This window comes from Hakea prostrata, chromosome 3 (genome assembly GCF_041222555.1).
Source record: "Hakea prostrata isolate BN-2017 chromosome 3, UWA_Hpros_2, whole genome shotgun sequence".
In the NCBI taxonomy this organism is placed as follows: domain Eukaryota; kingdom Viridiplantae; phylum Streptophyta; class Magnoliopsida; order Proteales; family Proteaceae; genus Hakea; species Hakea prostrata.
Window position 1 is genome coordinate 10,397,609 of NC_142602.1, and position 144,179 is coordinate 10,541,787.

General features: G+C 39.1%; 1 protein-coding gene across 3 annotated transcripts; it reads left to right on the plus strand.

Moving 5' to 3' along the window:
- Positions 1 to 24,424: 24,424 nt before the first annotated feature.
- LOC149020770 (pre-mRNA-splicing factor ATP-dependent RNA helicase DEAH10-like) lies at positions 24,425 to 81,796 on the plus strand. 3 transcript variants are annotated; one of them, XM_089148978.1, is made up of 14 exons: positions 24,425 to 24,778; positions 30,750 to 30,876; positions 30,957 to 31,003; positions 35,630 to 35,710; positions 43,783 to 43,999; positions 51,195 to 51,609; positions 52,017 to 52,220; positions 54,699 to 54,859; positions 55,463 to 55,648; positions 56,440 to 56,671; positions 57,391 to 57,593; positions 68,565 to 68,699; positions 68,872 to 69,085; positions 80,562 to 81,796. In XM_089148978.1, the coding sequence occupies exons 2-13, from the start codon at positions 30,785 to 30,787 to the stop codon at positions 69,059 to 69,061; spliced, it is 2,163 nt and encodes a 720-aa protein (XP_089005104.1). In that variant the 5' UTR covers positions 24,425 to 24,778; positions 30,750 to 30,784; the 3' UTR covers positions 69,062 to 69,085; positions 80,562 to 81,796. The 3 variants fall into 3 exon arrangements, with proteins under 3 accessions (XP_089005104.1, XP_089005106.1, XP_089005105.1); XM_089148980.1 differs by lacking the exon at positions 80,562 to 81,796 and adding an exon at positions 79,569 to 80,433; XM_089148979.1 differs by lacking the exon at positions 80,562 to 81,796 and adding an exon at positions 73,742 to 73,758.
- Positions 81,797 to 144,179: the final 62,383 nt, after the last annotated feature.

Below are 144,179 nucleotides of genomic sequence, written 5' to 3' on the forward strand. Positions count from 1 at the left end.
CCATGAATCCCCATTGCTACCACGGGTCGTTCGGTCTCAATACCCCTCCGATTAGGGTCTCGACATAACAGGACATCCTAGCCAAACACTACTAGACAATCCTAGATATGTCATCCAACAGTTTAGGAAGGTGTCCAGAGGGCATCTCCGGAAACATCCCATAATATTCCCGTAGTAGTCCAAGGACAGAAGTGTCAAAAGGACACCTCTCCTTTCCAAACCATACTTAAGCATACACATGCATCAATTCATATCATCACATATATGGTAACTTCATATATGGAAAGAAATCAATAATTACAATCACTTGTATAACATTGGTAAGTAAATCATACATGAATCAATTTAATATGAATAAGTAATGCTACTGTAATCAAAGTTATGCAACAGTAGTATATCATTGTAAGAATCTAATCATGATATTCAAATATAGAAACTAGATTCATGCTATCTATGTAATTAAGGAAATAACCATCCTTACCTTTTATAACTCGCAAAGGAATCCTAAGAAATCAAGTAAGATCTTGGCAAACTTGAGAAGAAGGTCCTAAACAAGTATATACAACATATTAGGAAAGATCCCTAACAGAAAAGATACCAAAACATCCAACACAAACCAATTCTGGAGTTGCTGTACTCATTGGTCGAGTGGATTGGTCGACTGGTCCAATCGACCAATCAGTCGACCAATGCTGACAGCAAATCCAAAACAGGGAATTGAAGGCCCAGATCAAATCCAATCCTAAAGGGGTTTTGCACACAAGTCAACTGACTTACCTAATAGGTAGAAATGCCTTCAAACCAAGATAGAGAGCACTCCAAGTCCATCAACTAATCCGATCTTCATCAAGATTCAGTTTCCATAAATAGAACTTCATCATCAACTTTCATGGATTCAAAGCCAGACACCAAGTCCTCCACTGGGATGGCCCAAAGCTGACTTCTTACTTTACTTCGGGTCACTGGACCTACAAATAACAAGGTTTCCGGGTCAAGGTTAGGGTTGGGTTTTACAGTCATAGGACTACTACATGTTTTAGAACAGTAGTATTGTGATTTCATATACTCTTGTTATAATGATTTATTATTCTTGCTACTTGTATATATATGATGGATCTTTTCAATGTTATGATTTAACTTCTATCATGATGATGTATCAAATGTATGCGTTATGATGGACTTGAGTATGTGATTGCTTAGGTATAACTTGGGATTGGGGAGTGTCCTATTGACGCTTTTGTCCTTGGGCATCGGAGGGAATAGTATGGGATGTTCTCTGAAGGTGCCTATCAACACTTTCCCGGGTTATTGGATGACATACATAGGATTGTCTAGTTGTGTGGCTAGGATGTCCTTGTCGTGTCAGACCCGAATCAGAAGGGCATTGAGACCGAACGGCCCGTGGTAGTGTATGGTTTGATGGGTGCTCAAGATCGGTAGCCAACCCGTGAGAGACATAAACCATGCTACGGATACCCAAAAGGGGCCATTTATTGGTAGGGTTGCAAATAGCTAGACTTGGGCTCACAGGCGCTCGAAGATTGGTGAGTCATATCCGTGAGAGGACGTGAGAGCTTCTCGTCTACTATTTGTGGATGACCAATAGGGTTGATGAGTCCGGTGGGTAATATCCGTGACTCTAGTGTGAAGGATACCGGAAAGGATCCCAGGATGGGAGGAATGGAAGTATCCGGATCTGACTTGATACGACTAAGTAGATGACTTGCATTGGGCTAGGCTTTACCTTGACATGCGCCAATACTTAGACCAAATGGTGATGTGAGAGAGCGGTGACCGAAACCCCAACCAAGAATTTGTCCGAGAGGGATGCAGGACCCAATTCCCCCCGGTATTGAGTGACTGAGACTTACCTAAAGAAGTATGGTGCTATGACTTAAAGCATGTCTACCATAGAGACTAGCATTCATAGAGTTAGAATCATACTTGCATCATGTGTTTCATATCATATTGCATCATGTTATGATTTGTACTTATATGGTTATGAATTATGGAATAACTACCTTGTTGAGTTCTTTTAAACTCATTCCTTTTGTGCAAATGTTTGTTAGATTATTCCGCAGGTGTTGAAGACTCCGATGGTGCACCCTACGAGACGGACTATGATTCCACATACTACCCTCCGGGTGGTAGCTACCATGAAGATCAGGGTTATAGTGCCGAGGAGGATTACACTGCGTACCAGGGTTAGCCCCACTGTGGTGAGGGAGCAGCCGTGTTGGGCTTTCTTCGTCCACACTTATGAAGATATAATTATTAAGATAGAAGAAACCCTTGCTTAGTGCCCCATTCCCCTAGATTTTTGTTAAACATTGGGATATGTAATTAACTTTCACTGAGTTACTCTTTAGATGTTAGATTGTAACTTAATTTGATTTTACTACTTTTCAGCTGCCACTAAGAGAGTGACTTCCGCTCATTTTCTCTTTCTTATAATCATACTTATACACTTGGTATCATTTATTTCCGCACTCTGATTATCTGTTCGTATCTTATTCATGATATCTATTATTTATTACTCTTATCTTGATTATCATTGTTCATGATTGTGTTATCGCGTATGTGGGAGGCATGGTCCCTCGATGCTTGATCCTTGGACTGTGGATCACATACCCAGGTATGCTAGATAGGGTACCGGTTGGGTGGATGTGACAATTTCTAATGTGGCTCGGAGTGCTAGGGCCCCCAAGAAGAGTTGTTGTCCTAAAATGAACTCATACTCTTTCAATACTTGCACTACAAAGAGAGCTTCGTGGCCTAGGCCATGAATATGAATCCTTTGCCACCTCAATTACCTCCCGTCTTGACCCTCTTCCCCTTGATGATTTTATAGGCCTTTTACTGAATCATGAAATCTTCAAAGATAAAACAAGACAACAACTTGACTTGCCTTCATCAGAAGTTAATCTATCCACCAAATCAACCCCCCCCCCCACCCACTAACCAAAATCGTGGCCCCTTTCAAAGCTATGGCAGAGGACGAGCTCGAGGTTACTCCAATCGTGGTCGACATGCAAAACATCTTCCACCTCTCCTCCCTACCCCTATGGTTGCTTGTCGAATTTGCAACAAAACTTATCAGACAGCAGTGCAATGTTATTTTATCTATGCACCAGGTGACAATGCCTCCAATCTGAATTCTTCTCCAGAAGCTTTCTTGGCAGCACCCACGGCTTCATGATCCTTCTCGGTACCCTGACTCAGGTGCCACTCATCATGTTACGTCCAATGTAACCCACATGGATACAACAATGCCTTACCATGGTACTGATCAACTTCACATTGGTAATGGCTCAGGTTTGCATATAAAAAATATTGGAAGTGCTTCTCTTTTAACCCCTTAAAAAATTCTTACCTTATCTAAAGTGCTACATGTTCCTTCTATTACTAAAAATTTGCTTTTCGTGAGTAAATTTACACGTGATAATGATGTTTATGTGGAATTTCATCCAAGTTCTTGCTTTGTGAAGGATCTCAAAATGGGGACTATTCTACTTCAAGGATCAATTGAAGTGGGCCTCTATCGCTTCCATCCACCATCCGCATCTCCCTCTGTTCATCTAAGCAAATGTGTGTCTCAAGAAGCGTGGCATGACAGATTAGGGCATCCGTCGAAGAAAACTTTGGACTCTCTCTTTCATAGTTCTGACCTGCACTAACCTTCATCTACTTCGCCAGTTTTGTGTGTCCCATGCCAGATGGGAAAATTGCATATATTTGCCTTCAAGTTGAATAAATCAAGGGATGTATCTCCATTCCAATTATTGCACTCTGATATTTGGGACCCCTCTCCGTCACCATCTACGCAAGGTTATAGTTCTTATATTTCTTTCTTGGATGATTACAGCAGATTTACACGGCTTTTTCCACTTGTACGTCATTCTGATGCAATTTCAGTATTCAAGCAATTCTATTATTATGCAGCCATGCCAATGTCTTCAATTCCAAGAATCAAGTTTTCAATCTGATGGTGCCAAGGAATATGAATATTTTGATCATTTTTTTTAAGAGAATGGTATATCTCATCAGTATTCATGCCCACACACTTCTGAACAGAATAGGAGAGTGGAACGGAAGCATAGACATATAGTAGAAACAGACCTTGATCTTATGGCTTGTGCTTCAGTCCTCCTTATATTTTGGCCAGCTGCCTTTGAAACGGCCATCTTCTTAATTAACAAAAAGCTTACATCGATATTTAGGAATAAATCTCCATTTCAGGTGTTATATCACAAAGATCCAGATCTTTTATTTCTTAGAATCTTCGGATGTGCATGTTTTCCTTGGTAACGGCCTTATAACAAAATTAAGCTGCAATATCGCTCCAGACAATGTATCTTTCTTGGATACAACAACTCACACAAGGGGTATGTATGTTATGATCCAACTCTTGGCCGATTCTACATCTCTAGACATGTAGTTTTTTATGAAACCAAGTTTCCCTTTGCAACTCAATTTCTTAACCACCCTTCTCGCTCTCACTCCACTCCCACCATAGTTATAGCTAATAATCTCTTTTCAAATTCCAATTCAAAATTTGAAATCTCCCATCCCACCCAAAATTCCAATTCAAAATCAAATTTTGAATTTTCCCACCCCACCGGAACTTCAGATTCAAATTCAAATTTTAAGCTCTCCTTTCCTAGTTGAAATTCAAATTCAAATTCAAATTTTGAAATTTTGGAAACTCTATCTTAACCTCTCATTGCACCCGAAACCCTAGCCCATAATCCACCTGAAAACCTAGCCCGAAACCCACCCAAAACCCTCAACTCACCTACACCATCCCAACCAACTCAACCTCAACCTTACCGGCTGCAATGTATTCCGCCTCGGTTGTCGAGAGAGCAACACAGTTTTGTTTCTTGTTGAACCATAACACTAGGCATGGTCCAAGCAAGTGACATGTGCCACTTGTGCTCTTCCGGTCAACATGACAACCAGCAAAGTCGGCATTCAAAAAACTCAATAAGTCGAATTCTTGACCCTTAGGGTGCCATAATCCTAAGTTTGATGTGCCTTTCAAGTATTTGAATATTCTCTTAACGGCACAAACATGAGATTGTTTAGGATTGGCTTGATATCTTGCACAAGCACAAACACTAAACATGATGTCCGATCTACTAGCCGTTAAGTATAGAAGGCTTCCGATCATACCCCTATACTTAGTGGCATCAAAAAGCTTCCCATCCTCATCTTTTGATAATTTCAAAGATGTGCTCATGGGTGTTCCACTAGCCTTTTGAGACGTTACATCAAATTTCTCTACGAGTTCTTTAATATACTTGGTTTGACTAATGAATATACCATTTTCATTTTGTTTAATTTGCAACCCAAGGAAGAAATTTAATTCACCCATCATACTCATTTCTCATACAAGTACTAAACTCATGACATAGGGATTCATTTGTAGCATCAAAGATAATATCATCCACATATATTTGTACAATAATAACATCATTTTTCTTCTACTTTACAAATAGTGTGGTATCTACCTTTCCCATCAAGAATCCCTTTTGGACTAAAAATTTGCTTAATCTTTCATACCAAGCTCTTGGAGCTTGTTTAAGTCCATAAAGAGCCTTCTTAAGTTTGAAAACATGGTTGGGGTAGTCAGGGTCTTCAAAGCCCGGAGGTTGTGCGACATATACTTCCTCCATAATGAATCCATTTAAGAATGTACTTTTTACGTCCATTTGATATAACTTGAAGTTCTTATGGCATGCAAATGCCAATAACATTCTTATGGATTCTAATCGGGCTACGGGTGCATAGGTCTCATCAAAGTCAATTCCCCCTTGTTGATTATACTATTGGGCAACCAACCTTGCCTTGTTTCTAACAACGTGACCATTCTCATCAAGCTTGTTTCTAAATACCCATTTGGTGCCTATGATGGTATGGTCTCGGGGTCTTTGAATGAATTCCCAAACATCATTTCTTTTAAATTGATTTAACTCTTCTTGCATGGTCATGATCCAATAACTATCGGTTAGGGCCTCTTTAGCATTCTTAGGTTCTATAGTTAACAAGAATGCAACATAGTTGCAAAAATTTTGAGTTCTTGATCTAGTTTGGATTCCTTGACCTAAGTCACCTATGACTTGTTTAAGGGGATGGTCTTTCCATGGGACTACCTCCTTAGGTAATTCTTGAGAGGGGGTCTCACCATCTTTGGGATCACTTCTAGGTACTTCTATAGATAAGTTATCCACTTTTTCTCTAATGACTTGTTCAATTCTTCCATCATCATCCTCATCAACTAGAGGTTTATATTTTTCCTTAGGTAGGAATACATCACACGTGACATTCATTGATTCTTCCACAACTAAGGTTCTTTTATTTAACAGTCTATATGCCCTACTATTTTGGGAGTATCCCAAGAAAACTCCCTCATCAACTTTTTCTTCAAATTTTCCTTTAGGGTCTCTAGTGTTCAATATAGTACATTTACATCCAAATATTTGAAAGTGATCAACCCTAGGTACTTTGTTGTGATAGAGTTCATATGGTGTCTTATTTAGGAATTTTCTAATTAAGACATGATTCAAGACATACAAGCAGTGATTGTGGCTTCCGCCCAAAGATACTTTGGTTCTAGCCATTTCTTGGAGTGATCTATTCACTAAGCATGGTTCTAGCCATTTCTTGGAGGGATCTATTCTTTTTTTCTACTACTCCATTTGATTGGGGGGTTCTAGGGGTGGAGAAGTTATGAGTTATGCCTTCTTTATCACAAAACTCTCCAAAGTAGTTGTTGTCAAATTCCCTCCCATGGTCACTTTGAATGGTGGTTATGAGGCATCCTTTATGATTTTGAATTTTCTTAGCAAGAATAATGAATTCCTCAAAAGCATCATCTTTATGTTTTAGAAACAAAGTCCATGTATACCTTGAGTAATCATCAACGATGACAAAGGTATAGTGTTTACCACCAAGGCTAGCTATGGTAATAGGTCCAAATAAATCCATGTGAAGAAGTTCTAGTGGTCTACTAGTGGAGACTATGTTCTTGGACTTATGAGATACTTTAGTTTGTTTTTCCTTTTGGCATGTATCACAAAAATAATTTTTATCAAATTTTATATTTGGAAGATTTCTAACTAGATTCTTTTATGCAATGGTCTCAATTAACTTCATGTTGATGTGACCTAGTTTTCTATGCCAAACTAGAGTTTTTTCATGTGACATGAGACAAGTCATATTAGGAGATGATTCATTAAACACACAAATATAAATGTTATTTCTCCTAATACCTTTAATGATTAGATTTTCATTCACATCTTTCACATAGCAACAAGAAACATCAAATGTAACTTTATAGCCTATGCTACATAATTGACTTACACTAAGTAAATTATATGATAATTTATCAACTAGGTACGCATTATAGATAGAGGTACCTCCAATGTTAACTTGATCAATGCCAACTATCTTTCATTTACTATTGTCTCTATAAGTGACACATCCTCCATCATATGATCTAAGCTTTATGAAGAGTTTTGGATTTGACGTCATATGCTTGGAACAGCCGCTATCAATGTACCATTCGCTTCTTTGGGTGTTCATCAAGCAAACCTACATAAGAAAGAGAAGATATGCATTGGTCCCCATGTCTACATGGGTCCAAATTGGCTAGATCTTATTGGTTCCATGTTGAACCAACTAGGTTGATATCCCTTTAGTCTTTGAAATCTTGGGTAAAAAACGGTTCTTGTACTTGAGGTTTTTGTTTCCTCGGTCCATTGAAGTTTTGATTTCTTTGTCCATTCATTTTGTTCTTGTTTTTGTAGAAGTTTTCGCTTCTTCTAGGTCTTTGATGATTTGGTATATGTGACCTAAATGGAGGTTGAGGAATATTGTCACATCCACCCAGCCGGTAGCCTATCTGGCATACCCGGGATGTGATCCACAGCCCCAAAGATCCAGAGTCCAGAGACCACACCATCCACATCGACGATAACACAATCATGAACAATCAATATTAAACTAAACAATTGATAATAATAGAATTCGGAAATGAGATACCAAAGATAATCAGAGTGTTGAAGTAAATATCTTATCAGATAAAACAAGAAGGCATTGGGCGGAATCCACTCCTTCAATCAAGCGGAAAGTGAGGTCAAAACTAGTTAATTACAAATCTCAAGTTATGAAGATAAATTAAAAGTTATTACAATTCTTCCAAGTTTAACTGACACAAAAGAAAGGGGGTGGGCAGCTACGCATAAGTCTCCTCCACAATAAATAAGTTCTCTTCAATAGTGAAGACCATAGAGATCCAACATGGCTGCTCCCAAACTATCCAAGGGCTAACCCTGATACGCCGAAGGATCTTCTTCGGTACCGTAACCGAAGTCTTCATTGTAGCTAGCCTCCGGATAGTGGTATGGGGTATCCAAGTCCGCCTCGGGGAACATACCATCAGAATAATCACCTATAGAGTAATCTAACAAAACATCGCAATAGAAAAGGAATGAGTTCAAAAGAACTCAGCAAGGTAGTTATTCCACAACACATAAGCCACATGATAACAATAATAAAATAATGCGGATGATATGAGACATATGAATGTAATATGATTCTAACTCTAAGTATGCTGGTCATCTAGGGTAGACATGCTTTAAGTCGTAGCACCATACTTCTTTAGGTAGTCTCAGTCACTCATCACTGGGGGGAATTGGGTCATGCATCCCTCTCGGACAAATCCATGGTTGGGGTTTCGGTCACCACTCTCTCACATCACCATTTGGTTTAAGTATTGGCGCATGTCAAGGTAAAGCCTAGCCCAATGCAAGTCATCTACTTAGTCATATCATGTCAATTCCAGATATATCCATTCCTCCCCTCTCGAGATCCTTTCCGGTATCCTTCACACTAGAGTCACGGATATTACTCACCGGACTCATCAACCCTATTGGTCATCCACAAATAGTAGACGGGAAGCTCTCACGTCCCCTCATGGATCATTTCACCGGTCTTGAGTGCCCGTGAGCCCAAGTCTAGCCATTTGCAACCCTACCAATAAATGGCCCCTTTCGGGTAACCGCAATGCAATTTATGTCCTCTCACGGGGTGGTTACCGGTCTTGAGCGCCCACAAATCCACACTACTACCACGGGTTGTTCGGTCTCAATGCCCTTCCGATTCGGGTCTGATATGATATGGACATCCTAGCCAAACACCACTAGACAATCCTATGTATGTCATCCAATAACCCGGGAAAGTGTCGATGGACATCTTCGGAGAACATCCCATACTATTCCCTCCGATGTCCAAGAACAGAAGTACCAGTAGGGTACTCCTCAATCCCAAGTTATACTTAAGCAATCACATGCCCAAGTTCATCATATCAATTCACAAGATACAACATCATAGTAAACATTCTATTCATGACATTGACATAATTCATCATATATTGAAATTGATAAACATAATAAGACATTGAAATAAAACTAATGTAAACACAAAGCTACTGTTAAATGACATATGTAACAAGTCTAACATGATAAGAATATGAAATAGAGACTATGTTCACTAGGTTAGGAACACCAAGTCAAAATTTCACATCCTATGTAATTATAGCGATAACTATCCTTACCTTGAGTTGGAGAAGAAGATGGTCCAAGATCACAATCAAGTGGCCCAATTAGTCTTAAAACCCTAAACAAGCATATATGAAGGATTAGAAGAAATCAGAACAATCGGAGATCGAACGAATCAAAATTAGGCAAAAGTTGCTGACAGCAACTCTGTTGGTCGATACATTGGGTCGATGGTATCGACCAACAAGTATCGACCCAAAGAGTCTCGGACAGCAAGTTGGATTTTTGGGTTTTGGCTCAAAATTGGTCTTCCGGGTCTCGGATCAATACGAAACTTGGGGAGCAGCTTAAATACAATATAAAGACACTAATTATCAAAGAATTAACCTCATCCAATGGTCAAATTAGAAATCCCCAAATTGGCATATCAAGTTCAAGAGTTGTTAATCATGGCATTGGCTATTTCTTAATGCAAATTGGGGGAAAAACATAGTGGATTAGGTAGGGAATAACTTAGGAGCAATATTGAAATCATATGCAAGGTATAGAATAGGTTAATCATAGGCTTCATCTCAATTTTGGTAAATAAAGCAAGTTGGTGAGTAACAAATCATGGAAATGCATAGCTAATGATCAAGAGGTAAGTGAATCATAGCAAGATTGGGGAAAATATTAATATAATAGGTAAAGAAGACTCATGGCAAGGTGTTTGCAAGGTTGCAGCACCTTGGCCATAGTCCCAACAGTAAAATAAGAGAAAAGATGAGTGAGAAAGTGACTAGGAGAGAGAGTCATACCTTGAGAGTAGAGCAAGAGAGTGGAAGTGAGTAGTTGGCAATGATTAATGGGGAAGATGCTTCACCATTACCAAGGAGGAGTTCTTGAGAGGCTTTTCCACGTTCTCAGGAGTTGCAATCATTGGAATAGGGCTCTAGCCTCGAGGAATGATTAAATATAGTGAAGAATATTCCAGAGAATCTTTAAACCTGGGTTCAGCAACACTGTTGGTCGATACATTGGGTCGATAGTATCGACCAATAGTATCGACCAAAACATGTTTCTGCAGAATTTTTCAGAATAGTTCAGCAACTTTAGGTGTGGACTTGGAGGGCTATACAAGGTCAAATTGCATGGGGTTTTCTCTTATAGTTCACTCAAGAAGTCTCGTTTCGGGGAGAACCTTCGGATTGTGCACAGGAGTCCGTTTGATATCTCAATTGTCTCACTCTTCATCAGTGTGCAGAATCTAACTTAACACTGATAATGTGCTCAAGGAAGGAGCAACATCATCAATGTCTATAGATTGGAGTTCCGACACCACGTCATCAACTAGTAGGGTCCATAAGTCCCTTCTACCACCACTTCGGGTCTTCGGACCTACAAACACAACAATTTCCAGGTCGGGTCAAGGTTAGGTAAAAGCTGGATTTTACAAATATGCTCATAAGGTGCATAGTAGGGATATGGCCAATTATAACCAAACATCATTTGATTTTGGTTTGGCCAAAATTGGTGATGTTGTTGGTGTTGGACATTTTGGTAATTTTGAGGTTTTTGCCACCTATGGTCATAATGGTTTTGGTTTCCCCCATTGCTTCTTGAATAACCTTGATTAGAATGGTTTGGTCATCTTGTTCCTTGGTTATTCTTTGATCCATTCCTTTGATTTCCATTTTGCCCTTTCCTTTGGGAATAGTAATTTCCCTTTGTTTGTTTGAGGTTGAGTCTTGTTCCCACTTTGAATGTTTCCTTGAACATTTGTAGGTTTTGGTGAAGGATTCTTACTAGATATTTCTTTTTCAAATCGAATTTCCTTCCCCTTTCTAGGAGAGGAGGTCTCACCATTGAATCCAAGTCCTTCTTTATCTTGTGGACTCTTTGGGGGGTTCCTAGAAGATTACCTAGGTTCTTTTGCCCATTTGTAAATTTCACAAGGGCGTTATTTCGGTCAATATTTTCGTTTTCTATTTTCTTAATGTATTTCCGTAAGTCATTTACGGTGTCATTAAGAGAGGACACTTTACCTTTCAAGACCTTGTTTTTCTTTTCAAGTTTCTTGCTTAAATTATATAAGGTTTGAAAGCCACTAAGTGTCACATCCACCCAGCCGGTACCCTATCTGGCATACCCGAGTGTGTGATCCACAGTCCACAAGATCCAGTAGTTAGTAAAATCAACCTCCCACGTTCACAACAATATAATCAAGAACAAGACTAAATCAAGGTTATCAATATTATTCAAATGAATCAAAGTAAAGTAACGAGATAATCATCAGAGTGCGGAAATGATACCTGTCACATCCCCCCAGCCGGTACCCTATCTGGATTACCCGGGGAAGTGATCCACAGCCCAAAAGATCAAGTTTAGGAACAATCATATCCATTTAGCACAATAACATAATCAAAAGCAAGAACAAATCATTGTATTATAATAAGTTAATAATAAAATTCAAGAAAAGATCTCAAAAGAATCACTAAGAATATCAGAGTGCGAAAACATGATACCAAATCAAAAGACAACTGTAGAGTATAGCGGAAATATAATCCACAACATATGCGGAAGGTAGATCGAAATCTAAGTAAACCTCTAAGCTAATACATGTAAGGTAAAAGATAAGTCTAAAAGAAACAAGAGAAATCTAATCCACATCTTCAGTTGGCTCTTCTTCATCTTCAGTCTTCGTCTTCTTCACCTTGCCCTTCCTTATATGGACCGTCATCGTATTCCAAACCTGCAGAGAAGTCTAACAACAGATATGGTACAAAAGGAGTGAGTTTCGAAAGAAACCCAGTAAGGCAGTCAATCCATAATAACATAAATGGCAGGATTTCAAAACAAACATAAATGCAGTATGGTATGAGACAAACAATGAATGTATGAATCTAACTCTATGTATGCTGGTCTCTATTGGCAGACATGCTTTAAGTCATAGCACCGTACTTCTTTAGGAAAGTCTCATTCACTCATCATCAGTTGGTAATGGGTCCTTCATCCCTCAGGATATTTCATGGCTGGGGGTATAGGTCACCACTCTCTCACATCACCATTGGTCTAAGTACCGGCGCATGTAAGGGTTAAGCCATGCCAAATGCAACTCTTCTACTTAGTTATATCAAGTCAGATCCAGATACGTCCATTCCTCGCCCCTGGCGATCCTTTCCGGTATCCTTCACACTAGAGTCCTCATAGTCCCTGACGACGGACTCATCAACCCTACTGGTTATCCACATATGGTAAACGGGAAGCTCTCACGTCCCCTCACGGGTTGGTTACCGGTCTTGAGCGACCGTGAGCCCAAGTCTATCCATATGCAACCCTACCAATAAATAGCCCCCACAATGTGATTCCTGTCCTCTCACGGGTTGGTTACCGGTCTTGAGTGCCCATGAATCCCCATTGCTACCACGGGTCGTTCGGTCTCAATACCCCTCCGATTAGGGTCTGACATAACGGGACATCCTAGCCAAACACTACTAGACAATCCTAAATATGTCATCCAACAGTTTAGGAAGGTGTCCAGAGGGCATCTCCGGAAACATCCCATAATATTCCCGTAGTTGTCCAAGGACAGAAGTGTCAAAAGGACACCTCTCCTTCCCGAACCATACTTAATCAATCACATTCACAAATCAATCATATCATACACATTTACAGTATATAGAAAATATACCATAATAAGATTCATCTCATATACAGTTGACAAATAAAGACTTTCATAAACTAAAGAAAGCAAGTAAATAATGCTACTGTAATTGAAGTAAATACAGTAGTAATATATTCATAAAAGAATCTAATTATGGTAACAAATCCAAAAGATTCTAATATAGAAACTAAAATCACATAATCTATGCTATTATAGAAGTAACCATCCTTACCTTATATAACTTGAAGAGAATCTCCAAGGATCAAGGAGAATCTTCCCAAACTTGGCAAGAAGGTCCTAAACAAGTATATATATCATATTAGGAAAGAAACCTAGAAGGAAAGATATCAAAACATCCAAAACAGACCAAACCTGGAGTTGCTGTACTCATTGGTCGATTGGATTGGTCTACTGTCTCAGTCGACCAATGAGTCGACCAATAGAGACCACCTTCAAAATCAGAGTTTTTAGAATATAGAACCAAATTTGGTGGTTCAAAAGGGTACCAAACAAGGGGGAAACTACTATGAAAGTATCCTAGTATATAGAGGACTTCAAAACACTAATCAAATCAAGTCTTCAAGTTACAAATTAGGAAACAAAAGTTACCATAATTAGATCAATCATGGTTCTTGAAGAATTCAAAGTAAAAATCATGGACAAGAATGATAGGATGATGGATCATTGATTGTGATAAAGAAATCATGAAAAGCATGCATAGATCTTCAAGAAAAATAGATCTAAGACTGAAGAACATGAATCTAAATAAGGAAACAAAACTTACCATAAATGTATCGATTATGGTTTTTGAAGAAAGCATGGTATGATCAAGAAGAAAGAACTAAAGATTGACAGGTTACAACTCTTGTAAAGAAAACACAGCGATTTACTACTAATATGATCAATAAAACAGATCTAAGAAGATCAGAATTTGAATCAAAAGATGAACAAAGACAAGATCATGATTTAGATCATGATTCCTTCAAAAGCTTATGGTTAAGATCATTGCATTAGCCATTAATCCTTAGGAAGATCATGAGGGATGAGTAGAGAGATGTTTGCAACAGAGAATGCAGCATCTTCTCTACTATGTCAGCCCAAAAAGGAAAGAAAAATAGACATGGAGAAGAAGAAGAGAGTGTAGACATACCTTTTGATGCAAGAGGAAGAAGATTACTTGAGTTCTTGCGAGGGATCAACCAAGGATGCAAGGAAATTGATTAGAATGGAGTTCTAACTCGTTCTAGAGGCTTAGGAGGCAGAGGAGATGAACTAATCCCGAGATTGGACTTAAATAGAGCAAGAAAGACCTAAATCTGGAAAACAGATCTCATTGGTCGATTGGATTGGTCTCTTGGCCCGTTGACCAATCGGACCAATGGAGACAACAAGGTACAGATTGCACTGTTTTGGTCATAACTTCTTCGTTTGAAGTCCGATTGATCCGAAATTCGAAAGGGAACTTCAAACAAACATAATAAGACTATCTAGCATGAATTGGGATCATCCATGGTCCAAAAATCAGTACTTTATTACTTGGGAACATGAGTTTCTAAATTGGAAACAACATGGTTCTCATAGCAAACTCACCATGGATTCAAGGGAAGAATTAGAGAGAACAAGGCTTCTCTCTAATGGAATATCAAGAACATATCAGAGGCAAGAATAACTAAATAGAAAATCAAAAGAATACTAATCCTAGAATGAGAGGAATCAAAAATAGAAACTTACTAGAATGCTTATATCAATGGTCAACATAGAAGGCTAAAATGGCTAGAAATAAAGGGGAATTGATTCAAGGAGATGAAATACATTGGAACAGTAGTAAGGCTAAGATCAAACATGTTAAACATTAATTAGAAAAGAAGCTACAGTAGAATGATCATGCTGTCCAAAACTCAACCAAAATCAGTGAAGAATTGAGGAGATTCACCATGTGGTTTCAAGGAATGAATAAAGTGATTGGGGGTTCACTCTGAGACATAAAGAGATTAGAGAATAGGTAGCTATAGTAGTGTAACACCTTCTCCATAATCAAAACATCAAGATAGAACATAAGAAGAAGAAAAGAGAGAAGAAGGAGATAGAACATTGAAATCAAGGTCCAACTTCAAGATGTAACATTAAACTAACCTTTCTTCACCCAAAATAGATAGGGTGTCCTGCCTAGGTGTGGGCTGGATTTCACAATACCAATAGATATATAAATCAAAATGTAAAGTGAGGCGGAATCTCACTCCACAAGTACAGCGGAATGTAGTTTGAAAATCAAAGGAGATTACAACTGATTCTAAAGACGAGAAAGAAAGATATAATCTAACTAAGCTAAATCTATTCTATTTTGTAAAGAACGTCTTCATAAACATAGACTTCATCAATAACGCTCAGATGTTCTCACTCCACAGTAGAGCTAATCTTGGTAACCAATGAGACCACTTGAGGAATCATCAAGGTAATCTTCATAGTCGCCAACACCTTGCGTATAGTACGCTTCTTCATTTTGCGCTTCCTCATATTGCGCTTCATAGCCATCAGGGCCCTGAGAATAATCTAACAAAAGATGTTGTACAAAAGGAGTGAGTTTCAAAGAAACTCAGCAAGGCAAGTTATTCCATAATAGCATAAATAACATGATAACATAAGCAAAGCATCATATGATATGATATGATATGAGACAGACAATGCAAGTATGAGTCTAACTCTATGTATGCTGGTCTCTATAGGCAGACATGCTTTAAGTCATAGCACCATACTTCATTGGGTAGGTCTCAATTCACTCATCCTCGGTTGGCAAAGGGTCCTTCGTCCCTCTCGGACAATCCATGGTTGGGGGTTAAGTCACATCTTTCTCACATCACTGTTTGGTCTAAGTATTGGCGCATGTCAGGGTAAAACCTAGCCCAATGCAAGTCATCTAGTTAGTTACATCAACTCAGATCCAGATACGTCCATTCCTCCCCTCTCGGGATCCTTTACGGTATCCTTCACACTAGAGTCAGCGTATCCGACTCTCTCAAATACGGACTCATCAACCCTATAGGTCATCCACATATAGTAAACGGGAAGCTCTCATGTCCTCTCACGGGTTGGTTACCGGTCTTGAACGCCCATGAGCCCAAGTCTATCCATATGCAACTCTACCCATAAATGGCCCCCACAATGTGATTCATGTCCCCTCACGGATATAACTCACCGGTCTTGAGCACCCACGAATCCCCATTGCTACCACGGGTCGTTCGGTCTCAATACCCTTCCGAATTGGGTCTGATATAACAGGGGTATAACCTAACCAAACACTGCTAGACAAGTCCTAGGTATGACAACCAATAATCCGGGAAAGTGTCAAAGGGCAACATTGGAAATATCCCATACTACTCCCAATGAGGTCCAAGGACAGAAATGTCAAAAGGACATTCTCCAATCCCAAATCATACCTAAACAATCACAATCATAATTCAGTCATATCAACCACGACAGATATCTCATCATATGAAAGAGTATAATAAGACAATATAGAAATAATGAACAACATACATGAATAAGTATTCATACATGATTCAAGTACATAAAGTAAATAAGGAAATAAGATCTTAATGTACTTACATCATTCATATCATAATAGAAACTAACATAACAGTAGTAAATATAAGTAGTTCCCAAATTAGAAACTAAATCTATGCAATCTATGTTAATATGGTAACAACTTTCCTTACCTTAAATAGATTCGAAAATATTCCGGATGGACAAGAGGATGAATCCAAAGTTAGCAAATAAACCCTAGAATAACATCACATAATCATTAGGAAGTAGTCCTAAAAGAATAAGCATCAATCGAATCGAATCGGACGAAGAAATCAGATTCTGTTCTTGCGGGTTGATTGGCTGGGTTGATTGAGTCAGTCGACCCAGGCAGTCTGCCCAAGGACAAATCCGAATCCAAGAATAGAATCTTGATCCGAAACCTATGCTACACAATCCGGAATGCGACGAAACTTGGAGAGAATGTCTAACACAGTAGTCTAAGACTAAAAATCATAATTTAGACATCAAACAACCATTAAAACCAATACTTACTAATTTGATATCGTAGTTTCTATTTTGGTAAAAATCATGGTTTTCATTGGAAACATGCTATGAATGAAAGAGATGAACTAGAGATGATAAGATCTCATTCTAGTACAAGAACACAGTAGATCAGAGGTATGAATAATCATGGAGAAGCATCTATAATGCTAGAACAAATCAAAATAAGAATATGATCATGTTTTAAGAAGAAATCATAAGAAATCATATAAGAATGAATGAGATGATCATGGCTTAAGAGAATGAAAAGAGATTGTAAAGATATGACTACAAGGTTGCAGCATCTTCATCCTAATCTCAGTTCAAAGATGAGAGTGATCATAGAAAGAATGAATCAATAATACTATAGATTGAATACTAACCTTTGATTGAAGAACAAGAGAGAGAATTTGCAAGTTTGCAAGATTAGGTCTTCTTCTTCACTCTTGGAGGCTTGGAGATGGTTTCCCTTCGTTCTCTAACTGTTTAGGAGGCTAGGGATACTAAAATCACGAAGTCATGGGGTATATATAGCAAGATACTCAAAACCGAAGATTTTGTTCGAGTTCAGCAACTCTGGGTCGATCCCAGTCGACCCAAGCAGTCGACCAGGGCTGTCAGCAAAACCAAAGACAGGGATTTGAGGGTCTTCCACTACTCGGAATCAAACGAAACTTTAAACACATAATCTATAACATACCTAGCATGGAAAAATTGCTTTAAATCATATCCCACCAAGCTCTAAGGTCATCAACTAATCTTCTCTTCATCAAGGCGTAGTTTCTTTCCTAGATCCAACACTGTCTTCAAGTATGGGGTATCATCTTCAATTTCCACAGGTTCGGATTCGAACACTATATCATCTACTGAGATGGCCCATAGTTGACTTTCACTTCTACTTCGGGTCTTCGGACCTACAGACAAAAGAGTATCCGGGTTAAGGTTTGGGCCAGGTTTCACACTAAGTCTTCCTCATCAATGTCATTTATCTCATTTTCATCATGAATGGAATCAAGACTATCATATATAGAATTTACCTCATGGTCTTGATCTTCATCCGATTTAGCCATTAAGGCTAAATTGATCTTTTCTTCATCGGATTCCTCATTTTCTTCCTCATCGTCGCTTGTAGTGTAGGTCACTTTAGCTTTATAAGCTTTCTTCTTTCCTTTGTTAGGACATTCAGTTTTGAAGTGCCCCGGTTTCCTACACTCAAAGCAAATGACATCTTGAATGTTAGTGGGTGGGGTTCTCCCTTTTGACAAATTTTTACCTTTAGATTCTTTTGACCCTTGTCCTTTAGGTGGAAATCTTCATTTTCTTCCCTTGAGAAACTTCTTAAACTTTCTTGTGATAAGTGCAATATCACTATCGGAGTCGCTTTCATCTTCTTCACTTTCATCATCCTTCTTGATGGAGCTTTTAAGAGCAATTGACTTCTTCTTTTGGCTCTTTTGAATGAATTTCTTCATATCTCTTATCTTCTTCAAGCTCCGCCTCATGTGCAAGAAGGGGTCCCATTAGCTCATCGAGTGTGATATTCTCTAGATTTCTCACTTTTTGTATTGCAGTTTTCTTGGGTCTTCATGAAGGTGGAAGAGCTCGTAGGATTCTTCTTGTCACATCTTCATTTGCAAAATCCTTACCAAGACTATGCAATTTGTTTACAATGTTAGTGAATCTAATAAATAAAGAGGTTATATTCTCATCATCTAACATTTTAAAGTTTTCATATTGAAGCATGTAAACATCAAAATTCATCTTTTTTTATTTGGTTGGTTCCTTCATAGGTAACCACCAATTTGTCATATATTTCTTTGGCATTCTTACAAGTACCACATCTATTATATACTTTTTCACTTAAGGCACATTGTAGAAACATTTTGGCCTTATGGTTTGCTTGGGATTTGACCTTGTCGGTTCCATCCCTTTCGGTCTTTAGTTTGAGGAATTTTATAACCATCTTTGTCGAATTTGGTAATCTCATTGGGCCCACATGTAATTATGTCCCAAACATCAATATCAATGGTACATACAAAGTTTTCAAATCTAGTTTTCCAATAGGCAAACCATTCTCCATCAAAGTATGGAGGCCTAGAGGTATTAAGTCCTTTGGGTCTTGAAGAGAATTGGTTGGATGATGATGTCATGATCTTATACTCTTCTTGAGATTGATTTCAATCTTAATTTGAGCTCCCGCTCTGATACCAATTGTTGGTGCAACCTAGAGGGGGTGATTAGGTTGTACCTAGAGATTATTTCAAAATTCTCGGTTTGATTACAATTTCAAGATAAATTGAAGATCAATTGAAATTCGATAATGACAAGCAATCACAACACAAGAATTTATAGTGGTTCGACTTTACAAATCTACGTCCACTCCTCTCTTAGCCTCAAAAGAGTGTTCCACTAATTAATCTTTTTCAATACGATGGGTAGAGAATCAAACCCTTATAATCTTTGTTCCGGGGCAAAAGTACCATTTACAATCTTTGTTTATCAAATAGGGCAAGAGCACCTTTTGCAATCTTTGTTCACGGGCAAGAGCACCCAATACCAAGTTCTAATCAACCTAGACTAGAATTCAACAGCCAATACAAGTATAAGAAGTGTTGGATATTACCTAACAAGGAGTGTGACACTTTACCCCTTGTGTGAGTGTGATGCAATGAATGAATTCTTCAATAAATGCAATGCATCAACAAGAAGTCCCAATGACCTTCAATAACTCCAAGCTTGACTCCAAGGAGTTTGCTTAATAACTTTTGAATGATCTTCAAAGTTGGGTGGAGTTGGAAGGCTAGTAATCAATGCAAGATCACTCAAGTATTTGTTTTTTGACTTGTGAGGAAGTAATAGCTCAGTTGGCAAGGTAGAACCCCTCAAATGGGGGTGGTTGGGCTTATAAAGAAGTCCTCCAATTGCTTGGCCCAACCTCCCAACGGATATAAAATTTCAGTGAAATTTTACTCCAGACTCAGACGGACAACCGTCTAAAAAACTAGCTGTTATAAACTTGCCATTTAAGTTAAGCTAGGACCAGACGAGCGACCCAGACGGTCGTCTGTCTAGCTTAAGTAGCCCAGACGGAATTCTGTCTAGTGTTCTGTGACTTATAATCATTGTCAGCAAACTAGACAATCGACCATCAGATGATCGACCATCTGGTGCACATTTGCTTAATCATATTGGGGCTTGGACTTGGCTTGGGTTTTTGGACTTTTTTGTCAACCCTAAGCCTCATACACCTTACTAACATGTCCTAGGTCAGTCTAGTGAAATGAATTACATATTATACATGAATTTACATATGCGTGTATGCGAGAGTGTCCTAAGCCCTAATTCAACCTAAGTCTTGATCTTCGACTTGATCTTCGACTTAATCTTGTGCATCAGACTTGATACTCATCTTAACTTTGGTTCTTAGTCCAAGATAGCTTGACTTGACTTGAGCTTTGAGTATCCGGTAAGTTATTGGTCCAGTCACATTGCATTGAGATCCACTTTAGTGATGAGCTAGATAAGACACATCTTAATGAAAACATTGGTAGATTGTGTTTGTCATCATCAAAACTGATGGAGGTTGATGTGGCAAATGCGGACATGACATTTCCCAACAAACACCATGTCTTCCACTGAGATGGCCCATAGTTGACTTCTTCCTTCACTTCGGGTCTTCGGACCTACAAACAACAAGGTTTTCGAGTCACCGTTAAGGCTGGATTTCACACAGTGGGAGACAGAGATGTATTCCACGAAGCCTCTTGTGGATGCTTGGAGTGCTTACAGCACCCATTGAAGGCACAGGGAGGCAAATTGTTAGGCATTTTGAGAAGTCTTTGGAGAAGAACTAGAGAACCCCTTATCTTGCTGTTTTAGAAAAGAAAACTTTGGCTTTAGAGAAAGCTACTGGAAAGAAACTGATTTAGTTTATTTTATTGCTTCCACTGAACTCGATAATTTTCAAAACTTAACTACTTTGATTTGATTATTTTCTTTGATTTATTCTTGGAGTATTTTGGACTCTTGTAATCCTTTTTAATTAATTATTTGAACTTGCTCTTGTTCTTGATTTTTATTTCTTGCATTTATTACTATTGATGGTAAGACCGTGGATCCGTCACGGATCGTACCCACGGATCCTGTCACGGATCGTACCCACGGGTTGTCGGCCGGGACCGATACCGGCGGGTGGGGTGTGACACTAACCTGATTGGCCCTGTCTCTGGCCATGACCCTAATTGGCCCTGATTGATCATATCTTGCCCCTAGCCCTGGCCCTGATTGGCCTTGTCCTTAGTCTTAATTTGTCCTATCCTTGGACCAAAAATATCAAATGTAAATCCATTAAAAAAAAAAAAACATAAAAGTATCACAAGTAAATGAAAAATAAAATTCATATAAATGTAAGATGGTTCAAGCTCCTACAAAATGATAAAATAGTCAATAAGTTGATAGTGTTGCTTTAAACATAAATAAATTCACACTCCATCATTCTATATTGAGCTCTGAAAGTCTCCCATTGCTTTGGTGATGGAAATTGAAAACCTCTTCCATTAGTTTGGTGATGGAAATTGAAAACCTCTCCGATTGATATCCTTATTCAACAAAAAAAAAAAAAATCCATATTTAAAACCTTGTTAACAAGTAAATCAATGATAATTTAGTATTGATATTTTTTGCATAGTTAAAGAAAATGATATTTTAGTTACAAACACAGCTATCTGTCCTTAATAAGTTTTTTTGAAATATCACATTGGAGGCAAAAGAAAAATGTCAATATTCCTAATGAGAAGTTGGAGTGTAAATTTGTTAGATATTAATTCTCTATATACTAGTTTTTATTATTTATAATATATGATCTCGCCTTAGTCCAAAAAAAAAAAGTCAATGTTTTTTGGGAACTTAAAATGACTTAGTTCAAAAAATAAAAATTACCTTAAAAATAATATAAAAAGTGAACTTATAGTCTAATATGATCAAAATGACTGAAGGTCAAAATCGAGACTTATAGCTATATTAATGTTAATAAGAAGATTAAGGTAAAAATCTAGTACATGATCAGGGTCAATTAACATCAAAACTAGAGCCAAAATTAGGATAAGGATCAAGGCCAAAATCAAATGGATGCTTACTACATTGGTAATGAAGGTATAATTTATTTTTACTAATTTTCTACAAAACATGATCATGTTTTTAAAATTTGACACGTGTCAAGTATTCACCCATGTGGATTAGAATTAATTCCTCTCCATATGAGTGGAGGGTCCAAACTCAAATCAAGACCAGGATTAGGGCAAAAATCATGGGCCTAGATCAGGGCTAAAATCATGTCCAAAATTAGGGTCTGAGTCAGGGTATAAAATCAAGGATGGGGTGGGATGGACTGGGCGGGCCAGAGAGTAATCCAAGGTTCGCCTTTGGCCCTAACCTGCCCTTAGGGCCAAAATCTTTAGCTCAATCCTTATTCGGGCTCAGGGCGGGCTTAGGATGGGTTAGGGTCAACAAGGCCAAACTTGCACCCCTAGTTGTAACGAAATACGATGTCCCCAAGAAAGGAGAAAATCTTACTCTCATGCAGGAAAAAAAGATGGGTAATTTTCATCTGGACCCCGTGAGGTTTGGTCTATATCATTTTTAGTCAAAAAGCTGAGACTTTGGATATGCCTCCTTGGACTATAAAAAAAGTCAATTTAAGGACAAATTATCACTTTTATAATGAATTTGCTCTTATTCCTTTTCTTTTTTTAATTTAAATTTTTTTATTTTTACATTTTAAGGGATTAAAGTTTATTAATTTACAAAATTAGATCCTCATTCATTACCCGATTCTCAAATCCCTGGTTCTACCAATTCTAAATCCTTATTTTCCAAATCCTAGTTGAAGATTAGGAAATGAAAATTAATGGGTTTGGACCTTGAACCTGTCAACGCTTGAACACCTGAAAGTAAAAGAACGAAACACAATTTTCTAAGTCATTTACCCATTAACTTTCATTTCCTAATTTTCAACTAGGATTTGGAAAATAAGGATTTAGAATTGGTAGAATCAGGGATTTGGGAATCGGGTAATGAAGAAGTGTCTGATTTTGTAAATTAATAAACTTTAACCCTTTAAAATATAAAAATAAAAAAATTTAAATTTAAAAAAGGAATAAGGGCAAATTTGTTATAAAATGTGATAATTTGTCCTTAAATTGATTTTTTCTATTGTACAGGGGAGGCAGATGCAAAATTTTAGTTTTTTGGACTAAAAATGACATAGACCAAACCTTAGGGGGTCCAGATGAAAATTACCTAAAAAAGATTTACTTTGATTTATATTTTAGAAAAAGTTTTATAGATTTTTGATGTAGAAAAATTACTTTTATTTTTATTCTAATTAAAATTTTTTGTTCACATCCTTAACAATTCTCACCCCATGCAATTCCCTTATTTTCTATCTAAGATTGCAACACATGGAAATTAATTATCCAAGGGTCCGAAGTAGAATACAATTAAGAACTGAATTTAGTAAATTTCTAAAATTGCCAATGGAGGGTTAGTGGAATGGTTGAGAATGCATATCCGCATATGTAATATCTCCATTCCTAATTATCTCTATATCAAAAAAATAAATCCTTTAAATTTTTTCCAACCTTGTATCTTTTTTTTTTAAGACTTAATTTAGGGATTTGCTTAGGTTTATCTATATTAATCCAAAAATTGTACTGTCTAAAAAAATATTTTAATGCAATGTAGGGTACTGAATGTCCAAAAATATACTTTTTATCCACATTTATCTTTACTTTTCCTTCATTGCCTTGTCTCTTCTCTCCATTTCATATCGGTCTCATATTTCCATAATAAAAAAAAAAAAAAAAAAAAAAAAAATCCAACCAAGATCTAGAGTATCAGCGCCAACTGATAAGTACTAGTTTTGTAGGCTTACGATACAAGCAATTTTGCTAACCCAGCCGTCTTGATCGGACGGCTGGATTGATTATACCATTAAAAAATTCAAAAGAAGTGTGTAAACCCTGTTTTTGCTGACGGTTCGGTCCAATCCTTAAGGCGGTTCGAGTTGGGCGGTTCAATTGATAATCCAATTCTTCTTGTATATAGGATTTCAAAAGCAAGAATAAATTTTCAAAATCAATCAAAAGCGGTAAAAGCGGTGAGATATGAAAAGTTCGATTGAAACATTTCAAAATCAAAATCAGCAAAACCTAAAAGCAAACCTAAAAGAAGCCCTAGTTTGAGAGGTTCCAGCGTTCTTGAAGAAGAAGAAGCAAACCTAAAAGCTTCAGTCGCTAATTTTGATTTTTTTCCAGTCGAAGGAGAAGAAGGATCTTGAAGCAGAAGAAAGAAGCCCTAGTTTGAGATAAGGTTCCAGCGCTCTGGTCTTAAGGTTTGAAGAAGAAGAAACCCTCAAAATCCCTCAAATTCTTAAGCTTCTGTGATAAACCCACAACAACACTTCGTTATTCTTCTCTGCCTCTCTTCTTCAGATAATTTGTTCAGTTAAGAGGTAATATTTCGTCTTAGCCTTTTGGATATTTGTTTGTTATTGATCTACATCTGCATCACTTTATGTAAAATTTGTTGTCTCTGTTCCAACCTCTGAAGTTGTACGACTCAAATAGGTTTATGAGACAACATTGGAAGCTGTTAAACTTCTTTCACAAACTAGTTCAAATTGGAATGTTACCATATATTCTTTGGGTGTTGTTGAGTAGATGGAAACCAGTGTCTGCTGTTGTATGCACCCTTTCAAAACTTCAATGTCAAGAGATACTTTGATTTCCTCTACAAGGTTTGTCATCAGTTTGGGGGTGGGGTGGGGGTGGTGTCCGAGATTTAGATCTTAACATTGTGCTGGTAATTTACACCATGGGGTTCAAAACAATAAACAGCTTCAGTTAGGGAGTTGTTCCGCCAGGACCATTATCAGAGTTGAGGGCTATGGTGTTTTTTCATGCAGTCTTTGTCAGGCTAGTGTGTCCTTGTGGTTGCTAGAAATGCTGTAGGTGGGCATATAAAGTTAAGTTATTGATTCCCTTCCCCAACTCAGAAACAAATGAAAGTAAAAGAATTTGATCTTTGTGTCTCTTAGTCTGCAGTCTTTATGATATATTTAGTAGCTGTAATTTGAATATGATTTTCTTCTCCGTTATGCATGTACTTTGACTTTATTGTTGTTGGTCATTTTCTTTGTTAAGTTACTGATCTGCTAAAGAGCTGTACTCGATGCTTCCAAGGTTGGGGTCATTTTGTTTGGACAAGTGAAAGGGTGATAGTACTATTGTAGTACTTATTTGTAGTTACTTATCATGAAAATCCCATTCAATATAATTAATTGTCCAAACTTATGGCATGAACATACATAAGAACATTTTGATTTTTTTTTTTTTGGTTAAAACATAAGAACATTTTGATACTTTTTAAATTTGTTGCATGTTTTTTTGTTGATGGTTCCTAGTTGAACTTGTTGGGGTTTATAAATTTGAAGCATTCTGATTTTAAGAATAGAGGGTTCTTTCCCTCTCTTTGTGATGTCTTGTGGGTGGGTGGATGCTTGGCACATGTTCTTGGTTATTAAGTTAAAATACATACAAGTAGTTAAGTTGTGGCACATGTTCTTGGTTATTTAAGTTGTGTTTAATTAGATCAAGCCTAGTGAATCAACTCAATAAAATTGAAACAAGGCAAAATGGATCAACAAATGAATGACTTGGATGAAGACTCATGAAGAATGTGTAACCCAAGACTAGCATGTGGACTTGAAGCTTGAAGACATTATGTATCGTTGAAAATCAAGAACAAGATTAAACCAAGATCAAGAGGACCAAGTGCACTTGGGACACCATGTACACATGTAAATCCACACACTCATGCATCAAGTCCAATTTACTCTTAGATAGACCTAGGACATGTTAAGTAGGGTTAAATTGGACTTGGGCCTGGTTAGAGGACCCAAAACCACAAAACTATAGAAGTCATTTGCTTTCATATCAAATTATATATAATACATATGGAAATGAATGAGAACATCAATTGTCAAATTATAACTAAAGTAAATAATGTAAGGTGACAAATTTCCATATGAGATGACAACACTTTAACACAGATTTCCCATTGCATCGAACTCATATGTAATCAAATCGATGAGATAACAGGAACCTTGCATCCAATCACACATGGATCTATTGAACTCAATAACCACAAGTTATATCGTTCTTCCTCTCTCCCAGCACCTTCTAAATCGACGAACTACATTGAAGGTCTAATATAGTATTCTCAAGCATCTAAACTTAAAAAAAGACTCCAAAACAATCAAAAGCTAAAATAAACAACTTCAAAAGTTATAATTGCAAAAACGGATTCATGTCCTTGCATACCAAAACCATATTCCACAATTAATCAATACTGGAAATACCCAAATACATAAAAGATAAGAATGTTTTGTTTCTCTCTTCTCATCCACCCTTTCTTTTTCTTTGGTTAAAGGATAATATACCTGAAGTGCGAACCAAGGAAGCAAGATGAAGAACACGACAACAAAGGGTAAGTAGCAGTAGAGAAACCACAAGAACGACAACAAACGGTAGCTCTGCTTGTGCCTTGAAGGAGTGATTCTCTTCTGGTGGTGGTTGTTAAATTTCTGGCAGGTTTTGACGACCACATACAACCTAAAGGCTATACGAATCGAATCCGAACAGGAACTGCCCTTGAGCTTTAGACCTAGACACTACAAATACCAATAACGAACTGCCGCTTTAACACTCGTTTACGAAATTGAAAAGAGAGAGAGAATGAAGAAGCCTTCAGAAGCCCTCTTTGTGGAAGAGTTGCAAAGGGAACCGCTACTTTAACAGTTGCTTACGACACTGAAGAGATAGAGAGAGAACGAAGAAGCCTTCAGAAGCCCTCTTTGTGGAAGAGTTGTAGACTTTTGCCTTGGTTCGCGCCTTCGTTTCCTTTTCAAAAATTCAATATATGTAAACCGTTGTTGTTGGGCTTTAAATTGTATGGAATTTTTGGCACTCATGCATAATGAGATGCTAATTTTTGGTACAATCATGTTCATTATGAGATGGTAAATGAACCAAAAGATTGCTGTAAGTTTGAGCGATCTCTAATGCCTGAACAATATAGTTTCCTTTTAGAAGTCATGTAACTAAATGAATGAATGCAAGACTATAAGGGTCATGAAAGTAACAGCTTCACTAAGTACAATTAATTTTGAATATTGGGAAGATTTGGGTGTTTTCCATTGGCTGCACAGGTGACAGAGGAAACTTTTGAGAAAGTCCTCAAAACTCGGCACAGGTTGGTACTCATGAAACAAATCAAATAGTAAGCTCAGAAGACCACGTGTTAATGATGTAACTCGCCATTCTTCTAACACTAAAAGAAGACTAGCAAAGAGGGGGAGTCTTATTAGATTATCAGATTATGATAGGACTCTCCTATAGCCGATGCAAGTGTAACCTCATATAAAACTCTCTTGAGATTAGACTTCATTCCTTACACTTATGAAAGATCTTATTCTAAACAACCACATCCAAACAAGTTTAGAGACAAATAAAAGCAATCAACATTGTAAGAATGAACACTTCAGCTGTGTTTTTTTTTATTCATTACGGTAATGGAGTTTTGGAATTAATTAGCCATCTTTCTGGTCCCCCCTCCCCCTTTGTAACATGTAGTGACTAAATGATAATCTTTTAGTGGATAGATGACGCGAACCTGTTTTAAACAATCAACCTGAAGTTTTGCCTACTCTTTGAAAGCCTAAATTCGAAATTCATGGAAACACTTCCCAGGTAATCAACAACAGTAACCAATGCCCTGCAACTATACTCCTTTGTGTTCTCTGCCACCGTATACAAGGATAAACCAATCAACTACTGGTCCGACTGGTTTTAGCCTATAGTTGGTTTCTTTACTGGTCTATTACAATCAAATATCCCTTTGCTATTGGTTTTCAAAACCAGCAAATTGACTATACCAATTGATAGACTGGAATAGGGAGAAAGAATAAGAATACAATTCAAAAATAGATATATGACTACAACATCCTAATAACTAATCAATTTGAGACCGCAAACCAACAAAACGGAGAACAAAAAATCACAACCAAAGTGACAAATTACTCAGATTATTATTTTGAATAATGGATAGATATATGACTGCGATTTCAAGTTTCACCTGAAGATCTCCGGTAGGAAACCCTGAAGTGGCCTTCTTTCCTTGAACGCTGGATAGCCGGGCAGCCTAGTAGGGGGAGTAGGCGCCAGGATTGCAGGAGGAGGAAGAAAGAGCAGAAGCGAGCGGGGGCAAAGAAGAAGAACAACTAAAGAGAAGAGGAGAAGATTACTACCTACTACTGTAGGAGAAGTCACCGGAGCATTAGCTAAAGAGGAAGAGGAGGCTACGATTCTGCAAGTCGTAGCGAGAGAGACTTGAGTTCCGCCTCTGCAATTTGTATTTCCTTTTTGAAGCTGGGTTTGTTAAGTATCGACATGTACCGCTTGATATGCATCGATACTATTGTCGATACACATCTATAAATACTTTAATAAATATATTTTGTTAAAAAAGAACAAGAGAATATCATCCGATACGTATCGTTTTGTATCTTTTATCGGAAGTTGGAGTAACCTAATTTTCTGAAGCACAAAATCCACTTTTTATGCTTTTGTGCCGAATTGGGCAAATTTGGCATAGAATTTGTATTGAAATCTTGTATGGTTGGACACAGATGAGCACTTTTTTTGGTCCATTTTGGCACAAAATCTTGTATGGTATGTACAATTTGGCACATAAAATGGGCATTTTTTTTAATAAAATAATTAAAAAACTACAATACACATCAGTTGATACACAATTGGTCACATAAAAAAAATTCAAGTGGCATTATATAATGTTTCAAGGGATTGGAAGGTTACACGAGCTCAATAGTTGGGCTGGCACAGCAAAGTCATACACACCTCTGAGCGAGATAGAGAGACGAGGTGGGAGACCTTGAGAGAAGAATCCACAACGGGTAAGCCCTAATTTCACTCCAATCCGAATATAAATTATTGGGGGAAAAAGAAGTAGACAAAAACATACCACCTTTGGCAGAGTGTTGAGAGAGTTGAAAGATACAAGAGAGATGAGGAGCTTTCAGGGTTATCGTGAAAATTACATCGATAACCCTGATCAGCGTCACGAGCGTCACTTGTGCCCCGCAAAATCGTAGAGAATTGTTTATGTGTTAGAGATTTTCTAACACACGATCAAGATCGGACGGCTGGATTGATTATACCATTAAAAAACTCAAAACCCATGTTAATGCCCTGTTTTTGCTGACGGTTCGGTCCAAATCCTTAAGGCGGTCCGAGTTGGGCGGTTCGAGTGATATTGAGTTGCTTTAAACCGGTAATAAAAAGAGTATATGTATTCGTAATGGAATACCATTGTATGGAATACACCATTGAAATCTTCCCAATATTCAAAATTAATTGTACTTAGTGAAGCTGTTACTTTCATGACCCTTATAGTCTTGCATTCATTCATTTAGGGGTTTTTGAAAATGACTTCTAACAACGCGGAAACAAAGTACTGTTCGAATGGAATCCATTTATGGGATACCATCGCATACAATACTTTTATACCAGTAAAGCAATCTTTTGGTTCATTTGGACCGAACCGTCATATATCTCATAATGAACATGATTGTACCAAAAATTAGCATCTCATTATGCATGAGTGCCAAAAATCTCTCATATTAGGATGTGAATGTTTCTGATACAGTCTGCTTTACTGCTTATGGAGCAGCCTTGTTCAACCCAATCATATTTTATTGTGTTGGCTTTTAGGAAAGTATTATTACCATCTAGTTGTTTTATTACCATGTGCATTCGTATCCATACTTGTATGATTGTTGTTCCTGAGCTTACTAGGATTGAGGTACTTAGGTAATTGTTGAACAATTTATGCCTGTATGTTGCCTTCTTTTGGTGCCATATTGTTCAAATTTAATGTCTAAAATACATATTGTTTGTTTTTGTTCTTTTGCTGTTCTTGACGTATTTGACTGTATTTTTTTTATTGTACTGTTTTAATTTTTTATATGTTTAAAACATGACCGTCCTGAATGCCACCCTTCACCCCTTCTCTTTTCCGTTTTCATTATAATTAACTAGGAGTGCAACTATTCTACCACAGGATAGGAGGGTGGCTCACATATTGGCCAATCAAACCAGAAAAGGGTAATTTAGGAAGCAATTATCAACAAACCTCAACTTTGTATTATTTAGTTCTTAATGCATGACTTGAGTCCTATCACTTCTTGACAGTATGGTGGTTCATCTCTGATTTTAGTTCAGAAAAGAAGAATGTGTGGGGGCAGGGGGAGTGTTATTGTAATTCTATCTACACCCAAGTGTATTTAAGGATACCAGTGGAGGAAATTTGATTCCGCCCCGATTTTCTTCTTTTATTTTCTGCAGCAGCAAACCATAGCAAAGCTACATATTGGTTGAAGATGCCTTCCTTGGCAGACCGAGGAAACAAGAATCTCTCGAAGAACCAACAATTCAATGGGAGGATTGCTAAAAATGACAACAAGGCTACAAGGTGGGTTTCTTTTTCTCCTCTGCCCTCCTTCTTATTATAATTTTTAGTGGAGAATGTGAAGATTGTTTTTGGTTATTCAGGAAGCAAAAACTCTTGCGACAGAGGAAATCTCTACCCATTGCAGAAGGTATTTATTATAATTTTGTTTAAAAGTTTCACTATAAGTGGCTTTGAGTTTCCAGGTGTAGGGCTCCTTACTTAGTTGCTTTGATTCCGATAGTGGTTTTCAACTTCTTTGATGGAAACAAATTCCCAACCCAACAATGTGGGGATGTTTTCCCACACCCTCCCATGTGCTGACTATGTGGTTCCTTATTGACATACTGTATCCTCCCTGACCATGTGGATTCCCAGATGAAACTGCATCCGACACTTTGATTCATGCGGCTTGGGAGATTCTCCCCACATTATCGGTGTAGGGAACCATCTTATCTTTTAAATGTAGTTTATGATTAATGGTTAAAAAAATACTAAACTGTAATTCAAAGAGGCTTCTAAATTATGTTTGTTTATTTATTTGGTAAAGATTATGTTTATTCAATTAATTAGCGGGAATGTGCTCAAACACTTAAACAAGTGGATTTACACATGCTTTTGATCATCAAAGACTTATATGGTATGGTGATATCAGTGTAAGTGAAGACTAGGGTCTTTATGAGTGGCAACTTCTTTGAAAGAAAATTGCCTTGTACCTTCATATGTCAATATTGTGATGTCCCAAGTACAACTACGATCCCAAGTTATTCCAATGAAAATAATGAGTAAATGTAAAATAAGAAGCTAAGAATTACAAGTACACCCCCACCTTTTTAATGTACCTGTCAGATCCAATTGGACTTACGTGGCACAATCCTGGCGGCTGCACAAATACAGGTGTCTTGTGCGGTTTTACTGTGTAAGTCATTGAGTTGGTGCATCAGTGAGTCAACTTTTTCCTGCTGTCATTTGTACTTCTTAAAGCTCCTATTTGCATTAATAGGAGGGCTGGGGTTCCCCAGGGGCGATGGGTGAGAGCACTCATTGGGGGTCAACTTTATTTCATCTGGAGAAAGAATATGACTTTATCAGTGCTTTGTCAACCTTTTCCTCAGTCCATCATTAATCTAAACAGGCCTTCCAATTTGTTGGCCAGCAATTTATCAATTTCTCAGGAAGGCACTGCAGAAGTGTATAATGCATATCTAAATAAAGCAAAGAAAAGTATAATAATTCAACCCCCCCAACCCAAAAAAAAGGGAAAAAAAAAAAAAGAAGTAAAATTATAGCCAAAGCTGTCCAGTACCTAGTAGTCCAGTATACTCTAAAGGAGGCAGGTTTGCATATCACAAGCAAGTTACTCTCCTTAACCTCAAATATTCTTTGAGTTTTCCTTTCACTGCCAGCAGCATTTAGAGAAAAGGAATCACTTGCATAAGGATTTTGCATTTATCTCAATATTTCGTCTTGATCTAATTACTCCCCAACACCCATCCACAGACCAACCACCCAAAAAAGGGCCTACCTATACTTGTTTTACACTTGATCCCCTTTCCTTTTACACCCGTCTCACCAAAAGAAAAAGTTTTAGGTGTTCATTTACATTACACAATGGCCAAAATGTCCATACTCTGGGTGTGTTTTCAATGGCATCGCTAAATGAACACAATTTAGGTTCCATGACCTACATCAAGTGGAAAATGGCACATTGGTGTCCAGCAGCAAACTCTCTGTCTATACTTAAACTGTTTTTTTTCCCCCTAAAAAGAATTCTTACAGTCCAATAACTTTTGGGTGAGGGTCAGCCAAGTAGGATAGTTTAGTCCATCTATTTATCATCTATTTATTTAAGTTATGTAAGTATTTTAATGCAAATTAGATTATAATAAGGTATCTCATGAGGGGGCGTTCATGTAAGGGTCAATGATGTTAGTCAAAAGGACCCAAGCTAGTCTTGGGTTTGTGATAATAGAGAAGGGACTGAATGGGGGGTCTCGAATAGAAAATAAAGGGGAAGAGAAGAAGGGGATGGGTATAGCTGGCTGCTGCTTGGATGCCAGACCCTTGATTTATGCTGTGGAGCTGGAATGGCTTGCATGCAGGCTGAAATTCACAGCCAATAAAGGATCGTTGCTTGTCTCCACAAGAAACCCAAACGCATGCATTTTGGAGGTTCCTTACCAAAGCTAAATCACTATTCTTGAGGACACAGGAAAGCAAACACATAAACGGAGCTGAATAGCTTGAATCTTACTAGCATTGAACTGGTATCTACTCCAATTGACCAGGGGCGCCACTTTTTTTTTTTTTTTTTTTTTGGGGGGGGGGTGCTTTACATAAGCTTAGTCTTAGAAAATAAATCCTATAGAAGTTATGACTTGGTATCAGACTTGTACTAGTAAATAAAATAGCTACTAACTAGGTCTTTATAATTAGACTTCTACAAGAACTACAGGCCCCAAGTCGTGGGTTTTATTTGAAATTAAAGACTGATGACCTAAGTGACCTTGCTAACCCTGATTCAAATTTTGGTAGAATTACTTAACTGCCCACTGAAGTTACTAACACTAAATAAAAAACACTAAGTATGGGCATGCCTACGCGCTTAATGCCTTCACCTGATTTGCTAAGTGATACAATCTTGCATTGACATTATCCAAGCTTGGAAAGTGCGTTGACATCATCCAAGCTTGGACAAAATATTTTGGTTCCCATCTATGTAAATTATTAGTATATTTACTATTCATCCATATAAGTAACTAATATAATATATTTACTACCCATCAATTCAAATAACTAGCATATTTCTGGCCACCTATTTAAGTATCTTGCATATTTGCTACCCATTTAATTAAGTCATTAGTGTTTTTTATTTTTTATTTTTAACCTTAAACAAAAAGGTTGTGTTATTAACTTACCTAATATGTATTTTCTTAATTTTCTTTATATTTAAGACATTGTGGCTGCTTATGAATGTAGCTAATGGAAGAATCAATTTTTGCTCATGTCTGAGTTGATGTGGGACCTTGAAGATTCCTTGTTTGTAGCCTTAGAGAGCTATTCATCATCTTGAAGAATGACACCACTTTCTTTATCCTTTATTTTCTGCTTTGTTTATCCTCCACACTGATCTTGGCGATCCTAGGATTGCATCACTAAGGCAGCAAGTCTGAGGGCCATAGTTTGGGGCTGGATCTGCTTCAAAATGTTGTGAGTGTCTCTTGGGAATCAAACCCTAGATTTGATTCAAGTTTCAGACCAAACAGTGAACTCTAAGTTCCCCAAAATCCATCTCGGCCAGTTCTCTCTGAATCCTTCTATTCGAGAATTTTTACCTTTTTACTAAAACTCAACCAAACCATCACCTGTTCCTTCCTAGCCTATTTCAAAGCCTATTCAGCCATAAAGCCCCACCCAAACCCCTCTCTGTGCCCTAACCAAACCCTAAGAGAAGCTCCACATTAGCCTAAAGCTGGTTCTGTCTATCAATCTTGGTTGCTTGCCCATACAGTTGTAAGGTAAGGCTATATCAGAACACTCTGCATAGTCTATGTACAAGCCAAAATGAAATGATGTTGGAGAAATCATGTGAACGTGTCACAGCCCCTTACATTGTGTTGGTGAGAGTAGAAGACCCTTGGTTGGACGACGTGAGTATCCAAGCTTTGACAAGAAGAGGATCAGCTGCTACAAGATATGAAGATCTCATTTTATTTTTTTGCCATTTCCTTAGTAGTGCTTAGTTGTCAAATGCATTGATTTCTTTTTTAGCTGCTTTTGCATACTGCTGGTATAATGCCTACTGTTAGTCTCTATTTTCCATTAGTTTCTTTTGGCATTAGTTGCTATGTTTAATAGTTACTGTTTTCTTATTTCTAGTTTTTAATCTAGTCTACTTAAGTGGGCAGCCTTCTAGTAAGAGTTAGACAGTGAATTAATTGATGGAGCTTTGAAGCATGCGTGCAGTCAGTTGTTGGAGATCCTCCTTGTTTCAACAACTGGAAAAGCCTTGTGTGAACAACTCCAATAGCCCTCTGGAGGCTTGAGTCAATCAACCATTATCACTTGAAAAAGCATGACCGATATGACAAGTCATACAGAATGACCGATATGCTTTGCATCAAAATTCTGATGGAGGTCAACAAGTGGGATCCTGTCAATGCTAAATAGCTTTATATTCACAATTTGGATCATCCAATTGAGATTAGATCATACGCTATTTTATTATAATATGCTTTATGCATATTAATAGAGTTCAAATTCCAAATAATCATAACCTCTTCAGTACCAAACAATGAATTAGGGAATTTGTGGTTAAATCCCTCTGATAATGATGCTTAAATACAAAGATTCAAGTGGTTTATAGATCTCAATTTTTTGAATTTAGAATCGAAAATTATAATCCAAGTTTCTATACACTGCCTTAAGGATGTTTCTGTAGTCTGGAATGCATGTGTCACAGTATGAAAAAAAAATGGTGGATAAATTGGTCAGTATCAGAAAGTCAAGTGTGTGTGCTTGTAATGTTTTCCTCTTTAGTGTCATTAATTTTTTCTCCTTATGATTAAAACTCTATATGATTCTTGAGCTTGTTCCTTAATTATGGCTGTCGTTCAAAAATAAAGAAAATGAAACAGAGCGTATGAGAAGATTCATTTATGCTGTCAAGTTCATTTGTAGTCAGTATTCTGTTTTATTAGTTAGAAATTAAAATTATTTTTTGGAGCTTGTTCCTTAACTGTGTTTTTATTTACTCTGGTCAACTATTCTTTTTAAGTTGAGAGACAGCTTGTTGAAGAAGTGAGGAAGAATGACACATTGATCATAGTTGGTGAAACTGGTAGCGGAAAAACTACACGTAAGTACTCCTGTCCTATGTATACATTAATTGAAAGTTCTCTTCATGGTGGGTGAAAGGAATGCACCGCTGAGATCTCATAATTATTAATTACTCCTGTGTTGCCACAATGCCCTTGGCAATGCCCCGAGAGTCCTATCTGACCACTTCTAGTGGTGGATATAGAGATTGATGAGGAAAGTTAAATGTATTATGCCTCTTTTGTATTCATATCTGAATCTGTTGAGTGTTATGAATGTAGGTGTGCGATGCTATATTTGCATGAGTACATTTTTTTAGTGGATGATTTCATACAATAATTACGTTGGAAGAAGGCAGCTAGTAAAGGTAGTATAGTCATACTTCTAGTACTCCATTTTAAAGAGTTCAGAGATGATGTCTTCCTTGTATATAAGTTCACAGTCTACGAGGGGCAATCTGGGGGAAATAAATATATTTCATAGGTTTGGACTTTTCCTATTAAAAAATAGTAGTTCTCACTAACAGGAAAATACAGGTCTGGCATACTAAGTTTGTTTTCAGGAACATGATCTTTCAACCACATGCAAAACCAACATTTGTTCTAGTTATTGTTTTAAATCCTGAACACAAGTTATATATTCAAACCTTTCCCCTGTTATACTTCCAACAACCCAAGGAATAACAGGAGATTACGGCAGGTATGGTGCTCACCTCCATGAGGTTTCAAACAACATAAACACAGAAAGCTACTGGGCTTGAGAAATGATGTTTGCACGTTGAGCAGTGTAAAGGGCTTGGGTCTGGGACATGGAGATATGAAGAGAAAGATGATGACGGTTGGGTTAGCCCATTTCACCTTCTTGGTGCTACGATTAGGATGATCGGTTTTTTCCAAGTCCCTCTTTATTCTCTACAGGGGTTTCCCTAAGTCAGAGTGAATCAATAATCTAGAGCTCTTACTCACTCCAGTTTTGGGTCATGGTTCTTTTAGTCATGTGATTGAATTTTTAACCCAAGACCTATGGATCTGTCATGATCTTTCACCACCTTAACATTTTGAGATATTAATTCTAAATCTTCCCATTAGGCTATACGTTCCTCCAAATTTTAGCCTTTATTTCATAAGCTAGGCCATGACTCTTTTCAATGTCATACAACTATACCTTGCCTAAGTCTTAGAACTCTGTCTGTTTGTTTTTGTTGTAATGTGAGCTTTAGAGCTCTTTGGTTATATATTTATAGTTCTGTATAGTTGTAGGTATATACTTGCAATTCCTCTTATTTCTCGTATTATAAGTAGAACATGTCTGCTTTCTAGAGTAACAAGTGAAAAGTCATCTTTTCCCCAAGGCTCTCTTCATGTTTTTAAGTGGGAACAAAGGTTTGAAATCTCGGCTTTGAGGCTGGTTGATGGTACCAATGTCACATCCCCCCAGCTGGTACCCTACCTAAATACTTGGAGGTGTGATCCACAACCCCGAAGATCAAGTCTTAGACAATCATCCAACCATTCCGCACAATAGTACAATCATGAGCGAGGATCAATCAATGGATTAATGTAATTAAAGAGTTAAATCAAAAGTAAGGATCTTAAAACAAATATCACAGTGCGGAAGTGGTGTCAAATAATCAGAGTAATTTAGAGTGGAGAAGTAAACCTAAAGTATACAACTAAGAAGAATAAGGAAAGATCAAATCTAATTTTTGTCTTATAGAGGTCCGCTTTCTTCCAATTTTGCCTTCTTCTCCGATGGCTTGTACTCTTGTAACTTGGGATTGATTTCCAACTTATAATCCCACCGGCGTGCAAGGCGTCTTCTATCATTGTTGATCGGAGTCGTAATAGTGCTCCATATTGGAATATGGACTGTACCACGAGCTACCGTCAACTCCCATTGCTTCCTCATCTGTCCATTCTTTTTCTTCTTCTCTACCCCACCCACACCTGACGATATGAATAGCGAAGCAAAACCCACACCCGTACGAGTGAAACAGCAGATCGAGATGAGACAAAGGAAGGGTCTAAAAGAGCTATGGTTAGTTCCATAAATGTTGATCAAAAGCTCTATTTTTCTACCGAGATTGAAAACAAATATTATTAGAGCGATTTCCCTGCCCAGACATTGATTGAGGAACCGTACTCTACCCATATTGATTCCTATGGAAGTTGCAAGCTGAGATTGAATGATGAAATAAGGATCTTTCAAACTATTGATGTACCGACCCAGGGAATTCCCGGAGGGGATTCTCTCGCTGAGAGGGAGGAAGGCATTCGAGCTTGAGTCAATTTCGAATTGGATGAGTCTAAATGACGCGACGAAGCATTCCTTTGGACCATCTTCCTTCTCGACTGTGAGCGATCACGAAAAAATTGTTAATTACGATGAATCTTCTTTCATAGCTAGCGGAATCAGGGGAAGAATTGGCTTTTTTTTATGATTAATTGGGGATCCTCTTCAACTCAACGCTTCTCAGGAGCTGTATAAACACGATCGAGAGGCCGTATGAACAAAAAGGACATTCCACGACCGGAGCTTAAAGAAGTCGTTTTTGCTTTGTCTCTGGGGCATGCCCTAAGGTATCTATCTAGTGCTCACCTAAACCAATCAACGTATGTAGCGCCGGGGGAATCCCAATACCAAACCCTTGGCACATCTGAGTTTCAAAAGCGAATCATTAACCAATAGGAATGGAACAAAGATGGCAATGGTGGGACACTGGAAGTCTCTCTTGTACTTGTGCGCGAACATCCCCCAATGGTAGTAGGAAGGATTCTATCTTGTATGTAGATGTACGGATGAGCAAAACAAAATATAAGGGTAGAATGTCTGAACAGGAGCTTAAGATCTCTTCATCACTTGCAAAATCATCTAAAACAAACATTGTCCCCGAAGGGTGAGCTGAAAAGAACTCAGCGAGTAGTTCACATACAAATAACAATTACAATCCAATTCAAGAACTATGATATGAGAGAAGTATGCAAGAATGCAACTATACTCTAACAGATGCTAGTCTCAATGGCGGACGCGTATTAAGATGGAACACCAGCCTCCTCTAGGAAGTTATCGTCACTCTGATCTCTCACGTGTTGGTTACCGGTCTTGAGATCCCGGGGAAGGGGCATAGTTGTCAAAGCGGCAAGGTGACCAAAGCGGCAATAAGGCGACCAAAGCGGCTGGGTCAAAATGTTTCAATATAACTACTTTTCAATACAACTACTTTTTATAATAAGCTAAACAAATATTCAATAGTCACATTCATCCCAAACAAAAACATTTCAAGAATCATAATTATGTAAAATAATTCAAAAAAAGAATACAAACATACAAGTTCATCTCATTAAACCATGGTTGTCAAAATGTTTGCCTTGGCATTTACTGATTCATTGATTCTTGATGTTGAGTATGGCTTATGCTTCATATTTTGTTGCCGGGGGGGGTGTGGGGGCAGCGTCCTCGGAGCAAAAAATATGTTCTGTCACTTTGGGCCTTGGAGTTCATTTGCAGATTGGTCGTCAATTAAGAGTTAAAAAAAAAGCGGTTAAAAAACCGCTTTGCTGCCTAGGTGGCTGCTTAGGCGCGCCTAGGCGGACGCTTTGACAACTATGGTAAGGGGTCAAGGCATCCCTCTCGGACTATCACCATGGCTGGGGTTTAGGTCACCTCTCTCTCACCACACCATATGACTACTGGCGCGTGTTAGGGTTATACCTAGCCCAGTGCAAGTCATCTATTGAGTCACATCAGCCTAGGGTCAAATACTTCCCCTAGAGTTATCGTATCCTATGGCACCAACCAGCTCGGACTTTGGACTCTTAACCCTATTGGTCATCCACATATAATAGACGGAAAGCTCTCATGTCCTCTAATGGGTTGTCTACCGGTTTTGAGCGCCCATGAACGCAAGTCTATTATGATGCGATCCTGCTAATTAATGGCCCCCACAATGTGATTGTGTTCTCTAACGGGTTGGCTACCGGTCTTGAGCGCCCAAATTCCACATTGGTGCCACGGGTCACTCGGTATCAATACACAAATATGCCGGGGTTTCTAACCAAACACATCTAAACTTCCTAGTCATGACATCCAGTGATCATGAAAAGAGCCAATGGGCATTATAGGATTGTGTCCCATACCACCTCCACTGATGTCTCAAGACAGAAACACCCAAATGGCATTCCCCAATTCACAACCACAACCTAACATTCGCATTACCAATATGATTCCAATCACATTATCATATCACAAGTCACATATGGATCATATATGAATAACATTCATACTAAACTATATTCTGAAATTATAGAGTCATAGTAATCATTTTTAAATCCTAAAACGACAATATAGCATATCATTCAAGTCCTATTATAAACAGGGTTATGTGTAAGTGAACGTCCTCACGTTGTTATCGATTTGCAACATTTGTAGAAAAGGTCAAAGAATGAGTTCAAACACTTGTCAAAGAGTCCTAACAACATGATTATTCAAAGTTAGAAACAACCTTAGAGGTTTAGAGTTGAAAAGAGAACAAAATCCAGCCACCAATTTGCCAACACCAAGCTTGGTCGCCCGGGGTTGCCAAGGCAGGCGACCAAGGCTTCTGTGTATAGACAGAAAGTGCCTAAATTGGTAGAAAACTTCTCGTTTGGGTTCCAAACAACTCCAAAATTAACTAGAAAATTCTGAAATCATGGTAGGATATTATCTAGCATGGTTTAAGAATCAATCATAGCAAAAGGAATGAAAACCTAACGAATCCTATATTAGGTTTTAACCGAAATTAGGGTGTCAATTTATAGCCCGAACCGTTAAAACCGAACCACACTGGCCTATTATAGCCCGAACCGAATCTTAATGGGCCGTAATTGGGCTGAGGGAGTGGAGCCCGCACTAACCCGAAACCGAACCGCAACCCATTATAACCTGTTTTGTAATTTTACATTAAATAATATTTGAATTGTTATATTACCATTAGATAATTGGCATAGACAATTAAAAAAATTAAGCATGAATTCAAAGATCAAATAGTTATTTTACTACTTAATATCTAGGTTCTTGATTTCTATAGAATGGGTGGTTTTTTTTTTAATGGAAATTGACCAATAGCAACTTTGCTTTTTGTATAATTTTCGCTTTTGCTGTAGGATGCGCAATTGTTTCTTCTTGTTCTTTTTCTTACACACCATAAACCGTTAGTCAACCCGAGTCTAAACCGTTAACCCAAACCGTTAGTTAACCCGAACCCAAACCGCACCAAACTGAAACCGGCCCGAAACCGTTATTTTGCTAATGGGCCATGTTTGGACTGGGTGTTTTTCAGCCCTAAACCGTTAAAAACCGCCCCAAACCGCACCGTTGACACCCCTAACCGAAATCATACCACAAGATTCACGGAAGAGCTAGAGTGAATGGGGATTCACTCTAAAGTAAAGAGGATCGAAGATAAAGGTCTGAAATCATAATAGATCATGGTCTCATGTGGTTTAGAGATCAAACCAAACAAAAGTATGCAAACCTAATAGATTCTATACTAGGTTTTCTCCGAAATCTTACTGTGAAATTCACGGATGAGTTAGAGTGAATGAGGACTCACTCTAGAACAAAAGGGATAGTAGAGATAGGTCATCACATCAAGTATAGACTTTCTTCTAGGTCTATACAGTAGGTAAAAACAAGCAAAAGAGAAGAACTAGAATGAAGAGAATAAATGCTAACCTTTTGGAAAGCAAAACGATGGACGAAAACCTTGACGTATACTTCCACACCTTCCTTCACCTTGGAGAGGGTTCTTTAGAGAGTCTTTGAAGTTCTCTGACGGCTTTAGAACATAATGACACGTTTTAGAATGAAAAATAATTACATAGGGCTTCAAAAACCTAATTTTCCCAAAATGCCCTTTTTGCCCAGAAATAGGATGGTTGCTTGAGTTGGTTGCGTGGGGCAACCAAAGTAGACTGCCAATGCAGGGTACTTTTGGTCAAAGAGGGGTTTTGATGCTCCAAAAGCCCTAGGTTCTTCTTGAGTCCTTTTCTAAGTTATAGAAATGTCTTACTTGGTTTTCTAGGACATTCTACTTGTGTCATTATTGTACTCTTGGTCCATCTATCAAGTCTTTCAACGTTCGAGTTAGTTCTTCTTCCATAATCTGACAGAAATCCCAACTTAGCATCATCTCTACTTCCATTGGTTTAAAGTCAAATCCAATGGTTTCAATTCGGATGGCCCATAGTCGCCTTCTTGTTGCACTCCGGGTTTTTGGACCTACAATATGGATTTTTGGGTTAGGGTTTTGAGGGATTTCACAACCAAAATTTTGGAAATCTCGGTCAGATTTTCCTAGGTTACGACCATGGTTGTTAAGGCAACAAGGGAAGGCTAGGTGATAGAGGGCAACAAAAACTAAGGCGATAAGGCGTCGCCTAGGCGACAAGGTGACACTAGGTTGCCTTGGCCCAAAAAGGCGGATGCTTTGATGACATGGTTATGACACCATGTTTCGGGGGGGTTTACAAGGTTTTTTTTGTCTGGTTTCTTGCATAGCCTTGAAACCAAGATGTAGTTTTGAGTCTTTTGACACCAAGTTTCAGGGGTTTTACTAAGGTTTTTTGGTTTGATTTCTTGCGTACTACTTTTAAAGCATAAAGAACAAAATGACGCATGCATTTTGCTAAAAAACTAGTGAAGACTTATCATTCAAGTGTTAGTATACATGAGAGGTTCCACGAAATACAACATTGTAAAATTGAACAAAATGTATTGTATACATAAAAAATTTGATATAAATTTACAAACACGATAACCAAAAAGAAACTCCTAGGCTTCAGTTCTAAGTTGACTGCTTGGTTGGATCCATCCCTCAAAGATGTGTTCTCTAAATAAAGTTTTAGAGTACTTCAAATCTTGCAACTCCACCATATACTCCATAAGGACTATAACCATGGAGCAAGAAGCAAACAAGGTGAAGGAAGAGAAAAGAGATGATTTTTTAGTGAAAAAGCGGTTGAAAACGGCAAAAATGGAAAAAAATAGGGAAAATCCTTGAATGACTGGCGGCACCTGCAAGTTCTATGAAATTTTGCAGATTTTGGCCTGCGATTTGGGACTTCTGAATAGGGTTTCACAGATTTTGGTTGAAACCTTTGACCAAGATGGGTTGAAACCTTGGAAAAAAGCTTCACCCATAGGATTTCGTCTCAGTTTTGGAAACAACTGAGATTTCAGCTGAAATTTCAGTCATTTCAGTCAGAATTTGGACTATGGTAGGAACCACTTGGGATCCTTGCCCTAACCCTAGATATTTGCTGCCCACTGCATTTCTTCTATCTGCTTTGCCCCTTTGGGGCTTTCACTTTCTTATCTTCTTCAGCATCAACCTTGTTTCTTTTGTTACTTCTGTAAAAGCCTCCCTTGACCACAACTGGTCTTTCCTCTCTTAGCTTATTGGGCATTCATATCTACTTTAAGTAATGATTTTTTTTTGGTGTGAAATAAATTATCATTATAAAACCCAAAATGGGTAAGAAGGAAAGAAGTGCAGGAGTGGGATATACAAGAGAACCCATTGGGAAGGAGGTTGGAGGGGACCAGAAATTGAACTAGGAGAGCTTCAAAATAGAGGGACTAAGACCCCAGTTAACAACATTAAGCCTGCTCCTTGGTGTCATCATTGTTCGAGAACTTGACCTCAGTGGTCATTTCGGTGGGCTAAAAAATTGAGATCTCGTGAAATTTCAGTGAGTTGGAGGAAAAAAATTCCACCTATTCTTGTCCCAACTCGGTGGCCCATCTTGGAGACTTTAAGGTCTTTTGGGCTGCAAATTTCTAGTTTAGCTTATCTTAGGCCTTCTAAATACAATGGTGGCCTCAGATTGATAGAAAAAGCAATTGTAAATGTAAGTTCCATTGTGAGCCTAAGTTTGAAACTGCTGCGATGAAGAAGTGAAGATGCAGACTTATAAAACTTATTGTACACATGATTTACTTAGCATATATATGAATACTTTCTATGAGCTCACTGTCTAGTTCTTTATTTCCCCCCTTTTTTCCTGTTTTCTTTTGTGGGATTGAGCATCACTTTTTTAGCAGTATCATTTATTACCTTCTGTTTTACAGAAATACCGCAGTTTTTATTTAATGGGGGATACTGTCGTGATGGAAAAATTATTGGGATCACTCAACCACGTCGTGTTGCTGCTGTTACTGTTGCAAAACGTGTAGCAGAGGAATGTGGCGTTGAATTGGGTCAGAAGGTCGGGTATTCAATAAGGTTTGAGGATGTGACTTCCAGCTCAACGAGGATCAAATACATGACAGATGGCTTGCTATTGAGGTACTATTTGAACTACTATTTTTCCCCCCTCTCCTTGATAGAACTTTTGTTGGACCCCAAGATGCAGTTGCATTAGACATTAATCCCAATGGAGGTCTATGCACAAGCTTACAGGTGTATAAGGTGCTGGAGGCAGTTCAGTGGAGTGAAATTGACGTTTTGGTAGTATCTACTATTTATCTTATAGGTTGGGCCTTTATCTTTACAAGTTTCATTGCAATGGGCCTAATGTCTAGGCCTAATAAAGTGGGGGTGAAGTTTATTTATTTATTATTTTTTTGGGTTGGGATGAAACCAAGGTAAAAATTTCGATCGAAATGAACATTTCGACCTTGGAAAAGGTCGAAATTTCGAGGTTTCGATCGAAATTTCGACCGAAACTGGATATTTTTTCTTGATTCTTGAAAACTCAATTTCGAGCCTCAAATGCACTCAAATTGATTTGGATTTTTGTATACTAGCTATTTCAAGCATAATAAACACTATAATAACTACTAGTTTACTAAAAAACTACTAAAAATGTAACATCCAACATTCCAAGTATATAGTACATGAATCAGAGAAGAAGCTGGAATGTTATTACTTACAAGTTACAAGTTACAACTTACAAGTCTATTCTATTCAAGCCTCAAGGTCTCCCTCTTCCGTCTGCACCCCATACAAATGACAATATAACTCCCATGATGTTTGCCCCCGCCCCATATAGTTTTGGACATAGTCAAGAACTGCACCTCTATATGTGGCCTCATCCATATGCATAAGATTCCCTAATGGTGGGAAGTTGTGAATCTCCAAAGGAACTGTTGGTGGTGGGCCTTGTGGCTGTGGAATAGTGTGGAAGATCTGCTCAACAAATGAAAGAGCACCTTGCCCCTAGCTCTCAGGACTAGGAGAAGGATAAGGATACTGATAAGGTCGCAGTGGCTGACTCCGATAATCGACAGTGGGAGGGACATCCTAAGCTCCATAGGCCACTCCATAACCATAAGGCTCCAGTCGTGGCTGACTGGCCTGACCCTGAATCTGATAGCCGGAGGGGACACCATATGGTCCATAACCATAAGGACCATAACCATAAGTCGACTCGGTAGAACCAATACTCTCCACAGCAGTATCATATGAGGACTCTGCAGGCCTATGCCATCCGGATCCTCTGGAGGTGGAGGAGTCTCTAGCATCATCAATGCTCATCGATCTCATAGATCCCACCAAGCTCTCGGCATCGGATGGATGGTAGGACCCATATGATGGCGTGTCCTCTGTGCTCCAGCCATGCTGTCTCCCCTTCCCCTTCCTCGAATATGTAGAGGAAACATTTTTGCCTCGAGATGCAGCTCCAGTATGGTCTGAATCCTGTGTCGCGTGGGTGAACTGACTCTCTCCTGTGAATCTCGGTGGTCGTCCCTCCCCCCTTTGACTCTCACGTCCTGTTGGTGGTGGTGGTCTTTCCCTAGGATCGGCTGAATCCTAATCACGAGGTCCCACACCCTCCTCATCCCCTCCATCATCATCATCACCGTCATCATCACCACCATCGTCGTCATCGCCGGAGGCCTGAGTCACCTCATCCTCAGTGTCGGACCAGAAAATCAAATCCTCACTCTGGGTGGATGCACTAGGGTGTGTCACGAAGGGACGGGTGGGCTCTACATGTGGCCTCCCCTCCTGGGCCATGAAGTCCCCCACATCAGCCCCCATCTCCTCAGCAATCTGACTATTGGAAAGACCTCCATCCTCATCTAGCAATCAGTCTCCACTACCCCTGATCCAGTCAACTACTGGGTTATCATCATCATCCATCTCAAATATGTCGGCCAACTCGATATTAATGCTCTCTTTATCCATCCCCTGTCTAATATGATCCTCTCTCAGTCTCATATTATAGTGTAGGTAGACAAGGTCCTCTAGACGCTTCACACCCAATCGGTTGCGCCTCTTCAAGTGAATGAGGCTGAAGGTGCTCCAATTTCGCTCACAACCAGTGGCAGAACATGTTTGGGAGAGCACTTTGCTTGCAATCCTACTCAAGTTGTGTGAATCACGTCCAAATTGCAACCACCACTCAGCTGCAACAAACATAGACTCCAAGTCATTTTAATACTTAAATAACTAAATTAAAGATAGAATATAATAATTAAATGTAGTCATGAAATAAATGAATGAACTTACCCGCAGGGGTAGTTTCCCGTCCCCGATAAGGCCACAGCACGATCGAAGCTCCCAGTGGCATCCCTAAAAGCCTTTATCTAATATATAAAGAGAAAAAACAATAACTAGTTACTAGGTTAATGACTTAGTATAAAACTACGAATTGTGAATATCAAATGATTCTAATCACTATCTCACCTCCATAAGGATGACTGCTTGTTTAGCTGTATCCGGTTCGAACTTCTCCACTACAGTTTGGATAGCATCCATCAAATCTTGCCTCATCCCAAGATTGTCCTTGTAATGGTACTTGGGATTTAAATAGTATGTTGTGTAAGAAAAAGTATGTCATAAAAGGGAATAGTTAATGCTTAATAGTGTGATAACATAATGAAAATTAAATTAAATACTAGACTTAACAACTCACCAGCCTTATGCAGTGGATGCTGCAACATAGACTCCCATCTACTGTTGATGATTTGAATGACTTTCTTGTTGCCGCGTGGGTGGACCTGAGCAACTTGCTGCTTCATCCTATCTACTGCAGCAAATATGTGTGCTAGAGTAGGTTTTCTTTGCTGATCTACCATCCTCAACACATTCACCACAGGCTCAAGCATCTTCACCACTATCCTCACATTGTGCTAGAAACTCTCATCAAGGATAGTCAACTGAGCTCTCCTTCCTCCCATTGATGAAGAACCCTCCCAATTAAACCACTCCTCTAATGCAAACATACTCCTAAGGCCAGTCTTCCTACTCTCAAAGCTCTGCAGTGCTATCCAATTAGTAGCAAATCTGGTTATGCCTGGCCTCACTAACTCACCCTGACACTTGTCCCTCATCATCCTTAATGCATAGGTGTGGTTATATATGAAGGTGCTAACTTGTCGAGCTTGGTCCACCGTATTCTTCACAAGCTTGACCTTTCCAATCTCCTTCAACATTAAGTCAATGCAATGAGCAGCACAAGGAGTCCAAAAGAGCATATATCTGTTCATCCATCAAGGCATCAAGCCATCAATACAAAGTTATAAAGTGTACATGTATATGTGTAATGTAAATATATGCATTTACAAATGAAAATTAATACTATATGTTTAGACTTTAGATACCTGGAGTTCTCCTGCATCTTCAACCCAGCTTTCTTGTAGTTGGAGCCATTATTAGTCACAATTTGAACTACATTTTCCACTCCAACCTCCTTCACCACTTGCTTCAGTAATTTGTAAATGTATTTTGCATCCTTCTTCTCACCGGATGCATCTACTGACTTGAGGAACACTGTCCTCCCATCACAATTCAACATGAAATTGATGATGAACTGTCTAGTGGGACCAGTCCAACCATTAGCCATCAGAGTCACTTCATAAATGATTCCACATGGGCTTTAATCCCTTAATGTACTCATTTATGTCTTCTTTATGCTTAGGCAAATACACATTATATATCTCATATGGAGTGGGGCCCTGTACACCACTCCCAGCCCTGCCTATTTGCTCAATCATATCTTTGTAGTAGGGCCCCTGGGTTGTATGTGCTGGAACACTATGGTAATGCGCCCATTTGGAGAAAGCCATCCCCACTTTCTCCTTCACACTCCTCCATAAGTGCTTCAATTTTCTTTGTTTATGCTTAGGCCTCGCAAATAGGGCCGGATCATTGCGAAGAATCTCAAGATCCGGATCTGTAGGATGTGCTAAGGAAGCTCGACCCCTTGTAGGGGCCCGTGGGATAGGAGCCTCCTGCCTCACACTCTGAGACCTCCTCATAGGGACTTGGGAGCCACCTGTGCCTCCCATACCTACTGGCTCTCTAGAGGACCCACAACCCAGACCCCTCTGTTGCCTCCTGATGTCATCAATCCTCTGTTGCTCCCTACTCATCATCATCGCCCTCCTCAGCTGATCGGCCTCTGGATCAGGGTCACTGTCTCCTGGCTCATCCCTACCATAACCCTCAGGATTTGGAAGGTCATCTAAGCAGGCATCCTCAAATTCATCCCTCTGTGTTCTCTTCTCTTTCCTCTTTTGCTTTGTACCACTAATATATGAGGCCATTGCCTTCTTGACCTCTACAGGCACCTTTGGGCACCCTGTTACATTCCTGTTGCCACCAGCTAGATGCACCTTCAATCTAGTGGCCCCACCTCCTCTTATTTGTTTCTTACAGTAATTACACTCGCTCTTCCTCTTATCAGCTGTCAGTGGCCTCCCATGATCCCAAGCTATGTCTGACATCTTTAAAATAGAGTGCCTGATACAAGAAACACACACTAAGTATCTTGAAAAGCTCCACAATATACTCCAAAAATGACATACATGCTTCTAATAATAACCTCCTATTTTTAACTATATAAATAATTTTAAAATATATAAAATACACACTAACAATCTTAAAAATATCCACAACATGCTCAAAAAATTGCATACATGCTTCCACTAATACTCTCCTATTTTTAAATTTAAAACAGAAATTAATTATTTTTTTTAATATTTAAATATATATTTTTAATTATTTAAATATATATTAAATACAGTAAAATTACATAATTAACAGAAAAAAAATTAATTCAACACCATCACAGCAATATGGTGTCTCAACTCTCACATACATTCATTTGAAGCTTATACATGTACTATACATAAACATTTTTAACAATATACATAATTTAGTAAATAATTTTTAATAACAGAAAAATAAAAAAATAGTAGGAAGAATAAAAAAATAATTTTGACACTACAAATTCATAGATCATCACTCTAAAGTAAACATATATAAATTTGGAAGCAATCTAACATGATTTAAGGCACAAATGAAACAAAAATAAAAAAAATGAGGAAGTTGGTTACTCACCTTGCAAGATTTGAGAAAATGCACAAATGGAGGAGCAAATCAAGTGTTTGAAGGAAATGGAATACTAGAATTAGGTGTAGAATGGAATGAAAGCAAGAGAAATCAACAAAAATTGCAAAATGAGGTCAAAATTGCTCTGGCGATATGGCTCGAAATCTCGAAACAGCGTTGAAATGGCGAAACAGGGTTGATTTTGGGTATTTTATAAGCTGTGCAAGTGTCGTTTCGGCCCGATATGGTATCGGGTCGAAATATCGATTCGTATCGACCGGAAATTTCGGTCGATACGAAACGAAATGGATACTTTTCGTGCCTACTACTATATTTCGTTTCGAGTTGGATTTTTGCAGGCATTTCGATCGAAATTTCGACCATTTCGATCGAATTTTCTTCCATGGATGAAACAAAGTGGGGGTGAAGTTAGTATACACGGTTCATACTTAGTAAGTGTACTGTTAGATCTGAATATTGAATAAGTTTTTAAGACTAATATTTGGTTTTTATTTATTTAATTTTTAATGTTTGAGAGTGATTAGGAGTCCTTTTCTTAGTGAATGTATGAATTCCAGAAGGTTTTGTATATAATACACCTCTGTCTAACTGAGGATGTTTTAAGAAAGTATAATTAAGACTTCTAAGAGTTCTGGTGGTGGTGAGCTGCAATGGGATTAAAGTTTAGGTATGATCATGTTCCTGTTAGTGACCATCTATGAGATCGGGTGTGATTATTCCTTACTCTTCTGTGTTTCTAATTATCTTCTCTCTTCTCTCTTCATATCAATTTACAGTTCTGATTTTGTTCTAAGCATAAAAATTCCACATCCCCCACCCCCTGCGCACATGCCATGTGTTAAATTCCTACTCCAACTAGGAGATTTGTGAAACTTAAAATCTAACCAATTGCACGAGGCTCCCGCCACTGTGGGGTCGGGGGGGGGGGAGGATCCTAATGTGTGCATTTCAACCCCCTGCTTCGTGGAGGCTGTTTCCCAACTCAAACCCTCTAAGTTGATGCTGCTGCTTGGTATGTGGCAATGAAATCAATTTCTAATCTGGTTTATCTGACTCCTTCATTGGTTTTCAGATTTAAGAATTCCTTATGTAGGAAGCTTTTGATCCTGGCCGCTGGAATCAAATTTGATTTCTAACTTCTACTATTATATTCTCCCATCAAATTAGAGTCTATAATTTTAGCTGATCTGATCCCTCAATTTTCTGTTATTTCAATTATTTGGAGATTTGGAGATTCTGGTTTATGTGGGACTTGGAATTTGTTTGGTGTCATTCAACTACTTTATCAGTCAGGCTTTAATTCTGCTGGTGGATTCCAGCAAGGCTAGATGAGTAGCATAGTCATGTCCTATTGTATTCTTCTGTAGTCTTTCCATTGACTCCAAGTTATAACATGACTTCTCTTTCATCTGTTTGTTCTAGTTGCTGAATCTGTTACTAGTTAGTGGCCTGAAAATGTTATTGTCTTGTTTAAACTTGCACTGACGTTCTGGTTCTGATCGTTGCATAAAACCGGCTTTTCCTTAAGAGAGAGTGTGTGTTGTGTTTTCTTGTTTGAATTCCCATTCCAACAAAGAATTAATTGAACTACAGATTTTAACCACTGGAATTAAAATTTGATTTCACTTTAACCTTTTGGTTTCAAGTTCTGCTATTGTTTTGGAATTAAAAATTCAATTTTTACAGTGGTTTCCGGGAATCCTTCTCTCACTAGCATTTTTAAATTCTTCAGTCTCATGGCTGATCTTTCAGATCTGATATTTGTTTCTGTTCATAGTTTCAAAGCCACTGTCTATCCATTAAATCAGTTCATACAGTTGTCTGAAGTTCCTGAGTCAGTGGTTTGGAGTTCTGGTTTTAGGTCTGTTTCTAAAATCCTACCTGCATTAGGACTATCCCAGAACCCTAGTTATCCAGAATTTGGAGCAATTCTTCTTCACTATTCTGCCCTTCGACGTATGGTTACATTTTCTTCTGAAATCTGATTTTTTGACCTTTTCACAGGATTCTGCTTTAATCTTAATTTCTAAAGCCTAGTTGATTGGGCTTCTAGTTCTGAAAAATCATCAGAGACCTGTATTGTATTGGGTGGTCCAATGCCTTGAAGAGTTATAGGAGCCATTTTGTTTACTTGAAGTTTGTGTGGTTTGAGGACTAATCTAATGTTTGATCCATGCAGGGAAGCACTATTGGATCCATTACTTTCTAAGTATTCAGTTATCATCGTTGATGAGGCTCATGAGAGAACTGTCCATTCTGATGTGTTACTAGGCATATTGAAAAATGTACAAAAAGTAAGGTCACATACCACAAGACAACGAGCCAACCTTGAAAAGGTGAAAGACAACAATGGAAGTCTAAGAAAAGAAAATGATGGTCAGGACCTTAGTTTTCTGAAGCCATGTAATGGTACAAAACTGTCTCCACTGAAGTTGATCATAATGTCTGCAAGTTTGGATGCAAAATGTTTCTCTGAATACTTTGGCAATGCAAGAGCTGTTCACGTTCAAGGGCGACCATACCCTATAGATATACTTTATACCCATTATGCTGAGCCAGATTACCTTGATGCAACCTTGATTACTATTTTTCAGGTAATTTACATTACAACATTATGTCATCCATCTTTCTTAGTCTAACATCTATATTTGGGCTTTATGAGCTTGAAAACTGTCTCAGTTTTGTAATTTTTAGTCAGGTTTCCTCTAGTCTTTAATAGATTGCCAAGACAAATTTTCTTTTAAGAAAAAAAAATGTTGGTCTGGTGCTGATTTGGGTTTGGGGTGAGATATCTCTTCTTGAGCGAGATAAGCTAGCACTGCCCTTGTTCTTGAGTTCATAGCTGAGTGTCCTTATTGGGTTTTACATCTTGAGGCTAGTTTGACATTTTTTTTCAATGTAAAATGAGTATTTTCAAGTTTCTAAGCCTTATGGTGCAAAATTTAATTGTACTAATCTTTTTATTTCAAATATGGATTAACATGTCTCTGTTATTTTTTAGATACATTTGGAGGAGGGCCCTGGTGATATACTTGTATTCTTAACTGGACAAGATGAGATTGAATCAGTAGAGAGACTTATCCGAGAGAGAGTTCAACAATTACCTGAAGACACTCAAAAGCTTTCGATTTGTCCTATATTTTCATCTCTTCCGTCAGAGCAGCAAATGCAAGTGTTCAGGCCAGCCCCCTCTGGGTTTCGTAAGGTAGCTGAATGATAAATGTCAATTTTCCTTTATGTTCTGAATATGCACCCAGGGCAGAGATATATTTATTATTTCCTTAGCTATGGTTTGGATTTTGACACCTTTTCTGGTTTATGGTAGAGGAAGAAAAAATGTTATTTTTTTTTGGGGGGGGGGGGGGGTTGGAAGGTGATGAAGGATGTAACTTGCAACTGTGAATTAAATGACCTAGTTGTCTTACTGGTGCACCTTGAGCATGGTGCATTTTTCTATTAGTGGTGATACATATATGTGCAACCAAGGAGATCCTCCAAGCCAAAAAATGGCTTTTGATGAAAACATGGATTGTCCTTCCAAAGATGCTATCTGGAAATACTGCTGTCCTTATTATTGATAGGGTAAATTTCTTTAGATAGCCTAATATAATGTACACCCCTTGTTATGAGAAAATATCCTGTACTACCTCCACTTTTATTCTCTAGTATCAGATTAGTCCACTTGGCTGGTTGATTACTGTTAAGTGAAGACATTATCAGGTTATATTGCGGTTAATCCCTACACTACTCTTAACAAATGCCAAAGAAGAGTCGCTTTCTTCCTTTAGACTCTCTCTTCAATGAAGGACTAGCATGGATCTTGGGTGATCAAACTCACCTAATGAACTGTTAGATGACCCCTCTGTAGGAGCAGCCACATTATCCCCCAAGCGTGCAGAGTCCCACCCATTATATGGGAAAGAGACTACAAACCATAAAGAAGAATTTGAATATGGTCCTAGGAAGAGGAAGGTGCTATAGTGCTATGTTTTAACAGAGAAGATAAGGGACACTTACTAGAACATGGACTCATTGTCAACTATAATTGGATCTATCATATTGTGAATTATGATACTCAGAGATTTTGAAGCATGGGAGATCCAATCTAACAATAGTTGAATGAGCTCATATAACCAGTCCGAATTAGGTTTGAACAATGGATTTAGAAACGGAAATGTGGAATAAGGAGATTGAACCACCAAAGAAAGAGAAAAGAATGGGAAAATAATTATTCATGTAATTTTGACCTGGACCAATAAAGCTTTCTAGTTCTGCTATTTTATCCTTCTGTTGAATCCAATGCTCGCTTCAGGATCGTTGATCAGGGAGGGCAATGTTTTTGTAGGAAGCAGGAGAAAGTAGGAGAAGAAGGGGAATGTAAGGGTTGAATCATGCATTGCATGAAATATTATAATAAGGTGAAATAATTTTTTTGAGGTTTTAACAGCATCGGTTTTAGAGTTACAGTTGATTTTTCTTCAGATTTAATGGGAGAAATAGATATCTATAAGGCGTGGTACATGAAATTTACCCCAGTGATTAGACATTTAGCCATGTCGTTTCAAATATTTTTCCAGCTTCAGCCATCTAATGATCCTTATACTTGGCCGTTTTGTTCATCTGAGCAAAGTTTTCCTTAGAGCCATGTAATGTTAGTCCTCATAGATAATTACTTTCACCTTTGAGAGGGGGATTATAATTCATATGTCTGGTACATCCATTCATATGCTGAAATATCATGTTCCAGAAAATATCAAACTCAGGTGGATATTTTATTTTTGGTTGACATGTGGATATTGTTGTGGGATCATGTAAAGAGGATGTGATTATTCTATATGTATCAGTTAATAAATTAGGACAAGGCTGAATTGCTGTAGGTATAATAAGTCAAAAATTCAATGAATTACTTGTAATTGTAATGGTTTGGACTCAGTCTTGTAACCAACAATCATTCAACCATCTGGTTCTTTAAAGAACCTGCTGCTTAAGCAAGTGATATGGGACTGCGGTATAGGCAATAATAATGATTTATGTAAAAGAAAAACAATGACTGCGCACCTGTCACCATGCCTCTTGATTTTGTACTGTTGAAAGTTGTGCAGAGACTTCAAGGCTGCTACCTTGGTGTGCAAGCCTTGGCAGCAGTTTCCTTTTTACTTTACCTTCTATTTTGGTGCTGCCTTTCTATCTTTTGGTGAAGGAATCTTGGTACACAAGGCTTAGGAGAGTTAGAGTGGATACTTTCTATATATTTTCTGAACACTCTATTTTGGACAGATTTTAGGAGTTGGAAAATTAGTAAGTTCTGTCCTTAAGTTGTATTTTTTATTTCCTTTTTCTAGAGGACATTTTTCTTGTCTCTCAAGTTGTATTTGCACTCTTTAAAGCTATAAATAGAGACACCCTGCGATTCTAGGTTCTTTAGCTAGAATCCCAGGAAATTGCTGCTAGTTCTTCACTTCTCTTCTCTTTCTTCTTCTTCTGTGTTTTCTTTCAAGTTCAGCTACTGTTTTGATTGTTTAAAGCTTGTTTTCTAACATGTACTGTTAAGCTAAATTGTGGCAATGTTTCTGATTGATGAACATTTTTGTTGTACAGTGGCTAGTCTTTTCACCTTTACAATAAATTTTCAACCCATGGAATCAATATTTATTACTAGTTAATGTTCATTGTTGATATGTAGGTCATATTGGCGACAAATATAGCTGAAACATCTGTTACTATTCCTAGAATCAAATATGTTATCGACCCAGGATTTGTGAAAGCACGCAGTTACAACCCTCTCACAGGAATCGAGTCATTGGTTGTAATTCCAACTTCAAAAGCTCAGGCTCTTCAGAGGAGGTACACCTACTAGATCATGCTTATTTTTTGTGCTCCTGAAGACAATCTAAATGGATTGCCAAGTTGGAATTGTTACTCCCTCAGCAATATATTTAATACTGTAGGAGAAATTTGAATGATTATCTAGAGATTGGTATTGCAGCGTGGATCTCTATTGGGAAATACCAATGCACAGATTGGATGGTCTAGTGCACAAAATCCTGATCTACTACTGGCTAGGTTCATCAGTCCTACATGATAGATCAAGTTTGGTCCCACCAGATAAAAATTACCACTATAGATTGTACAATTTTTCGAATCTCTAAAACCAACTAAACACAGTGGCTGTCTATTATGAGTGGTAATCTACAGTTGGCTGCAGACTGTAGCTGGGGGGAGAGAGAAGCAAGGTCATCATTTTTTGGTCCTGTAATATTTTCTAAAGACCTTTTTTTTTTCTAGTTAAAAGATATTGAGGATTATCCTTTTATATTTTCATTCAATAAAAGTGCTCAGTATTTTTCACAGCTGTTTTGATAAACACATTTACATACAAATACACACTGCAATTGCATACATCTGCATTTGTCGAGAAGAATTATCCTTTTTGTCTGTATAATGCAGTGGCCGTGCAGGGCGTGAGGGGCCCGGGAAGTGCTTCCGGCTTTACCCAGAGAGTGAATTTAGTAAGCTTAGGGATTCAACTGTGCCGGAGATCAAGCGATGCAACCTTTCAAATGTCATATTGCAGCTAAAAGCTTTGGGTGTTGATGATATTATAGGGTTTGATTTTTTGGAAAAACCATCAAGGTGAGTATAGGAACTTTAATGTTGTCTCCAGTGCAAATGATCTTGTAGACCTATTGAATCATTAATTTTTTAGCATACCAATGCTATTTTGGATTTGTGAGAGAGGAAGATTTCCAACCAAACTAGGAAGCAGAAAATAGAAAGAAAGACAAAGTCTAACATTAGGTGCCAAGCACTAATCTTGAGATTGAATTCTTCCTCCTTTATTTACCCTTTGCCTTATATTCTAACAGAATAAAAACTTTCCCTCATGGAGCTCCATCTGTATATGGAAGGGATGGTCCCATTTAAATGAATGAGATCATGCCTAACAGCAAGGTTATCAAGGCGTTGCCTAGGCATCCTGACCCTTTTCTAGGTCAAGGAGACCCTAGTGTCGCCTTGCTGTCTACGTGCTGCCTTGTTGCCTTTCTTGGTGTTGCCTTGGTTTTCGTTGCCCTCTATCACCTCGCCTCACCTTGTCACTCTGACAACCTTGCTTAACAGAATGAGTACCACTCATCCCTAAATGGGATGCCTAAAAACTCTAAAAAATCTTCCTCTGGGAAACCTCTTAAATGGTGCCATACAAAAGAGAAACCAATGGTTTATTTATTTAAATCATGTAGATAATCTGCTACTTTACTAATTTCTTCTATCTTGTACTTCACTAAGTCATCTCCCTACTGTTTGGTATCTTATTGTCCACTTCAACTGAAAGTTCTAGTGCTGTTTCCCTCAAGGACTTTTTGCTGTTTGGAAGTTGAATTATTTCTGTTGGCTTTATTTGAGTCTTGGACAATACTGAACAGGACGGCTATTGTCAAGTCTCTGGAGCAGTTACTGTTGCTTGGTGCGCTTACTGATGATTATAAATTGTCAAAACCGATTGGCCATCAAATGTCACGGTTGCCTCTGGACCCTATTTATTCCAGAGCTCTGATCTTAGCAAGCGACTTCAATTGTTTGGAAGAGATGCTGATAACAGTTGCTATGCTTTCAGTGGAATCTATTTTTTATGCCCCTCGTGATAAGATGCAAGAGGTATGTGCCATTCACTTAATTTACCATTTAATGTATGCTTTTCTTATTTATATACTAGAAGTATGTTCTAAGTAGGTTCTCTGGTGCGGTTTCTTGTGAGTGATAATTTTCCACGTATGTTTCCCTCACCATTAGGTTCTTTAAGGATATATTCTCTGCCTCCACCTTTATAGCCCCAGTGGATCCAAAACTTTGAGAGTTCCTAGAGCCAATTAATCATTTATCCATCGTTACAATGTGAGTGATAGTTTCTGTAGAGAGCTCATACTGTCTACGATGCACGTGTAATGATTCCAATTTCTGGAGAAAGAATCAAGTAAGCAGCCAACCACTGAGGTTCATATGGCCCTGTCTTCTTAAAGCTACCTTGGTATATTGTTTCTTAAAATTGTTAGTTTTGACACTTCTGTCATGTACATTTTTTAAACATGTCTCTCCCTAAACCTTCTTTGGTGAGAAATGGAAGCGTAATTCCCCTATAATGAGGAAGAAATATAACTTCTTTGATTGATAAAGGGTCTGAATGCCTGTAGCTGAAGAGGTCAGGAATGCTCTCTGGTTGGGCATTTGGATAGGTAGCAACTCCTGAGGCTCTTTAGCCTTTGTGGTAGAGTCCAATTATCCTGTGGAAATAGCTCTATTCCAGCTTCTAGGTCAATCTCAGTTCTAAAGTTTTTTAGTAGAATCTCAATCTGGTAATATTTACTTGCTATTGGCAGGCACGAGTTGCACGGAAAAGGTTTTCAAGCTCTGAGGGGGACCATCTCACCTTGGTGAATGTCTATCGTGCTTCTACTGAGATTTTGGAAAAGACCATAGTCGCAAATAAAGCAGAAAAAGCAAACGAGAAGCGATTGAGAAAATGGTGCCAGGAAAATTTCATTAATTACCAATCCTTGCGTCATGCTGTGGACGTTCACAGGTTGCCATTATGTCCTTGTGTGCTAAAGAATTTGAATAATCTGTTTCTCTGCTGTTGTTGTTGCTGCCTATTTTATTCCTGTTTTCTAAAGTGCCTAGTATGTGAAGAAGGGTGGTTTAAATGTGAACACCATTAAAAGTGGAAGGACTTAAGGTTGGCACTTGCAAATGAACCTTGAAAAGTGGTTCTACAGGTTTAGACACTGGGCAACATACCCTGGAGGTTGCTTCATATAGATATTTTGAAGGTCACTATATAGGAAAGTGTTGTTAATGCTTAATGCTTAACTGATGTAAAAGCCCATCAAAGTTAACTGCAAGGGAAATAGTTAAATGGATAGAATCCAACAGTAGAACTGGCGAGGAGGTCTCAACGTAACCAATTCCATAGTTTGGGAATAATCTTTGGCAACTAGACAAGCTTTGAGCCACTCAACCGAGACATCACAGTGATTCTAGTACAAACTCAAGGACACTTAACCAGGTCCTTACCAGGGGTTAAATCTACTGCGTTCCATGTCTGACGTGTAATTAAGTGTTCATTTCTGCATCCATGGCAGCCTTCAGGCAAGGGTTTGGAGGACCATAGAGTGATGAGGAGAAATAGTATAGGTAGAAAATGAAATCAAAGTTATGAACATAAGCAGTCGAGATAAAGACATAAAATGGACAGTAGGATACACAACATTGGAATGAATGAGACAACTACATTTACTGTTATGGGAAGCCATACATAAGTCATAGACAGCAAAGAGCTCAGGAACTCCACTGAAGGAACATGTTGAAGTCGAAGGTGTTGGTGCCTTGGAGGTTGTGAAGAGTGTATATATTGGTGCTAGCTGTTAGGCTTTGTATTTATATACCTGGAGTGCAGGAGAACTAGCAAGATGCAATATTTTGGGAATGGAGGGTAAAGAAGCTTGAATGGGGTCATCTCAATTAGCACCTAGGAGAAAAAAGGGGGAAAGAGGTAGATAGTATATAGGATGCCCCCCCCCCCCCCCCCCAACAAAAAAAAAAAGGAGAAAGAAACATTGACATTGGCAAACTGTGGGTTGGGACTTGGGAACAGTGCAGAACGTTGATTACTCTTTTGGGTGTGAGAATACCCTAAGAAAAGGCACCAAGTAGAATGAGGGGGACACTTATTATAAACAGTTGCCAATTTTTTGACAAAGTAGACAACCAAACAATTGTTATGAAAAGAAAAACGCGACAAAGCCGAAAAAGCTATGGAAGAAAGGAAACTTATTAGAAAGGATTGTAGAATGCATCCCATTGATAAGACATCAGGTAGTTAAAATTCCGTCACACAAATTCTTTAAGAACATGCATAAGGTTTCTGCATTTGGTAACTCTGTTCTATTGATGAGTATATGCACACGTTGTTTGATGAATTATGCCATGAGTACTACAAAAATTAAAAATATGGCATTGAACATATTCCAAGGCATTATAAAATGAAATTTTTTGACAGGAAGTTAAAAAACAAATTTTTGACAGGAAGTTAAACAACTAATGGAATCTTCTTGAAAGTAGATTCCCTAAGACACTACGATTCAACTATTAACTCAAGTAAGAATTCAAACTAGACTTGGACTCTGGAAATTAAATTTCAGTAGCGAATTAGTGCTTAATATTGACCAATATGCCCCTTCTTGGGGTTCTGCCAGCCCTAGGTGGGCTACCTGGCTGGGGCCTTGGGGCCCACACCAGGGTTTCAGACAGGGGTGGGCCCTTGTTGACATCAGATATGTTATCATTCTCCTGAATTAGTCATGGATCGCTCCAATAGCCAAGAGTAGGATCAATAATTCCACCCCCTAGTATCCGGTATGATGACGATTTGTTGATTATAAACTATCAAATCTATTACATGCTCATTAGAAGGAATCAGTCTGCTTTACATAGTAGTATGGCCCAAATTGCTTTGCCCGTGTTGTATCTACATGTATAAGAGACCAGAATCCCATGGGAAAAGGTTGGGTTTCACTCCCTTCCTAATATCCATTTGTTTGGGAATCAATGTCTTGTAGTTTATAAATGTAGGCATATTGTTAAAGATATATATGCAAATTTGGTGACTAGCATTAGATCGGTGTGGGGGAAGGGGATCCTAGTTGTGAATTCCTAATCTTGGTTGGGCTACTCCAAGGGTTAACTTTAAGCCCTTGCTGATTTATGTTTGTTATGGACCACTTAACTAAAGGCATATGGGTCAAGAACTTGTAAGATGTTAGCAAGATCTCATACTAAGGCACATAGATCGAGAACTGCCGAGATCTTGGTATATCTTGCTATCTTACACTAGAAAGATGTAATTAGTGGCGAAATAAAAAGCTACACAACTAATGAGATATCTCGATCAACTCAAGATCTTGGTTCAACCAGATTTCGAACTGACCCAACATTTAAAAGGGGATCCAAAACTCAACTAAGTGGAGATATCTCATCCAAACTTTATTAAGTTCGTATATTTTTCTGTTGGAAGCTAGTTCTTCAAGTTTTTTGTGCATACAGAATATTTCTAGTTTCAAAATAAAGTGATGTACTTAATACTCATAGGTATACAAATTTATTCTAATTTGAATGTTCCTATTGCCTACGACGTTGTTTTACTTGAATGTTTGATTTGGTTACTTTTTATGACGATATTATGTTTAGAATAGGTCATTTTATAGTCCTAGTTCATCATTGTGGCTGTTACTTGTGGTATTATATCAAACTCTAATATAGAAATATTTCTCATAAAACTGATAGGGCCTTTGTGTTCAGAAGGCCTAAAGATAGGTTATATACTATGTTATATACCAAGATTCAGCCCTATCTTCTTATGTAGCCTCTATCGAATGAGGACCAAGCTGCCAATATGTAGGTCAAGAGGAACTTTAAGCTCCAAAAACAAGGCATAGGGTGGGTTTGGCTGATATCTCTGGGATGGTTTGTTATGGGAGGAATTAAATCTCTTGGGCTGCGTTTGTTTGCTGGAATAAAGGTGGGGTGGAAAAAAAGGGGTGGGAAAATTCTTGAAAAAAGCAACATTTTTCTACTTTTTCCTAAAAGTATATATTGTTTGGTTGCTTGGGGTGGGAAAGTGAGAGACAAGCTTCCTTGATTCAAGGAAGCTTGTTTGGTGAGGTGGCAGCCCAACTTTCCCACCCCAAGGCATTTTAAAACCCCACAAATTTGGTGGGATTTTGTGGGAAAGTTTGGAAAAGTAAAAAGTGGGACCCACCACTATCACTTTTCCACAAAACCCTTTCCTTTCCTTTCCTTCTCCCTCACCCACTACACATGGGACCCATGTTTTTTTTCCCACCCCACCTTTGCAAACAAATGCAGCCTTGGTGTTAGAGATGGTAATGATTGATGTGGAAAGGTATGGTAAGTCCAAAGAACTGGTTTAGGTTAGGGCATAGTTTAGAGTATCCCACTATACAATACAATACTAGCTGATATGCATCCACGTTGGATACAGCCGATATGGTACATAGTGATACGTCTCTCTTTTTTGTTAAAGGGTATGTATTGGATTAAAAACCAAAATCTATTGACCAAAATAATGCAATACTTGATACGAGAGAATGTCTCTTAAAATCAGCTGACCGACACGATACTTAATATCGATACTTTAAACCTTGGGTTTGGGTTTAATAACATGGTAAATTCCTAAAGTATATGAGGTTTCAATTATTTTAGGAAGAAAAAAAGGAGATAATTGAGAACTAATTGGAGGTCAAAGATGTTGGGACCTAGATGATACTAAGGTGGCCCAAGGTCTGCCCTTGGATCCTGGCTTGAACTGTGATGCGCGCTGGCTATACTATAAAGAATTAAAGTTCACCTTCTCCACAAGTCTTAGCTTTTGGATGACTGGCAGTCACTTGATCCTAAGAAGTGGTACCAAAGCGTCATGGGTTCAAGTCTCCCTAGTGGCCTGACTTCGGGGGATTTTGGGGACCTTGATGGTATTAAGGTGGCACAAGGTCTAGCCTAGAATCCTAAGAAGTGGTACCAAAGCGTCATGGGTTCAAGTCTCCCTAGTGGCCTGACTTCAAGGGATTTTGGGGACCTTGATGGTATTAAGGTGGCACAAGGTCTAGCCTAGAATCCAGCTTAAACCATGATGCACATTGGCTAGACTATAAGGAAATAAAGTTGCACCTTCTAAACCAATCCAAGCTTTTTGATGACTAGCAGGCATTGATCCTAAGATAGAAAATTCAAAATCCAATGGAACATTGATCAAATGTAGGGGTTACTAGAATGATCACACTCCTTAAAGTTTAGAGTGATTGAGTTGGTTAAATTGGGAGTTATAGGTTTCTTGATTTTAAAGGGTCAAAATAGGGTTCAAATCAAGATTTGTAGGATCTGAGGATTGGCTGGTAGCATAGTTGTCAAGGCGTCGCCTTATTTTTAGGCAATAAGGTGTCCGCTTTTTTTTTTTTTTTTTAAATCACGAGAAAGATGCCTAATCGAAGGCATATATTGAAATACTTATTAGATTCTGATTGTAAAGTATCTATTGTTTGAACCTATATGCATATGTATAATGGCACTTCATGTGATCAAATGTTAAAATAAAAATAAAAACAAACAAAATCAAAAGAGAATAAGTTCTTGACTTAAGTCTCACACTCTCACTCTCACTCTAGTCCCTAATCTCTCTCTCTTCCTCTCTTCTTCTCTTCCATTCCCGCGACGACACTCCGGCAAGTAGTGGCCAGCGACAAACAACTTCTTCTCTTCCTTTCTTCTCGCGACTTTTTATTTAGGACCTTTATGTGTGATTTGTAGTATGTTGGATGACTTGAGGTAGTCTGATATTAGTTTTTTTATTATATAAGATATGATAGATTTAGAGTGAATGAGATGTACACTAAAAATTTCACTTAAAACGCCTCAACCGCCTCAAAAGCGCCTTGGAGGGCACCTCGTCGACTCATCGCCTCAATTAGCTGAAACCGCCTTGCATCGCCTCGTCACCGTGACAACTATGGCTGGTAGGAAATGCTGAAACTTGGAGGGAATGTAGTTAATAGTATAGGGATATGATCCTCCAAGTTTGGTTGGGTTTGGATGGCAAAGTTGGAAGATAAAAGATTCTTTTTCCTCTTTATCTCTTTTTTTTTTTTTTTTTTTTGGGGGGGGGGGGGGGGGTGTGGGGAGGGGGGCACAGAGGGAGGGGTTTGTTTAGGAAGATTGAAAATCCAAGAAAAATAGGGGGAAAAATGTGATAGAAGAAGGGGGATGAAGTGTAGGCTTCCAGATACCTGGATGGGGGAGCCTTGTAGATGCTCGGATAGAGTCGTGATGGAGTCTTGAAAGCTGTTGCAAGGATCTAGAGTTGATCTTACCTTTAGAACTTTCGGGTTTCTTCAATTTGGACCTTCTCAGACCAAATTGAATAAAACCAGAAGCTGCAGCAACAGACACTCACAAAAAGTTCTCAAAACTTCCGAGGAAATAAAAAAAAAAAAAAAATCTACAAACTCCCCCCCCCCCCTCCCTCTTTTTTATTATTTTATATTATTTTTTTTTCTTTTCCCCCCCACAACCAAACCCCCCCTTTTTTTTTTTTTTTTTAAATCCTCTTCTTTTTCCTTTCTTCTTTTTATTCCCCCCCCTACCCCCCACGGCCTATAACAACAACAACAACAACAACAATAAGCCTTTCCCAACTAAATGGGGTCGGCCATGGATTCTTGCCCTCCAATCGGTCGTTCAAGGCCATGCTGATCAGGCCTAAGCTATACATATCCTTTCTCACCACTTCTCCTAAGGTTATCTTGGTCTACCCCTAGCTCTTCTAGTTCCTTCATATGGATTATATCACTTCTCCGAGCAGGAGCATTTATAGGTCTCCGTTGAACGTGGTCGTGCCACCTCAAACGACTTTCTCAGCTTATCACTTATGGGAGCAACTCCCGGACCAACTCTAATATGATCGTTTCTTATCTTATCCATCCTAGTTTTGCCACTCATCCATCTTAGCATTCTCATTTCGCTCGCGGTTTATCTATATGATTCTTTTAACGCCCAACACTCGCACCGTACATCTGCTGGTCGGACACGGTCCTATAATTTTCCTTTGCTTTAATGGAATACGCCGATCCATAAGACCCCGGATGCACCTCTCCACTTCATCCACCCTATTTTAATTCTTTGGGAACCTCATCTTCTAATCACCTCTTTTACTTATGATTGAACCTAGGTACCTAAAACAATCACTCGAGGAATCTCTTTATCGTCAAGTATCACCACTTCATCATCTGCCCGATCATGCTAAGTTACAAACTAGATATTCTGTCTTCGATCTACTAAGTTTAAAGCCTTTTGATTCCAAAGCTACTCTCCATGATTCTAATTTGGTATTAATCCCCACTTGGGTCTCATCAATCAACACAATATCATCCGCGCATACACCGGGGACCTCATCTTGAATGTCTTTGGTTAATTCATCCATTATCGGTGCAAATAGATATGGGCTTAGTTGACCCTTGTGTAGCCCACTGTTATCGGGAATTCCTTACTTTGTCCCCCCCGTTCTAACACTGTCACCGAACCATCATACATATCCTTAACTATATCTACATATTTACTTGCACACTTCTTTTCTCTAGTACTTGCCAAATTAACGCTCTAGGGACTCTATCATGGGCTTTTTCTAGGTCAATAAATACCATATGAAGGTCTTTCCTACATTTTCTATACCTTTCCATAAGTCTCCTAATTAAGTAAATAGCCTCCGTTGTAGATCTTCCCGCATAACCCAAATTGGTTCTCCGTTCGTGTTAGTGTCTCGACCGGGTTTCATTATTCTCTCCCATATTTCATCGTTGGCTCATCAATTTATGCCTCTATGTTATTACAACTTTGAATATCTCCTTTATTTTTGTAAATTGGAACCACAACACTTCTCCTCCAATCATCCGGCATTTTCCCCGTGCTCATAATCTTATTAACAACTTAGTCAACCAAACTAGTCCATGGGTTCCTAAGCTCTTCCATACTTCATTGGGATTTCATCGGGACCTTGTGTCTTGCCGGTTTCATCCTCCTTAAAGCTTCTTTTACCTCGGACATCGAATTCTACGTATATGTTCGGACACCGTGCCTTGGTGAAGTGTAATCGTCCGAAACATAAGTGCTTGAAGAATGCTCATTTAGTAAACTAGAGAAATAGGTTTCCCATCTTTTCTTAATATCCTCCTCACAAACTAATACTTTACCATCTCCATTTTTAATACATCTACATGGTCAAGATCTCTACTCTTCCTTCCCTCATCTTGCTATCTTATTAGTTTTTCCCCTTCCTTTGTGCCCACTTTTGTATAACTCTTCATACTTTCTTTCCCTTGCTTTTCCCGCAATTTTCTTAGCTTCATTTCTATCTAACCTATACCTTTGAAGATCCTCAACATCCTTAGTTCTTTGCCATGTCTTAAAACTAGCCTTTTTATTCCTAATGGCAGCTTGAACCTCACTATCCCACCACCACGTCTCTCTATAGATGGATCTTTCCTTTTGATTCACCTAGAACATCCTTAGCCACCTTCTTAATACACATAGCCATCTCATTCCACATTGCATTGGTTCCCCTTTAAATCCCATTTTCCTTGTTTGACTACTTCATTAACGAAGGATTTAGAGTACTCTCCTTTCAAATTCCACCATCTTATTCTGGGATAGTTTACCTTAGACCTTTTATGTGTTCTTGGGACTAAGCACATATCCAAGACCACAAGTCTATGTTGTGCGTTAAGCTTTCCCCGGTATCACCTTGCAATCCTTGCACAACAATCTATCAGTCCTTCTAGTTAGGAAGAAATCTATTTGGCTTCTATGCTGTCCACTTTTGAAAGTAATTAAATGCTCATCTCTCTTTTTGAAGTAAGTATTTATAATGGATAGATCAAAAGCAGTAGCAAAATCCAAAATTGAAATCCCCTCGTCATTCCTTTCTCCAAACCATAACCTCATGAACACTCTCATATCCTCTTTGATCTTTTCCAATATGTCCATTTAAATCACCTCCTATGATAATCTTTTCTCCTTGCGAATTTCTTGCGGTAATCCACCCATATTTTCCCAAAATTCTAGCTTTAGACTTTCATCTAGTCCTACTTGAGGTGCATATGCACAAATTATATTTCGAACTCTTTCTCCATTACAAGCTTGATAGCAATAATCCTATCACCCACTCTTTTAACATCCACCACATCATTTTTTAAATCTTTATCCACTATTATACCCACTCCATTTTTATTTGTTTTATCCCCGATCCAAGTTTAAGTCATCCAACTCTTTGGCTTTTTACCCCTCCATCTAGTCTCTTGATGCAGCTACATTAATCCTTCTTCTCCTCATAACATCTATCAATTCTAGCTCTTACCAGTTAGAGATCCTATGTTCCAAGATGCCAATCTAATCCTATGCTTATGGACTAGCTTCTTTACCCGCACTCGTCCACGGCGCGGGACCCTTGCCTACTTATCACCGCATCCGGGCGCCGTGCGCGCGTCGCTCGGGGCGCCCTGCTACCCTTGCCCACTTATCACTCACCCGGGCCTGTGTGCGCGTCGCTTCTTTTGTCGGGCGCCCTAGCATGCTTTTATCATATAGGTCGATCCATGAAAAAGGTTTGGCTGATTTTTCCGGTGCCGGCTGCCGCCGCGCACCAACCCTCCTCCTTTCCCGGGTTGGGGGGGGGGGGGGGGGGGGGGGGGGGGGGGGGGGGGGGGGGGGGGGTGTTTTTTTTTTTTTTTTTTTATTGTTTTTTTTCTTTCTTTTTTTGGGGGGGGGGGGTTGTTTTTTTTTTTTTGTCTTTTCTTTTTCTCCCGGAATTTCATGGGTTTGAAAAAAAAGGAACTAGGTAAGGAAGATTTTCATTTATCTGTGTGCTGCTGGGGAACAACCCGAGAAGCTTCTCTTGGCCGGCCCTTAACTTGGTGTTGGCTTCTGCATCATCTCCATCACCAGGGGCAGAACCATACGGCCAATTGAGTTGACCCAGGAAGAAAAAAGAAAAGAAAAACATGCACCAACTCTCTGAGATCTTGCCCCAAATTGGTTTTCTGGGTGGCAAGTTGGACCTTGAGATCAAGTTCTTGAACTGTGCAGCTGAATACAAAAGGTAATATTATGTTGTATGATCTTTGTAGATAATATCTTTTTATTTGAGGAGATCAGGAGACTAAAGCTGGGATTAACTCCAAATTCAAACTTTGGAGAACAAGAATCCAAAGGTTTGAAGACAAGTAGAACAAAGATTGAATATATGTTGTATTACTTTAGCACTTCCAGCATGGATCATGAGGTGGCCAATATTGAAGGGGGAGATCCCACAAGGTATCACCTTAGATATTTTTAGGATCGATCATAAACAAGGAAAGAGAAAGAGATGATGATGTTGCCCAAAGGATTAAAGTAGGTTGGATGAATTCGACAGGTGCGACAGTGCGCTGTATGCCTTTGGAACATATGTGAGATTTATACTGACATTAGACCAACAATGATGTACCGGGCCAGAGGCTGGGCTGCGAAGAAGTGTCATATAACTGGTGTCAAAGAGATGGATGTGCAAGAAGCTAGAAAAAGATATAGTAAAGAATAATCTCAGTATCAGCTCTAGTACATGATAAACCTTGAAGCGAGTTGTTTGAGATGGTATGCTCATGTTTAATGGAGAGTGCCTGAAGCCCTAGTTCGGAGGAGTGATGGGATCCTAATTGAGAGAACTAAAAGAACCCGGGCAGGCAAAAGATAGCCATTGAAGAAGTGGTGAAAGAAGGATATGCTTATCTTAGACTTTGTTCCTGGTATTACCTGAAAATAGAGCTCAGTGGAGATCAAAGATCCATACAGTCGATCCCTTTAATTGGGCACTGATGATGTTTTACTGTTTTCTGTTTTTTACACACATTTTTAAGGCCTAGTGCGGATTATTGGGTTTTAGGAGGTAGTTCATTGCTATGGTTAGCGCCTTTGAGTGTGTGGTGCTATGTTGTATGCTTTATTCCCTTTAATTAGTTTCTTATGAAAATCAAAATAGCAACTTCCATCAAGTTGGGTTGAGGCTATGGAATTATTGGTTCATGGCATATCGTATCTGCCAATACATCTAAGTACTGGTATCAGTTACTACTGATGTCATGCAATACTAATCAATACATCTCTCTCTCTTTTTCATCTGTTTTTAATTTTATTTTTATTTTTTATTTTTTATTTTTAGTGGGTTGTATTGGATAATACTGAAATGCATCAGCCTACATGCTACAATATGACTGATGCGTATCGATACCATTGATAGATTCAGAAAGGCTTAGGTGGAGATATTAATATGTATCAGTTGATCTGGACCAATGCGATATGATGTGGCTGATACATTCAATAAAGAGCTCTGTGAATCCATTTTTTTCGTTATTGAATCTGAAATGGCTTGATAGGTACCAATAATATTGATGCATTCAATAAAAGAACCATTTTCACTCATGGACTTTATATTGTGCTGCTATTCTAACAAAAAATGAAGGAGAACTTACATCAAGAGTTTAAAATCTTGCATTTGATCTTTGTTTTCACACTTGTAGACATGAAGAACAAACCAATGACTGAAAGAACACTATCATTTGCATTGCTCAGCCTATATCTATCACAACACGTTGGAAGCCTCATTTTTTATTACAAACATAATGAATTTGTTCAGTTGTAAATTATTCTTCATATGTTTCTGTATTGTTTGATATGCATCTCCAATAAATATACAACTCATCTCTTAAAATCAATGGACAAACACTTTAAACCTTTTGTAATGATATTGATGTTGTGGTTGTTGAACGAGTAAAAGCATAGTAGTTGATGGATCTCACTAATTAATCTTCCAACTTCATAACTGTTTAAATGTTCCTTGATGGATATGTTTTCTTTTTGACATGAACTTTTTGTTCATCTATATGCTCTTTTGCAGCCAGATACGAGGTCTTGTTGAACAAATGAGTCTTCACATTGCTTCTTGTGGAGATGACATGCTTCAGTTCCGTAGATGCCTGGCTGCTTCATTCTTCCTCAATGCAGCATTAAAGCAACCTGATGGTTCATACAGGTATATAACTACGATGGTATGGTGTGGGACCTATCTGTTATTTTTGGGGCTAACAATTCATCATTTCATGCAAAATTAGTTACCAGTGAAAATTTATTAGTTTCTGAAAAGGTAGTAATTGTGTCTACTCTGATAACTCAATGTTTTTGTGCATTTCTCTGTATATGCCCAGGGCTTTGGCAAGTAGTCAGCTGGTAAGAATATGTCCTACTTCTTCGATGTTACTATTTGGACAGAAGCCCGAGTGCATAATCTTCAATGAACTGGTTCAAACGAATCATAACTACGTACGCAACATAACAAGAATTGATCCATTATGGTTACCCGAACTGGCTCCTCAATACTATGCTACGCAGAACTAGAACTCATGTTTCAAATTCTGAAAGGTATGTATCATTCCATGACAGATATATGCATGTGCCAGTGCTTTGGAAGTTTCTTTCTGTCATATGGATATTAAACAATCACATCACAAGACTTTGTCAATTATATCTGAAAGTTAAATGCTACAATGTCTTGTTTCAAGCTGTTAGCTAACTTAAAATGAATGTGAGAAAAGCCAAGTTCTTTGAAAAAGATAAAGAAAAAAATACTGATGTTTCAGGGGTTTTGTTGGTAAATTTACATTTTTTCAAGGATCTAATTGTAAGTTTGCATATTTACAGGGATTTATTTGTAAATTTGCATAGTTTTAGGGCTTGTAAATTTGCATAGTTCCATGGACCTATTTGCAAATTCAGATTTTCCAAGGGCTTATTTGTATTTCTTATAAGCACCTTTTGAGTGGTTTGGCTATTGCTTTCTACAACGTTTCAGTTGTTTTGAAAGGGTGAAGACTGAAGAATTGCAAACAATTTTTTCAACATGACAACTACTGATGGTACTACTGGTCCCACTGGTCTCCGAACATTACCCCACTCTTCATCCTCTTTCCGTAAGATTTGATGGAACAAATTATTTGATCTTGTCTCGATCTGCTTACCTGACTATTGTCGGAAGAGGACTTGTTGGACACATTACGGACACCACTATCAAACTTACTACTATTGGTGTTTCAACACAACTGGCCTCGTGTATTATGTTAGATTCAAAGAGATAGTTATGAAATTCACCATCAATATACTTTGTGTCATTGTCACTGCGAAGGATCTTCACAGTGGCATTGAACTGAGTCTTAATCATATTATGAAAATCACGAAAACTTTAAAAAAACCCCATTTTTTTGTTTTAAAAGATAAATTCATGTAGAACGAGAGTGACAATTAATAAAAGTAACAAAGTACCTATAACTAGTAATAGACACACATCGGCAAGGGCCCCACACATCAGTATGAATTAGTCAAAAATGAATAGATTTTCTATTATGAAGAGAAGGTAAATAAGTAGAACGAGTCTGCTTCGTAAAAATACAGGCTTCACAAAAAAATTCATCCTTTTTACAAGAAGAAACTAAATCGAGAAATACTTTCTTAAGAGTTCCTAGAGGGGGGTGACCTAGCTTACGGTACCACTGCTGAAGGTCTGATATTACCGAATGGACCTGATTAGGAGATGCAGTCAGAGGAGAAGTAGTAGCTCCTCTAATTGGCTTCAACAAATAAAGTCCATTGTCTAGTTTACCACGTCCAATCTCCTTCCTCATTACCAGGTCCTGGAAGACACAGTAAGATGGGGAAAATCACTTTACAATTCAAGTCATGTGTAACTACTAATAGAGAGCAAGTTAGTAGAGAAAGAGGGAACATGTAAAACTTTAGACAAAGAAAGTGATGGAGAATGCTGAATGGTCCCTTTTCCAGCAATGGAAGAATAGGAGCCATTAGCAAGTCGAACTTTATCTTTTCCGGAAGTTGGAGCATAATGTAAAAAAGAGAGGATGAACCTGTCATATGATCTATGGCTCCTGTATCAATGATCCAAGGGAGCAGAAACTGAAGAAACATGGTAGCCTGTAAAAATTTTACCTGAAGTAGTAAGGTAGGAGTTGGTATGGGTAGTAGGGGAAGCAGTGGTAGAGGTTGTACCGGCAATAGAATATTGCAGATTACGTCGTAGAGTAGCTAACTCCTCCTGTGAAAAACCAATGTTTGCATAGTGTGTTGTGGAAACTGTCTTAGAAAGATTAGCTTTCAGTTTCACCACCTTTGTGCCTTTTTTGCTCAAAATCAGCAGGCTTCCCATGAAGCTTCCAACAATTTGCCTTGGTATGATATGGTTTGTGACAGTGCTCACACTTGACAATCTCCTTAGTCAAATCAGATTTAGTGCGAATAGACTATAAGGTTGGTTTCTCCATAATAGGAGCATGAAGTATGCCTAATCGACAACTTTCTTCACACTGAACTAGGGCTAAAGACTGTTTTAATGTAGGAAAGGGAGAACGACTTAATACTTGCACTCTGATTTGATCATACTTAATATTCAAACCTGCCAAGAAGTCGTATACTTGAATCTTATCAACGTGCTTCTTATAAGTAGTCACATCATCTGGATTAGTGGGGTGATAATCCCCATAATGATCAAACTCTTGCCAAAGAGATCGCAACTCAACATAATATTGGGCCACAGTTAGTTCCTTTTGGGTAGTCTCATGAAGCTTCTTTCGTAGCTCATAAACTTGTGCATCCTTCCCCAACTGTCCATATGTTTCAGTAGTAGCCTTCCAGATTTGGGCTACAATATTAAGTAATAGGTATCCACGAGCAATATTTAGATTCATGGAATTCAAAAGGAATGACATAATAAGAGAGTCAGTCGAGATTCCATTTATCTTGTGAAACACCTGTGATTGTAGGTTTGATAGTGGTGTCCGTAATGTGTCCAACAAATCCTCTTCCGGCAATAGTCAAGTAAGCAGATCGAGACCAGATCAAATAATTTGTTCCATCAAATCTTATCGAAAGAGGATGAAGAGTGGGGTAATGTTCGGAGCCAGTGGGGAGCAATAGTACCATCGGTAGTCATCATGTTGAAAAAAATTGTCTGTAGTTCTTCAGTCTTCACCCTTTTAAAAATAACTGAAATGTTGCTGAATGCAATAGCCAAACCGTGATTCAAAAAGTGTGCACATAAGGAACACCATGTTTCTCTCTTCTTCTTTTATTTTCTCTTTTTTTTTTTCTTTTGAAAAATTACAAATAAGTCCCTAGAAAAGCTAAAATTACAAATAGATTCTTGAAACTGTGCAAATTTACACATAGGTCCCTGAAACTATTTGGATTACAAATAAGTCCTTGTGACTATGCAAATTTACTAATAAGTCCCTAAGATAAAGCAAATTTACCAAAGAAACCCCTGAAACATGGTATTTTGTTTCTTTCTGTTGGCTAATAGAAACGTAGTAAGGAAGGAAAAAAAAACCTAAGTATGGTTTGAATAAAGTTAGGAAGAGTTTCAGACGAAAAAATTAGAGGAAACTCACTATTTGAGAAGAGGATCGATCAATGGCGGTATTCTGAGATTCAAAATGAACCATGTGATACCATGCGATTTTGTTTGTCTTCTCTTCTAATCACAAGAAGCAACAGGAATGGATGCGATTTTGTTCGTCTACTCTTCTAATCAAAAGAAGCAGCAGGAAGCACTTTTCTAATTACAAGAACAGGAAGCAGCGGTAAGTTTTGCAATTGTGATTCTGTTCGTCTTCTCTTCTAATCACAAGAAGCAGCAAGAAGCACTCTTCTAATTACAAGAACAGGAAGCAACGGTAAGTTTTGCGATTGCGATTCTGTTCGTCTCTTAAAGCAGCAGCAAGTGGTTCTCTTCCTCTCTCTCTTCTCTTCTTCTTTCCGTCTGTTTTTGTGCTTCCCTAATCGTCTCGAGGCTCTGATGATCAATGTGATCTCAAAGCTCTCTATTTATAATCAAGTGAAATACCCTTACTTAGGTAACAAGAAATAGAAATTTACATGAATAAAAACTTGAACTCCTAGTAGAACTCAACCAACATTATGTCATTTCTTTTGAATTCCATGAATCCAAATATTGTCCATGGATACCTATGACTTGATACTGCAGCCCAAATCTGGAAGGCTACCACTGAAATGTATGGGCAATTGGGGAATGATGCATAGGTTTATGAGCTACAAAAAAAGCTTCATGAGACTACCCAAAGGAACTTACTGTGGCCCAATATTATGCTGAGTTGCGATCTCTTTGGCAGGAGTTGGATCATTATGGTGATTATCACCCCACTAATCCAGATGATGTAACTACTTATAGGAAGCACATTGATAAGATTCAGGTATATGACTTCTTGGCAGGTTTGAATGTGGAGTATAATTAGATCAGAGTACAAGTATTAAGTCGTTCTCCCTTTCTTACATTAGAATAGTCTTATAGGTTTGTTCAATGTGAGGAAAGCCGTTGATTAGTCAAGCTTCATGCTCCTATTGTGGAGAAATCAGCCTTACAGTCTGTTCACACTAAATCTGATTCGGCTAAGGAGATTGTCAAGTGTGAGCACTGTGACAAACAATATCATACCGAGGCCAATTGTTGGAAGCTCCATGGGAAGCCTGCTGATTTTGAACAAAAAAAGAGCACAAAGAAGGGGAAAACCGATAGCTAATATTTCTGAGACAATTTCCACTACTCTTTGCAAACATTGATTTTTCACAGGAGGAGTTAGCTACTTTGCGATGTATTATGTAGTCTTCTACTACTGGTACAACCTATACTACTGCTTCCTCCACTATCCATACCAACTCATACCTTGCTACTTCAAATAAAACTTTTATAGGCTATCATGTTTCTTCAGTTTCTGCTCCTTGGATCATTGATACAGGAGCCATAGATCATATGACAGGTTTATTCCTCTTTTTTTTACATTATGCTCCAACTTCCGGAAAAGATAAAGTTCGACTTGCTAATGGCTCCTATTCTTCTTTTGCTGGAAAAAGGACCATTCAACATTCTCCATCCCTTTTTTTGTCTAAAGTTTTATACGTTCTCTCTTTCTCTACTAACTTGCTCTCTATCAATTGTCTTACACATGACTTGAATTGTAAAGTGATTTTTTCCCATCTTACTGTGTCTTCCAGGACCTGGTAACGGGGAAGGAGATTGGACATGGTAAACTAGATAATGGACTTTATTTGTTGAAGCCAATTAGAGGAGCTACTTCTGCTCTGATTGCATCTCCTAATCAAGTCCATTCGGTAATATCAGACCTTCAGCAGTGGCACCGTAAGCTAGGTCACCCCCCTTTAGGAACTCTTAAGAAAGTATTTCTCGATTTAGTTTCTTCTTGTAAAAAGGATGAATTTTTTTGTGAAGCCTGCATTTTTGCGAAGTAGACTCGTTCTACTTATTTACCTTCTCTTCATAATAGAAAATCTATTCCTTTTTTACTAATTCATACTGATGTGTGGGACCTTGCCGATGTGTGTCTATTACTAGCTATAGGTACTTTGTTACTTTTATTGATTGTCACTCTTGTTCTACATGAATTTATCTTTTAAAACAAAAAAAATACGGTTTTTATTTTTTTATTTTTTATGTTTTCGTGATTTTCATAATATGATTAAGACTCAGTTCAATGCCACTATGAATTTCATAACTATCTCTTTGAATCTGACATAATACATCAGGCCAATTGTGTTGATATAACTGCCCAAACTGGGGTTGCCGAAAGGAAGAATCGGCATCTTTTAAATAGAGCCCCGCTCATTTATGATTGCTATGAATGTTCTTGACCAATATTGGAGTGATGCTATACTCACTGCCTCTTACCTTATAAATAGGATGCCCAATAGGATACTTGGTTTTAAATGTCTTAATGAGCTTCTCCAGGGGACCTCTTCTTTTATTATTCCCCAAAGGTTTTTGGATGTGTATGTTATGCCAGAATCACAGCCCATCAAAGTAAGTTGGCTCCCCGTGGCCAACGTTGCATTTTCTGTATTCTCCTTAGGGTACAATGTTATCATCTTCCTTCCACGAACCGTTGTCTTCTGGATGTATTTTATCGGTCTTGCCTTACTATACACCTCTCCGGGGGGGTCTTCGGGGTGCTCTTTCCAACTCTGCCTTTCTATCCCCCCCTCTAACTTGGGTTCGGTCTTTCCGCCGGGGAGTTTTGCCGTCGGATTCTATTCTCCCCTCCGTTTTCTTACCATGTGGAGCTTGGTTGGGGAGCCACTCTGTGGGCTCCTATGGGTCTTTCCAGATTGACCATTGGAGGTTGCGACTTATCGAGGAGTTACCCGGCTGTGGTGGGGGTGACGTTCCCTTCGTCTCCTGCTCCTCTTCTACTATTCCCCTGAGGTTCTTCTTCGATCTTTCTATTGCTATTGGGAGTAGATCTTGTCTCGATCCTATGCTTTTTTCTTATGACTCGTTGTCCGACTCATACCGTACTTTTATATCCTCTCCATCATCTATATTTGTTCCTAAAAGTTGGCAGGAAGGCCATTCTAATAAGAGATGGAAGGCAGCTATGATAGAGGAATTGCAGGCAATGAAGAAAAATGATGCTTAGGAGCTGATTAGACTTCCTCTGGAAAAAAACCAGTGGGCTGCAAATGGGTGTTTGTGGTTAAACAAAATATGGATGGATCATTCAACAAGTTGAAGGCTAGACTAGTTGCAAAGGGGTTTACCTAGACCTATAGGAATGATTATCAAAAGGCTTTTGCCCTTATTGCAAAATTGAACACTATTAGAGTTCTGATGTCCATAGCTGTGAACAAAGAGTGGAATTTGCACCAACTAGACGTAAAGAATGCCTTAACTTGGAGGTTGCTTCATATAAACCTCTTCATTGTGGTCACCATACGAGAAGGCATTCTCTATGTGTAGTTGACTTAGAGTCCAATCATAATTAACTGATAAAAAAATCAATACCCAAATAGAATTAAGTCTAGCCACAGGAGAGAAAGTCTCAAAATAGTCCACACTGTATGTTTGTGTGTAGCCCTTAGCTACCAAGCAAGCCTTGAACCGATCAAGCTCACCATCGAATGATATTTAACAGCAGACACCCACTGACAATGGACCACATCTTTTCTAGGATGCAAGTCTTCCAGAGACAATGGATGACGAGATTGTAAAGCCTCCATTTTCACATCCATGGTGACTTTCCAGCTAGGGTTTTTAAAGGTCTCATTTTGATGGTTTGGAATACGAATAGCAGATAGAGAAAGGGCAAGACAATGAAATTTGGGAGGTAAATGTGAAACAGACACAATGATAAACAAGATAAACCATGTTAGAACATAAAGTGCAATTACAGGTACCTTTTCTCAAAAGCAATTGGTAAGTCATCCGAAGCGGAAGTTGGATCTCCACTAGAAGAATTTGCCAGTGAAGAGGGAACTTCCGTAGGACCAGCATCAACCTCCACTAGGGAGAGCTGCCGGCATCAACGGGAGGATTGTACTATCCACAATATGCTTCGCCAACTTCGTCGCCACCGATAAACCCGTGAGGGATCCCACGCTGCCGGTTGAAGGAACTGAGAAGGAATAGGAGGATCATTCAAAACATGGGATTCATTAAATAGAGATGAACTAGTGTAATACGGGGTGTACTCGAAAAAGGTCACATCAACACTTACAAAGTGTTTCCGATGAATAGGGTCATAACACCAAAAACATTTTTAAGTATGAGAGTACCCAAGGAAAATACATTTAATAGATCGAAGGGAAAATTTATCCACAATATGTGCTATGTGAACAAAACAAACACAACAAAAAATTTTGGGTGGAACTAAAAAAAGTTCTTTATTTGAAAAAAAATAGAAAACAAAGATTTATCAGAAGGTAAAGTCATAGGTATTCTATTAATTAAATGACCAACAATTAAATCAGCATACACAAGTAACTCTTAGGAACATTCATCCGAATTAATAGAACACGTTCAACCGCCAAACATCTCATTTTGTACATATTCTAAGGCATTATCGGATTTAAAAACTTTACCAGGAAGGGAAAATTGAGTCTTTATTTCATGAATAAAATTTTAAATATAGGCAAGAACTCAGTTCGATTCTTTAAAAGATATAACCATATAAGTTATGAAAAATCTTCCACAGAAGTAACAAAATACCGAAACCTATGCCTATTACTAACTCTACAAGGACCCCAAATTTCTAAATGAACTAAAGAAAACAAAGATTCACTATGAGGGATAGAACGTGGAGGATAGGTGGCACCGTGATGCTTCCTCAATTCACATGCTTCACAATTTAACCTTGGCATAGATTGCAAAGAAGGAAACAAATTTTTTAATCTAGCTAAGGAAAGATATCCTAAACAACAGTGCCACTAGAGGGTATTTACACCATTATCAAAAAGAGCCATAGTAGGGGCAATATAGTCTAGATAGTAGAGACTGTTCCTTTCACACCCTCCACCAATTGTCTTTCTCATGTGAATGTTCTAGAAAACACTGAATTAGGAGTAAAAGTTATGGAGCAATTCAAAGCTTTAGTTAACTGGCTAACAGATAACAAATTAAAAGGAAAATTAGCAACATAAAATAGTAGTGGATGTGGAAGCGGCTGCCTCAATGTTTTGTAGCCGGCGAAGGATTTGGCTTACATTATCTCAAAGAGTCCTAGACGAGTCACAAAAGAAGATCCAAAACTGCTATCATTGTTTGCTATTGTATCAGTACCACCATCAAATACAACGAGATTGGTAAGTTGTTTGGCCCATTTTGGTTTTTTATGTTTGGCCCAACAAGCTTCCACCATATACCAAATTTTACCACAGTGAGTACAAAGCCTAGATGCTTTATTAGAATGCTGAACACCACGGTTTCCAGAGTTCGTTCCTCCCCCCGAACCACGACCACGTCCTCTTCTATGAGTGTAGTAAGGCGTGTCTCTCCTTTAGAGCTACTTCCGAGAACCACCTTTAAGCAAGACAATTTGTCGGAGTCTAGTATATGCTTCACTAAGGTTGGGAACATGTTCTTCGCAAGAAGATGTCCTTTCCGATTTCAATTTGGGGTTTAGTCCTGCAAGAAACTTAGATATAAAAAATTCATTCCATTGTGCCTTAAGTTTTTCTATGTCTATAGAGAGGTTGAAAAACATTCAATTCCTCTATCATCCTTTAAAAGAGTTATAATGATCCCGCAGAGACTTGTCTGCTTGTTGAAATTGAAATAAATTTTCACAAATACTATAAATCCGAGTCATATTTTTAGCTTGGGAATAGGTTTTTCACAAATCATCCCATATTCTCTTGGTAGTCTTGTGAAACATAACATTGAGTGCAATATCAAGTTCCATGGACCATGCTATTCTACATCCAAATTTTGATAATTGCATCATCTTGAGTCCAACTAGGATTGGATTTGTCAGTCTCGTTGGAGGTTCGACTCAATGAATTTAAGTTTACCTTTTGCATGTATGTAAACATGAATGACTTGTGACCAAAGCAAATAATTAGAACCATCTTTGGTTTGATGGGGTTATCTGGACATTCATTGGATCAGCTTGTGATCCTTTGGGTTTAGCAGTACTTGTAGTCGAATCACCAGTAATTAAAGACATTATAACTTGTAGTAGATCTCACAATCAGTAGAGTAGAAGTTTTCAAACCAATATCCAGAACTAGAAGTAGGGGGAAGAAAGCAAAAATCTGCAAAGAACAGCTGATGGAGAGGAAATTTTCTGCAAACTGCAGATTAGAAACTGACTAAGAGAGGTAGAAAACGTTATGATCTATGTTTTGAGACCTTTAAAAGTAGGGTTGGGTAGATAGATCGTTCATATAATTGTCTGATCTAACCATACGTTAGGTACAACATTAGGTGGCTGCGCACTAAGGAAAACTGAATACAGATGTGAACTTCAGAAGAATAATGATACTGCACTGTTTTGAGTCAATAAAGCTCTGATACCATGTTAGAAAATAAACCTTAATGAGCCAAAACAGTGCGGCAACAAAAAGAAACAATAAGAAGAAAAGAGAGAAGTTTGGGCGCTGTCGGGGAGCCTTTATTTATAGCTTTAACTTTACAACTTGAGAGACAAATCACTTGAGGAAATAAGAAATTACAATCTATGGACAGAAAATACTACAGAAAATAGGAACTACAGAAAATGAAAGTTCTAGAATTAGTAACTAATAGAAAATAGAAACTAAAACTTTCAAAAATCCCAAACCTTGTTCACCAAGACTCCTACACCAAAATTAGAAAGCAATACCCATATCTAAAAGAGGTAAGATCCTCTTTAAGAAACTTGCACACCAAGGCATAGTGCCTTTCTGTTCATTCTTCAACATTGATCAAATGGAAGCACTTGCCACACTGAAAACACTAGGTAGGAATACTTTGAAATGAACCAGCAGTTTCTTGACTTTCCCCTTGAGGACAAGGTGAGACTCAAGGGGGGAGGTGTTGATGGGCCAATGGTTACACGAGTCTATGCTTATGGAAGGTTTGCTGGGTAGTTAAGGCAGCTAATAAGAAAAAAGGAATATAGGGAATAAAGAGAATAAAAAAGGGATAGGTAGAGAGCAAAGGAAGGGAGGAGGCAATCTGGTAATTGGAATTTGGGAGGCTGATTTGGGGCTGAGAAGGGATGGTGTGCACATCAAGGATGGAGAGAGATTGTGGAGGTAGCAGGGTTGCTTAGGGGAGTGCTGGATTTTAGGTAATCCTGAGTTTTTGCTATTTTTGTCATTCCATTTTTCTGCTATTGTGAGCTCTACTGTGTTCTATGTGAGATCTTATCACATAGAGAAGGTAAGAAGAGTTTCTTATGGTCTTTATTCACCTAGAAAAACAGCCTACGTTAGAGTCCTCCTCTAGAGAAAGCCAATTCAGCACATTGCAAAGATGTAATTACAACTCTTAAAAACCTTGCTCCAACTAAACCTCACCTGACAAACCCCCTCTGAATTTTGGCAGACGAAACGTGGTGGGGATAAGCAGCAGCAGCAACAGAAAGATTGTACATGTACATGAAACCAGTGCCAAGAACCGCAAAGCCAAGCACCACAAGGATCAACTTTAAGACCTTGTCTATTTGTGCTTATGGATGATTTAACCCATAGGCAAGAGATTCCTAGATGTATGCTTTTCATGATACTATTTCGTTGAATGCGACAAAAGCAGAAGTTAATGCCTAGTTGGAATTATGGAGATCACTTGGAACCAAAAGGTCTTGATGTAAGTGGAACAAAGATGGAGTAGGTTATGCGCAACTTAGCTACATTATGATTGATAAAGAATTGTTCTAGAGGGTGATGTTTGTAGCTTACATTAGAGCCCAGATATCTATTATTTGTTCTTTTTGCGCATGGTTTAGATATCTACCAACACATTTTGCAAATGTTGGTTCTTTTTGTATATGGTTTCGTAATTGTGTTGTAGGATCTTTGTAGGGGTAGTACTGCTCCTTTTAGTGTGTGTTCTACTTTAAGTATTGAATAGGGTTCTTGAATCTATGGCATGGCTTTTTTATAGCTCCTGAGTTCACAAGCTGCTTGTTTTTTTTTATGAATCCAGATTATTAACTCGAGAATATCTGGGAAATATCAAGTCTCCCCTGAAACCTTAGGAAATTGAATTGAAATTTTCACGCACCTGGTCTTAAAATTGCTGTATTTTTCTGTTTATGAAAGTTATGACATAGCTACATGCCAATGGATTGTTATTCTGGGCCCTTTCTTAAGGTGAACTGTGTCTTACCTCCTTGTTGCAATGACATCTTACCTTCGTTGCTGTATGGACATCTTAGTCTTCTCGGTTATAGCTGCTCTTAATCATGTTTCAAGTAGGCCGGGGGGGGCCTTTTTTGGGGGGGGCCCCCCGGCCCCCCCCCCCCCCGGGGGCCCCCCCCCCCCCCCCCCCCCTTCTTCTGTTCGTCTTTTTGTTAATTGAAAGGTATATTATTTGCAGGCAGAGGATGCAGATAAGGAATTAAAGATTTGATCCAGAAAATGTTGGCTCATGCACAAGTCTTTTGTAAAAGACAAATTTCGTTGAGCACGAAAATGAAAAACCAAACAGTGCAGATGGGAAAACACGGTTATGAATGTAGTCGAAGACAACCGATAACCAGACATGCTGCACATGCGGTAGAGGAGAATCTGCATTACAAAGGGAAGCACTCCCTGGAAAGTGTTAATATTAAAAATTTAATTTATACTGTATTATGTAAACTCACGGTTAGAAATCCTCTTTGATGGAAATTATCTGTAGAGTCATATCAGGTGTTCTCTATGTACTTTTTCTCCATAAGTTATCTGTGCAATTAAATTGAATGCAAGTTCAGTGTGAAAAGATCATGAAACCAACTAAGCCATTCTTGATGCCACATCGCAGTAACTGCTGTTTCAACTAGAGGAAACGATTCAATCTTGAAAAATTGAACTCAACAAGTGACGAAGGATAGATGGGGTTGTGGGGATTGTTGGCTTCACAGCTGAATCATCCAATTCAGAATTGTGTTGAATGGTCAATTCCATATTTGTGAGTCTTGTTGTCACTGGTAATTCATAGTGTCTAATTTGGACGGGCTTTGACAATTCTGAGTCTGATAATTAAGTTTCGATCTTTTTTTACTGGTTTCAATGAATCAACGCAATCTTAGTATTTTTGACAGGTTTTGATCAGTCTTATCACACGTCGAGTTTTACGTTGAGAAACTCCAGTTCCAACTAAAGATTCGTGGCTTTGTTGAAGCCAATCTTGAAAATAAGATCTTGATCTTTGGTCGAGACATATTGCATCTGTGATCAACACGCTCTTCCTTTAATATATCATTTCTTAGGTTCAAAACAAAAAATAAAAAAATAAATTCAGCACACCCTTCGTTGTAAGCTCTTTAATCTATAACTGGAGAAAACTTTTGAGGCGCATAGAGAGTTTGAAGCCCTGGTCAGGTTCCTTGACTTGCAACCATCGTACAACATTTTGTGAGATATGATGAAATTACGTAATGCTTTGCTTGTCTCGTTCTTGGCAAGATGAAATAAGGGTCAAAACAATATTTAGTCATTTTACTGAATTTTTTTCAAAATTTTATCGAAATTTCAGTGTTTCAGAAATTTCATATTACCCGCAAATGTGGCAATGTTTGAACTTTCTTATTTTCAAAGCCATAGCACCTCACTCCTCACAGTTACTCACGATGCCTCGTAATCTATCATCACCATTGCCAATCAATGCCTACGATTTCCACCGGATGGACATTTGAGGAGAAGTAGTGCGTACCTCACTTGCATTTTTTTTCTTCTTCTCCTGCAATGTTTTTTCTCCTCAAGATGAGGTATGCACTTCTTCTCCTCAAATGCTGCTCTGGTGATAATCGTGGGCGTTGATTGGTAGTGGTGATGACAAATTACGAGGCATTGTGAGTAATTGTGAGGAGTGAGGTGGTATGGCCTTGAAAATAAGAAGTTCAAACGTTACCATATTTGAGGGTAATATGGTCATATTAAAATTATTTAACAGTCCTAAGTAACGGGGTTAATGGTGGATGGGGTATTTGCAAGGTTTTTTATTTTAGAAGGGGTGCACCTTGTTTCTCTTGAAAATAAAGTTCAAATGTTACCATATTTGAGGGTAATATGGTCATATTAAAATTATTTATAAGTCCTAAGTAATGGGGTTAACGATGAAGGGGATATTTGCAAGGTTTTGATTTTACAGGGGGTGCGGTTTGTTTTCCATGAAAATTGAGGGGGCTCATTAAAAAACTCTATTTGGAATAAATGTGTCTAATTAATTTTTTAATTGACCATTATGGACATCATTTATTAGTTATACAAATATAGAGGGGGTATTGGAGGAAAACGAAATGTATCCATCCATGTCCCTTTGAGTTCATATTTTTATAATAGGAGTGATGCGTCCAGAATATGCTCAGCTCTTAGATCATTGATGGATGACCTGCAAAACAACGTCAGACGTGGCCCCACCGTTGGGGTCGGGAGGTCACCTCCAAAGGCTAAGTCAGTTAAGGAACTAATCACAAAGCTCTGACAAGTTGCAGAGCATAAATTTGAATACGAGTATGAGGGAAATGAATCAGATACCCCAGTCTTGCGTAGGCTACCTGGTTTTGTAGTGCATTGATGCTTGGATTCCCGATCATTGGATTCGTTCGCGCCTTCTCTTGGTGACCGTCCGATCGTAGGATTCTTCCCTATATAATCGGGGTCGTGATTAATTTCCAACCTCGTCACGATTCCCTCTCAGCCTCGAGGGTAGTTACTTCCTATAACCCAGCTCCGTATCCCGCAAAATTCAGGATATCATTCGTGGCTTATAACCGTAATGCGGCACCCTCTTGTACGAATGTGGGTATTAGGTTAAGATGGGTCCCGATCATGGTCCAACCAGGACATAAAGCATGAACCCGGTTTGATGGGTTCGGTGTAATTTTCTTTGTATCAAGAAGTATGATATGATATAATATGCATGATTAGAAATAGTTTTTATTTCATAAAAGAGATACATAGATGAACCACAGAGGTAAGAAACCCCACAGGAAAAGTGAGAGATATATACAAAGAACCGATCATGAACCACAGAGCTAAGAACCCCGCAGGAAAAGTGGAATTAGTGACTGCTGCTTGCTTCAACACCTTGGCTCTTCAAGCTCTTTGCTTTTCCAGGACTGCAAAGAAATTTTCAAAATAACAACTGAAGCTAAAATACAGGAAGAATCTTACAAATTTAGAGAGATTTTGATGAATATCTATATTATTACAACATGGAAAAAATATGAAGTTTGGCCCTCGAGTCAAATAAGAAGAATCTACCATAATTCATAAACAAAGAGAAGCTATACCACTAAACCCTCGAAAAAATATGAAGTTTGGCCCCTCTAGTCAAATAGCTTGCAAATATATTGTCTGATCTAGGTACATGGTGAAAATAAAAAAGAAGCACCGAATTCGTAATCTCATCGCAAAGGCTGCAACTTGGTCATTCAAGCGAATGAGGCTGCTCATTTAGGGCCATGATACTAAGAGCTTATCTATATGAAATTAGAGAGCTAAGATGATGCCATCTCGTATGCCCTCAAGTTCTAAAGCATAGTGACCTAGGTTTGGACATGCTCTTGTTGCCAGGAATCTACCATTTGGTTCCCATTGATAATAGATTAACCTTTTCAATGAGACTTTCGATTGATTGGTGTCTGTCCAACCCCTGGCTTTTCCATGTCTATATATATAAGTCCTAAATAAAAATAATGTTGCTATTGTATTTATTGGCTTCAAACTAGACTGTATACAGAAAAGTTGGACTAAAATCCACTGGAACACTCAACCCTAAAATCACTAGAACACTCAACCGAACACATGATATATCATTATACCATGATTCACCGAGATTTCAGCCAAATCTTGGTACCTCAGTTGTATCTATCTTGTCGAGCCACCAAGACAAAATGAAATTTTTAACATCGATTACAACAATCCCTCGCCACTGTAAATGTAAATGCTGATTTACAAAATCCTTAAGTGTCAAACTCTATCCGTTGGACATTACCCATAAATGCAAATATGTTCGAGGACCCTATTTCCCTTGCCTTCAGCTACAGTGATTAAGAATTTCTTCACCAACATAGGCTCCAACATGTTCATTGGTATTGAAGGATGTTTGGAAGGGAATGCTAAATTTTCAGGGAGGTTTTACAGAATCTATTCATCAGATCCTTACTTCCAATTTGTACAACAGTGATGTTAATCGTACTCTTTTCAGCTTTGATGCTAAAAATCATAAAGTTAAGCTTGTATCCCACTGTGAGGCTATGATTGAGAACTTTCAAATGGACTTAACATTTCAAATCATAAAGTTAACCTTGTATCCATAAGTGAAGTTTGTGTATGATTTGTTATGTGATGGAAAAAGATTGTCTATGGCGTTCTCTCAATGACACCTTGGTGGTAGTATCTATGAGTGCTTCTAACAAGAAACAAGATGTTGGAATTTATTAATATAATTAATAAATTAAATGCCCAAGGGCAAATTTGGAAACTCACTATTAGGGCGGTTACAAAATAAGGTTATATATTTTGGTAACCACCGCATAAGTGAGAGTGTTTTACATTACGTAAGTTTTCAAAAGAAAAGTAAGTGGCTCCCATCTCTCTCTCCCTCTCTTCAAGAAACGCAGGAAGGAGAAACCTAGTGGAGGTTTCCTTCATTTGCCTTAGATCTTTCTTCCATCTTTTTTTTCTACACGGCATTTGGGTTGTGGAAATACTTCTATTTCCTTGTGATTGTGGAATCTCCCCGGTAGATCTTTGGTGGTGGAACGAGAACGTGGATCCAGATTTACTTCCGTTGCGTATACTTCATTATTTAGGAAAGCGAATCCAGGTAAGGATCTTTTCCCTATCAATTAAATTGAATTGATATATATGGAGTATTATCAACATTGGTATCGAGCCAGGGTTCCCACGGTTCTTTGTTCCTCCCCATTGTTTAATTTCATTGTATAGATCCAATGGGAGGATCAAGGGTTTATAGAAACCCACGGAGAATCCAGGGTTTAATACGAAACCCATGGGAGAATTGATAGGATTTTTGGAAACCCTTATGTTTTGGGTTCGAAACCGAATGAGAGGATCCTTGAGAATTTCCCTTGTAAATTTTTGCATGAATTGATTATCCATGATAATTAATTTTGTTTAAAATTTATTGTTGGATTTTTTTTTTGGGTGAAAAAACGTGTTTTTACCGTTTTTTGAAAAAAAAAAATCAGAAAAACGTTGTTTTTTTTGTCACTATGGACCAAACGGACAGTACACAGTGGCCCAGACGAAAAATCCGTCTGGGAGACGGTCACCCGTCTGGTTGCAGAAATCCAGACGGAGAGCCGTCTCAAAATCCGTCTGATTTTTTGTCCAGTTTTGAATGTGTTTCTATTTACTAGACATCAATGGCTCACAATCTATGTGATGTTTGAGCATTGAGGGCCTAAGGGGGCCTAGTGGGAGCTAATGAGGTAGAAGTGTTCTGTGTGAACCACCTCATAGCATTAACATGATTGCATGTTTTATTTAATAAAACTGTTTTTTAATTATGGGTCTATCAATCATGTTTCTTGCACAAAAATGAAACTAGTATCTAAGTCTATGTGGGTTTGCATGAGAATTTGATTGAATGTTTGTTAGCATCTCTTTTAGTTTAAATGCTTATCCCGTAGGTTGACTATGCTAGTATGATTTGTTGTGGCATGAGTTGTGTTTTATGCTAGAATAGTTGAACTCATCCTAGTATATAATGTCTCTAGAATAAATGGCTGCTACCAAGAGCATTGTTGCTAACTTCGCGAAAGGAGATAAACTGAATGACAGGTATTATGACCTCTGGCACCGAAAGATGCAGTATCTCCTAGAAGAACAGAACATGTTGGAAACCGTAAACTAGACCATGTCCCCATTTGAGGAAGGTACCACTGCACAGTATCGTAGGAACCTTGAGCTTTACAATGCCTGGAAGAGGAAAGACCGGGTAGCTAGGATTAGTATCCTAAGCTCCATGAGGGATGACCTGATGCTTCGGTTTGAGAAGCATAGGACTGCAAAGTCTTTGTGGGAGGCTGTGAAGTTCCAGTACGGAGGGACTTCCACCACAAGAGAGCCAGCTTGGACTCACCTTTGACGATTATAAGATGCGCCAGGGTCACACCATGAGGCAGCATATAACCATCATATCTAACATGATTAGTGAGTTGAGCACATGTGGGTGCCAAAAGACTGATGAGAAGCAAGTCTCTGCAGTCATCAGGTCATTGCCTAAGTCTTGGGAGCATATGAAGATCTTCTGGACTCATCTTGATGAGGTTAAGACATTTGATCAAGCTGCCAAGCACCTTGAGCTAAAGGAGGATCGGATGTTGGCCGATGTCCCTCACACTGAAGTACTTGCTGCTGAAGCAAGCACTAGTAAGGGTGCAGGCTTCAAGTGCAAGAAGGAGAGAGCTCAACCTCAGTGGTCTAGGCAAAGTAACATAGGTGGGAACAGAAACAAGAGTGGTTTATGAGACATGGTTTTCAGAGTTGTATTAGAAAACAATTCTTTGGTTTTGTATCTAGGTGATACAGTTATGGTTATGGTTTTCTTCATAATCGTTTCATTGTATTGGATACAATTGATTATTCATTTAATTATAGTAGTGCTTTTGTTTGCCAAAATACTGTGTGTATTGATTCTAATTTGTGGCATGCTAGACTAGGACATATTGGCTTAGATAGGATGAACAGGTTGGCAAGAGAAGGTCTCCTAGGCCAAGGTTCACTATCTGATTTGCCAACTTGTGAGTCATGTCTAGCAGGAAAAGCAACTAGAAAATCATTTAAAAAGGCTTTGAGAGCCTTTCTTTCTTTAGAACTTATCCATTCAGATGTGTGTGGATCCATGATTGTGCATACTAGAAAAGGATAGGATTATTTCATCACATTCATAGATGACTATACACGGTATGGTCACATTTATCTAATTTCTCGTAAGTCAGAAGCTCTAGAATGCTTTAAGAAATTCATGAGCTTAGTTGAGAATCAGTTAGATAAAAGGATTAAAACTCTTAGAACGGATAGTGGTAGAGAGTATCTCTCCAATATGTTCAAAGGGTTGTGTGATGAAAATGGGATATCTAGATAACTTACTATTCCAGGGACTCCACAGCAAAATGGGGTTGCTGAGAAGAGGAATAGAACCTTGCTAGACATGGTGAGATCCATGATGGCGCAGGCAAATCTACCTTATTGGGGAGATGCTTTGCTGACTGTTGCCTATATCCTCAACAGAGTTCCAACCAAATTGGTTCCTTCTACACCATATGAGTTGTGGATTGGAAGGAAACCAGATTTGAGTTACTTGCGCGCATGGGGATGTGCAGCATATGTTCACTCTACTTCTCACCAATATGGAAAGCTTGGACCTAGAGGAAGAAAGTTTATCTTTGTGAGATATTCTGAACCCTCAAAGGGCCATGTCTTCATTGGACAAGATGAGAGTGAGAGGAGAACGGAACTTGAGTCTAGGGATGCAACATTCTTGGAGAATGATTTCCATGTCTTTCAGAAGTTAACAAAAAATCATTGAAATTCTTTGAAATACAAGATAGTGGTCTTGTCACTCCAGGGATTCAGATTTTGGATAATGAACCTGGGGTTCATCCAGAAGATCCTAGTGGGAGTGTAGATGTGATAGTTACCTCAAGGGGTGAGCAATCTGACATGCACTTGCGCCGTAGTGGGCATGGGCTAGTTCCTCATCGACGTTTCGACATAGAGGATGAAGCCTACATGGTAACTCCTGAAGAGATCGATTGTGAGATGACTTCAGTCGATGAGCATGAACTGAAGAGCGTGCAGGAATCTCTTGCGGGGTCAAGCTCAAAGGAATGGTTGAAAGCAATAGAGGAAGAGTTGGAGTCGATGAAAGTTAATCATGTCTGGGACTTGGTTGACTTGCCGCCGGGCCGAAAGGCAATTGGGAACAAGTGGGTTCTCAAGATCAAGAGAAAGGTGGATGGATCCATTGAGAGATTCAAGGCTCGTTTAGTGGCTAAGGGCTACACCCAATGAGAGGGCGTTGATTATGAGGAAACTTTTTCCCCTATGGTTAGGTTTGCCTCAATTCGCCTCATTCTAACTATTGTTGCTCAGTTGGACTTGAAGCTTTATCAGATGGATGTAAAAACTGCTTTTCTCAATGGAGAACTTGAGGAAGAGATCTATATGGATCAACCTCAAGGCTTTGAAGCTAATGGACTTGAGCGCAAAGTGTGCAAGCTAAAGAAGTCCATATATGGCTTAAAGCAAGCATCTAGACAGTAGAATGTGCGCTTCCACCAAGCTATGATGGAAAATGGTTTTTCCATGCTTGAGGAAGACCATTGTGTTTACACCAAGAGATCTAATGGTAATTATGTCATTCTGACACTGTACATAGATGACATACTTATGGCTAGCAATAGCAAGGAGCTATTAGAAACCATTAAGAAATGGTTGTCCTCCGTATTTGATATGAAGGACAAGGGTGAAGCAAGCTATGTGCTTGGTGTCAAGATTGTTAGAAATAGGCAAAAGAGATTACTGGGTTTATCTCAGGAGACCTATATTGACAACGTCTTGACGAGATACCAAATGCACAACTGCAAACCAATTGATACTCCAGTGGAGAAGGGTTTGCATTTGAGCCTTGATATGGGTCCTAAGACTCCAGAGGAAAAAACCAAGATGGAAAGAGTTCCATATTCCAATACAGTGGGTAGCCTTATGTACGCTATGATGTGTACTAGGTCGGATATTTGTTATGCAGTGGGTTTGGTTAGTCGGTACCAATCAAACCCAGGCATAGAGCACTGGAAAGCAGTCAAGAGGATATTGAGATATCTTAGAGGAATGAGTAACTACATGTTGTGTTACCAAGGATTGGATTTGCGCTTAGTTGGCTATAGTGATGCCGACTGGGCTGGAGACATTGATGAACGCAAAATCAACCTCTGGATATGCTTTCTTGTTGAATGGCGGGGCCATTTCGTGGTGTAGCAAGAAGCAGACTTGATATCCCTCTCGACCATGGAAGCAGAGTATGTGGCATGCTCAGCTGCGGTTCAAGAGGCTGTTTGGTTAAGGAGATTCCTTCGACATACTGGGATTGTGATGACATCCAAAGAGGCTGACCTTGTCTCTTGTGATAGTAAGACAGCTCTTAGCTATGTCAAGGACCCCAAGTATCATGGGAAGATCAAACATATACAGTTGAGATACCACTTTGTTAGAGACATTACATCAAGGAAGAAAGTTGTACTTAAGCACATATCTATTAGTCAGATGGTATAAAAGTGCACTACTGTGCTCAGCAGGGAACTATGCACAACAGAGGATTTTTTTCCCCCTTATTTTCTCCCTCCAATCTGCTAGCTAATTGATTGATTCTACACCTTCCTAATTGATTGTAAATACCTTCTTTGTATATTTCATTTAGGTAGACATTTTTTGTATGTTTTGTATATATACCTCTTAAGATATTGCAATAAAGTGTGCCAATTTACAACCCAATATGCAAGTTTAACACCTTTAAAGGTTGGCTCCTCTTTGGCATAAGTAAATGGCTGCCACCAGGAGGCTAAGCTTTAGATTATTGGAGAATTTATCCATGGTAATGAAGTGGATGTGGGGTTGCTCCACTTCGATCACTAGACACCTCTACCTACATGGCATGAATGTATATGACTTGGTATTTTCCAAGGTGGATGAGGGCTTCAATAAGTCAGTATTCCAACCAAAAAAAATTGGCAAGAAAAATCTAACCCAAAAGGTTCATTGGCATGCTTCTTTTCTCTTTTCTCTTTGGTTTCCCTAAATTCACATAAGAAGTTCAAACTTTTGTTGTGGATTGAGGGATCTGTTTCCTGTCCATAGAGCTAGAACTTTTCTCTCCAGTTTTTTCCTTTCATAAATATAGCAACTCTATTGAAGAGAAAAGTTTAAACTTTCATAAAGGATTTTCACAACAGAAGTTCAAACTTTTGAAAAGAGTTTAAAATAGGTTAAGATACACTGAAGAAAGTCCTATCTAAGACTAGTAACCACACAAGAAATAGCCCCTGTTGAATGGAGCTGAAACATGTAGTCCTTTTCATGTCAGTTGTGCATCATAATGTATTAGAGAGCAAAAATGGATTGAAAACCCTAAAATCTTCAATAGAGAAGTTAGAAATTGGTGCAAAGATAAAATAAACATCAATATTAAAATTTGATAAATTTGGAAAATCAAAGAGATCATAACTTTATTGAAGTAGGGGAAGAAAGAGGATTAAAGTGAAAGTGATGGATAAAAGGGGCAAGGGTGGATCATAGTCATTTAGATGATATTTGATCAGAATCATTTCTTAGTTGTTCCTGAAAAACCAGAATCTTCCTCTGGTTGAATGAAAAGAAAGCGCTAAAGTGAAAAAGTAGAATGACTATAATTGATAACAAACACAACATTATTACGAGGAAAAAGAGAGTAAGAAAAGAATATGGTACCAGTAACATCTGGTAAATCGTTGATCCGATTAAAAGCACTTCTTCATTGTGCTTTCTTCTTCTGGGATTTTGCTTATAGTCTGGCCTTCTCTTCCATCTTCTACTTTGATAGAAACAATGGATTTTCCACTCTTGTACCTTTCGAAGTTAATAGGTTAGTTTCATAAATGATAATCATATATTAATAGCAAGAGGGAAAACTTAGTAATTCCTAATCCATTACAAATTTTGTTGGCTTCATGCATCAACAATAGGAGAAGTTTTGTTGCCTAGAAAACACACAGATCTTCAATCTTCACGTCCAGTTATGCCAAACGTAAGGATGATCTTGAAAATTCTTACAGTTTGATATTGGGGAAAATGGTATTTATCAACCAAGCATCAGATTTCAAGTCAAATTCAATCATTTACCCTCTCAGGCATCCTTCTAGTAACCCTAAAGCCCTTTATACAGTTTGAAACCCTTGATAGTGTATTACAGCCTCGTTTGATTTTTTGAATGGAAAAAGTAAAAACAGTGCATGCAGTCTAGGATGAGTCACATAATCTACATGAACCACTAGACCCTCATTGTGATGAAAAACTTTACATTAGAGTGCAGAGCTTTACATTGGAGTGCAGAGTCTAGTTTGAACAAAAGTATAGAAGCCATTAACCTAAACAAATGTTGAACGGAAATATGATTCAAAAAAATACATTAAGGAAAAAAAAAGAAAAAAAGAAGAAGAGAGAGAAAAGCCATAGATTTTGACAAAAAAGGGCACTAGAAACATTTGTATAGAACCTAATACAAAGAAAGAACATGAACGATAAAATAAGACTGCAGAGGAGATCTTACTTGAACGAGTTCTCCATTAGAACCTCAAGGATACTCTGACTGTGAAATGAGAAGGGGGCATTAAATAGAGAAAGTGTCAATATTTTCGATGAAACGGCTATAACATAAAATGATGTATGTGTTTGTGCATTAATTGTCTTAATATGATGAGCCTGTTTCTGACTGGAAAAAGGAAAATTTATTTATGAGATACAGACCGGAAATTCATGGAAATATGTTGTATACATTTCTTACCTTAAAAGGAAAATGCATGTTAGCATTTCTATTAAGTGGTGCAAGTTAGCTAAATTCGTAAAGGTTTGATATCCTATGCTTTTCATTTTTTACCCTTTTCTTCAAAATTTATTTTGTTAAATACGAATTGGCATGAGGAGAACTATGAGTGAGGAGAGAGAAGCTTTGGAGATTTCGGCCCCTAGGAAGTTACCATTCTTGCGATTGAACTAACACAAGGTAGGTGAAGGGACAACTGTTGAAGGGGGTAAGATTTCCTATTCTGCTCCTGGTGGGAATTCGAAGATGTCACATCCACCCAGCCGGTACCTTATCTGGCATACCCGAGTGTGTGATCCACAGCCCTAAAGATCAAGATCGAGGAAACCAACCTCTCACATTTACAATAATATAACCACGAACAAGACATAATCAATGTTATATTACATTAACAGAGAGATCAAGATGAGATTCAGAGAATAACAACATAATCAGAATGCGGAAAGAACGATACCAATATAATAATCAATGTAGAGTATAGCGGAAAATCACTCCACATAAAACAACGGAATAGTAGATTGAAAGTCAAATGAAAGATTACAATCAATTTAAAAAATGAAAGGAAAAGAAAAGAAGTAATCAAAACTAAACTAAATGCTCTTCTAACTTATAAATACAACTTCTAAAAGTAAAAATCTCAAAATCTAGATAGCGCATAACAAGCATGTGAGTACGACTAATCTTGACGCGATACGTCGTCACCCATGAATTCCTCACTTTCGTAGTCACCGTAGCCACCAGCTTGGGAGTAGTATGCATCATCTGTTTGTGCTTCATAGTACTAGCCTTCATAGTTGTCAGTACTTGCAGGATATTCTAACAAAGATGTTTGCAAAAAGGAGTGAGTTCAAAAGAACTCAGCAAGGCAAGTTATATCCACAATAACATAGTAAACATGATAGCAAAACATAATTGATACAATATGATATGAGACAGACAATGCATGTATGAATCTAACTCTATGTATGCTGGTCTCCAACAGTACACATGCTTTAAGTCATAGCACCATACTCCTCCGGGTAGGTCTCAAATCACTCTCCCTCAACCATCTCGGTATCTTGGGTTCTTCGGTGGTATTTGGGTCATGTATCCCTCTCGGACATTCCTTGGCTGGGGTTTAAGTCACCGCTCTCTCACATCACCATTGGTCTGAGTACTGACGCATGTCAAGGTTAAACCTAGCCCAATGCAAGTCTTCTACTTAGTTATATATAGTTAGAGTCGAATACTTCCATTCCTCGCCTCTCGTGATCCTTTTCGGTATCCTTATCACTAGAGTCAGCGTATCTTATGGCTACAACAAACTTGGACTACGGACTCGTCAACCCTATTGGTCATCCACAAATAATAAGTGGGAAGCTCTCATGTCCTCTCACGGGTTGGTTACCGATCTTGAGCACCCATGAGCCCAAGTCTACTACTTGTGACCTTACCAATGAATGGCCCCTCACAATGTGATTCATGTCCTCTCATAGGTTGGTTATCGGTCTTGAGCGCCCACAAACCCACACTGCTGCCATAGGTTACTCGGTTTCAATACCCTTCTGAATCATGTCTGATATAACAGGGACATCCTAGCCCAACACAGCTAGACAAGCCCAAGGTATGACAACCAATAATATGGGAAATAGTCAAAGGGCACCATAGGAAATGTCCCATACCACTTCCACTGATATCCAAGGACATAAATGTCAAAAGGGCATTCCCCAATCCCAAATCATACCTAAGCCAATCACATTCCTAATTCGGTCACAACATGCATAACTGATATTCCAATCCCAAATCATACGGCAGTAGTTGGTGCTCAAATCAACATCGAATCTTTCTCTTCATATGAGGAATGAAAGCCCTCTGGTATCGCCTCAAAGAACCAAACACAGAGTGAGATCAGAACATCAAGAACGACTCCAAGCCATCACCGAATCACTCAAGAACACCACCGAGTGATTCCCTTCCTTTTCCAAGCACTTTGCCTCAAAGTACCACAAGAATCAACCATCAAACGAAGGTAGAAGATGAAGAGCAGGAAGAAGAATCACCATCTCCAAAATCCAGAATCACCAGAGCTCAAACACGACTCAGAAAACCACAATTCCAGAACCCTTGTTTTGCATACCCGAATTACTCAAACCAAGCCAAAAGCCCACATATACATAACCCCGAACCAACTTGAACCAAACGGTTCAATTACAACATCACTTAAAATATGAATGGTCCAAATTACCCCTAACATTATAAATCAAAGAAAGAGGAAAAATATATTAATGATTAAGCATCATACATAGATCATCAGTTTGTTTGAAGCTAAAACTACCTCTTCTGTTGGTAGAGGTGTTAGTACTAATAGCTTTACCTGCCAAGTTGGTGAGAGAATCAAGGAGTGTTGGGGACTTATAATTACATAATGAGGCATTAAACAGTATACACTTAATGTCTACCAAAACCGGGATTAAGTGAATAGGTTAGTGCTTCTTGGGTGGGGCATGGAAGATAAGAGCTGCCTCCACATCATTTACCCAAACTTCTTGAATTTGGTATGTATTTGTGTTGGTGTACTCTATGCCATCCTTCATTTCCCTCATCAAAATATCCAATGTATTACTTCTTTTCCAAACATCCTACGTTAGCATAGATAAGGTGGCCATGCTCTACAAGTCCCACACTCCATCCTGCTATATTTGGAGATTCGTTATATACCCCTACACATAGTAATATAAGAGAGTGAGTGCATGATGTTGACGGTGTATAGTCAACTAAATTCAGCAATTAAAGAAATGAAAAACTTCAGGAATAAAAAAGTGACAAAAAAGTCTTTGTAAGAGAAATTTTAAAATATCAAAAAATTTTAAAAAACAAGAAGATCTTTTTTAATTTTTTTCTATAAAAGGGTCATTAATTTTAAAAGCGAAAAACTACAATATTATCACAATAAGGAACCAACACTCATTCCCATAACATCAGTTGCCCCCAATACACCCAACTTCACATGTTCCTACTCACACATAAGCAAGTGATAGAAATTAGAATTTGAACCTAGAACGTCCATATGCCTCTAGATCCTGAATGAGCACTCTTTTATAATTGCCGTCCACGGTGTATTAATCTTTGAATTTCCCAGTCTGGCAGCTCTACTTGACAAGAAATCAGCAGCCTTGTTATTTTCCCTATAGCAATGGGAAATCTTTCAAATATTGCAGGCTAAGAACGACTCCAGGCCTCTCCACTGTTGTACAATGATCCAAGGGATTTTTCTTTGTTGTATCAATACCACCACAGCCACCCAATCACACTCAATTCGCAGCCACTGTATTCCAACCTTTACGCCCATTTCAAACCCTGCTTGAGGGACTCCGTTTCAGCTTCAAAGTTGGTTTTGACCCCCAAGAAAGTCCTGAAATTAAAGACAACAATCACTGCCTCATTTCTAAACACCCCTCTGGCTCCAGCATTGCCAAGATTACCCGAGGAGCAGCCATCATTATTCAGCTTTATCCACCCGACATGTGGCGGCAACCAAAAAATTTCTTGAGGACGACTAGAGTTCTTATATTGAGCTTCAATCCCATTGCTCTTGATTGGGCAAAAACCTCTTGCGTGACCTTCCTTCCTTCAACCACATAATCACAATGAGGAAGATCAAAGGGAATCTAACACTTCACCCAATCTTTAGAGAACATCACTTCCTCAAACCTACATTTATTTCGAACAGTCCACAAGTAGTACAGAAGGAGAAGACACCCATTCAGCCAAGCAGCCTCTAAAGGCAATGTTCTTACTTGCTCTCTCCACCATTTATAGTTATTTTGAAGAGTAGAGTGCACCACCCAAACCTTGCCAACCTCACTGCCAAGCTCTCCCCATAATGGCATGCAAAAGGGCAAAGGAGAAGTACATGAGTTAAGTCCCCTGAAGCCCCAGGCACAAACTACAGCAGGGAAACAAGGGAATCCCTTTGCCCATGACCACATCATCCACAGGGATTTTCCCCTGAAAAATGCTCCAACATAACACTAACAACACCTAAAGAAGACCTTTTTTAAGAACTCTCTATTCCAGACAAAAGAGACATAAAGCCAAACAAGCAGATGAGACCAATCAAGAATATAGAAAAATGACTTTGGATCTTCTATTCATTCATGTCAAGCATAGGAATGGTCGTGACAATCTTTCCCAAATTGAGCTTGTAAAAGTTGGAGGTCTTACCAAAACTGGTAAGCAGCGAGGAGGCAGTATCCGGCAACAGTTTTGGACATGAACAGAATCAGGTACCTGGCAAAGAGGGGTAGGTTGAGGCAAGTGGGTTTGGCTATCAGTGACATTTTGGTTGAGCTGATCTGATTCCTGTCTAAAATTAAGCAGTGAAGGGGTAGTATCAGGCAACCAGTTTGGGATATCAGTGGAATTTGGATTGAACTGGTTAGGATCAGGAAACTGGGTCTGGGTATAAAGACCCTCCATAGGAATACGCAGTTCTCTCTTGGCAAGCAGTTGACTGAATAGCTTGGTGAAAGACAGCTCCAACTTCATATCTGGGAGCAGAAAGAATCTCAAGTAAGATCCATGCCATGGGCTACAAAGTACTGTATTATAAGACAAAAGCAAATAACAGAAAAATATCTACTATATAGTAGTACTACAAAATTGAATAGAAACATAATCTCAAAGCAGATATCAAAAAGAGACCTTAAAACAAATGGCAATAACTAAAAAGGAGAAAATAAATGAATGGAGAACGTTCTATCAGACATCCGTCAGAATAGACCACATTATTTCAAGGTATCTACATAAAAAACAGGGTCCACATCTGATGCTGTTTTGCAGGAAAATTAAGCTTTGATTACCATGGCAGATAAGCATAGAATGGGATACAATAATGTGCTTATAATGATTTAACTAATAAGAAATCACAGCCTTATGGATGATGTTTCAGCAATACCCATGTGAATTTCCAACTACCTCCAAAGGAACTGAGAAGTAAAAAGCCTTGCATTGCTCTCTGATGATTAAACAGGGAATAATTAATTTCTCAGTTAGCACATGATATGCTAGAATGCTCTACTGAAATTCCAAATTGAAAAATAGAAATTGTACTATGACCAGGATCATCTCACGAGGATTACAGCTGCTTCATGCAAATCATTTGACAACTAATAAGAATGTCTGCAAAAACTGTAGGCTTCCTTATTATTCTCTTCCATATTTGGCTTATATGTTTGTAGGGATTAAATCCTACATAGCAGTCATAGTATCACAGCCTTTAGTGAAGAAACTCCTTTTTCCTCGTCCCTACCCTGAGATCTGATTCCTCTGATAATTCATACCAGAGAGCATGATCTTAAATGATAAAGCAAACAAGTTTCATCCTACTGAAAATTTTCAGTAGAAATAGATGGTGAGTTACAATAAATTCTCTCGCCAAGTAAGTGCTTATTGACAAGATTGTATCGCCCCTGAAATAGCACAGATTTACAGCTAGTAGTAAGAAGTATACTTCCCCCATCAAATTTTACTAGGGATCCCAAACATATTAACTACAGTATTCAAACTACCAACCTTAATTACCAATGAAAAGAAATGTCTGTGCAAAGAATTCATCAGATGGCACTTCCAATGCTAGTAGCAGCTGAAGCATTTCTCAATATTATGATACAAAACAGAAAACACATGTATATAGATAATTTACAAGGGAAAATCATCTCTTCAAGTTAAAATCTCCAGGAACCCTCTACATGAAATCATAGACTACATTTCCAACAATAATCCAAATGAAACAGAATTTCAACGATGGGAATCAAGGTCCACAAAGAGAGTGAAAATATAACAAATTATTAGATGCGAAAGATTGGTAAAACTAATTCAGAAATTAAAATTTGAAGTGGTTGATCAGGGAACTGGGAAGGAACCTTGAGATACTTGAGTTTGACAGTACCTTAGGCAAGATTAAAAGTAAAGGCCAATGCACGAGCCACCAGCAACAAAGTCAATCAGGTGGAAGAAAGACAATTAATGAAGCAAATGAAACCAAAGCAAAACAAACTTCCAAGAGAAAAAGTGAGGGGACACCAGAGAGAGAGAGTGCTGGTGCCAGAATAAGGCACTGGGGGTGGCATCCCATTGTGCAAAAACCCTACTTATCACATCAAATTCGTTGCTTGACTTAGTTCCTGGTGAATTCACCTACGATCATGGAAGCTGAAGAATAGTTTGGGAAGTTATATTCGATGGACATATTTTCCTTTTAGAAAATCAGAATACCTCCTTTCTTATACTAGTATCATAAATCCTTGTAAGTGGGAAATAGAACAATATGGACTAATGAAAAATTTACGAAGAAAAGGAATGGACAATTTTGCCCTAAAGAAACAATTAGGATGGAGCCTCCCCTCTCCCTCATTCCCCCTACACACCCCCCCCCCCCCCCCCAGCATTCTTTCTCCTAGTATCCAAGACCTGATCTGGCCTCTTCTCTCCCACCTCGCCTTTCAAATCCTTTTCTAACCTTTCTCACCACTATTGTCAACCCCACCTCGCCTTTCAAATCCTTTTCTAACCTTTCTCACCACTATTGTCAACCCCCGTATGGTGGCTTCTCCCCATATTCCATCTGCTTTATGGACCCCATATGCCCTCCTCTCTCTCTCTCTCTCTCTTTAAAAATTTTTAAATGCTCATTGGAGCTACTGCATTTTCAGGCATTTTCTTGGAGTGAGGCCTCCCTTCTACATTATCCAAGACTCTCTTCTTAAGCAAGGAAGGCCCAAGGTTCAATGAATACCTTCCTCCTCAACTATGGTGTCTCCATTTTTCAAAATTTTTAGTGAACACATCAAGTTGCAAGTTCTGGAAGGTGTTCCATGGTCAGTTGGCTCTAGATCTCTCTTCCTTGGACAATGATCTCCTCAGCTACAACACAGGGAAATTGACCATAAATCTATCCCACTTTGGATAGCATTGGATCGGACAACCCCCAGTATATGGATGTATTTAGCATGGAGAGGATATCTGATGCTTGATATCTATCGATGTCGCCGCTAATAAACCAATGCCGAACTCCATCCCTATCTTGGATAAGCTTGGCGCAGCCCCTAAATTTTGAGAATCTCTGCCCAATCTGCAATTTCTATAAAGTCTTGACCCCCGTTTCATTAGAATGCCCCTCGCAAGCCCCTCCGCTGGACTCCTCTCTCCACAACTCCCCCTCCCCCACACACCTTCTACCTTCGGGCACTAGCCACCTCCCCACAGCCAACTGAGGCATGGCCCCTACTCAAAACAAACCAAAGGCCTTTCACCTTCTTGTGATCTGATTCTGCCTCTGACGAATCCTGTTGAAGCCACCCCTAAAGCTTCCTCTCGAGCTGCTAGTCAATCACCCTTAGGCCCTAACCGATTGGCCATTCTATCGGTCAATGGTGACCTCTCATCCCTTCTAAAACCCTCTGTTGCTCCATCCTTTGTCATCATCTTTGCCCCTTTGATTTATGCCCCTTCTATTTCTCTTTCCCTTGCTAATCTGCCTTCTCCCTTTCAAGCATCTTCACTCCTTCCTATGATTTCCCTTTCTATCTTCCTATTTCCGCCTTCCTCTTTGGGAATCTCGGTTTCTTCTTCTCCTTCCCCTTCTCCCTGCCTATCCCCTTCTCCACACGTGTCCCATATGTGTGCCTCATCTCTCTTAAATCCCTTTGATGGGCTTGGCTCATCTTGCCCTCTCCCATCTCCTCCTTCCTCTCTATGCCTCCCTCCCCTCAGGCCCACCTCTTCTCCCTCCCTTAATTACCCTATCCCTACTTGGTCCACTTCCCTCTCAATCCTCCGTCTCCCTCTTTTTCTGCTACCTCTTATCCCCTAGCTCAACCCACCTCCTAGCCTCTTTCCCTAGCTCTCCCTTCCTCCCTCAGTGCAGCTAACACTCTCCCAACCCGTATGACGCCCCACATCTTTCTATATTATTATTTTAATACTATGTTGGAATGTTTCTCTAGGATCATGGTGGTTAGACCATGTGTCAGGATGGTTTCTTTGATGGTTTAACCAAATGGCTCAAGTGTAATTAAATGATAGTTTAAATTGAATCGGAGCCCAATCCGTATTCTAGTCGAGACCCGATATTGTTTGTAGGACCTACATAGATGGAATTAGACTAAATTGAAAGTGGGGAAATGATCAGTAAAATTTTTTGAACCTGGAGGTACCAATAACAAGAGTGAATTGCAATTAAATGCTAAGCTTGAGGTGGTGGAAGGTGAGAATGCTAAGCTTGAGGTGGCAAGAGGTGAGACACCTCACCTCCCACCACCTCCCATCTCATCTCCATGCTCCACATAGAGGGCAAGGTGTGAGATGAAGTGTTTGGGTGGTGATTTATGATAAGGTCACAATATGGTATAACATATATTAATGTTGAAAATCTAAAATTGTAATCGTTGCATACGATATTATATTCATGAGAATTTGTTAAGCCAAGGCTTGAACTGCAACTATAAATAGAAGTAAGGGTAGGAGAGATTTTTCAAGAAATTTCACTCGTGGAGAAGAAAGAGAAAGAAGAGAAAGGAAGAGGAAAGTGTTGCGTGTGATCAGGCTAAATGTGATCTCCAAATTCAGGTATGGCCTTAAGCACCTCTTCTCCCTACCTAATTTAACTCTTAATCCGTAGGATTGCAGGAATACATTGGAAAATTAATTGTGCCTATGTAGAATTATGTATATTAAAATAGAAAAGGGAAAAGAGTATGTTTCTTTATAAGATTCATCATGAAAAGAGCATTGAATTACAATTAAAGGAAACCTGAGCGAGTTAAGAATCATGGTAGTAATCTGTAGAAAAGATCCCAATCAGATTTAAAAATCCTAAATAGGGGGGAATATAGGTTGTGAGTGTACGACTCGGCTGAGTTGATCCCACACTCATGGGGCCCTTGACTAGATATCCACCCTGATGTCAATCCAAGGTAGTCCATGATATAAAACTTGACTAGAAGGGCTTAATAGCCGAATTAGACCTTGGCCAAACCCAAATATCAGGTGGAATCCCGATGAGTGAAGGATGAGCTTGAGTATAGGATTTTATCTGAATATACAACCTACACTTACATTGTTACACTCAATAATACCAACATTTTTCTAACTTGATTAACCTGCTGGATATTAATTGAATGGAACCTTAGTCTTAGTGAGGGCGCCGTAGAACCAGAAGCCCCATGTTTGGATTGAAAATGGGGTGAAATACAACTCTAGTTAACGAGTGTAGGACACAAGTGTAGTGTTCGAACCAGGTATACTGACACTACACTCTTGTCAAATGAAGCACTAAGACTCTCTTAGACTATGAAAATTCATATGGAGCCTAGCAAAAGAAGGAATTAAAATAGATTGATGAGGTTTTGGAGCCATGCTTTAAGATTCGTAAGGTAGGAGTGTATGACTAAAGAGTGGAGGAATGACCTTGAGTGTAGGATCATCATAAATATAAGACTACACTGGTATCATTCACTTATCTGTTTAGGTGTCGATCAGATCGTAAACAATTCCAAGGAAAAAAGCATTCACTCTAAAATAGCATAAAATCATATTGATTTTGAAGATAGGATATTTGGACTGAAAAGACAGGTGAGTATTATAATCCACTTGTGCATATATATGATTCTAGTGTATGCTGTGAGTATTATAACTCAACTCATGGATATATATGACTGTAGTAGATGATGTGAATATTGTAACCAATTTATGTTGCATGAATGTAGTGTACGTATGATATGAGGATTGTAACTCCACTCATATATATATATACACACACATACATATGACTTTAGTGTAAAATCTGTGGAGTGTGACTTGTATGCATGACTGTAAGGTATTAAGATACTATACCTAATATATGAATGATTCTTCAATTATAAAATGACTGAGATGAGGATATGAGTGACTCTATGATTTAATTAAATGACTATAAGAACATTGTACTTAAGCTTATGATTGTATGATGAGTAATATACTACAATACTTTGCTAGTATGTGATTGCATTTTGGTTTGAAATATACACTCATTTAAAAAATAATGATAAATGATTGTTTATGTGAAAAACTTTATAAATGTAAGACTGCAAAAGACTTCATGCTGACAAGCATAGCCCTTGTGGCCAGACTATAACTGGAAAAACTGAGTCTATGTCAATGGTAGCAGTCTATGAGGTGTACATGGCCTTGTGCCTTGAGACTGAAGCCACTTTGATGGTAGACTGAAGCCACTTCGAAGGTAGACTAAAGCCACTTTGGTAGTAAGACTGAAGCCACTTTGGCAGTAGACTGAAGCCACTTCGATAGTATAGACTGATGTACATCATCTATGATTTGCAATCTATTTTAATGAAGATGTGCATGTTGTGTATGACTGTAGCATGGTTGTATTATAATATTTGCTGGGCTAGTGTAGCTCATTCTCCCTTACCATGTACAGATAAATAGACATAGGACAAGGTTAAGGACATAGCCACCCAAGAACATGATTGAAAGCTCAAATTCCTTTTTGGTTTCAATAGTTTAGCTTTTCTTAGTTCAATGGTTATGTATGTATCCTTGAGGTATATATAAGATGGTAAAGATGTTCAGTTTAGGTGATACTGTATTTTGGAAATTATAAATTTTGTGTAATAATATTTATAGATAATGTTAGTTGCTATTAGATAATCAAAGTTTGTATTTGCCCTCTCTTTTTTATATAGACGATTCTGCTATTACATTGAAAATTGATCTCTATTGTTCTTTAGGAAAGGATAAAGGAATTAACTGCCATGTCTCCTAGTAGGGTTAGGTGTTGTAAAGGAGAAGTCTCTGAATTCAAATTCAAATTCAAATCCATCGTAACTAACTCTATCCTCGATTGATTTTATCTCCAACCGATCAAGAAGAGTTTGAGTTATAGTTAAAGTATCAACAAGTTGTAGAGTTTGATTGTAAACAAGTTATAATTCAAATTCAAATAATATTAATATACATCTCCCACTCACTAATCAGAGTGTGGAAGAATTCTCTCTCAAACGAAATTCTAACTAGTGTCATGGGCCCCACCTAAGTATAGCAAACGTGGCATGACAACCCGTCCTCTCCATCTCTGCCCCCTTCTTTGGTCCCCTCTTCTCTCCCCCTCCCTTCTTTGTGGCCCTAGCCCCTCCTTCCTTGGCCCAAACCCGCCATCCGCTTGTCTGAATCTTCCCCTTCTCCCACCCCATTGCTTGTTGTTCAGGTTTCTGGTGATGGTGGTGTCTCCTCTCCACTGTAGGAGGAGCTCCCGTTCCACTCAAGGGTGCCACTTCCTCAAAGAAGATTATATCATGGAGCTCAAGTATACTAAGAAGAAGGGCAAAAAGAATAGAAAAATTAGTTTTCTCCACCAAAATTAGTTTTCTCCCAGATCCTCTTGTATTGGTTACTATTGGCTTTTGTCTTCTCTTTCTCTTCTTCTTCTTGTTCTTAGAGCCTAATTGGTTTTGTTTTGGCCCTTTTCCTTTTGCTCATGTGTAAACCCCACCCCACCCCCACCCCCACCCCCTCCCCCTCCTGGCAATTTTTTTATCCCACCGAAAAAGAGAAAAAAGGATTTGTCATTAAAGAACAAAGAACAACTAACTTAAAAAATTGTGAATCTAAGTAATTTACCATTTCTAGTTTTTCTATCACTAAGCTCACAAGCCATCTTCCACAATAAAGAAGCACCAAACAAGAAATGGCTCTTGTTGAATGGAGTTGAAACATGTAGTCCTATTCATGTTAGTTGTGCATCATAATGTATTAGGTAGCAAAAATGGATAAACTATAAAATTTTCAATAGAGAGGTTAAAAATCAGTGCAGATAAAATAGAACATCAATATCAAAATTGACAAATTTAGAACATCAAAGAGTTCATAATTTTCTTGAAGTAGAGGAAGAAAGAGGATTAAAGTGGAAGTGATGGATAGAAGGGGCGGGGGTTGATCATAGTGATTTAGATGATATATGATCGGAATCATTTCTTAATTGTTCTTGAAAAACTAGAATCTTCCTTTGGTTGGACGAAAGAAAGTGCTAAACTGAAAAATCACAATGACTAAATGGTAACAAACACAACACCATTATGGGGGAAAAAAGAGTAAGAAAAGAACATGGTACCAGTAACATCTGGTAAATCATTGACCCGATAAAAGCACTCCTTCATTGTGTCTTCTTCTTCTGGAGTGTTGCTTACAGTCTGGCCATCTCTTCCATCTTCTACTTTGATAGAAACAATGGATTTTCCACTCCTATCCCTTCTTGGAGTAAATACGTTAGTTTCATATTACCAAAAAAAATGTTAGTTTCATAAATGATAATCATATATTAATAGCAAGAGTGAAAACTTAGTAGTTCCTAAGCCATTACAAATTTTGTTGGCTTCATGCATTAACAATAGGAGAAGTTTCCTTGCCTATCAAAAACATAAACCTTCAATCTTCACGTCCAGTTATGCCAAACGTAAGGATGATCTTGAAATTCTTACAGTTTGATATTGGGGAAAAGGTATTTACCCTCCCAGGCGTCCTTCTAGTAACCCAAAAGCCCTTTTTACAGTTTGGAACTCATGTATTATAGCCCCATCTGATTTGTTGAATGGAAAAACAGTGAACGCAGTCTAAGATGGGTTACATAATCTACATGAACCAATAGAACCTCATAGTGATGAAAAACTTTACATTAGAGTGCAGAATGCAGTTTGACCAAAGTGTGGATGCCAATAACCTAATCAAATGTTGAATGAAAATATGATTAAAAAAATATATTAAGAAATAAATTGAAAAACCATAGATTCTGACAAAAAAACAGCATTGGGAAATGTATATATAGAACCTATTACAAAGAAAGAACAAGAACAATAAAATAAGACCGCAGAAGAGATCTTACCGGAACGAGTTCTCCATTAGAACCTCAAGGATGCTCTGACTGTGAAATGAGAAGGGGACATTAAATAGAGAAACATGCCGATATTTAGGATGAAACGGCTATCACACAAAGTGACGTATGTGTTTGTGCATTAATTGTCTTAATATGATGAGCTGTTTCCTGACTGATAAAAGGAAAATTTATTTATGAGATACAGGCCAGAAATTCATGGAAATACGTCATATACATTTCTTAGCTTAAAAGAAAATGTATGTTAGCATTTTTCTATTAAGGGGTGTAAGTTAGCCAAATTCGTAAAGCCTTCATATTCTAAGCTTGTCATCTTTTCTTTTCTTTTTTTCCTTAAATTTTCTTTTGTTAAATGCATGTTGCCATACTTAGTAGGTGTTGTTAATAAAAGAGGGAAATGAGATCAAGACTTACTTGTAGAAATGTGACAAGATGATAGGCTAAGGTGTGCCAATGGAAACTTCCTTAAGCCCATAAAACCCACCTGGTAGGGCTTCCGAGTTAAATACGAATTGGCCTCCAAGATACACCAGCATTTATAGCCTCCTAAAGAAAATGAGCACTTCGTCTACTATTAGCTACTTAGAGTTCTTCAAGGTAGTGATCAAACCATAACAAAGACAGCTTAACGGTAGTAGCTTGTGTTGGTAATACATCAAAAGTAATTCAATTCAATTAATTGATGGGGAAAAAATTCCTTACCTGAATTCGCTTTCCCTTACTTGAAGTATTCACAGCGGAAGTCTAGATCCACGTTCTCGCTCCACCACCAAAGGTTTCGGGATTCCACAATCCGGGGGTAATATCCACACCCAATGCGTGGTTTTTGATTCAATTACAAAAAAAAAAAAAAATCTAAACCCCCAATTCAAAAAAAGAGGAGAAATTATCTTCCTTCCCTTCCATTCCCTTTCCCTTCCTTGAAGTATTCCTCTAGATCACGTTCTCGCTCCACCACCAAAGGTTTCCGGTTCCCAATCACGGGGGGGATAATATCCACACCCAAATGCCGTGGATTATGGATGTCAATACCGGCAAAGAGAAATCTAGCTGCGAATCTAAGAGAGAGGGAGAAAGTGGAGCCTTTCTCGTTCGCTCTGCGTGATCCTCCTTCTTCTCCTAATGCGGTGGTTACCAATATATCCTATTTTGTACCGCCCTATAGTGAGTTTCCAATATTGCCCTTGGGCATTTAATTTATTAATCAAATTAATAAATTCCACGCTCCCACTTGCCAGGGCAGTGTTATCTTTCAATGTGTCCCGACACACTTGTATATCCCGTATACACATTCATCTCTCTGCTATGTATCCCGGATCATGACCTCTTGTGTCCCGGCACACACTGCATATCCCGATATACATATATTTGATCTCTTCACTATGTATCCCGGTACATGACCACTGTGTCCCGCACTAATATCCACAATCATCTGGCATGGGTTGTGCGACCGGTGATATACCGCCGCTGGCCCCAAACTAGAACCTTCCCGGGCGGTGGCACATCACTCATAGAACAAATCAAATAGCATTAGTATAACACGGTTCCGTTTATTCAAACTCACCAAACTAAAGGTATCTCATCCCTCCGAGATCACCTTCTTGTCCTTAATGTTCCTCTTGTCACTCGGTTGGCGCCGGCCCTTTTAGGGTGCGGTTAGGCCCTTTCCTTTCCCGGACCATCACTACACTTAGGTTGACTCCTTTCCCGGTAGTGCCCCTTTGGTCGATCTATCATGACCATAGGTAACACCCCAAAGTAGCCACATCAACCCTTCGTTTCATGATGTCGTGAGTCACTAGACACTATGGACCATGGTCCGACTCACACATGGGGGCGGGTCCATCCTCTCTTTCCTGTCGCTGCACACTAGTATGATATTGTGCTATGGTGGGCATTCTATTCTGAACTTGTCCATCTCACACCATCGGTCTTAGTCCGTCGCCCCCTTGCGCCTCCCGTTCTTTATTGTGCCACCCTGCGCCACATGTACTCTTTGCTCCTATGGCACATGTAGTGGGACATTCTGTCGTTCTCTTCACAATAGAACTCATCTTGATTCCAAATCAAGGCGACATCATGATTATTTGACCTACACAAAGTCATTCACAATCCGTCTCATCTCTGCTCGCCTCGGCCGGGCATGCTCGTGTGGTGAGCCATTCTCTTGCCTATTGACATATGTTGTTTTATGCTAGAAGAACACAATCACACGGTGAATAAGAATAATCTGGAATAACTCATTTACTCATTAATAGAAGTCTCGGTACAAAAATAAGTCACAATCTACGCAAGCCCAAGGATTTTACATGAGAAATAAAAACATCCTTGGCTATAGGTTTGGTAAGAGGGTCGCTACCATCAAACTAGTAGATATGTGCTTAAGTACAACTTTCTTTCTTGATGTAATGTCTCTAACAAAGTGATATCTCAATTGTATATGTTTGGTCTTCCCATGATACTTGGGGTCCTTGACATGCTAGGCTGCCGTACTATCACAGTGGACAAGGGCAGCCTCTTTGGATGTCATCACAATCCCAGTTGTCGAAGGAATCTCCTCAACCAAACGCCTCTTGACCGCGCGGAGCATGCCCATCTCTGCTTCCATGGTGAGGGATATCGCTTCTTCTTGCTACACCATGATGGCCCGCCATTCGGGGCATATCCGGAGGTTGATTTGCGCTCATCGATGTCTCCGCCCGTCGGCATCACTATAGCCACTACCGCAAATCCGATCCTTGGTCACAACATGTAGTTACTCGTTCCTCGAGATATCTCAATATCCTCTTGGTCGCTTTCCGTGCTCTTGCCGGTTTGATTGGTATCGACTAACCCCCCGCATAACAAATTCCGGCCTAGTACACATCATAGCGTACATAAGGCTACCCCTGCACTTGGAATATGGAACTCTTTCCATCTTGGTTTTCTCCTCTGGAGTCTTAGGACCCATATCAAGGCTCAAATGCAAACCCTTCTCCACTTGGTTCAATTGGTTTGCGTTGTGCATTTGGTTCTCGTCGACATTGTCAATATAGGTCTCTTGGTAACCCGGTTCTCTTTTGCCTTTTCGACAATCTTGACACCAAGCACATAGCTTGCTTCACCCATGTCCTTCATATCAAATACGGAGGACAACCATTTCTGAATGGTTTCAATAGCTCCTTGCTTTGCTAGCCATAAGTATGTCATCTCGTCGGTTGTCGAATGACATAATTTTATCGGATCTCTTGGTGTAAACACGGTGGTCTTCCTCAAGCATGGAAACCATTTTCCATCATAGCTTGGTGAGCGCACATTCCACTGTCTAGTGCTTGCTTTAAGCCATATTGGACTTCTTAGCTTGCACACTTTGCGCTCAAGTCCATGTGCTTCGCCTTGAGGTTGATCCTATAGATCTCTTCCTCAGTTCTCCATTGAGGCGGTTTTACATCCATCCGATAAGCTCCAAGTCCAGCTGAGCAACATGGCTAGTATGGGCGTTGGGCACCTACCACGGGGGGGTTTCCTCATAATCACGCCCTCTCGTTGGGTGTAGCCCTTAGCCACTAACGGCCTTGAATCTCTCAATAGATCCATCCGCCTTTCTTTTGTCTTGAGACCCACTTGTTCTCATCGCCTTTCGGCCGCGGCGGAAGTCAACCAAGTCCCGGACATGATTAACTTTCATCGACTCCAACTCTTCCTTTATTGCTTTTAACCATTCCTTTGAGCATGACCCCGCGAGCTTCCTGCCGCTCTTTGGTTCATGCTCATCGACTGAATCATCTCCGGTCGATCTCTTCGGGAGTTACCATGTAGGCTTCATCCTCTATGTCGCGTCGCGAGGAACTAGCCCGCGCCTACTCGGGGTGCATGTCGGTTGCTCCCGTCTAGGTGGCTATCCTCTGCCTCCCACTCCCACTAGGATCTTCGATGAACCCCGGGTTCATTATCCGTCGTTCCTGGGTGACAGCCACTATCTTGTATCTCGTTCCGATGATTCTTTGTTAACTCCTGAAGAGATGGAAAATCATTCTCCAAGATGTTGCATCCCTAGACTCAAGTTCCGTTCTCCTCTCACTCTCATCTAGTCCAATGAAGACATGGCCCTTTGAGGGTTCGGAATATCTCACAAAGATACACTTTCTTCCTCTGGGTCCAAGCTTTCCATATTGGTGAGAGTGAGTGAACATATCTGCACATCCCCATGCGGCAAGTACTCAATCTGGCTTCCTTCCGGTCCACAACTCATTGGTGTGGAAGGCCGATTTGGTTGGACTCGTTGAGGATATGGCCGCATCGGCAGCATCTCCCCATAGAGATGGGTGTTTGCCTCGCCATCATGGATCTCACCATGTCTAGCAGGTTCTATTCCTCCTCTCGGCCCCATTTTGTGTGGAGTCCCTGGAATAGTAAGTTGTCTAGATATCCCCTTTTCATCACATAACCCTTTGCATATCGGAGAGATACTCTCTACCTCTATCCGTTCTGGTTTTAATCCTTTTATCTATCGATTCTCAACCAGCTCATGAATTTCTTAAAACATTCCGGGCTTCGACTTATGGAATTAGATAAATGTGACCATACCTTGTATAGTCATCTATGATGTGATGAATATGCTGTCCTTTTCTAGTATGCACATTCATGGGTCCACACACATCCGAATGGATAAGTTCTAAAGGAAGAGAGGTTCTCAAAGCCTTTTTAAATGGTTTTCTAGTTGCTTTTCCGCTAGACATGACTCACAGGTTGGCAAATCGGATAGTGAACCTTGGCCTAAGAGACCTTCTCTTGCCAACCTGTTCATCCTATCTAAGCCAATATGTCCTAGTCTAGCATGCCACAAATAAGAATCAATACACACAATATTTTGGCAAACAAAAGCATTACTAGAATTAAATGAATAATCAATTGTATCCAATACAATGAAACCATTATCAAGAAAACCATAACCATAAACTGTATCACCCAGATACAAAACCAAAGAATTGTTTTAAAATACAATTCTAAAACCATGTCTTAAAAGATAAATAACGAAACAAGATTTCGCCGAATGTCCTGAGCATACGACACATCATGGAGTAACAGCGTCGGCCACCTCGCAAAACTAATTTGCATGTGCCTATGCCATGAACCTCCACGCTTGAGCTGTTCCCCATCGTTATCCTTTTGCTTCCTCTTGGAATACGACCGTATTCCACGAAGCTCGAGCGTTCCCTTGTTATGTGTTGCGTCGCACTGAATCAACAATCCACAAAGGATTTAGTTCAGCAAGCATAGTAGAACTTGTTACATAACAAGATGAGGTATAACACACAAGACATACCTCTTGCTCGGTGCAATCACGAGCAAAATGACCAGGCTTTCGGCACTTGAAGCAAATCAAGCTGATTTCTTCTTGCCAGCACTAGTCCCCCTTGAACGCTTGGGCCCACTCTTGTTTTTGTTCCCACCCCGGTTACTTTGCTTGGACCGCTGAGGTTGAGCTTTCTCTCTCTTGCGCTTGAAGCTTGCACCCTTACTAGTGCTAGCTTCAGCAGAAATACATCGGTTTGAGGGGTATCGGCCAACATCCGATCCTCATCAAGCTCAAGGTGCTTGGCAGCTTGATCGAAAGTCTTGACCTCATCGGCATGAGTCAAGAAGATCTTCATATGCTCCCAAGTCTTTGGCAATGACCCGATGACTGCGGAGACTTGCTTCTCATCGGTCTTCGGCGCCCACATGCGCTCAACTCACTAATCATGTTAGACATGATGGTTATATGCTGCCTCATGGTGTGACCCCGGCGCATCTTATAACCGTCAAAAGTGAGTCCGAGCTGGCGGCCTCTTGTGGTGGAAGTCCCTCCATACTGGAACTTCACCCTCCCACAAAGACTTTGCAGTCCTATGCTTCTCATACGAGCATCGGTCATCCCTCATGGAGCTCGGGATTGTAATCCCGGCTACCCGGTCTTTCCTCTTCCAAGCATTGTATATATCAAGGTCCCCTGCGATCTGTGCGGTGGTACCTTCCTTAGGTGGGTTCATGGTCGGTTTATGGTTTCCGCATATCTTGCTCTTCCGGGAGATATTGCACCTTTCGGTGCCGAGGTCATAATTCCTCTCATTCAGCTTATCTCCTTTAGTGAGGTCAACAACAATGCTCTTGGTAGCAGCCATTTTTCTAGAGATATTACATACAAGAATGAGTTCAATAAATCTAGCATAAAACACAACTCATGCAACAACAAATCACACTAGCATAGTCAACCTATGGGATAAGCACTTAAACCAAAAGAGATGCTAAAAAAACATTCAATCAAATTCTCATGCAAACCCACATGACTTATACACTAACTTCATTCCTGCAAGAAACATGATTGATAGACCCATAAATAAAAAAAGTTTTATTAAAATAAAACATGCAATCATGTTAAAGCTATGAGGTGGTTCACACGTAACACTTCTACCTCATTAGCTCCCACTAGGCCCCAATAGGCCTTCAATGCCCAAACATCACACGTTGTCGGGCCATTGGTGTCCATAGTTAGAAACACATTCTGACGGCAGACCAATATCCAAAAAAATCCATCTCCCGGCGGCGCCGTCCCCGCCGATTCCGTCGCCTTTTTATGCCCGGCGGTCCGTCCTCTGTCCGATGACCGTCCCCCGGATTCCGTCGGCTTCCGTGCCGGCGGTGCCCGTTCCCCCCCCGCGTGCCGTCTCCTCTCCCCATTCCTCGGGTCCCGGCCCTCGATATGCGCGCCGTCTGGTCGCCGTCCCCCGTCCCGCGTCCAAACGCGTTTTTCAATTTTTCTTGACGGGGTAAACCCGTTTTTCACTCAAAATCATCCAAAAACACATGAAAAAATCCAACAATAAATTTTAAACAAAATTTTCATCTGATTATCAATTCTGCAAATCTCCTTAGGGAAATCCACAAGGATCTCCCACTCGATCCGAATCAAATTAAGGTTTCCAAAACCCTATCAATTCTCCCATGGGTTTCGATTAAACCCTTGATCCTCCCATTGGATCCATACAATAAAATTACAATGGGGAGGAACAATACGTGGGAACCAATGGCTCATGCCAATGTTGGTAATACATCAAAAGTAATTCAATTCAATTAATTGGTGGGGAAAAATTCCTTACCCGATCGCTTCCCTTACTTGGTATCCCGTCTAGATCCCGCCGCCCCCCCAAGGTTTCCCGCCACATCCGGGTAATATCCCACCCAAATGCCGTGGATTAATGGATGAGATCATCCCAGAAATCTAAGCCCTCTGGGGGGGGGTGGGCCCCGTTCCGTCGCTCGAATGATCACCCTACTCCCCTGGTTCCAAATATATAACCTATTTGTAACCCCTAATGCCCCCTAATATTAATCAAATTAATAAATTCCGGGGGGGGGGGGGGGGGGGGGGGGGAGGGGGGGGGGGGGGGGGGGGGGGGGGGGGGGGGGGGCGGGGGGGGGGGCTTTGGGGGGGGGGGGGGGGGGGGGGCCCCCCCCCCCGGGCCCTGTTCCCCCCCCTTTTATGGTTGCTATCATAAGGCCCAACCAAGCCATAAAACATCATAATCAACCAACCAATGATGTTTCTTGAAACTTTATTTGGATATGCTTATCATAAGGCCCAATCGAGCCATGCACATCATCGTCAACCAAAAAATGATGTTTTTTGAAACTTTATTTTTCCTTCCAAAACTGACAATTCCTCTCCCCCCATGTTTCAAAAAACAAAATGATAGACTAATAACTTTATAACTTTATATTAATAGAATACATCGTCGTAGGTGTTTTCTGGACTTGAACCTACATGGGTTTAGTAAGTCATGCCATAGAGTACGGGTGAAGACTTCTTGTCCTCACTAGTGTAGCCAATTGCCCTACCAACCATTTTCTACTACTTGAACTTTCAGATTAAACCCTTTAATTTTAACTACAAGATGTTTTTAGAAACTTTATTTGGATATGCTTATCATAAGGCCCAATCAAGCCATGCACATCATCGTCAACCAACAAATGATGTTTTCTGAAACTTTATTTTTCCTTCCAAAAGCAACAATCCTCCCCCCCCCCCCAAGTTTCAAAAAACAAAATGATAGACTAATAACTTTAGACTAATAGAATACATCATCATAGGTATCTTCCTGACTTGAACCTATGCTAAGTTTAGTAAGTCATGCCATGGAGTACGGGTGAAGAATTCTTGTCCTCACTGGTGTAGTCAATTGCCTACTAACCTTATTGGTTTAGGCCCTGTCTCCATCTTGGTTTTGTGAATGTTTCAAAAAATTTGCCCTTTAATTTTCTTTATAGGCAGCCTCACCTATTTAGATTCACTTAAGTTAACCATCTTGCATGTACCACAGATTAGCATATCTGCATATTAAATGAGCTTTTTGGCTAATTAAGAGTTTTATAACTCACCCTCCGTTCATTGCGATAAGTACTATTGTCTTTTTTTTGGTAAGTCGGTAAGTACTATTCTCATATCTAACTAGAATTGGCTAGTTTAATAGTGTTGACAAGTCAACTAGTGACTTCGTTGTTACCCATTGAACCTAATTCTAGGGACTTCCTATTACATAAGTTGGGTGCCCATCACCTAAACTCATGAATCATGGGACTCAAGCCTATTCCCATAGATGTAGTTTGAATAACCTTAGAACTTGGTGGCTCTGTAAGCATGTCAGCCACATTCTCCTTTGACTTGACATAGTCAAGAGCAATGGTACCATCATTTATATATTTTCATACTAGGTTATGCCTAAGACGTATATGTCTTTGTTTACCATTATATATTGTTGGAACATCATATGGCTGGAACGGTGACTAAATGAAAAATAGAAGAAGAAGATTGCAAGAGACCACATACACACGAGATACTGATGGCGGAGTTTGGTTATATGACCTACATCTATGGGGATCAAGAAAGAATCCCAATCCACTATGGAAGAAGGTAGAGAAACCGTAAATATTGTGTTCAATATGTACTATCAAAAAACGCCCAAGCCTCGGTGATCACTAGCATAAACCAAGCTCGAATCTGCCGATTGTACACTAAAAGACATTGCAAAGAAGATGCAGCAACAATAATGATTCTTGGAGAACTAGAACCCTAAGCTCGCGAGGAAGAAGACGAAACAGAGCATGAATGACCCAAAACAACATTAACCCCAAAAATGACCCGAACCAAGAAATATAAAGCTAAGCCTAAGCCAGAATGTCACATCCCCCCAGCCGATACCCTAGCTGAAATACTTGGAGGTGTGATCTACAACCACGAAGATCAAGTCTTAGACAAGTCATCCTCCCACACCACACATAGTACAATCATGAGCAAGAATAAATCAATGTATTAATGTAATTAAAGAATAAAATCAAAAGTACGAATCTTAGAATGATCTCAAAACAATATCAGAGTGCGGAAGTGATGTCAAAATAATCAGAGTAGTAAAGTGTGGAAGAATAATCAAATCTAATGTAAACAACTGAGAAGAATAAAGAAGGATCAAATCTAATCCATGTCTTCTAGTGGTTCTTCTTCTTCTATTTTCACCTTCTTCTCTGAGGGCTTGTACTCTTGTTACTTAGGGTTCCTGTCTAGCTCGTAGTCCCATCGGCAACCAAGGCGTCTTCTATTATTATTGATCAGTGACGTAAGAGTACTCCATACCGGTACCTGGATCATACCACTTGCTATATCATCAACTCCCACTGGTTCCTCAGTTTTACTATACAAGGAAGGGATCTCCAAACAGGAGCTCGAGATCTCTTCTTCACCTGCAAAATCATCTAAAGCAAACATTGTCCACAAATGATGAGCTCAAAAGAACTCAGCGAGTAGTTCCCAAATAACTAACAATTACAGTCCAATTCAAGAATATAGCATGATGAAATATGATATGAGACAATACGCAAGGATGCAATTAACTCTAATGGATGCTAGTCTCTAATTGAGGACACACATTAAGATGGAACACCAGCCTTGTCACACCCCGCCCGTCGGTCTCGGTTACCCGCCCGACAACCCATGGGTGCGATCCGTCACAAGATCCAAGGTTTTAGTCTATCAACAATATTTAAGACAAATAAAGATAATCAAGAGCAAAGACTATTCAATAACTGAATTAAATGAATTACAAGAGTCCAAAATACTCCAATGTCAATAAATAAAGGAAAGAAATAATGAATAAAATGAATAAAGGTTTCAGCGGAAGTAAACAAAAAAGTTATATCAATTTCTTCCCAGTTTCCTTTTCTAAATCTAAAAAGTGTTTTTCATGGATCTCAAGGTAAGGTGTTCTCCAATTCAACTCTATTCGCTGAGCAAACTTTCTGACCACCCTCCGCCTTTGATCATCAATAGGTACGATAAGCGCACTTCATGCAGCTACAGGAGCTCCCGCACATGCTATTTCCATCTCCCACTGCCAGTGCCACATCTTCTTCATACGGGATGGTTTCTTCATAGGAAACTAGTGCATCTTCCTGTAAATTTCCTTCTTCTGTGCAGGCTAATAAACAATACAAAATAAAGACGTGAGTTCTAAAGAACTCAGTAAGAAACAATCAACATCCCATCAATATATCCAACAATGCCAAGATACATGAATAATATAAATGAATGAAAAATATGAATGATACTATGATTTCTAACTATGCAGGTCTCTAATAGTTGACATGCTTTAAGTTATACACCAGCCCTCCTCTGGGTAAGTCTCATCACTCTGATCCGGCAAGGACTGGCTACCTCTGTAGGGATCTTGGAAAAAAAGGGGAAAGTCCACACCTGGCTCTCAATTCCATGGTTGGGGGTTAAGTCAACACTCTCTTACCACGACCATTGGTAATGAGTACTGGCGCATGTCGGGGTTTCTAATCCAATGCAAGGTCATATTGGTTACATGTCTACATGAAGTCCAGATACATCCCCTATGGCACCAACCAACTCGGTTCAGTATCCTTCGCAACCTAGGAGAGAGAATCCTCACGGACTGGATACCTTTGTTGGACTCCACTCCTTAACCCTATGGTCATCCACATATTATTGGGGAGGATGCTCTCATGATTCCTCACAACACCTGGTCCAATCCTTGGACATCCATGAGCCCAACCCTAACATATGCAACCCTACCATTTATATGACTAACAGTGGACCACCAAGTCACATCACTGTCATCACGGGTCACTCGGTTTCAATCCCCCTACCGAAAGTGTAGTAGCATGTGGGGTACCTAACCATGCAATCTAGACTCTACCTAAATAATGCCATCAAATAGTAAAGATAGTGCTGGAGACATCAGTAAGCATGTGTCCCATTCCACAGCCTTCTGATATCCCTAGCTAAGATATCCCGAAATAGATACCTCATCCATCAGAACCATATACCAACTACCATCAATACATAACATCCATCATCAACACAATATGTATATAATTAAGACAAACAGCAGTAAAGTAATATGATTTCTATATAAAACATATAAACAACAACATATATAAAGAAATATGATTTCAAATATACATTAGGTTAACATATTATCAGTCTATTTAAGAGATAGGATGAATTGTCCTTACCTGCATATAATAAGATTGTCCGTAAAATGAAATCCGATAACAGTTATATGACTTTTCTTTCAAACAGTAGTTACCTATATACAGGGTTACAGTAACATATAAGTTAAATGAATCAATTTGAATCAGAACAAAAAACCATTTGGTCTCTGTTTACCAGCCGGTCGCTTAGGTTTAGCGACAACCACTAGTGACCGCCCCAAAAACAGTGAGTTTCAATCCGAAACTCAGGCCTTTGATTACTCATTTTCAATCCGGATTTCGAGTAATCTTGACCTAAGTCTCGAATCAAACACTCCCTAAGCCAAAAGGGTGAGGGAAAACTAACCATTACCATCAATAGATTACCCATAACCCTCCGCTTGATTGGATTAACCTTCTCACGGAAACAGGGTTTCGTTTACGGTTAATCCATCTCAAGTAGATTAAAAAGAGAGTTAAAATATCCAAGGGGGTAATCACAAAGACGAGGGGAAAAGGGTTAATATTAACGAACATGAAGAAAAGTTTTCTAGGCTTCCCAAAAGGTTCTAGGGTTTCCTAGGTCTTCCACAACACACAACACACAAGCAGAGATTATACGAGAATAAGAAAGCAATAGTCAAAACTTCCGATTAGATTTAGGCTCAGGATGAAAGATGATGATTGATGAGGGTAATGATGAGGACGAGGATACTGAGGAAGAAGATGAGCACTAGGATGAGGTTCAAGCTCAGGATGAGACTTAGGATTAGGAGGTTCAAGAAGATGAGGAGGAAACTATTCCAGCTCGACAGTTTGAGGTGAGAGGTCCATCAAATTCAACTTTCGAGGCATCGGGTGTGGTTTCTTAGTTGTCGGCGATAACTTCCACACAAGAAAGGATAGAGACTCAACAAGAGAGGATGGAGACACACATATACATTATAGAAGATTGACTGACACAACTAGAGGAGGAGTCTCAAACTATGAAAGATCAGCTTGATTCTCAGAAACGATTACCAAGACAGACAGTTCTAGGAATTCCTTTTATGTCATCACAGATGTATTCACTTTCAGACTTGTAAACCTAAGTGATTAGTGAAATTAAATTTGTATCACTTGAGTTATTGTATATTATGCTTTTCTTTTGTTGCATTAACAATTGTTCAACGTTTAGTTATGACTCATAACTCATAACGACCACTCACAACCATTACTCCCAACAACAACTTAAAACAACAACTCCCGACTCAGACTCGTACGACAACTCATGATAACAACACGACTCAGACTCATACGACAACACATGACAACAACACGACTCAAACTCATATGACGACTTACTCCCAACAACATCTCACAACAAAACTTACTCACAAAGACAACTCATGACTCGACACACATACTCAATAACTGACAACTCAACTTTAACCCATGACTACCACCCAAGTACAAGTCATAAATTTTAATTATTGTGCATTATTCAAACTTGGTGTATTATGCTTTATTTATTCAAGTTTCTAATCCAAGGTTCTCTATTATTCACCTATAAGACAGCTTGAGTCACTTCTGGATCTATCACTCAGATTGCTCATCTAATACTTGTATTAACTATTATTGACTTCGTAAAACCAGGGCTCTGATACCACTCTGTCACACCCTACCCGCCGGGCCCGGTTAACCGCCTGACAACCCGTGGGTGCGAACCGTCACAGGATCCATGGTTTTAGTCTATCAACAATAATAAATACAAATACAGATAACCAAGAGCAAGAATAGTGCAATAATTAATAAAAAGGGTACAGGAGTCCAAATACTCCAATAAATATCCAAGAACAAACGAAAGAGGGAAAATCAAGAATCAAAAGTAATATCGAGTTCAGCGGAAGCAAAATAAATAACTAAATAATCTTCTCTCTGGTTTTCTTTTCTAAATCTAAAAACGGGTTTTCTAAATTAACAAGTAAAGATGTCCTCCAATCTTTCTCCCTACGATCATAACAATCCTGGCAATCTGCCTCTGTCGGCCATCAATGGGTGCTAAAAGTGCACACAAGCATCATCAGGAGGCTTCATGCTCTGCAAGTTCATGTATCACTGTTTGTGCCACATCAGCTTCATACGAGGAGGCTTTTTCATATGAATCATCTCCAACTTCTGACATTGTGCAACCATCTATACAGTTCATATAATATATACAATGAAAGGAATGAGTTCCAACGAACTCAGTAAGGAACAAACAATTCTCATATATATGTCAATACAATCCACGAATGCACAGATGAGATGGTATGGATGGTATGCAGAAATATGAATGCTACTAAGATCTAACTATGCAAGTCTCTAACAGCTGACATGCTTTAAGATATACACCAGCCCTCCTCTGGGTAAGTCTCATCACTCTGATCCGGCAAGGACAGGTTACCTCTGTAGGGATCCTGGGCAAAGGGGTAAGTCCACACCTGGCTCTCAAACCATGGCTGGGGGTTAAGTCAACACTCTCTCACCACGACCATCGGCAATGAGTACTGGCGCATGTCGGGGTTTCTAATCCAATGCAAGGTCATAATGGTAACATACTATATGGAGTCCAGATACATCCCCTATGGCACCAACCAACTCGGTTCAGTATCCTTCGCAACCTAGGAGCAAGAATCTTCACGGACTGGCTACCTCTGTTGGACTCCACTCCTTAACCCTATGGTCATCCACATATTGTTGGGGCGGATGCTCTCATGACTCCTCACGACACCCGGTCCGTTCCTTGGACGTCCATGAACCCAACCCTAACATATGCAACCCTACCATTACATGACCAATAGTGGACCACTGAGTCTCCGCACGGACTGGTTACCGCTGTTGGATGAAACATAGTAACGTCACCATTGTCACGGGTCACCCGGCTTCAATTCCCCTGCCAAAAGGGTAATAGCATGTGGGGTACCTAGCCATGCAATTCTAGACTCTCCTAAATATGTCATCCAGTAATCATGATAGTGCTGGAAACATCAGCATGCATGTGTCCCATTCCACAGCTTTCTGATATCCCAAGCTAAGATATCCCAAAGGAATACCCCTTCCATCACAACTACACTACATCACTATTTATCATATCATGAACAATTGTGCAATATCATAAAAGATGAAGTACATCAAGGAACACCACAAACAACAAGTATACAATAAGATTCACATGCTTTATACAATTACAGCAAGATACATGATCAAAGAGTAGTAAATAGAACAGCTGAATCATCATGTATATGTAATTGCATATAAATAAGAATGCATGTCCTTACCTGTAATTATGTAAAATTCCTCTAACTTGAATTCCAGAAACTATTTTAAGACTTTTACTTGAAACAGAGAACACCTAGGCATAGGGTTACAAGAATATATAAGAGTCAAGAGTCAAAACAAATCCAAAATCAAACTTACACAGACACTGGAAACCGGCTGGTCGCTTGAGCCGGTCCCTTAGGTTGAGCGACCGCCACTAGTGACCGCCCCAAAAACAGAGAGTTTCAAATCCGAAACTCAGGCTTCTGATCATCCGTTTTCAATCCGGATTTCGAGTGATCATGGCCTAAGTCTCGAATCTAACACTCCTAAAGACAATAGGTGAAGGGAAAACTAACAAACATCATAAATGGATTACCCAGAAACTCTCCCCTTGACTGGATCTATCCATTAACAAATGCAGGGATTCGTTTCTGGACAGGATCTCATCAAGAACATTGGAAAGGGAGTACAACAAATCAGATGGGTAACCACTAACAAAAAGGGGATGGGTTCATATCAATCAGAGGTTAAAAAGAAGAGAATTGCAGATGGAGATTCATTACCTTAATCAGAATCACCAAGAATAGAAGAGAAAATGGTTTCATATCATTAACAGCACTTTAGACCTGAATCCCGCACATTTCCACAGCCGCCTAATCGCCCAAAATAGCAATCCCGAACATAATAATGTGTTAATAGGGCGAGGGATGCTATTTATAATGAACAGGGGGAAAAATAGGGCAAAACCCCGAAAACAGACCGGGCGGTCGCTCCTAGGCGGTCGCTTGGTTCACTCGACCGCCACGAGCAACCGCCCCCATGTATATTGCTATACAAGGGTGCTTTGCTCATGGGGTTGAAGACCAAGTACAACCTAACCCAAATGAAGACATGGGGAGATCTTAGTGCGAAAATCAATCATAATAGGTTTGTAACAAAGAGGTTAGGGTTTCATCATAACATATGGCTCATGAAAAGGTTATGATCGAGGGAATGATTGTTATCAAGAAAATAACAAGAAATCATAGGAAATCTAGTTTAGGTTAATAGAAACATTACCCATGAGGTTTCCCTCACATGAAAGGTTACAAAAGGTTTCCAGGAAGATCATTCAAGTTTAGGTTAACACAAATATCACCCAAGGGAAAGAGAAACAAAGAATGCACAATCTGAAAAAGTGTTGGGAAGTTCCAACAGATAAAAGAACATTAGGGTTTCAAATATGGTTACCTCTCATGAGAGTTGGTTACCTCCCATGAGAGTTACCCATAATTAACTCCCACAAAAACAACCCAAGATAGATAAGGGAACATCTCATTAATATTTCAAAATAAAGAATGGAATTAGGAAGGGTCTACTAATGAGAGAAAATAAGGTTCTCAATTAAAGTGAAGGGAAAGAAATTCAAATCATACAATTAGGGATTACTAACAAGAATCCGTATATCCCACGAAAAGACTAGGGAGGATAAAGATTCACCCTTAGGGCAAAGAATTTACAATCAAGAAAGGTTTTGGGGAGGGTCCAATGAATTAATAGCAAATGAAAGGGTTGCCAATTGGTTACCCTCTCATGAGAGTTACCCAAGAATTTCCCCTCAAAATCTCTCCCTTCTGGTTTTCAATGGTCTAAGGAATATCAGGGATCAACTCCTCAATCATGAGGACACAAGGGAAGGTCATGGTAATAATATGAGCTTTGGTGGAATCAAATTCAAGAATCATCGCCATATGGCTTTCAAGAACATAGAGTGAATTGTGGAATTCACTCGAGGGCTAATAGAATTAGAAAAGAGGTCATTACAGCAGTGTAATACCCTTCTCATGATCAGAAAATCAGAGAAGAAAGAATGAATTAAAGAAGAAACGAATTTAATACTAACCTTTTAGAAGAGAAACCGATAAAGAAATTTGAACAGATGCTTGAGGATCTTCCTTGGCTTCGAAGGAGAGGTTCTAGGGATCTTCCCACGTTCTCCCAAGGCTTAGAAACAGATTGAGAGTGAAACACATGGAGTTCCCCCTTTTAAATAGCACAAAGAGTTCAAGAATTACTAGGATTTCACCAAACTGACCAAAGTGACCCTGTTGGTTGATTGGTTGCCAAAGAGGAAGTTCAAAGGTCGATCCCACGCTATCAAGAGGTTTAGAAACATAATGGGAATAGTTTACCACGAAATTAAAAGAAATAAAGCTTTTGAAAACCTTCAAAACAGATATTTACCAAAATGCCACTGCTCGGACAGCTTATTCAAAAATAGGGGTTTAATGGACCTAACTTCAATATTTTTAGATGGGCTTCTTTCAACACATCATACTACTTACCTAGTATGGAGGGAAGTCTTCAAACCAGGTCCAACTAAGCTTTAGGTCCATCAACCAAGTTCTTCTTCACAAATAAATAGTTCAACTCCAAATCAAATAAGGTTTCCATAAGAAAAACACCATCATCAATATCCATGGGTTTTGGGTCAAACACCATATCTTCTACTGAGATGGCCCACAAAGACATCTTCCTTCATTTTGGGACATTGGATCAAACCTAAAGGAAAAGTCTGACATGGCTTCCTAAGATTTTAAAAGATAGTAAAACTGAAATCACGGTCAAACTTCAAAGTCAACATTAAACAAACCCGACTTCACCAAAAACAGATCGGGTTTCCGGGCTAGATTTGGGCTGGGTGTCACACAATGTGATTGTGTCATCTCACGGGTTGGCTACCGGTCTTGAGCGCCCACAATCCCCATTGCTGCCACAGGTCACTTGGACTTAATACCCATGCCAATAGGGTGTGATAAGATGTGGTTTCTAAACAAACGCTTCTAGACATCCTAAGTATGACATTTATTGATCGCAAAAAGCACCAAGAGGCATCATAGGATTGTTCCCATACCACTTTCCACTAATGTCCCTAAATAGAAACACCCAAATGGCATTCCCCAATTCCCAATCATAGCCAAAGCATTCACATTACAATATGGTTCCAATCACATCATCATATCATAATTCATTCTCAATGCAAACATTAACATATCTAACAAATATGCATATCATCATTACTAACTATATTCTGAAATTATAGAGGCATGGAAATCATGTCTAAATCATATAACAGGAATGTAGAACATGTATTCAAGGCCCATTACAAATAAGAATGTAACTAGGGTTATATGTGTGAAATCCCGCAAAACCCTAATTCATAAATTCATAAATTCATAGTGTAGATCCGAAGACCCCAAGTGAAGGAAGAAGATAGTTGTGGATCATCCAAATTTGAACCCATTAGGTTTGACCTACAACCAATGAATATAGATGATGAAAATCCTAGTATGAAAACCCTGTTTGACTTTGAAAGATGATGGGAAAATGGACTATGAGTACAGTGATGACACCCTTGGAAGGTTCTACACAACCAGGTATGGCTCTCTCTTAAGTTGGAAAAGGACCCAAGAAGAGATGGAGGCTTTTGGAGACCAAAGACCCTGTTATTCAATGGGGGCATTGGTCGATTGCCTTGGTCACCCCAAGCGATCAAGGCTTCCTTTGACATAGATTTGGGTATTTTTGCATCAAAGCTATTGGAGAACATGAGAAGTACCCTAGAGTTCTCTCTTCAAGGCCAAGGAAGATCCCCAAGCATCCGAGATAGTTTCCTCCGTCGAATCCTCTTCGTCAAGGTTAGTATTTGCTCTCATTCTCTCTATATTTGTTCTCTCTTCTATTTCTAACCATTATTGTGATTGTGAGGAAGGTCTTATGCTACTGTAATGACCTACTTCTTCATCCTCATAGTCTTAGAGTGAATCCTCATTCACTCTATTCTTTTCGTGAACAACAAGGTATGATTTCGGTATTAAACCTAGCATGATCTTCTTAACCTTATTCTTACTTGAATGATTGGATTTCTAATATATGCTAGATCTATTCCAAGGTTTGTTTTCTGATCATGATCTACTGATTTCTTATCTCTAGAGTGAATTTCCATTCACTCTAGTCTTTTTGTGAGAATCTGCAGATTAGGCCTATTATGTGATTTGTTAGATCTTCATTCCGATGACCATGTTAGATGCTTAGATCATGATAGATAGTCTTCATATACTATTTCAGAAATTTTCTATTAATGTTGGAGTGTTTGGAACTCAAACTAAGAGTTTCCAATTGAAACTTAGGTTTTTCAGCCGTACATAGAGACCAAGCCAAGCGACCAAGGGTGTCCTAGACAACAACTTTCTTTGTTTTGACCATGTTTCGTCTCCGATCCTTTAGGGTTTTGTTCCTCATGTTCAATACTTGCTAATTTAGGGTTTCTTTGGTGATTTTGGACTTACCCTCTGATCTGTTTCTTCAGAGTTTACAAATCAAGTTTAAGGAGAGTACGTTCACTCACAGTTTACATGATTACATTCTTTATTATGATGGAGTGTATGCATGTGTTAACTATTGTCTTAGGACTTTTCTGTATTGTTATACTTCTATAATTCGAGAATATGTTTCATTATATTAACTTGTTTTCTAGTGTATTGATTCTGTTGTGATTGGACCTTGATATGATATATTTATAGAATCCTATCATGATGTGATTACCTAGGTTGTGGTTGTGGAATGGGGAATATCCTTTTGGTATTTCTTTCTTGGGACATCAGTGGAGGTGGTATGGGACGGTTTCCTATGTTGCCCCTTGGTGCTTTCCATAATTACTGGTTGACATACCTAGGTTATGTCTGGAAGTGTTTGTCTAGGAAACCCTGTCATATAGCACCCTCTCAGCGGGGGCATTAAGGCCGAGTGACCTGTGGAAACAATGGGGATTTTTGGACACTCAAGACTGGTAGCCAACCCGTAAGAAGAAAGAAATAAGCCTGGGCTCATAGTGTGGGGGCCATTCATTGGTAGGGTTGCACATAATAAGCCTGGGCTCGTGGGTGCCCAAGAGTGCTAGAAGCATGTGGGACATGACAACTTCCCATTTACTATACGTGGATGACCAATAGAGTTAAGAGTCTACATAACCGAGAAGGAGATGGTGACACTAGGGGGGAAAGATACCGAAACGGATCGCGAGAGGCGAGTAAGGGAAGTATCTGAACCTAAAGTGGATGTGACTCAGTGGATGACTTGCATTGGGCTAGGTATAAACTTGACACACGCCAATACTCATACCAATGGTGGAGTGAGAGAGTGGTGACCTAAACCCCAACCTTGGAAAGTCCAAGAAGGATGCCTTGACTCAACTGCCACGGAGAAACCAAAAGACATGCTTAAGAGCCGTGAGGGAGAGTGACTGAGACACCCAAAGGAGTACGGTGTTCTACCTTAATGCGTGTCTGCCACTAGAGAGTAGCATATATAGAGTTAGAAGCATACTTGCATTACTGTATCACATCATATTGCATTATGTTTGTTCTGAACTGTTTGTATTTGTTAATTGTGATTGAACTACTTACTAAGTTCTTTAGAGCTCACCCTTCAGGGACATGAGCACTTGTGCTGTGAAATCACCTGGATTTCTACCCCTTTAACCCGTGGTTTCAAAACCGAAAACCTGGGCCTCGAGTCGGCGACAACTGTGGGCCATTCAAGTCAAGCCCGAAGGATTGAGAATGGAACCTATTTTGGAGAACATATATCCCGAGGACCCCCCTCGGGACGAACGTACACCCCCACTCGGGATAGAGAAGTCTTCTTAAGGGAAGTCCTCTTAGGAGGATTTTGAGAATCCCTTATGGAGAAAACGCATACCACTCGGGACTTGATTATTCTGAAGACTCGGGAGGAATAGTGTTCTCCCTTGAGAAGCACAGAAAACCCCCTCGGGAGGAAGCATATTCACCCCTTCAGGGAACATGCACGGAATAAGCTCAAGAAGCCCATTTGAACTAAGTCCAAGAGAGACGTTGAAGAAGATGGCCAGGTCAAGAGAGTTAGTTACAGATAACTACTCAGTAAGAGCTGTTCCGAGAATTGGGGAGATGAGTCATCAGATAACGGCTCTATCTGGTCCGACAAAGAAGGAGCCGTTATTCCAAAGAGACTCCACTCACTCCTCAACTATGGATCCGAAACTTAAGGAATCGCCGCCTTCAGGTAACCTCTATATAAACCCACCTCCTACATGGAGAAAGGTATGAGAACTTTCATCTGAGTACTTACTCATTATGTTCTTGAGAACTCTCTCAAGAACCATTATTGTTGCCTAGGCTGACTTGAGCGTCGGAGGCGGTTCCCCCGCCAAAACAAGGCCGGACCGTTCTTGCTTTCTTTATGTGTGCAGACATCCCAGTTATTCCAACTTGGTTGGAGAGCTCTTAAGGTGGTCATCTCAATATCCGGCTCTCGAAGAAGTTCTAGACGCAACAAATTGGCGCCGTCGTGGGGAAAGTCACAGAAAGACATGACAAGACGTACCACACCTTAGGTGACAAGTTCTCAAATTCTCACTCGAGCGAGAGAAAGGGAGACAGAAAACGGATGTGTTGAAGAACAAACTCTCCCTTCTCTAGATCGACAAATTCCTATTCCAGAGGAAGGTCAAGAAGGAGTTCCGGAGAATCCCCCGTTAACTATTCCAACTGCATTTGGAGAAGGCGGCTCGAGTCAACCTCCAATTCCAGCGACAGTGGCCGATTTGCAGAATATGCAAAGAGAAGTCCAACAACAAATGTTGGAACTCCAAGGAGTTGTTCGAGGCTTAGTCCATCAAATCGGGGTACCATCCGGACCCCCCAGAAATTCCCAAGAGGGACAAAGGCGTGAAGCCTTCCGTCAGACTCGGGATAGGCAACGTCCGGTGAATGAAGAAAGGAGAAATCCCATAATACCAAGACGACCAGCCGAACGAGTTGGAGAAAGATCTCAAGGAGTTCGTATTGAAGAACCACTTCCCCGAGGAGATCGGACGAGGGGAAGTGTTTTTGATCGTTTGGCTGAGCTTAGACAGACTCGGGACTTACCCAGAAGGGAGCGTAGAAATGAAAGAGTTTGGGAACAAGAAGGCGAAAGCACCGGAAGAGGCCATTCCAGATCTAATGACCCGAGAGGATCGGTCAGTCACTATGGATCTTCTCATGGACCAACTTCCCAATATTCTGATCTCGAAAGTGTTCGGTCTCCCCAAGAGCGTCAAGAAGCGCATGGTCTCGGGCGAAGATTAGATGCCATGGAGAGACAGCTTGATGATCAGGACCTGGATGACGACTATGACGTGGTTGACAAAGAACCCTTCTCAGAAGAAGTTATAAGAGCACCTCTTCCACCGAACTTTATCATGCTGACATTTATTCCCTATGAAGGTAAGTCCAATCCTCGAGAACATATTAGTTATTTTAAATCTGTCATGGCTGTTATTGGCCGAGAAGATGAGCTATTGTGCCGAACCTTCCCGGCATCTCTCAAAGGCCCGGCGATAAAATGGTTTTCTAGCCTACCGCCAAGATCCATCCAAAACTTTCAAGAACTCGGGAGAAAATTTATTGCCCGGTTCCAAAGTTGCATCGGGAGTAAGAAGACAGCAGATAGCCTTTTTGCCATAAGGTAGAAACCGAATGAGTCCGTTCGGGACTATCTTCTCAGATTCGATAAAGTGGCTATTGAAGTTGAAGAATTGGATGATACAGTAGCGTACAATGCGCTATGGAGTGGAATAACCCAAAGACGTTTACTTGAGGTATTGCTCCAAGATAAGCCGAGGACTTATGGAGCACTTCTTAAGAAATGCCAAAAGCAAGCAACAGTTGCAGAAGTTATCGAAGCCCGAGAAGAGTCCACAAGAGGGATGAAGGAAAAGAAGAATTATGGAGAAAGAGGTCAGAATTCAAATGCTCGGGCGAAAGATGATAAAAAGGGAGGTTGGAAAGAAAGACTCGCCAATGGGGACTTTACACCTCTTAATACTAAGAGGTCAGAAATTCTGTTACAGATCAGAGATAAGAAAACTTGAAGTGGCCTGGTAAGATAAAAGCCCGACCCGAAGATAGGAATATGACGAAGTATTGCCGTTTCCACAAGGACTACGGCCACCATACAGATGAGTGCAGAAATCTCAAGGTCGAGATCGAGAAGCTCATCCAAGCAGGGCATCTTGACAAATATCTTCAGAAGAGCCGACAAGACCGAGAGAAGTCCCCGCCTAGATCAACAAAAAGACTCATATCCAAAAGTCTCGAGAGGGCAGATAAGAATCCCAAGAAGAAACCCGACACTTGTGAGTTTTCCCCCATTTACATTGTTTTGGGAAATCCGACGGAAGAATCCATTAAGAAGGCGAAGCAAAAGGCACGGTTCGTTGGATCGATGCAGTTGCCAAGAAAACGAAGAAATGACTTATGCCCAGATCCAATAACCTTCACCGACGAAGATCTCAAGGGCGTCACTTCTCCTCACGACGATGCTATAGTTATCAAAGTGAAATTGGCAAATCGAGAAGTTCACCGAGTTCTTGTGGACACGGGATCTTCCGCCGACTTACTATCTTATGAAGCATTTAAGAAATTGAAGTTTGAAGACGAGATGATGACTCCATGCGGGACTCACTTATATGGGTTCGTCGGGTCGTCCGCCATATCCGAAGGGACTATCCAATTGGATCTAAGGATCGGGACCTCCCCTCGGGATGCAGTCGTCCAAGCAACATTCATGGTGGTTCGGGACCTTTCAGCTTACAACGTTTTACTCGGGAGGCCAACTCTTAATGCCTTAGGGGCGGTGGTTTCTCCAACACATATGAAGTTGAAGTTTCCAACCACAGCGAGAGTCGGGGAGTGCTCTTCTGATCAACGACTCTCCAAACAATGTTATGTGAATTATCTTAAGAAAGTCAAAAAAGCCGAGAGATCGGGCAATACAATGAGTATTGAAATTCGGGATGACCGGGATGAAGAAGCTATACAAAGAGCCGAACCTATTGAGAAACTTGAGCGAATTCAACTTCATCCGGATATTCCCGAGAGAGGGACAATGATCGGTTCAGAACAACCTACAGAATTCAAGGAAGAACTCACCGAGTTTCTCCAAAACAACCTAGATGTATTCGCGTGGTCGGCCGAAGACATGCCCGAAATAGATCGAAGAGTTGCAGAACATAGCTTATGGATCAGGGACGATGCAATTCCAATGATCCAAAAAAGAAGGAATTTTTCGCTCGAGAAACATGCTGCCATCAGAACCGAAGTGGAGAAGCTAGAGCAATCGGGTTTTATAAAACCCATAGAATGCCCAACTTGGTTGGCGAATGTAGTCATGGTGAAGAAAGCCAACGGCAAATGGAGAATGTGTACAGATTACACAGACTTGAATAAAGCATGCCCAAAGGATTGCTATCCACTTCCCCGGATCGACCTTTTGATCAACGCCACAGCAGGACATGAAGTATTGAGCTTCATGGACACTTACTCGGGATACAATCAGATTATGATGAATCCCAAGGACGAGAAGGATACGGCCTTCATGACGGATCGAGAAAGTTACTTTTATAAAGTAATGCCATTCGGGTTGAAGAACGCTGGGGCCACCTATCAGAGAATGGTAAACAAAGTCTTCAAAGACCAAATAGGAAGAAATATGGAAGTATATGTGGATGATATGCTCATAAAGAGTATCGGCTGAAGAAGTCATCTGGAAGATCTTGAAGAAGTCTTTGATACTTTGAGAACATACCAGATGAGGCTAAATCTGGAGAAATGTGCTTTTGGAGTTTCTTCCAGAAAATTCCTTGGGTTTATGGTATCCCAACGAGGAATTGAGGCAAACCCGGAGAAAATCAAAGCCTTGCTCGAGATGGAATCGCCAAAGACGGTTAGGGATATTCAATGCTTAACCGGAAGAGTAGCAGCCTTAAACAGATTCATTTCTAGATCGGGTGAGAAATGTTTGCCTTTCTTCAAGGCTCTTAAAGACCTTGGGAAGGCAAAGGATACACTCTGGACGGATGAATGCCAGAAAGCGTTCGAGAAGTTGAAGGAGAAGCTCGGGACTCCACCTCTCTTAGCCCGACCTTCAACGGGAGAACAATTATTCACATACTTAGCCATTTCTCCAGCGGCAGTAAGCGCGGTCTTAGTAAAAGAAGAAGGTACTTCACAAAACCCTATCTATTTTGTAAGTCATGTTTTAATAGATGCCGAGACACGATATCCGGATGTGGATAAACAAGCCTTAGCACTTGTAATCGCATCTCGGAAACTCAGACCATACTTCCAAGCTCATCCAATTGTAGTCTTGACCAACTTCCCGTTGAAGAAGATACTACAGAAACCAGACTTAGCCGGAAGAATGGTCACATGGGCTATTGAGTTAAGCGAATATCAAATTGAGTACAGAACTCGTCCAGCCATAAAGGGACAAGTTCTGGCCGACTTTATTCTTGAGAATAGCATGCCTAGTTCGGGAGTAGAAAATTCACTCGATCCAGAGTTATGGACTTTGCATGTTGACGGCTCGAGCAACTCTTCGGGGAGTGGAGCAGGGCTAATGCTTATCAGCCCGGATGGATTCACTATTCATTATGCTTTAAGATTCAACTTCAATGCCTCTAATAATGAGGCCGAGTATGAAGCCCTACTAGCAGAACTAAGACTTGCCCGAGCCCTAAGAGTCCGAGAATTGGAAGTCCAAAGCGACTCTCAGTTTTTCGTGAATCAAGTTCGTGGCGTGTACGAGGCAAAGGAAACAAGAATGGCAAATTACTTAGCCAAAATTGATGATTGTCGCCATTATTTCGATCATCTTGAAATAAAGCAAATTCCGAGAAAGGAAAATGAAGTAGCAGATGAATTATCCAAGTTGGCCTTATCCAAATATTCGACCTTAGGCTCAGCCATTTATATTGAACAGTTAGAAATTCCTAGCATTCGGGAGGCCGAGGCGATGGATATTGAAGAAGAGCTTAGTTGGATGAGCCCAATTATAGCATATTTGAAGAATGATCTCCTCCCAGAAGACATCAAGGAGGCTAAGGCAGTTAAAAATCAAGCAGCGAAGTTCACCATTATTGAAGAACAACTTTATAAAAGATCGGTCACACAGCCTCTTCTAAAGTGTGTTGGCTCTTCCAATGTTGGTGGATGACCCTTGTGATGACTCAACAACTCTCCTAAAGTTTAAGTGAAGAGAAAAGACTAATCACGATGGTGTAAAAAGGGTGATTTTGGAATGTCCATAGATCAACGATCGAGAATCCGATTGACGCAAATTAAGTATCTTAAAGACCATAACGGATCTGTTATGGTTTGAATTTGATTTTTGAATTCAAGTTTTTGAATTCAAGTTTTGGATTCAAGTTTTTAAATTTGAATTCAAGTTTTTAATTTTGAATTCAAATTTGAATATTGTAAACGAATCTTGTACAATAGCCATGTTTATTTATAAATCCATAAGACTTACCCATCAAGGTAAGTAACTTAGTTATCAAAATTAGAGTTTTTCTTTGCATTCTTTCATGGTATTAGAGCTAAGGTTTTGAGATTTTTTTTTCCCACAAAACACTACATTTTCAATGGCCATTGCTAACACTCCATTCCCCATTACCAATCTCTCCAACCTTGTTTCTGTCAAGCTTGATGGAGCAAATTATCTCATGTGGAGAGAACAATTAGAATCCATTTTTATTACCTGTGATCTTATGCATCATCTTGATGGTACTGGATCAATGCCAAATCAAACTGTCACTACTGGAGGAATTCAAACGCCGAATCTAGAAAGAATGATCATTTTGTTCGAGCATGCATCAATTCCACCCTCACACTGTCTCTTTCTTCTCATATTCTTGGCCTTCAAACAGCAAAAGATGTATGGGATTCTCTTGCACAACTTTTCCAACAACAGTCCACTGCTCGAAGGACTTATCTTCGCATTGAATTGCAGATGATCAATAAAGGAATGAGCACAATTACGGACTATCTTCACAAATTAAGTCCATCGTTGATTCCTTAGCGGCAATCAATGACAAGGTAAATGATTCTGACTTGGTAGCATATACATTAAATGGTCTTGGTTCGGATTATCTCACTTTCATCATCACTGTGGAAAATATCACCCCACCCGTTACCTTTACCAACCTAAGGGCTAAACTACTTACTCATGAGCAACGGTTACGCCGTGGCTATGGGAACACCCAATCAATTTTAACTGATTCTCATTCCCCTACTGCATTACTTGTTACAAATCAACCTAAATTTAATCGGCCTAATAATAGTATTAATTCCTATCCACCCAACAATCGAAACCCACCTAGATTTGACTTCCTAGATTAATCAAATGGCCCTCTAAGATCTCAAAATTCTTATAATCGACCAAACCAAAACACCTTTAATATTAATTCCTTCAAATATCAAATATGTGCTAAGCAAGGTCATTCGGCCAATAGATGCTATTTCCGTTATGCCCAGAGCCTAAATAATCATAAACCACCACCTCACATTCCTTATGCTGGCTTACATGGTACCCAAAATACCCAACACATTACACCACAGAATGATGCACAGTGGATACAAGATTCAGGTGCTACCAATCATATGTCATTTGATCCAGTCATGCTACATCGATCTGCCACTCACAAAGGAGAAGACTAGGTTTCAGTTGGTGATGGTAAGAAACTCCCTATAACTCATATAGACTCCTCAACTTCAAAAACAAATTCAAATCATTTATGTCTTAATGACATACTAATAATTCCTCAATTGTCAAATAATTTAATTTCCATTTCTCAACTTACGTCTGACAATAATTGTTCTGTTGAATTTTTTCCATGGGGTTTCTGTGTTAAGGATTTGGAGTGAAGCATCACTCTACTGAGAGGTCCAGTCAAAGATAAATTGTATTCTTTCTCAGCCAATGTTGTGCCTCCTTTGGCTCTTTATGGAAATAAAGCTCCTTTGATATTTGGCATCGCCGGCTTGGTCATCCTTCTTCTGCAGTACTTACTCATTTGAGAAATAGTGTCTTATTTAATTCCTTTGAAACACTTGGATCCAATAAAATTTGTGATGCTTGCCAACTTGGCAAACATCACAAATTACCATTTTCTATTTCAGTTAGTCGAACTACTCAACCATTACAACTTATTCATTGTGATTTGTGGGGTCCCACTAAAACTTAAATCTGATGCAATTCATTGCTTCAAGCATTTTAAAAATATGGCTGAAAACTTGCTTTCTACTTCTATTAAATTTTTTCAAAGTGATGGAGTCTTAGAGTTAACAAGGAGAGCTTTCAAAAACTATCTTGATGAATGTGGCATTGTAACCAGTATTTCATGTCCTCATACTCCATAACAAAATGGAGTTTCAAAAAGAAAACACAGACACATTATAGAGATGGGTTTGTCCCTTCTTTTCCAAGATCACATGCCCAAAGAATATTGGTTAGAAGCCTTTACTGTTGCTGTCTATTTAGTAAACCGGCTACTTACACCCGTATTGCAAGGAAAATCTTCTCATGAAGCACTATTTGGCTTAAAACCAGATTATTGTTTATTGAGAGTTTTTGGCTGCCTTTGTTACCCCAACTTGACACCCTATAGAGAAGACAAATTATCGCCAAAGTCTAAGGCTTGTGTCTTTCTTGGTTACAGTCTTTATCACAAGGGTTATAGATGCTTAGATAAGGACATTGGCAATGTATATTTATCTAGACATGTTATTTTCGAAGAAAGGAATTTTCCTTTTCAAATCCCCCATCAGACCAATCATCAAACAAACCACCAGTCGAACTTATTTCTCTACCTGTTTTCATCCTGCACACCCCACCAAATGTGCCTCCACACACTTCACTTTCTTCTTCACCTATTTCAAACAACCAACCGTCACAAACAGCCCCTACAACATCATCACCAGTGATGAGCACATTTATGTGTGAAATCTTAGGGCATAAAGCATGCATTTTATACACTTAGAATGGAGTTACCTTGGGTTTTATGTTGTTTTTGCAGATTTTAGGACTTTTCAAGATTTAAGCAAATATTTAGAGTTTTGGGTTTGAATCATGCTATTTTACACGTCAAGAAGTCCATTCAAATTCTCAAATGCGAAAATGGGCCTGATCTGGAGCATGATGGGCTAGAGATGTGTGATTATGGGCCAACTCCGAAATATTGAAGAGATAAAGAAGGCAAATCTGATCTACGGCTGAGATTTTAAATCAAATCTACAGAGATATTATTGAGAGAGTCAAAATGGAAAAGAGTCCTTGCATACCTCAATATCTTATTTCCTATCTTGGATTTAATTAAAGAAAGAAAAAGAGGAAAAAGAATTATATTCAGAAAGAAAAAGAGGGAAAATCCCGTTTTTGAATGCCTCTGTCCAGTTTCGATCAAACCCTTCATCGAACAGTCATCCGATGTCCGATCGTGCTGATTTTTGGAGGAGAGCTTCATGACTACTTAAAACTCAAATCCAACGGTGGAATTATGCATCTGATCTCTCTAAGTCGGCGCGATTACTACGTCAAATCCCTAATTGGCTGAGTCAGATAGAAACCCTGAGTTTTATTCAAATTCAGTCGTGCTTCATATCTCATGTAAACTCTATAAAAGGAGATCATATTCCATCAAAGGAGAACATGTTCCAGAGCTTAGTAGTAGCATTCTTTCTTCTCTCTTCAGTTTATTTAGGCTTTCTCTAGTTTTCTTTGCTTGCATTAGTGAGATTTAAATTTCTAGATTCAATGTTTAGGTTTAATCTTTTTATGTAATGCAATTCAAGTTCAAGCTTCAAGTTCAAGTTTAAATTTTTTTAGATTCGTTTTTCTCTGGGTCTAGCAATTGCAGATTTAGATCATTCTAGATCTAGATCTGGTTGTTAGGGTTGGTTGAGATTTGAATCATTTGTTCAATTCGCAAGTAAGTAACCTTCTTTATTAATCTCCTCTCCTCCCTCCATTCCCGCTTCTATCTACCCCTCCATATTCTTAATTTAGGATTTATTTTCAGCATTATTTATTGTTCTCCCTTCCCCTGGATCCTTGATCATAGATGCCTACAGTCATGCCTCTCTTTGTTTAAGGCTTCCTTTTCCTTTAATTGCTTTGTTATTTACTTTCTGCCTATTCATTCATCATCTCGGACCACATAACCGGAGCAAGCCTACAGTCGTGCCTCTGCTTTTGGTGACGGGTGGTGTTGCATCTGCATTTTAGCTATTTCCTTTTCCTTTTATTGCTTTGTTTATTTCTTTATTTATTGCTTTGTTATTGTTCGCATTTTTTTTCCTGTCTTTTATTTATGCATTGATTGTGTTTAATTTATTTTTCGTTTCAATTCGATTGCATTAGACATATAGATTAGGATCGTTTAGTTTAGTTAATTAGTTAACAAAAATTGAATCATTCCACTCTCGCATTACTATTAAGAAGTTCAATTCTAAGTGGCATATCTCCCTGAGATCAACCCGTTAGCTACACGATACCGTGCACTTGCTATTACTTTTAAATTTCACAAACAACCATCCCTTTAGGAATCTTAACTGACCTATCTGCCAACTGAAGAGTAGTTCTAGTTGTTTTCAATTCTCCCAATCCTAGTTGCTTATAAACATGGTAAGGCAACAGATTTACACTTGCACCAAGATCAAGTAAAGCATGTTCAATGTGTGTATTGCCTATGACACAAGCTATGGTGGGGCTCCCTAGATCCTTATACTTGGTTGCTACAGGTTGAGTAATTATGGAACTAATGTTACTTGCCAAGAACGCCTTTTTGGGAATGCTAGTGATTCTTTTATGAGTGCATAAATCTTTCAACACTTTTGCATAGGCGGGGATCTGAGATATGGCTTCCAAAAGAGGGATATTCACTTCTATCTTTTTGAAGACATCAAAAATTTTCTCCATAGTTGCAGTCTTCTTCTTATTTACTAGACGACTAGGATAAGGAGCCTTAGGAACATAAGGACTCTCATTTGAAATTTTCTCTTTTCTCATAGTTTCTGATAGTGGTTCACCAAACTTAGGTACTGCTAAAGCAACTGGCTCATCCTCAACTTCTATGGGTTTCTCAGACAAACCCTCATTAAGAGATACTTGAACATTCTCCTCATCACAGTGGTCACTAATCTCGCTCTTTTCATTAATATGTGACTCACCTGTTAAATACCCTTTCCCACTTCTTAATGCAGACACAGAATTAATTGAAGCTAAAGAAGAATGGGAGGATTCAACTTGGTTGACTTGATTTTGTGGTCTTTGTTGAATCTAAATCCTAGGATTTAACTCAGGTTGGCTAGGCATTTTACCTTTTTCTCACTCAGATAAAGCACTTGCAAGAGTGGAAATTTGTTTTTCCATATTATGCATAGAAGTCATGAAGGTGCTTTGGAAAGTACTTCCATATTCTTCTTTAAGGAAGAGAGACGAGAAAACTCTGGATTGTTACCTCTGTTGAAACCAGGTGATGATTGATTTTGTGCAATGTAAGGCATATGAGGCACAATAGGTGGATTGATAGGTCTAGCTAAATTGGCATTCTGGAAATTTGGGGCTTGAGGGAATTGGATATTTGGATTATAAGAAAATTGGGCATTTTGCTTTTGAAGGGCACCAAAGTGATTTTGTGTGAATAATTGCTTAATCCATTTTGGTTTTGCCCTTGAGACCATAAAAAGTTAGGATGATTCTTCCACCCAGGATTGTACGTGTTACTGTACGGGTTTGGAAACATCGCACTGACATTTTCATGTTGGCCTCCAGAATAGCTAGGGCATTCCTCAATTACATGTGTAGGAGACTGACACCATGCACACATAGCAATAGATTTGTCAATAAAATGTGCTTGACTTGGTGGTGCAGCTTTAACTACCAAAGTCTCTAACTTTTTCAAAATGTTATCTATTTGTACTTCCTTATGAACTTGGCTATCAACAAAATATCCCCTACTAGTCCTTTCAGACTCTTGGGTTGACTCCCATTCTCTAGTTCTATCTGCTAGGTCTAAAAGAAAATTCCAAGCTTCGGAATCATCAGTGAATGATGTAAATCCTGTGGGGCACATTGATTCCAAAAGTTGCTTTGTTTGGTAATCGATACCCTCATAAATTATTTGGCATAAATGCCATAATTCTATACCATGGTGAGGGCATTCTTGGAGAAGGCTTTGAAACCTCTCCATTACCTTAGCAAATGACTCATTGGGTTTCTAACGAAATTGAAGAATATCATTTCTTATTTTGTTCGTCTTAGAGAAAGGAAAGAATTTCTTTAAGAATAGGACAGTAAATTGTTCCCATGTGATAATGCTATCCCTAGGTAAGCTATAAAGCCACTTTTTGGCTTGGTCTTTTAATGCAAAGGTAATAAACCGTAGTCTTACGGCATCATCAGTAAGTTGTTGTACCTTCATAAGGACACAAACCTCCTCAAACTCCCTAAGGAACAAATATGCATCTTGATCAGGTAGCCCATGAAATTGGGGTAACATAGATAGATAATGAGATTTGAGCTCAAAATTATTACCCCTCACTTCAGGTAAACGTATACAGGAAGGTTGTGCAGATCATGTAGGATAAAATCTATCCCTAAGACTCTTAGGTGGAGGTGGTGGAGGTAGACCTTCCATGGTCAAGGTGGACACTCGGACAATTCTATTTGTAGAATCACGAGTCCAGACACACATGCACTAACCACTTAATGCAATTAATGGCTCTTATGAAAGAATGAGATTTTTTTTAAATAAAAAAATAAATAAAGTACTAAAGAATAAAAGAAAAGAAAATAACAAAAACGAAGGGAAAGTAATGAATTTCCGACCACAAAGATTGAAACAATGATTCCAAAGCTGTAAGGTTGCCGTATAGCTGAGCGCCTATAGGTTTGACAGCAAGGGAATCCGTATAGTCTTCGGAGCCACCTACAATCGAATCCTGGGGATTCTGCAGTAGAGTGGGGATTACTATACGTTTTTGTTTCTACTCAAGTTAAGAGTAATATCTTTGAATTTTATTTTTTTATTTTTAAATCACTTCGATTTACCTAAGAATTAGAAAAACAAAGTGGACTAATACCTCCCCGGCAATGGCGCAAAAACTTGTTTGTGAAATTTAAAAGTAACCGCAAGCGCACGGTATCGTGTAGTTAACGGGTCAATCTCAAGGAGATATGCCACTTAGAATTGAACTTCTTAATAGTAATGCGAGAGTGGAATGATTCAATTTTTGTTAACTAATTAACTAAACTAAACAATCCTAATCTATATGTCTAATGCAATCGAATTGAAACGAAAAATAAATTAAACACAATCAATGCATAAATAAAAGACAGGAAAAAAAATGCGAACAATAACAAAGCAATAAATAAAGAAATAAACAAAGCAATAAAAGGAAAAGGAAATAGCTAAAATGCAGATGCAACACCACCCGTCACCAGAAGCAGAGGCACGACTGTAGGCTTGCTCCGGTTATGTGGTCCGAGATAATGAATGAATAGGCAGAAAGTAAATAACAGAAAGTAAATAACAAAGCAATAAAAAGAAAAGGAAATAGCTAAAATGCAGATGCAACACCACCCGTTACCAGAAGCAGAGGCACGACTGTAGGCTTGCTCCGGTTATGTGGTCCGAGATAATGAATGAATAGGCAGAAAGTAAATAACAGAAAGTAAATAACAAAGCAATAAAAAGAAAAGGAAATAGCTAAAATGCAGATGCAACACCCATCAGCCATATCAATGGCATATCCAACCCAAGATGTTAATCAATGCCCACCAACAATAGACCAACCACAGCCCCAACCATTTCATCTTATGATTACTAGGAGTAAAACCAATTTCGCCAAACCAAAAAAGCCTCTCTCTTTACTCACTATTAGACACCCAATACCTCAAACCTTTCTTACCACCATCTCCAACATCCCAACTAAACCTAAAACCTACAAATCAGCCTCAAAAGACCCAAAGTGGATTGCTGCAATGCAAAAAGAATACAAAGCCTTGATAGACAATCAAACTTGGAACTTGGTGCCTTATTCTAAGGGTATGAATATTGTAGGTTGTAAGTGGGTGTACAGGATCAAGACAAAAAATGATGGTTCCATTGAGAGATACAAGGCATGATTAGTTGCCAAGGGGTTCAACTAGTAGGCAGGAGTGGACTTTCATGAAACATTTAGTCCAGTTGTAAAGCCAGCCACCATTCGAACAGTATTAACCGTTGCACTATCAAAGTCATGGCCAGTACATCAACTTGATGTGAAAAATGCCTTCTTGAATGGCAACTTAACAGAAGATGTTTACATGGAACAACCACAGGGGTTTGTTTCTACATCTAAACCAATACGTGTTTGTCATCTACAAAAAGCAATTTATGGTCTCAATTAAGCTCCACAAGCTTGGTTTCACAGATTCAAGACATACCTACAAGGAGAAGGTTTAGAGACTTGCATGGTTAGATCTTAACGGTATTCATACTTTGCATTCATACATATCATTTATGCATTTTTGATTGGTTTGATATATGGATGGGAATCATTGTTTGTTCTTACTGAGTTCTCTAGAACTCATTCCTTTATTTGTCTATGTTTTATTAGCTTGCACATATGGAGGATATATGCCGGAAGATGGATTGGTTTCCCATGAAGGAACCTTCCCGTATGAAGAAGATGTGGCACCCACAATGGGAAATGGAGATAGCCTGTGCGAGAGCTCCTGCGAGTGCATGGAATGCACTTATAGCACCCATTGATGGGCGGAGGAGACAGGTTGCCAGGCAGTTTGCACATCGTCTGGAGATGAATTAGAGAACCCCTCATCTTGATAAACTTAAGTCTAAGTTTTTAGCTTTAGAAAAAGAAACCGGAAAGAAACTTATTTAATTCTTTTTATTGCTTCTGCTGAGCTAGTATTCATTTTGATTATTTATTCTTTCACTGATTCTTTTATTGGGGTATTTGGACTCCTGTAATCATTTTATTTAATTATTGAACTTATTCTTGCTCATGATTGTCTTTACTTGCATTTATTATTATTGATAGACTAAAACCGTGGATCCTGTGACGGATCGCTCCCACAGGTTGTCAGGCGGGTAACCGAGACCGGCGGGTGGGGTGTGACATAATGTGTGTCTACCATAGAGACTTCACGATAGAGTTAGGAGCACAATTTCATAATCATTCATATAACATATCATTGTCATTAATTACATTATTGATATTCATCTTATATGTGCGCTGTGGAATCTTGTGAATGAATGCATGATATGATGTTGAGTTGACCTCACTAAATTCTGTTGAACTCATTCTTTTTTATATGTCTTTTTCTATTAGATTATACTGCAAGTTTTGAGGACTTCTTCTAAATGGAGGATTCGTTGCCGATGTATCTTCTTGAAGGAGTGACAAAAGAAGAACTAGATGCGCATGGAGCTTCATGCTAGCATTAAGACTGCTGTTATGGAGTTGGATTCCATTAGAGAATTAGTTTAGTTTAGTTTTTCCCTGCAATGAAAATTATCCTCTTTTCTTTTCAAGACTTTGATGTTTTACCTTTTGATTTGAAGTAATGGATGTTTGATAGGAGCCAAGGTACAATGACAGTATTATTGTTATATGTAGATGATATAATATTGACAGGAGCCAATGAAGCTGCAATTCAAGAGGTTATTCAAAGCCTGAGCAAAGAATTTGAAATGACAGATTTGGGACACCTACATTACTTCTTGGGAATTGAGGCTAATCGAAGTTCAGATGGTCTTTTATTCACTCAAAGTAAATACTCCATCAATTTATTAAAGTCTACAGGAATGGAGACTTCAAAGCCATGCACAACCCTAATTGCAGTTGGAACAAAGTTATCATCAACAATAGCTTATCCCCTACCTGATCCAACACCATACCTGACGATCACTAGACCAGATATCTCCTATGTAGTCAATCAAGTGTGTTAGTTAATGCAATCTCCCAAAGAAGATTATCTACAAGCAGCAAAACGTATTTTACGTTATGTCAAGCATACTATTGGTGCTAGTGTTCTCTTGAAACCAACCCAACTTTCTTTCATAGCTGCTTACACTGATGCAGATTGGGCAGGATGTCTAGACACACGCCGACCAACTAGTGGCTTTGCACTTTTCTTGGGGATAATTTATTATCACTGAAGAGTGTACAGGAAGCTCTTGCAGAAATGAACTCAAAGGAATGGATGAAAGCTATAAAGGAAGAGTTGGAGTCAATAAGAGCTAATCATGTCTAGGACTTGGTTGACTTACTGTCAGATCGAAAAGCAATTGGAAACAAGTGGTTTCTCAAGATCAAGAGAAATGTGGATGGATCTATTGAGAGGTTCAAGGCTCGTTTGGTGGCTAAGGGCTACACCCAAATAGAGGGCATTGATTATGAGGAAACCTTTTCCCCTATGATGGCAAATGGTTTTTCCATGCTTGAAGAAGTCCACTATGTTTACACCAAGAGATCCGATGGTAATTTTGTCAATCTAATATTGTATGTAGATGACATACTCATGGTTAGCAATAACAAGGAGCTATTGGAACCATTAAGAAATGGTTGTCCTCCATATTTGATATGAAGGACATGTATGAAAGACATGGGTGAAGCAAGCTATGTGCTTAGTGTTAAGATTGTCAGAAATAGGCAAAAGAGATTACCGGGTTTATCTGAAGAGACCTATATTGACAATGTCTTAAAGAGATACCAAATGCACACAAAGCAATAGACACCCCAGTGGAGAAGGGTTTTCATTTGAGCCTTGACACGCGTCCTAAGACTCCAAAGGAGAAAACCAAAATGGAAAGAGTTTCATATTCTAGTGTTATGGGTAGCCTTATGTACGCTATGATGTGTACTAGGCCAGATATTTGTTATGTAGTGGGTTTGGTTAGTTGATGTCAATCAAACCCACGCATAGAGCATTGGAAAGTAGTCAAGAGGAGATTGAGATATCTTAAAGGAACGAGTAACTACATGCTGTGTTATTAAGGATTGAATTTTTGATGGGTTGGCTATAGTGATGCCAACTGAGCTGGAGACATTGATGAGCGCACATCAACCTCTGGATATGCTTTCTGGTTAAATAGTGGGGCCATTTCATGGTGTAGCAAGAAGTAGACTTGTATAGCACTCTCGACCATAGAAGCAGAGCATGTTGTATGCTCAGCTGCAATGCAAATCAACCTCTGGATTTCTATTACATCCAAAGAGCCTACCCTTATCTTCTGTGATAGAACGACAAGTCTTGGTTATGTCAAGGACCCCAAGTATCATGGAAAGACCAAACATATATAAGTGAGATATCATTTTGTTAGAGACATTATGGCAAGAAAGAAAGTTGTACTTAAGCACATATCTACTAGTCACATGGTAGCTGACCCTCTTACTAAACCTATGGCTAAGGATGTTTTTTATTTCTCATGTAAAGTCCTTGGGCTTGCATAAATTGTGACTTATTTATGTACTAAAACTTTCTTATTATTGAGTTATATGAGCTCATTCAATTCTCCTTTTTCTTCACACTTTCAGTTTGATTGTGTTCTTCTAGCATAAAATATGATATGTCAATAGGAATAAGAATGGCTCTCACACGATCATTCGCCTCTGGTGCTTTGATAGTGAGGGAGATGAGACAGATTGTGAATGACCTAGTGTAGGTCAATTCATAATCATGTTGCCACCTTGATTTTGGAATCAAGATGAGATTCTCTATGATGAGGAGAATCGACATGAATGTTCTCAAGATTCATGTTGCCTATAGAAGCCAGGTGTGAGAAGTTTATGTGGCATTGGGGTAGCGACAATAAATAAACTCTGGTTAGGCACAAGTGGTGCGACTAGACTAAGACATGTATGATGTTAGGAGAGACATACATTCTATTGTATATAGAATACTCAACCCTAGCACATATATCATACTACATGTGCTTAGCGACCATTAGAAATGAGAGGATGGATCTCTATTCCTTTCATTGTGTGAGTCTTGACTTTATAGTCCGTTAGTGCAACAACCCCTCTATTTCTAACCTGGAATCCGTATTGCAAGTTAGAAAACCTAAAGGTCTAGTCGGATTAATTTTGTGGAGTGTCCAGATAGAAGTCCATGATCCATAACCAGAACCCATGGATCTGGATTCTCTTGTTGAAGAATCTGCCTTACTAGGAAGTTGGATCTCTGGTAGAAGGCAAGTAGTGTTTGGAGATGTCCGAAATGAAGGTAAGACCTCCCGCATGTGTTGATTAGGGCTAAGTTGTGTTTGGGTTTCAACCCCCTGAGCAAAGCACCCTCGTATAGCAATATACTTGGAGGCGGTTGCTAGTGGCGGTTGATTAAACCAAGCGACTGCCTTAAGCGACCACCCGTTTTGCTTGCGGAAAAATGCCCTATTTTGCCCCATGTTCGTTATAAATAGCATCCCCCACCCTATTAACATATTATTATGTTCGGGGTTGCTATTTTGGGCAATTAGGCGGCAATGGAAACGTGATGGAAGGTGGGCGAAGTGTTGTTAATGATCTAGAACATCTTCCCTTCTTTCTTGGTGATTCTGGTTAAGGTAATGAATCTCCATCTGCTATTCTCTTCATTTTAACCTCTAATTGATATGAACCCATCGCCATTTTGTTAGTGGTTACCCAATTGATTAGTTGTAGCTCTCTTTCCAATGTTCTTGATGAGATCTTGTCCAGAAACGAATCCCTGCATTTGTTAATGGATGGATCTAATCAAAGGGAATGATTTGGGTATTAGATCTGTGTTAATTTTAGGGTTTCTTGTTACCCCTTTATTATAGACTTATTAAGATTGAAATTTAAACTAAGATCATCCCAAAACGGATTGAAATCGGATGATCAAAAGTCTAATATTCGGAGTTGGAAACTGTCTGAAAAGGGGGCGGTCGCTTGTGGAGGTCACTTAACCTAAGCGACCGGCACAAGCAACCGGCTGGTTTCCAGTGACTGTGTAGGTTTGATTTTGGATTTGTTTTGACACTTGACTCTTATAAATTCTTGTAACCCTGCATATAGGCGTCCTTTGTTTCTACTTAAAGTTTTATAATTCTGTTTGGATTGCAATTTAAAGGGCTTCTACTAAATTACAGGTAAGGACATGTGTCACATCCCACCCCTAATCCACCCAGGGGGTACCCTATCCGGGTTACTCGGGAGTGATCCACAGCCCAATAGATCCAGTTTAGGAACGATCATATCCACTTATCACAATAAGATAATCAAAAGCAAGAACAATTTATAGTATTCAAGTAATCTAATAATAAAGGTTAAGAAATGATCACAGAAGGATCACAAAGAACATCAGAGTGCGGAAATGATTCAAATAGGGTAAACAGTCAAGTATGAAAAGGAGGTAGGAAACCCATCCTATAATATTAGCGGAAGATGAAACGACTAAAAAGTAAAGGGTTACAACCAATTCCCAACATGACCAGGGAACAGACTAAACTACAGTCTCAACAAATTAACAAAAAGGGTAAAAAGAAAATGGGACAATATCCCAACACTAGCACACAAGTGCAAAGGCCAAATTGCTCCAGATAAGTCCCAATCTCAGACTACTAGTCTTTATCAATTTGTACACCGTGACCAGTGGGGTACGGGTCATCAACTTGGTCTTCAGAGTGTTGACCATCATAGTCAACAGTGGTGGTACCTGCAGTAGAGTCTAACAAAAATGTCGCAAAAAGGAGTGAGTTCAAAAGAACTCAGCAAGGCAGGTTATTCCACAATAACATAGATACATGATACAAAACA

Excerpts from the sequence above, each read along its gene's own strand:
- LOC149020770 (XM_089148978.1), top strand. The coding sequence starts at position 30,785 with ATGCCTTCCTTGGCAGACCGAGGAAACAAGAATCTCTCGAAGAACCAA. Across the intron at positions 44,000-51,194 it reads ACAGATGGCTTGCTATTGAG|GGAAGCACTATTGGATCCAT; the intron begins GTACTATTTGAA and ends TGATCCATGCAG. Across the intron at positions 54,860-55,462 it reads GCTCAGGCTCTTCAGAGGAG|TGGCCGTGCAGGGCGTGAGG; the intron begins GTACACCTACTA and ends TGTATAATGCAG.